Here is a 109,158-nt window from a genome sequence, read left to right on the forward strand (position 1 = left end):
AAAAATAGGAAATAAATATGATATTAATAAGATATCATTTTAATATTAATTCAATATTAATATGACATCGTAAAGATATCACTTTATAATTATCTAATCAACATCATATCGACATTAACAAAATAAAAAATCGATGCCATTTTGATATTGTTAAAATAATAATAAATTTTTTAATAAATGCAATATCAATATAATATTATTTTAACATTAATTCAGTATCAAAACAATATCGTAAAGATATCACTTTATAATTATCTAATCGATATCTTATTGATATCGACAAAATAGCGAATCAACATCATTTTGATATTGTTAAAATAATAAATTTTTAAAAATGTAGTATAAATTTTATATATTGATATAATATTGTTTCAATATTAATTTAGTATCAAAAAGATATTATAAAGATATTATTACTTTTAAAATATTAATATCGTTAAATTCAATTTTATAATATTTTAATAATATGTAACTTAATTTAAAAGTTAATTTAAATAGATCAAAGTTATTATTATTTATTACAATAACAATTTTAATTAGATACAAATAAAGTATGTATTAATTCAAACTGAATGTTATACAACAGATCAATAATTCTATAATAAATTAATTCAATAAATTAAAAGCATAAGTTAAATACAATAGGAATTTAAAAAATTAATGATTGTAAGTCAAAACATTATGCTTTAATACTCAAGAATCATAATTCATCAACCCAAAGTTGAGGATTAACTGAATACCTTGCTTTAGATTCAGCGACACTGCCCAAATTGGATAGAATGTCACAGGTACGCTTTAAGAAGACTCATTATGATTCTCTTGTAAAAAAGATAAGTATATTTGAAAATACCAATATGAATTCACCTTAGAAGTTTGGCGGAAAACCTCTATAAACAACTGCAGTTTCATCATTACCAAAATCATTGAACTTAGGGATATAATGAAAAAGTTCATGAGAATGACGGCTTTAAAAAAAAAATACAAATATATTCTCAATTTTGATAATACACCCTTATTCTTTGGCCTGGAATTCTCATATGACTAAATTATTGTTGTTTATAATTTGATCCATTGAATCCACCATAAATTGCCAGGCAAAGCGAACTTTTATTAGACAACCATAGCTTCATCAACAAACGTTGCAATGTGTTTAGACGAATGACAACCTGTTTAATAAATTTTAAATGGGCAAATGTGGTCCTAAAACCCATTATAAGGTAAGGACCCCAAATATCTCCAAAACAGGTCATAAGTCACAATTTTGGTTTAACAAAGCTGCGCTTGAATTCTATTAATTTTTGCCACAAGTTACTTTAGAGAATACCAGGTATTCAAAAAAGAACTGCAACAAAGTGCAGAACTAATTAATACAAGAACAATAATCTTCTGAGAAAAATACATAAAGAAAAATGCAAGATTATAAACCCAACATCCTCTCTATATAAATAACTATGGCTACCCCCAAATTATATCTCAAACCCGGTAGAATCGACTATACTATACGTATCCAGCGAGACCCCCGTTACATTTAAAGATTGAAGAATCCTAATGCCAAATACTATTAGCGCTATTAAAAATACACAAAATTCAATTTTCCCTATTTGACTACATACTATGAATAACAAACCAAACTGCAGGGAACTTTTTAGTGTCGTGTAGGCAGCTGCTAGGGGAATTTTTTAGTGTCATGCCATTTCAAACGATCCCTAACGGAGGACACCCACCTCATTGCGAATGATCCTTTGGCCTAAGATCTACCTAGATAAGTCAATCCAATGATAGTTCAACATGTGACCACCTTAATCGGCATACTACAAAAACTGCGGTACTCAACCTGTTACCTTTCTTATCACCCGAGTGATCATTGATTTTGAAATTGTAATACCAAGCTACCATGACGATCAAATTTTCCAGTATCCCCCCACCCAAAGAAAATAAGGTTACACCAAAAAAAGTGACCAAGAAAAACAAAAAGCAAAAATAAAAACATAAACCTCAGGAAAACTCGAAGTGCAATGAGAAAAACCTGAGTAAAAAACACCAAACATACATCTCAACTCCGTCTCCTTATTTTAGAAGACTAAAACTCCCATTAACAACATCAACTAGCAAGAAATACATTGGTCAAAAGCTCCTTTCAAGAAATAACGGTCCAGCCTGCGAACCACTTGGCCAGTTAGACTTTAAAGGCGTAGGAACTAAGACGCACTACTTTTTAACCTTTCAGAAAGCCCAGGGGAACGTTCGTATGGAACTGCCATCTTACATTATTATTGGTAACTCCAAAACTCATGATAACGGTCCTAACTCAATATAAGCTGTAAGGAGTTTGAGCAAAACTAAAAATCTCGGTAATAACTTCATATAACGTCGAAAAGTCTTTTTACTATCACTCAAGGCAAAAAATCCTCATATTTTTCATCCATATCTTTTTGGAAAAAAATGGGCAGAGCCTAACGGGAGAGAAAGTATGATGATCCCTAAGTCACACTTTCGGGCAAACATGGTATAGCAGCCTTTATCTTTATTAATTATTTATCAAACTTTACAAAATTACATATAAGAAAAAGAAAATAAAATAAAAACTAACTAAAAATAAAGCTATATAGTCTCCTAGAAAGAAATTAAAATTAAAAGAAAATTCAAAAGAAAAATCGCTAATACTAACACTTTCCAGATCTCCTCCCTTAATATATTCCAACTAAAGTAGAAGCAACTATGCTAACATAATAACGAATAACGCGCCCACTATTAAAATTGACACTCCATCCTACAAAAGCGGTTATTAAGTAGCACCGTTAGATGATCCATAAAACCCGAAATATGATCAAACCAAGATAATCTATATCGCATCGAGTTTTTTAACCAATCGGTTCCAGAGTCACGTGAATTAACATGGGTCGGAGGTGGTAAAGACGAGTATGGTAAATAAGAAGATTTGGACAAACCTTTAGGCCTTGGAGATTGTTTAAGTTTTGAAGTAATGTTTATCACATGTTTCCATAATCCTTTATCATACGAACGCGAATTCAAAATTCGTTTACGAAATTTGTTGATAAAATTGTTATGTATGGCGGCAACCACATTTATGGCAGTGAGGCGAGATATACCTAAATTTTCAAAAGTTTCCAGAAAGGCAGTAGGCAAACAACCACAGACCAGACTATATGAGGACCAGTTACTAGACGAAAAAGTCCAACAAGGGAGGGAGGTAATTCTATCAAATTGAAAAGAATAATCACAACTGGCATTATCTCCCGCTTCTTTAAGTTTTTGGGTAAGGTGGTGAAGGTACGAGGTTAGAAGTTAATGTAATTTAGTATGACGCTTTTTGCACAAAAATAAGTGTATAAAATCTTCTAAGTGATCTTCACAAGAGCGATAGGTTAAAATCTCTACGTATAAATCAGGTCGTGTCCTTTTCAATGATTCCAAAGTGGGTAAATCTTCCAGGAAAAGTTGAAATTTTAGAGTGTGATGTCTAGAGACATTCTCCTTGGTGAAAGAATTATCAAATTTAGGTTGGAACATTAATGTATGCCAGGTAAGAGCCCAATCAACCATATATTGAGATGAATCCGTAAGGAGAGAAATAAAACAGAAGCAAGAAAGCTCTAAAAGGTCTTTCATATACAACATTTGGTGATATTGTTTAAACAGATGTCTTAGGTTGGATTTACAGATCACGTCATCATAATTCAAAATATAATCATGAACTGCAGCGAGATCAAGACGGGAGATAAGAACAGCGTCTTCAGATGTATGGGCAGTATTGGCAAGAGAATCAGCAAAGTCATTCCAATAAAAATTTGAGTGAGCTTTAACTTTGAAAGGCAGAACTGAAAGATTTTTATCAACAATCAGCTTTTGAATAATAGCCCAAAGTTCAAAATTGGTGGTCTTATAATAAAGACGGGAATCTGAGTAATCAAATAAGAAACAATGTTTCAAACTCTCAATAGAAGATTGTGAATCTGTGTAGATATAAACAACAGAATTTGCAGGAGAGGCTGATAAAGCAGCATAAATAGCAGCAACTTCAGCACGTAAAGAAGAAGGCCAATCGTGAATGATACCGCATTTGTAAGTGGCAATAGAATTAAGAAAGCCAGAATCTTTGACAATTTGAACCCAGCTCCAACCCATAGAGACATCTTTAGATCCTAAATTAATAAAAGAACCATCAGTGTAAAAAATATAATGTGAGTCTGAAGAAGGCACAACCGATGATGATGTAGCAACATTGCCAGCCGTGAGCAAAGGAGGAACAGATGGAGCCATGTAAATGGTATCAATGGAAATATTGGGAGTATCAGCAGCAAGTACTGAGCGAACTGAGAGGATACAGTTTGAAGTAACAAAATCCATGATTTCACCCATGACACTATGGCAGATAAACAGAATGTGTGACTCGTAATAGATGATTTCTTCATAGGTAAAATCCATGAGTGACGAAGATAGGCCGAATAGGAGCAAGACACAGAGCTAGTAGCAACAGATTTCTTTGAGTAGGAAGATTTATTTATATTCAAGTTGCAGCCAGGACAAGGTTGTAGAGTAATCAAGTCGCTTGGACAAGATAAGCAGTCTGAAGTCCAATGTACAATAGTACAAGTGGAATGCTTGGGTTGGATCTGAATCTGTTTACCGAATATAGGAAGGCCATCATCATTCATCGTGATAATCCAATTCTTCTTATAACCAAGAGGAAAAGTACAAGGAGCAAGTTCTTTTGCAAGCTGGCTCACAGGGCGTTGTTCAGTCATAAATCGCTCTTGCAATAAACCAGGTTGATTCAGGATGGTAACATTAAAAGAGAGATTCTTGTACCAATTAGGTATACATGCTGCCCAAATTATTTTTGGATGCTATAATTATAATTTGGGATGCCATAATTCATTCGGTTTATATATAATTTACTATGTAAAGTGCCAAAATAATTTGGGATGCTATAATTGAATTTGGGATTTTACTTATAATTACGGCAGTCCAAAATAATTTGGGTGGCATGTATACAATTAGGTACACAGGCATTACCACGTTTTTGAGTAGAGTTAGTATAAATAACAGACCAAGAGAGCAGATGAGTTCCCTGGGGTGATAAAAGTTGCGACAAATAAAATAAACCACGTCGTCGAAGTCGAGTCAAATTGGTCTTGAACATATCCAGAGATAGGCATTGATATATCGGAATATGACCATTAGGATAAGTTAAATCAGGCACAAGTGACAAATTAGCGCGTGACAAATGGAAGGGAGTGGTGATCAGGGAGGCTAAAGTATTAGCGATATAATCTTGTTTAAAAATATTGAGAGAAGACCAATAAGACCAGTCTTCAATTATCAAAGGAGAAATAGTAATTAAACAATAAAATTGAATAAACCGCAACCTATAATTAAAAAGAGATTTCATAAAAAGGGAAAAAGAATTTGCTAATAAAAATAAATTAGTAAAATGACTCTGTTGTTGAAATGAAAATAAATTGATCAAACCCAGAGCTAGAGATAAATTTAACACCACATTAGGAACAGTACGTGATAATTTAGCCTTGTGTTTAATCAAGGCACGAACTGAAGAAGTAATAGTGGAGCATTCAGCCTCAGATAAATGCGTGACTTGCATTCGATAATCCAATTTCGGAATCAGAATAGTATTATAAAGATATACCACTTGTTGAACAGTCAATTTTGCAGGGTGAAGAGTTGCAGAAAAAGAAGTACATTCTCGTTTAAGTTGTTGTCAGATAAAATTCCTAGAGCTGTTAATATTAAACCAAACTCCCAAAAAACGGAAAGATGAAGACATAGGGATAGGAGTAACAGTAATGTTGGGAGTAATGTTAAGTGACGAAGTCATTAAATTAAAGGCTATAGGAGATAAATCTCGAGAAGCGGCAACTGCATTGGTGGCTAAGACATATTTATTATGGTTGGTTGAAGTATTGTTTAAACAATAAAATTCTTCAGTAATAAACAACATATGTTCCATTCCTTCTTTAGAAGAAGAGATCAAAGTAGAATCATCCATAAACACCAAATTATTAATTTCTAGAACATCAAGAGAGCAAGAATTTGATAAAACAGCATAAGAAGCCATTGGAGAAACCAAACGATAAGAGTCTTTCTTCTCATTTTTGAGAGTTGTAAGCAAAGGGTCTAAATAAATAACCCATAAAAGCGGAGAGATAACTTCACCTTGGTCTATTCCAATTCTAACTCTATATGGCGGAGTAGGGCCATGTGCAGTAATAACACGATTAGAACGTGACATAAATAAAGAGAGTAAGAATTGAATAGCATTTTGTGGTAGGCGTAAGCGTTGAAGAGCAAAACGCAGCATGAATAAATCTACAGAATCAAATGCTTTCGAGATGTCTTGAGAGAGGATCCATAAGGGTTGTTTAGTAATGACTGAGTCATGGATGATGGATTCCAGAGTAATAATAAGATTACGGCAGGAACCTTCAGGTAAACCTGCAAAATTACCACCTTGAAGAACATGGTGGGAGGCAAGCAGAACTGCGAGACGATTGTAAAAAAGCTTAACCAAGGCCTTGCGAATTACCTCCAATAAAGTAATAGGACGTGTATTTTTAAGTTGGCATTTCCATTCGTGCGGTTTGGGAATAGGAAAGACAGTAGCTTGTCTCCATAAATCTGGAATATTTGCGTCTGATAAACAGGCGCAAATTAAGTTGAAAAGCAGAGCAGAAGCAGAAGGACCTAGGTGTTTTAACATCTCATATGAGATCATAGAGGGTCCTGGGGCTTTATCATTATTAGGCATGAAGGAAATTGTTGAAGACCATTCGTCAAGGGTAGGAGGATCCATAAGCGAATCAAAAATATCTGGAGAGACATCAGCAAGTGGCGCATAAGCATTAGACCATCGTTCAGGTAAATCCTGTATGGAAAAAGGAGGAGTGGAAGTAATTGGAACAAAATTTTGAAAATGTCCAATAACCTCTTGATCAATGGCATCTGGAGAAGTCAACAAAGTAGAGTGTGTTGAATGATCAATAAAAACACGATCAAGGACGATTCTCTGTCTAGTCCGTGACAAAGCAGAATCAATAAAGGTGGAAATATCATTGGTGAAATTGTCATTCCGAGCATCAATTTTAGCTTGAATAGAGGAAGCTTGAAATTCTTTCTCTTTGAGCAAAAGTAAGCTTTGCAAAAGCAAAGTCATATTTTCTAACATTTGAAGCAATTTAGCAAAATCATCAAATCTTTCATCTCGAAGAATAGAAGGAAGAATAATAGGCGTAACAAAAGTTTGTTTATAAAGAGATAATATATTGTTAAGACGTATATAATATGAAGACCACTTGGTTTCATAATGCATAGAGTATAAGGTAAGGGTCCTATGAAGGAAACGGATAGTCTTAGCCACTTTAGACAAAAATCTATAAGACTGGCATAAACTTTCCAAGTCTTTAGGCTTCTTTGGAATATAAATATTGCCCACAGTAACTGAAGGCAATGTGGAATTAGCGGCTTTGATAATCCTAAAATGAAGATATTCACACTTCTGATTGAGAGGCCAAGCGTCAAAAACAAGTGGATCAATTGGACATAATTTATCCAAATCATCAGCAAAAGCAGTCCACTGTTCAGTAGAAGTAGAATCATATTTAAAAACACGTCGAGTATTATGACCAAGTTGACGAGCTTGTGCAGATTTAATAGCATCTGATAATAATAAAGCATCAAAATATGTAATAATAGGGTTGTGGTCAGAAATGTGTAAATCATGAGCATCAAAAATAGATGCTGTTAACATATATTGACGAAGGAGTGGACAAGACCAAACAAAATCAATGCGGGTAATAGTATCCAAATGGTGATAAGTACCTAAGGTACCGGATAAATTAAAAGGGGTGCAATCCTCATAATTATGAGAAAGCAAATAATGAAATAATCTGTGAATACGTTTAGCAGCAACCTGAGGTTGGTGCAAAAATACAGGGTAATATTTCTCCAGATTCATATTAAAATCACTGCAAATAGCATGATAAAAATTTTGTGACACAGGTAGAAAGCTGACCAATCGGGTACCATCCCGATTGGTCACTTTTTTTTAAATAGTCATTTAATTTGTTCAATAGTTAGAAATTGGTGTAAACTTTCGATCAGGTACCAATCAGGTTATTACCCGATTGATAACTATTGTTTAGTTTAAATTTAAAATTACCAATTTTATAATTTATAAATTTATAAACAATGTTTTAATTATATTGAAACTAAATTTATTAATCAGTATTACTAGAAATATGAATTTACCGATTTAAAACTAATCATAACATTATTACAAATGAAATTGTCTATTGATAGGTATGACTGCCATATAAGTAATCAGTTTTTGGTTGCCTATTGTAAATTTACAAGGTAAAAATCGGCTATATATATTATGAATCGGTATAATACAATCTCTTGATAATTCGTGAAAATAATCTTTCCACAATTCAATATTACAGCTTTTATCATCCCGATTGTCGATTCTGCAATGAAATCTTGTTTTTTCCCTGCTCTACATATACCATTTTATAAAAGCAAGTTGATATGTCTTTGCACCGGTTGGAAGCGGAACTGTGTGCTAAAAATAAATTGCACTTGTCCGGGAAAAATATCGACAGATTCATCATCTTGTATAAACTTGCTTGTGACATATGAACTTCTTTGATATCGAGGTGCAAGTGCAGATCCAAAGATTTCAGTAGCAATCCTAATACGACCGAATTGAGGCACATTGGGCGATATAACAATTGGTTGATTTTCAGAATTGCTTAATGTCAAATTATTTGAAACAAATTCGGCAATTGATACAAAATCCCTATTGTATGTTTCATTGTAATATTTTATCAGAAGTTCATATATAGTATCTGGTAACGATACTTGCTTTTTTGGGTAATTATTTCTCTGGAAAATTCTTCACAACCGGTAATTGTAACGTCAATATTTTGATGAAAGGTTCGCATAAATCGGTAAAGTTCAGCAAAATCGAACCCATCGTAAACCGCTAAACTTCCAGTAGTTGGCTTATTTTGTACCAGAGATAATGCTTCCATCAATTTTGGATTATCCGATTGGGCGGATATTAGGCAATTTAGCCGTGAATTTTGCGTGATGATTCACATCAATTCTAGTTCAATAGCTCGCTTACTATTTGGAAAAGAACCTACAGCAAGATGATAAATAAATTAATTCATTTATACCATTTATTAAATTTAACTTATACCGATAACTTATACCGATTTATATATATATTTACCTAATAATCCGTTCATTCTTTCAAACGAGTAACACCAGAAAGAATATAATGGGCCATAATCATGGCAACAATCGACAATATGGAGTGATAAATGGATGTTTGGAGTTATCATCTCTTTTCCGTAATATGTTTCAATTAAACGAGCTACTTGAAGCAATGAGCTTCACGCAATGCATTGGTGGTGATAATTCGATAGACAAGCAAAGAGCAAGCTCTTACAAAATTTGCTAATATTTCACGATCGGAAGTATCTAGGAGATATCACATCAATAGAGTCGCGTAAATTAAAATAAACGATTTCCATTGATCGGCTGTAAATCCAGAAAACCTTTCCCCAGTTGCTATTTTATACGGAATCCTTCTGATATCTGCTGGTACTTTAAGAGCTTTTGCTCTTCTTTCCATTAATTCAAGGTCCTTTTTAGTGATTTTTCCGCTATCTATCCATAATTTCTTTACGATCCAATAAGCAATCTCCAGGAATAAACAGTGCATTGGATCGACAATAAGATGTCTTATCAGGTTGAAATAAGGCAATCTTAGCATTTCTGACCACCACACGTGAGTGTCGGAAACATGTTTTTTTCTTTCTTCCTGAGTTCTGCACTGTCTCCAAAGTTCGGCATTTTGTCGATGCTCATTTGGATCTCTGGAAATGTACCAATCATCTATATCGTCAAACCCACCAAAATTAAACCTTCTTCTGCTGCTATTGGCTGTTTTGTAGCATCGATGACAACCGACCAGTGCCGAAATATGTCCACATAATTTTCTAGCAGCTGGTATGTCATTGCTGCAGCAAATTACGGCCATCCAAATTCTTTTACCAGATGGTAGATTGACGCCATCCCAGAATTCTAACAATTCATCGACAATTGGACTAAGAAAATGATTAATCTTGTGTAATTTTACTTCTTCCGGTCCTGGGAGAAGTCCAAGATATAGCATGTTTTCTCATTTAAATCTAATATCACAGGAAAGATTACATATGACCCCATAGATAACACCAGAACTGTAAGCTAACGAATTAAATGGCTGGAACCAGTCTAAATTAATCATGATCCCAAGATTAGAATCGGCCATCTCATTTATAAAAAATCGAAAGATCCGGTTAGTTTGCCGAAGATGGAAAGCTTTTCCATACATCTCCATCGTAAATATCAGTGTATAAACCTGGTTCATTTCTCCGATTTGTCCATTTCTGAAGTGATTCTTCAAAGCCTGGGCGTTGATACATCACAGTCAATTGCTTTTTCAATGATGGTATCGGATATAACATTCTGGGTCTTCAGACAAATCCATTAACTACCGAGACTTTATTAGTTAATTCTGTTCCACATATCCGCCTTTTATTACGCATAGGATGGTTAGGAAATTCCACATGAGTGCATTGGAATCCGGTATTTGTCTCATTTTGTGGATTTCCTGGCAAAATTTCTGATATTTTATACAGAGTGTTGCATTCAGGACATACCGCACATGTTCTATTTCGTTTATTAATTCCTAAAAGTTTTTTTGCTATATAAAAACTTGTAGGCAAATTTTCAAAACGTGTTCGATCAGTATCCAATAATACCATCCTGAAAAACTTAATAAATGACTCAATAGCAACATCCGGAATACGAAATCTCGCTTGGTATTTGAATATCCACAGAAGTATCCACGAATCATTAAAATTAATGTTCGTGTTAAAATATTTATGGTCTGACTCAAGATCATTAAAATCGGGAGCGGTAAATTCTTCAATCGGAATATCGTCCTCATCTGTAGTAGAAGCTCCATCATCATCGCTCGGTACTTTATCTTCAAGTTGAACTGGTTCCAGTTTAGTAGGTTGTTCAAGATTTATATCACGAAACTTATTGTGGCGTTTTCGTCTTTTCAGTCCATCAATCGGCTTATTATCAATTTCATTATCATTTTCATCATCATCATTTCGTTCTGATTCTTCACCATCGTTTTGTTCTGATTCACCATCATCGTTTCGTTCTGATTCTTCATCATCATTTCGTTCTGATTCTTCATCATCATCGGTATCTGATAAATTCTCAACGACTCTAGTTCTTCTTTTTTTTCTTTCTTTAGAACTGTTGCTAGAATTGCTTTTTTTTCTTTCTTTAGAAATGTTATGTTTTTTGCCGGTTCCTCTTGATCGAGAAGCTTGAGATCCAGTAGTGATGGCTTGGAGTTGTTCTATTTCTTTGCGATGTCTCTCAAATGTTCTGAGATCCAGGATCCACCAATTTACTACCTCCGCAAAACAATAAACATTTACATTCAACCAAATTTCTAGTTTTAGGACCACTTTTAGTAACTTTCGAACGATCTCTATTAACACGATATTTTCTTGGTCTTGGCATATTTGGTTTGATATAAATATTTACCAACCCAATTTTATTTTAAATTTAAATAACCTGATTTAATAACTTTGAAGTTTGTTTATAAAATTCATCGTAATTAGTTCTCAATCAGTTAACTTATTTCATTTAGTTGATTAAATAAATTCTTAAAATTTCCATATCAATCAATTAATTTATTTCATTTAGTTGATTAAATAAATACTTAAAATTTCCATATCAATCAGTTAGCTTATTTCATTTAGTTGATTAAATAAATTCTTAAAAATAATATATCAATCAGTTATCTTATTGCAATTAATTAAAAAATAATAATATCAATCATGATTGAACAAATGAATTTTATGTATCAATTAATCGTATGAACGTATAAATTGGAGAAATTGTGAGAAAATCACTATCGCTACTATTTTTAATATTAATTGCAACGGTTAATTAAATCAGTTTATTTTTTTTTTTAAATATAATAATAGTAACAGTTAATTAAATCAGTCTATTTAAGCTAAAATAAACTATCGGGAATATATATATGAGCTAATTTAGACTCAACTTTTTCTTCTCGCTTGTTACCGATTTTTGTAACATAACCCTATATTTTTTTATCCGTAAATTTACTGAAACATATTCTTACTGAAATATTATAATTAAATATGACTAAAAACATAAAAAACATAAAAAACATTAAAAGAAGAAAAATCTGGAAAATGGTACCACTCAGATATAGAATCCTCCGATAGCGAAAAACCTGAAGCTAAAGTGTGAAAGACCAATAAAACGGTTTTAAAGAAATAAATGGACAAACAATGGTAATTTAATTTATTTGATTTTCATCAGATTCTTTAATTTCTCAATTTATTAGCGATCAATACCTAATATTAAACCAACGAAAAAACAAAAGCCCACTTTAATCGACTTTGTTGAAGACGAAGAAAGAAATATTGGTATATTTCAATATACTTATGTAATCATGCCCGAATTTATTATATCACCTAATGATTATGAATTTAAAGTACTCGATAAAGAAAAACGAACAAAAAGACGTCAATCAGAACTAATGAAAGGCCAAAAAGGCCAAAAGTCCAGTGTAATTGATTTAGTTGACGATAACGACGATGATCTGATTCAACAGGATGAGAGCGATAATGATCAAACCGGTATGTTATTAATGTATATATTATAAGTATATTATAATAAGATTATCAAATTTTATCAATTTTATCACAATTTTTCTTTTTTAGCGTTCCAGGAGCAGGTTGAAGAATTGAGTCAGTTGATCAAGAAAATAACGAAAGGTAAACAAAAAGCAGCAAATCCGAAAGATATAATTATTGACTGGTCGGGAGTAGAAACCTCAGATTCTCCAGAAAAGTGCCAATACGTATCCCGATCACCAAAAAAGAACTGATATATCCAAGCTTATGGAATTGTCGGATCATCAAAAGAATATGGAGTTGTTGGATCATCAAAAGAATATGGAGTTGCCAGATCATCAAAAAGTGCCCCGCCTCCATCCTCATCGTCATCATCATCGTTATCCTCATCCTCATCCCCATCTCCATCTCCATTCCCATCCCCATCCTCCTCATTTTCATCCTCAAATTCGTCGTTTCTTTATTACGAGGAAATGGATCGGGATCTAAGAACTGCTTTAAGGGTAACTATTTTTTTTTTTAGTTCAGTTTAATTTTCCTGATTGTTTGCTAATCAGTTGATATTCTTACGATTAGAATGAAATTGCCGGAATTATGGACTGACTTCTGGAAGACAAAGCATTAAATACTAGGAAAACTTTTGATAGTCAGCGGAAGTTAGTCCAAAATAACATAATTCTGGTAGTACAAAAAATGATCAATAAGAATATATTCTCTGTATCCGACGGTGTGATTAAGTATATCGTGCATGAGAGACATCATCACCAGAAAGAGCTACTACTCAATAGCGAGAAGGATGCCAATTGGAAAGATCTCGAAAAAAGAAGAAAGCATGCAAATTCAAGACGAAGTGATGTAAATATTAAATCGTTGTTTTTATATTACCTTATCTTATAATTTTCTATTAATTATTTAGAAGCAGGAAAGACAAAATAAAACTATCGACAAGTTAAAAAAATTAAAGATCAATTGATAAATAAGTTCCACACCAACGAGCTCCAGCCTCTTCAGACTGATAATTGATACCACAGTCTGGAGGTATCGGAGACCGATAGCGATAACCCTAATAAGCGAAAGATCATCATACGGGATCTCAAATGGAGATCAGCTACCGTAAATATTCGAATAATTTTTACCAATCGGTGCATAATAATTCGTATTTTTATTCTTTTTTTTTTTTTATAGCTACACTCTTTTTTACGAAATTACGTCAATAATGCGGCATCAAATGCTCGACGTGTAAGAAAACAGATGTATGATACCGAATACGCTCCTAATGAGAACAGTGCACCCGTTAATGCCCCCAAATGGGCAAAAATCAGTTACAAAGGATCGTTGAAACATTTAGTGGAAAAATATAGTGCTAATCGCGAAGAGGTAGAGAACGATAAAAGCCAGGAAGACGACGATAAAATCCAAGAAGACGATGATAAAATCCAAGAAGACGATGATAATATAAAAGCCAGGAAGACGATGATAAAAGCCAGGAAGATGACAATAAAAGCCAGGAAAATGACAATAAAAGCCAGGAAAATGACAATAAAAGCCAGGAAAATGACAATAAAAGCCAGGAAAATGACAATAAAAGCCAGGAAAATGATGATGCAACCGGCGGAGAAAGAAACGAAGATCAGGAAAAAGAGCAGGATGAAGAAGTGGACAATAGGAAAAAAAGGAAAAAGAGAAGTGTAAGTCTTGTTTCAGAAGAATACGATAGTAGTAATAGTAGTAAATCGGTGGGATGATTCAATTATATAATAATAATTTAGCAATAAATTTATTTCTGTAAAACCGATTTTTATAATTTTAATAATTAATATATAATCGTATTTAGTAAACTAACCAAAATATAATTAATAAAACCGTAAATTTAAAATAAAAATGTATGGCAATCGGAAGATTTTTTATTGGTTGAAAAGTTAACAATCGGTATACTGATATGTCAAATAGTAAATGGCCTATTGTAACCCGATTGTACTCTATTTAAATATCTGATTGTACTCTATTTGAATATCCCGATTGGAACTCTAATGTACTCTTATTGCGCCATTTTTTGGTAGCAATCAGGATTCTCCCGATTGATAATAAACAAAAAAAATAGGGGACCAATAAGATGGAAATCAGGTAACCTGATTTCCATCTTATTGGTCCCCTATTTGTCATCATTTGACCGGTGTTTATTTTAAAAAGACCCGTAAAATGTTGATCTGGATCATCTGATTTTTTCAGTCATTTACCAACTGATTTGCTGAATTATTGCCAATTAGTTATTGATTTTTACCGTTTGGCAAATTTGGCAAAATTGTGTTGATTTATATGACCAATCAGTATAATTTTACTGAATGATCTTAAAAGAGCAATTTTTCGTATAATAATCGGTATAGGTTGATTTTTCACCAAAAGACTGAATGAGTTTTCGTTTAACAATCAGTATTAGTTGATTTGTGATTGATTTTACCGATTTTTGCCATTGGTCAAAAAATGTGACGAATCACATGACCAATCGGCAAAAATTATGCCGAAAGCTTTTAACGGTCAAAAGTTTTGATTTCGACCAGTGTATGGATTATTTAAATATAAATATGATTAAATCAAAAAATAAAAAAAATCTTAGTTTGATTTCAATTAAAAATAATTGAAAATCATGTATATGTTTAATTGTTTTAAATATAAATATCAATATATCATATTTAAAAATAAAACAATTTATTATTAGCACATTCTATTGAATTTTAAAAAAATCAATTTTTTTTTTAAAAAACAAAATCATCAATATATCATATTTAAAAATAAAACAATTATATTCTGATTAAATATTTTGCGTACATTTCTTAAAAAAATCATAAAAAAAATCTTGTACATCATACATGCAATTAAGAATGGGTTCGCAAATGATTTTCAAATTCCGCAATATTGCAGATTTTGGAGTTGAATTGCGGTTAGTAGCCCACAATTCTGCAATTCTAATTGCTAGTACCCATAACTATCAATTTTGTATATTTATAAAAATGCCGGAACTATGGGTTCCGGCATTTTCTTTTAATTTTTTTTTACATAAAAATGCCAGAACTATGGATTCCGGCATTTTCTTTTGATTTTTTTTACATAAAAATGCCAGAACTATGAGTTCTAGCGTTTTCTTTGATTTTTTTTACATAAAAATGCCAGTATTATGGTTCTGGCATTTTCTTTTGATTTTTTTACATAAAAAATGCCAGAACTATAAGTTCTGGCATTTTCTTTTGATTTTTTTTACATAAAAACGCTGGTACTATGGTTCCGGCATTTTCTTTTGATTTTTTTCACATAAAAATGCCAGTACTATAGTTCTGGCATTTTCTTTTGATTTTTTTCACATAAAAGCTGGTACTATGGTTCTGGCATTTTCTTTTGATTTTTTTTACATAAAAATGCTGGACTATGGTTCTGGCGTTTTCTTTTGATTTTTTTACATAAAAATGCCAAAACTATGGTTCTGGCGTTTTCTTTTAATTTTTTTTACATAAAAATACCGGAACTAAGGTTGCTTGCCAAAACCTCTCCAAAATCCTGAGATAAATTTCGGCAAGATTTTACTATATGTTTACTATAGTTTCAGCAGGATTTCGGCAGTTTCGGCAAATGGGGGTTTCGGCATTTTGGCAAAGTTTTGGCAGGATTTTTAATATGATTTAATATAGTTTCGGCATTTTCTGTATAGGTTTCGGCAGTTATTAAGAAGGTTTCGGCAAGCAACCTTAACCGGAACTATGGTTCTGGCATTTTCTTTTAATTTTTTTCACATAAAAACACCAGAACTATGGTTCTGGCGTTTTCTTTTGATTTTTTTTACATAAAAATGCCAGTACTATAGTTCTGGCGTTTTCTTTTAATTTTTTTTACATAAAAACACCAGAACCATTTCCGGCATTTTCTTTAATTTTTTTATATAAAAATGCCGGAACTATAGTTCCAGCGTTTTCTTTTGATTTTTTTTTACATAAAAACGCCGGAACTATAGTTCCAACATTTTTTTAATTTTTTTTATGTAAAAACGCCAGAACTACGGTTCTGCATTTTTAAATTATTTTTTATATAAAAATGCCGACAATAGATTCGCATTTTTTTAAAATTTTTTTTTATATAAAAATGCCAGAACTATGAGTCTTGACATTTTTATAAATTTTTTATTTTATATAAAGATACTGGAACTATTGATTTTGGCATTTTTTTTTCTAATTTTTATAAAAACGCTGGAACTATTATTTCTGGCATTTATTTTATTTTTTTTATTAAAATTGCCAGAACTATTAGTTCCAGCATTTTTTTTGCAGTTATAATAAAAGAAAATGCTGTTTCTGGCAGTTTTTCCAAATTACCGATCCATTTTTTTCTAAAAAAATAAAATCATTTTTTTTAAATTTTGTTAATGAAAAATGATTTTTTTTATGATTAATAATAAGAGAAAATATATTTTTTAGTAGTTAAATTAAAAAATTATATTTCATTAAAAAAAAATTAGTTTTTTTTGCAAACATTCCGCAAATCTGCAACTATTCCGCAATTCCACAAATATTCTGCAATTGAATTGCGGTACTTTGGATATTTGCGGATTTGCAGAATATTTGCGGGATTGTGAATAATTGCGGATTTGTGGATCTGTGGATTTTAGATTTAAAAATCTGCAATGTTCTGTAATACCGTAAATCGCAATTATTCCACAATTACATATTTGCAGCACCATCCTTACATGCAATTACTAAATATCATCCCCTTGTGATAAATAAAAAATTACGCAACACAAATTCAACACAAATTCAACACAAATTTATCAAATTTAACGAAATTTGGCCAAAATTAATAATTTTTTACCAGAATTATCAATACAAATTGAACACAAATTGAACACAAATTTCAGTCACGATTTATTTATGTCATACTCGCGTTATTAATAATTAAATAAATAAATCTGCATTTTATTTATGATATGGAAAACATGACCATAAATTCTTTTAAGGATATAATTTTATTAAAATAAATCAAAACTCCTATATCAAGTGACTAAAAAAAATATTTATTTACAAAATATTCATTTTGTTTATCAAATCGGGGTACTATGTGAACAACACCATGTATAGACAGGACCCCGGAAACTATATATAAAGGTTGGTCTAAAAAATTGAATTTTTTATATGAACTTTACCCAAACTCCTATTGGATAGATGGTCAAAAAAGGAAAAAAATCATAACAAAATTGGTATCACCTTCCTTTTAAGTATATAATTTAGCCATTTTTAGTAATGATTTGCAAAATATTTTCTTATGACTTTACCCATTTTAACTGCAACCTATCTATAGAGTTTCCAGGGTCCTGTATAGACTCTATAGCTACAAAGTTATATAATTCTATCAATTTTAAGTGAGGACATCCATATAAATATGGGTTCCTTTTAGATTTAAAATCGTACCATTGAATTAATGCGAGATTTAGCGGTGGATCTGTTAATACTTCTGCTAACAATAAGGCCTATAAATAATAAATATTTATTAATACTTTTATAATAAATTATTACATAAATTGGAAAATACCTGTCCATAACAAAGTCCTTTGTTTAATATATAATCATTTGATTCTTCAGAATCCATTGAAATAGCTATATCGCTAAACCATACTTTATTATGATACCTGTTTGTGGCACGTATTATGGTACCATTTTCCAGTGTTACTGATCCATATATGTTTATTTGGGTTTCACCAATAATTGTAAAACCATCAAGTAAATCTAGATATGAATCCAGACAACCTATAAATCTAGCAAAACCGGTCTGCATTTTATTGTTTACGGAATCTTTTTTTCATTAAAAAATGTATTTGCATCTTGTAAAGAGAATTCAAAGAGTCTTGCAGAAAATTTACAAGTGCGAGGTGTTTTTGCGGTTTGCCAGATTCACTGAATATTGAGACATTCTAATAGATATTGCTTGACGTTTTATCTATTAATTTAATTTCCATCTTAAGTTATATAATAAATATATACAATAAATAAATTTCCAAATACTTACAGTTCGTAAAAGCTGAGGTTCAACATTTTTTTTATTGCTAATTCGGTAGGGTATTTTAACAAAATATTTATGAAGACTTTCGTAAGTTTCTGTGGTATAGCCATTTATTGCGCCATAAGATCGTATTGAGTTAATAATGTGATAAACTCATGAATGCAATTTAGGCAACTTCAAATTGGAAGGAGAAACAAATTTAAAAGCCTTGACAAACATCCGGACCCATCTATGTATTGCATCCTAAAATTTAAATGTTAATTTAATTTATTTAATTTAGTAAATTTTTAATTTTACTAAAATTTTAATACATACATTAAATTTCTCTAAGTCACTTTCACTAAATTCTTCATATCTACTTAAAATATACATTTCATTCCAATATTCATACAATTTTGCAAGATCATCATTATTTACAAAATTATCTACTTCGTTATTATTTTCATTATATAAATTATCAATAACAAATATCATGACTTTCATTAAACTTCGATATTCATTAGCAGTTAATCTTGCAATTGACTGCAGTTCATTGGAAAAAATTTTAATGGCGGAAAAACGTGGAATTGCTGCTAAACAGCGATCTACTTCTTCAACTAATTTATTACCATTAACATGTTGCAATTTTAAGATATTGTACGTGAAGATAATTTGATAACAAAATAAACCCAAATCTAAATAATGCATTCTGTCAGGAACAGTAGTCAAGTAAATATTTATATTTCTTGATAATATAAATATTTATAATTAATATATATATATGTTATTATAATTATTTCTACTTTTGCATACTTATGGCAAATCCCAAAAAAAATTATATACAGATTCTATGCAAACAGATTTTTGTGTATCATTTTCAAAATATTTACGCATTTCATCATGAGTTCTTAGTATTACATCATTAACCGATAAGTCTATATTTGCAAGATTGTCCTTTTTAATTAAACAGGAGTGACATGGAAGGCTTGAATTGGAGGATTTATAAACTAAACAAAAACTTGTGGCTTCTGGCCAATCTGCAATAATAGTTGAAACTTTAGGATAAAACCAGGTATTTTCATTATTTATAAAAAAGTCTATACCATCTTTTAATAAAATAATCAGTTCTAGTAAATGACATAAAGATTTATGAAAGGTATCACGAACCAGATTTTTATTTGCAGCTTCTAAAATTGGTAAATATCCCAAAAGTTGCTTTGCATCCTGTTTATTACAACGTCATATTGGGATATTGCCTAATGTAATATATATTGGATGCAATTGACTTTTTCCTAATGTATCTGTGGTTGTTGCATTTGAATATAAAATAATTGATAATAATTTGGAACTAGTAGGTAAGGATTCTTGCGTAGTCTTCCACCATTTTCCAGTATTTTTGCTCACCGTAAATACTTTCTCCATTATACTATAAAATAATATAAATAAATTAAAATAAATATTATTTAAATTATTGAATTAAATAATATTTGGCATTTACCTCAAAGTTTTCGTAAGATAGCGCAAAATTTTGCATTATGTCAGGAATAGCTAAAATATTTTTGATGCACTGTATTAAATTTTGATAATAATAAAAAAAATAATCTTTATCCTTATGTTTTGTTATGAGAACTTTACTAAATTCTAAATTAGAAAACTTCATGTTATTCATAAATGCTCGTCCCTGTTCAATATTTTTTGGTAATGGTGATTCTGTAAGATTTGAATGTTTATTAAAAAATCATATTATTTCATTACCACCTTTATTGTTTATTTTGTATTTCGTTACTAATAACATTAGATCTTTATAAGCATCATTAGGAAATTTTGTGCAAGTTTTGGAATTAGGATTTTCAGATTCTTCAAAAATTTCAGTCTCTTCAGAAGAATCTAATATATTTTCAAAGTTATCTTCAAGACTCATCACTGATATTGCACTTCCAATACTATCAAAAGACATGTTTTGTGCATCATTATCATCATCCATCTAAAATTATAAGCTAAATGAGTTAGTATATCTGAGCTTTTTCTTAAAAGCTCCAAAAAGAATAATCTGGAATACATAATTACCTCAACTTTATCATTTTCATATTCACTACTTTGATTACTTCTTGTATCTATTTCACTGTTATATTTTTCACTATCGTCGTCATCATTATCTTCTACTTCTACATTTTTTAAGCATTTCTGGGCGTGTTGAGTATATGCAAAGCGTTAACTGAATATTCGCATACAAAGGAGGCATTTGAAACAGGACCGGGAAAACTACTAATAAAGGTCACCGGTTTTCTTGGTTCGAACCCATATTTAATTTTCAAAAAGGTCACCGTAAAAATAATTAATAAAAGTCACGTGTTGGTTCGCAAGAATAAGAAAATTTGAGTGAAGATCTTTCCTTTTTCTGTTTTTAGAGCGAAAACATGTGAATAAATAGCCAATTGACCAATCATAAGATGGTTCGCATTTATATGATTTTCTGATTTTTTTCCAGTGACCTTTATATATAGTTTTCCCGGTCCTTTTGAAACTCATGTTACTAATTAATGCGTCAAATTTGATGAAAGCATCAATTCACTATTCAATTTATATGAGATTTCGTATGCTAACAAAATTTTGAGTAGGCATTAACAAATGGCTGTAAGAATCCAGGTGGCTAATACGGCTTATTCAATTGGCTAATCATCCACAAATTTACGCATTAACGGGCTGTAAGAATCCAGGTGTCTAATACGGCTTATTCAATCGGCTAATCATCCACAAATTTACGCATTACACTATTTCGAGAATGTTATAATTTTATCTTATTTTGAGCTATACTGAATATTTCTGAGTTCTTTAAAATTTGCTAAGTGCCTCGTATATTATGAAATCAGCTGTAATGGGCTGTAAGAATCCAGGTGGCTAATACGGCTTATTCAATTGGCTAATCATCTGAATTTCATCACTAATTTGGACTGATAACCAGCACAAATTTATGCGATAATCAGTTATAAGCGCTATCAATCTGATCAGCCAATTGGCTTTAACAGTTTACTGGCTGCAACTTTTTTTTTGCCATGCATAAAAGCTCCAATATGTGTAACATGTTATTTTTTTATAAATGGGTATTGATTAATACTTCGATTGTACTATATGCTTTTACGAAAGTTTTTTTAAAAATTCTCTTATGAAAGTGTTACAATTTTTTTTTCGTAATATCATGATGCAAAATTTTTGCATTAGTTCATTCATTTTTCGTAATATTTCGCATTAGTTCATCCATTTTTTGCAATATTTCACAAGTTTTTTTTCTTTTTTAGTATAGAATAGCAAAAATGACGTTATGACAGTTTTCCTCCTTTTTCTGAACCTCTGGTTTATGTATTCCCCCTTTTTCGTATTTTTAGTTCCTCATTTTCAAATTTCTGGTCCATGTCTTTCCCCTTTTTCTCATATATTCTCCTTTCGTATTTCTAGTTCCTCTTCAAATTTCTAGTAATATCTCTTTCTTCTTTTCGAGTTTAGTTTATATCTCTTCCTTCACATATTATCCCGATGGCTACAAAACGTGGCGAAAAATGAAATATTGATGATAATGAAAGAATCTCAAGACGTAATACTGAGAAGAGTAGTGAAACTGAAAAACGAATAAGATTATCAGACGATAACATTGAAGGTATGTATGACATGATATGTATCATATTCTTTATAAGAAATTATATAAAATATAGTTAAATTATATTTTATTATTAAAGTTAATAAAAAACAATAGAAAAACTATTAAGAACCAATTCGCAGATAATTTCTAAGCTTGAAGTTCTTATACCAGACAAAAAAATCTTGAAACCCGTCTCTCGGACATAGAAAAAAAGCTCAATGATAATAACAAAAATAATAATAATACAATAGATCTGGAGTATGTAAAGGTAATAAAGATAAATATTATTTAATGTAAACCTGAAATGCTAACCTCGTTTGATTAGGAGCTCATTAAAAAGGTGTCGAAAATTTTATTTGAAAATTTTGTTTATCCTTCACAAGACGAGTACAAACTTGCTATCGAAAAATATTTAAAAGATGAAAATCCGGAATTTATACGCCAGTTCAAAAAAAATCAATGGATTATTTTGTTCGAAAAAAATTGTCCCGACTGTAAGTTAAAGCAATTATGAATTTTATTAAATTTCATATTAACATTTTTTTTTAATAGTTAGTACAACAACATAGAAGCATACGAGGGGCGTTCACGTCTAGAGTCAAAGACGTTATGTATTCTGTTTTCGAAGTGACTGGGCATAAATTACCGTCTATTAACACTCAGGCTAGTCCGTCAAAGATTCAGAAATGGAAGAGTAAGGCAGAGGTGAAAAGATGTTACAACAACCTATTTAAAAAGGTTAAAGATGGACAACTTATGACATATATGTCGCTGATAATTGATAAGTTGCGAAAAGAAAATAAAAATCCCTCAAAAACACAAATAGCGTATGCGATTAGTATATGTGAAACGTATTTAAATCCTAATAATCAAAACATTTAAATGAGCGAAAGTATAATGAAGTTGAAGATAATCAACAACTTAGTAAGTTTTTAATTTACAATTTGCAAAATGTGAATCATTTGAATTACAGTTTATTTATTTATTTATTGATTTTTAGCAAAGGTTGAAAAATAGGGATAAATTTACACATTCAGACAACGATTCTCATGATGGTAATGATGTAAATGATGGTGGTGATAGAGCAGCTGACGATAGAGCAGGTGCGGCTGACGATAATGCGACTAATGATGATAGGCTTAATGATGGTGCGGTTAACGATGGTGTGGCCAACAATGGTACGGCCAACAATGGCATAGCTGACGATGATATACTTTCTATTGACTTTTATAACACAGAGGAGGAAGGTCAGTATGTAAATAGTTTATTAGAGAATTATGGGTTGCATAGGAAATAAATATTATTTTTTATATATATCACACGTAATAGCATTTTTTTTACCATAATAATATTGTTTTAATAAATAAAATGGTTATTAATTCTTAACAACACAGGTGTGACATAATAAATCGTGGCTGAAATTTGCGTTTAATTTGTGTTTAATTTGTGTTAATAATTAGAGGTTGGAACCAGATATTGATATCAGATTTATAATCGGATTTAATCGTTTCAGATTTATAACCGGGTTGGAAATTTATTAAAAATGATAAACCAGTTTTAATATAACCGATTTATCCGGTTTATTATAATAGATTTGTACTATGTAGTACAGATCTCATTTAAATAACTAAATATCGATAATCTTCTCATCAGTTCTTCTCTAATCATTTCTCTTAAAAAAAAAACTAAATAACCAATGTGACAATGTCAGCTTCCATGTTTTATCCTTCAGATGCAGACTCTGACGAAGATTCTCACACCACACACTCCACACAATCATCTAAAACACGAAAAAAGTGAAAAGCTAACATTGTATCTGATCGTAGTAACAAAAGTCACACCTCTTTTTTTTTTCATATAGATGAAAATGATTCTGACCTTGTGTATTGTAAAATATGTGAATACGACCTTTCTGGATCTTATAGGAAGCCCTATGCATATACTCGTAAAGGTGGAAACACATCAAGTATGATAGCCCACTTACGAGACAAACATGGCATAACCAAGGATAATTTTACCAATTATTTAGATGAATATAGAGAGGTATGATGACTATGATCGAAATTTTTATTTTATTTTGTATTTTATAACGTAACTATTAACTAATTCACTTAATTGATTTACTTATTAGCCAAAATGGGATCAAAGTCATCAAACACAAGTTACCGATTATTATAGCTCATCAAAACCATGTCCAGCCAAAAGACAAGAGTTATCAGCAAGAAAATTAATTCAATTTATTATTCATTTTGTTTTGCCTCTTTACATTTTACAAAACTGATTTTTTCGTGAATTTATTTACGCATGCGAGCCAGGATTTCGTATCCCATGTGATAAAACCGCCAAGGGACTAATCCACGAAGCATATGAATGGAGCTACAATCAGCTTAGCGCCTTACTTCGTAGTAGTGTAATGAATATCCATCTTACTACTGATCTATGGACAGCAAAATCTCGTTATGGCTACTTAGGCGTTACGGCAACTTGGCTGACCTCCGATTTTGAGTTTCGAGAAGCCCTTCTTTCTTGTGATCATCTTCCATACCCACATACAGGAGAGGTGATTAGCGAAGAGTTATTTAGAATAATTGGTGTTTGGCGACTTAAGACAATGGTTTTTACTATTGCCACGGACAATGGAGCTAATATGGTCAAGTGAATACGATTGTTAAATACAAATCATATTAGCAGTGTAGAACGTCAACCTTGTGCCGTGCACACGTTACAATTATCAGTTCAAGAAGGATTGAAGCAATGTAAAGCCATACATCGTCGTGTTAAAAGTTTGCAGGCTTTTTTCCGACTTCCTAAGCAAGCTCAACGTTTACACAAAGCGCAAAAAGCGCAAAATGAATCCAATCAAGCTGAAGGAGATGTCCAAAGTCCTCTTGACCTTTTAACGGATGTAAAAACGAGGTGGAACTCCACCTATCTAGCTTGGAAACGTCTCTTGGAATTACATAATTTAATAAGATTCGTTTCAACTTCATTACTTTCCAAATCGGATCGTGCCTCCCAAAAAGAAGGCGAAAAATTAGAACGTCTGTGCTTATCGGTTGGAGAAAAGGAGTAATGTTTTTTTTTATTATTTAATTAGTTCTATTGGTTTAAAGTTTAAACAAGAAAAAACATATATATATTTTCATTTATTAATCAATTATCATTTTTATTTATTTACATTGTAGATTTTTGCAAGAAGTTGTAAAGTTGTTAGAACCAATCGAAATCGTAACTAGGCATTTGTGTGGTGCCAACTATCCAATACTTAATCTCGTTCACCCATACATGGAATCACTTAAAAAAAAATTTGCTCCAAGATCAGACAAAAATGAAACAGTTGACACCTATCTGAATCTCGTCTATGGTGAAGGATATGAAGAAAATGATGATGACGAAATAACCGATGATGATATACCTGATGCTGGCACCCGTCAACAATGGCAATATGCGCACCGCTAATTTCATCAAAGGATGAGTGCTCGTGGTCGAGGAAGGGGACGAACTCAACAGAGATCTAGCAGGAAACGAACACGGACTGAAAGTGTTGCGGAAGATACAAATAAGGTGGAAGATTTACCACCGGTTAATACAACAAATTTGCTTGAAAAAGTCTGAGTTGCAATATACTTGTCATTAGATGAATTATGGGCTATTCCAACAGATACTGCTTTGATTGCTACATTTCTTGATCCCTGATTTAAACATTTCAAGTGGTCAACTAATAGTGAACGAGATAGGGCGAATCAATTGGTAAAAAAGTTATACGATGAGCTGAAAATAAACCTTCGTGTTCCAGATGACATTGAACATAGGAGTCTTGAGGAGAACAATGATGATAATGATAATCTGTTTAGCGATTTAGAAGGAAATTTCACACAAACAAACACAGAAGAGAAAGATGAAGTGTCACGTTATGTAAAGTTACAGGATATTAGGGTCAAGGATGACCCTTTAATGTGGAGGTTAAATCATAGGGATAGTTTTTTTACCTTAGCGCAACTTGCAAGGAAATATCTTTCAATTCCAGCGACTTCAGTGCCTAGCAAACGATTGTTTTCGGATGCCGGTAACCATATTTCGGCAAAAAGAACACGCTTAGCACCTGATTTAGTGAACAAAGTTTTATTTTTAAAACGTAATAACACCCATTTTGAGATGTTTCCACCACAAGAAGGTTAAAAAAGGAAATCTTTTTATGAAATTTTTAATAATTTTGCTTACATTTAATATTCAAAATTCGAATAATTCAATAATTTCAATTAATAATAATATTAACAATTTAACATTTTTAGTAGATAGTAGTAAATACTAAATAGTAATAATAAATAATAGTAAATAATAGCGTTAATAATAAGTATTAAGTAATGTAATAAGTATTAATACTAGGAATAACAATTAAATAATAGCTTTAAAAAAGAGAGTTTTATTTGTTTAATTAACAATGCAAGTGAATAAAAAAAAAATTATTATTCGTTAATCGTCTTCGCTTATTAATTATTATTATTAAAACCGGTTAAATCGATTTAACCGGTTTAATTAAACCGGTTTATCGGTTTTAACTGGTTTTAATATATAATCGGTTTATAACCGATTTCAATTTTCACGATATCAATAAAACCGGTTTGTAAAAATAAAGCCGGTTCCAACCTCTATTAATAATTCTGGTAAAATTTTGTTAATTTTGGCCAAATTTCGTTAAATTTATTAAATTTGTGTTGAATTTGTATTGATAATTTTTAATTTATCACGAGGGGATGATATTTAGTAATTGTGCATATACAATTTCTGTACGATGTACATGATTTTTTAAAATGCGGATTTCCGTAATTTTACGATATCGTATTTTCTGGCCAATCAAAATTAGGCTGATCCTTGCATGTGATTTAATCATTTAATCATGCACGCGTTTTTTGTCTTATTTATTTTTGTCTCTTATTTCTTTATTCTTTTGTTCAATATTTTTAATTTTTTTGTCTCTTCTTTCTATTATTTCTTTAATTATATACAATATATTTACATATATTTCATAATTTATTGCTTTGCAGGTGTAGAAATATTTGCTTATTAATACTAATTATTTTCATTTTTTTTACCTCTTTGTTACTTTGTATCGTAATACTAACAATAATATCTATATTTCCTTTATTCCTTTTTACTTGTACTTTAATACTAACGATACTAACAATACTAACAACATGTTTATTTTTTCTTTTCTTTTTATTTCTTTATTCTTTTGTTCAATTACTTTGCAGGTATAGAAATATTTATTTATTAATACTAATTATTTTAATATTAATGTGTTTTTTTTTACCTCTTTGTTACTTTATGTCGTAATACTAACAATACTATCTACGTTTCCTTTCCTTTTTACTTGTACTTTAATACTAATGATATCCATGTTTCTTTTACTCCTTTTACTGTTTCTTTAACTCTTTTTACCTTAATACTAACAATAATAACAATATTTCTTTTATCTTTATATCTAATACTAACGTTACTATAGCTGGTTCTCTTCTTTTTATGTCTAATAATATTGTTACTCTTTACTCTTTCTTTTTTTTACTTTTATGTATTCTGTATATATTAATAAATACTTGTAATTTTTTATGGTTTAATAAAATTATATCTAATAAAACATATATTATATAAACTTATAGTACAGAAAATGAAGTATTATTTATCGAAATATTTTGAAATATTACGAAATATTAAGTTGTGTAAAATCACAGAATATTACGAATCGTCAAGTTATGGAGCATTACACATTATAGAATTTTGAAATATTTTAAAAAGTTGCGAAGTATTACGCAGTAAAATTATGGAATATTACGAATCGTAAAATTACGAAGCTTTGCATATAGTAATATTTCGAAATATTTTAAAAAGTTACAAAATATTACACTTACGCAAACTTGCGGCGGGTCTGAAAACTTATGAAATATTATGTAAAATTACGAAATATTGCAAACCACAAAATTACAGAATATTACAAATCGTAAAATTACGAAGCTTTGCATATCGTAATATTTTGAAATATTTTAAAAAGTTACAAAATATTACGCTTACGCAAACTTGCGGCGGGTCTGGAAGCTTACGAAATATTATGATGTGTAAACTTGCACTAGTGTTTGGAATCGAATATATTCGAATATACTCGAGTATTCATTTAAATTTATAAAGTGTATTCGAATAATATTCGAATAAGTTAAATTTCCTTTTATAGTAATGATTTACATAATTTTTAGCCTGAATTATGATTTTAACTCAGTTAAATTTAAGGATTTAATGCCCAATTGGAATTTTAACTATACTATATCTGGCTAAATGAATACTCGAATAACCACTATGCTTATTCGAATACTTGAATATACTCGAGTTATTCGAATAACTGTTACATGATTCCAAACACTAACTTGCACAACTTTTCGCACTATATAATTTCCTGATGACTATTTTAAAAATTTTACAAAATAATTGTACAATTGTTTTGAAAGCCATTGTATCTAGATCTATAAAAATATTTCAAAAAATTGGCCATTTTTAGTAAAGTACTATAATTCCTGTTTCAGACCCAATATGGTCTTTATCTTTTGAATTTGTGAAATAAGATATGTAGTCATTTGTGATGTTTTTATATACGAATTTAGCTTCTGAATTTTTTAATGACGTTTCAGAAATGCCTAATATGTTAATTTGCTTTTCCTCTAAAAAATCCAATATAAACTGACGCTTTTTTATTGTTAAGCCCTGTACGTTAAAGGTGGCTATATTAAGATAAGGTTGTAATTGGGAGCTTTTTGTTTTGTTATTTTCGAACAAATCATTTTTTTGTTTGTTAGTATAAATGTTAATTTCTGGGAAGGCAGGATTAAGGTTACTTGTCTAAACCTCTTCAAAATCCTACGATTAGTTTCGTCAAAATTTTACTATAGATTTATTATAGTTTCGGCAGAGTTTCGGCAGTTTCGGCATTTATAATAAGTTTCGGCAGTTTCGCCTTTCTCCAAAGTTTCGCCAGTTTTTTAATATAACATTAATATAGTTTTGGCAGAATTTCGCTTTTCGGCGAAACGCCATCTTGCCTAAACCCCTAGGTTTTGGCAAGCAACCTTAGGCAGGATAAAATTTTTTTTTTTTCTTTTTTTGAGGTATTTTTTGTTGTACTATCATTAAAAATATGTAAAAATAAGAAAAAGATTAATCTTCCATTGTTACGTTATCTCCATCTTCTAATCCTGCCGTATTAGAAGACAATGTCATTTTTGTTAAAAGAAAGTCAAGCTTTTTCGCGATTTGAGTCAATAAAGTCATATTTTATTCAATTTTTTCATCAGATCTGGATAATTTAGCTTTGAATTCGTTCATTCCTGAGTCAGATGAGGATCCAGAATCTTTGATATGAACTCTTTTATTGTTATTGTTGAGTGAAGTACTAGCCTTTTCTTTCAATTTTTGGTTATTATTTTTTAAGATTGATTTATGTTGTTGTTGTTTTGTCGGACTGGGTCGATTGAATTTAATTGACAATGACCATTATTACCCATATATGGGTTATCGTGAATAATATTTTTTCATTCCATTCTCTACGATTGTTATTAGGATAAGGTTGTCGTCTCCTTCTATTCACTGGTAAAAAAATGATTTATCCTACACATATCTTACACATATTGGGTACTTAAAATGTAGAAAATCATACACAAATAATACACATATCATATACATATCGGGTACTAATATATATATCATACATATATCAGGTACCTGATAGGTATACTATATATATAAGTACCCGATATGTGTATGATATGTGTATTATTTGTGTATGATTTTCTACATTTTGAGTACCCGATATATGTAAGATATGTGTAGGATATGTAATAGATAGACCATTTTTTTACCAGTGATTATTACTTCCTCCTTTAGTAACTTCTGCATATGAAAAGGATGTCTTTTTCTTAAATTGACTAAGCGCTTGTGTTCTGTTCAAATATTTGGGTTTAATTTGTTGTTCCTTGTCACAATCTTTGGCGATATGTGCAGGAGAACTACATGATATGAGCTGATTTGTTTACTCTGCATTAAAGAGAATTATTCACAATTTTGTTACTTGTTACTCAAAATTGTTTTGTAATACCAAAAAATCATCTGATTGATAATCACTTAACTAAATAATAAGTTGAACAAAAATTTACATTTGCGAAACTTAAATTATTAAATGTAAAAGAACTGTGAAAAAACTCATTTCACTAATAAAAAACCTATTTTTCATATATATAGAATTTTTAACATATATTTTTAAAAAGTAAGTATATTTTAATAAAATATAAAGTAAAATAAAAATTTATATAGTCTTAGTAGCTATAAATGTTTATAAAAATATAATAAAAATATTATATAAAGGATGATATCATAATAGATATTTTCAAACAATAAAAATAATTATTTTATGTCAGGGTTTGTATTATCATCTTTAAACGAAAATATATTGAGATCCACTGATTCGTTTTTTATAATTTTAGGCTCGTTGGAAAGCCCTTATTCTGGACTTTATAGGCGAAAAAAGAGCTCGCCAATTGAATCATTAGATTCGGAGATATTTATATTTAAAGTTAAAGTACGAACTTTTTAACATGCTTAAATGCAAATATCTTGGGATCCACTGATTCATTTTTTATAAATTTAGGCTCTTTGGAAAGCCCTTGATCTGGTCTATATGAACGAAAAAAGAGCTTTCTGATTGGATCATTGGATCTGGAGATATTTACGTTTAAAGTTAAAATACAAATTTTCAATATATATAGTAAGTGCTAAGAATTATATTAATTTAAAAGAAATATTTACCAAATTATAGTATAATAACATTAAATAAATATTTTTTAATACTCATTTCCAATTTACTGTATATTATATAATATTTTGTATAATAAAAATGTAATAAAATCAATATTTTAATTAAAGATATACAAATCAATCCATATGGTTTTTTCTTCAGCAACTTCTGCTGGAAAAATGGCTAAGTGATCAGCAGATGAGAAATGTAGTCGATCCCCTTTTATTAACTATTAATCTTAAAATGCAATTTTACTACTATTAGATTTATCTTATTGAAACGATTCCAATGAGCTATATTTTATTCTTTTTAATTACTGGGTCAAAAATTAGCAAACTGCCTGATTGGTGATGATATTTAGCAAAAATGCCAATCAGTCACTAATTAGTCATCAATCAAGTATTTGATTAATGACTGATTGAAGATCAATTAATACCTGATTTTTCACTTTTTATTTTGTGTTATAAGATAGGTTACCTTCAAATTTAAAATAAAAATCTTTTATAAAATTCTTTACAAATTCTATTATAAAAGAAAATTTTATATTACATTGTTATGATTTTTCCTTTTTAGCTAATTAACTAATAGAATTTAAGAAAAAAGTAAGATAAAATCATTAGTAAAAGGCCAATTTTCTACAGTGATCTTTATTATAAGTAAATAAGGTCTTTATATACATTGCTACAAATTCTGTACATATTTTGTATAAAAATATATAAACCTATATAAATAATAAATAATTACTTTTTATAGGGCAGTAGAAGAAAAGTTTCACAAAAGTAAAATTATCTTTGATAGGAACTGCTTCAAATTAAGTAATTTTACTAAACTAAGAGTTAAAGTTCTGTTTAAATTTTAAAAGAATTTATAGGAAGTCTATAAACAAATGAAAACTAAGAAAAGCTTAAGCTTTTCTTTCAGCAACTTTTACTGAAAAAATGGTCAAAAAATCAATAGGTAAAAAATGTAATCAATCCTTTTTCTTTTATTTTTAATTAGATTTTTTTATTTTAATTATATTTAATTTTAATTTTTTTTTTTTTTTTTGCAAGGTGGTGCAATTCATGAGTTTATTAGTTATATGGAATTACAGAGTTTTCTGCTATAAGCATAGGTTTCCCATTCTATAGATTGCTCCTGTGCCCTACCATCACCAATATGAAATTCACCTATATCCTCCTATATATAGTAGCTAGAGGTTGGAACCGGCTTTATTTTTACAAACCGGTTTTATTGATATCGTGAAAATTGAAATCGGTTATAAACCGATTATATATTAAAACCGGTTAAAACCGATAAACCGGTTTAATTAAACCGGTTAAATCGATTTAACCGGTTTTAATAATAATAATTAATAAGCGAAGACGATTAACGAATAATAATTTTTTTTTTATTCACTTGCATTGTTAATTAAACAAATAAAACTCTCTTTTTTAAAGCTATTATTTAATTGTTATTCCTAGTATTAATACTTATTATATTACTTAATACTTATTATTAACGCTATTATTTACTATTATTTATTATTACTATTTAGTATTTACTACTATCTACTAAAAATGTTAAATTGTTAATATTATTATTAATTGAAATTATTGAATTATTCGAATTTTAAATATTAAATGTAAGCAAAATTATTAAAAATTTCATAAAAAGATTTCCTTTTTTAACCTTCTTGTGGTGGAAACATCTCAAAATGGGTGTTATTACGTTTTAAAAATAAAACTTTGTTCACTAAATCAGGTGCTAAGCGTGTTCTTTTTGCCGAAATATGGTTACCGGCATCCGAAAACAATCATTCGCTAGGCACTGAAGTCGCTGGAATTGAAAGATATTTCCTTGCAAGTTGCGCTAAGGTAGGAAAACTATCCCTATGATTTAACCACCACATTAAAGGGTCATCCTTGACCCTAATATCCTGTAACTTTACAAATAACGTATAACTTATGCTTCTCTTGTGTTTGTTTGTGTGAAATTTCCTTAGATCGCTAAACAGATTATCATTATCATTATTGTTCTCCTCAAATCAATTCTATGTTCAATGTCATCTGGAACACGAAGGTTTATTTTCAGCTCATCGTATAACTTTTTTACCAATTGATTCGCCCTATCTCGTTCACTATTAGTTGACCACTTGAAATGTTTAAATCGGGGATCAAGAAATGTAGCAATCAAAGCAGTATCTGTTGGAATAGCCCATAATTCATCTAATGACAAGTATATTGCAACTCGGACTTTTTCAAGCAAATTTGTTGTATTAACCGGTGGTAAATCTTCCACCTTATTTGTATCTTCCGCAACACTTTCAGTCCGTGTTCGTTTCCTGCTAGATCTCTGTTGAGTTCGTCCCCTTCCTCGACCACGAGCACTCATCCTTTGATGAAATTGGCGGTGCGCATATTGCCATTGTTGACGGGTGCCAGCATCAGGTATATCATCATCGGTTATTTCGTCATCATCATTTTCTTCATATCCTTCACCATAGACGAAATTCAGATAGGTGTCAACTGTTTCATTTTTGTCTGATCTTGGAGCAAATTTTTTTTTAAGTGATTCCATGTATGGGTGAACGAGATTAAGTGTTGGATAGTTGGCACCACACAAATGCCTAGTTACAATTTCGATTGGTTCTAACAACTTTACAACTTCTTGCAAAAATCTACAATGTAAATAAATAAAAATGATAATTGATTAATAAATGAAAATATATATATGTTTTTTCTTGTTTAAACTTTAAACCAATAGAACTAATTAAATAATAAAAAAAAACATTACTCCTTTTCTCCAACCAATAAGCACAGACGTTCTAATTTTTCGCCATCTTTTTGGGAGGCACGATCCGATTTGGAAAGTAATGAAGTTGAAACGAATCTTATTGAATTATGTAATTCCAAGAGACGTTTCCAAGCTAGATAGGTGGAGTTCCACCTCGTTTTTACGTCCGTTAAAAGGTCAAGAGGACTTTGGACATCTCCTTCAGCTTGATTGGATTCATTTTGCGCTTTTTGCGCTTTATGTAAACGTTGAGCTTGCTTAGAAAGTCGGAAAAAAGCCTGCAAACTTTTAACATGACGATGTATGGCTTTACATTGCTTCAATCCTTCTTGAACTGATAATTGTAACGTGTGCGCGGCACAAGGTTGACGTTCTACACTGCTAATATGATTTGTATTTAACAATCGTATTCACTTCGACCATATTAGCTCCATTGTCCGCGGCAATAGTAAAAACCATTGTCTCAAGTCGCCAAACACCAATTATTCTAAATAACTCTTCGCTAATCCACCTCTCCTGTATGTGGGTATGGAAGATGATCACAAGAAAGAAGGGCTTCTCAAAACTCAAAATCGGAGGTCAGCCAAGTTGCCGTAACGCCTAAGTAGCCATAACGAGATTTTGCTGTCCATAGATCAGTAGTAAGATGGATATTCGTTACACTACTACGAAGTAAGGCGCTAAGCTGATTGTAGGCTCCATTCATATGCTTCGTGGATTAGTCCGTTGGCGGTTTTATCACATGGGATACGAAATCCTGGCTCGCATGCGTAAATAAATTCACGAAAAAATCGGTTTTGTAAAATGTAAAGAGGCAAAACAAAATGAATAATAAATTGAATTAATTTTCTTGCTAATAACTCTTGTCTTTTGGCTGGACATGGTTTTGATGAGCTATAATAATCGGTAACTTGTGTTTGATGACTTTGATCCCATTTTGGCTAATAAGTAAATCAATTAAGTGAATTAGTTAATAGTTACGTTATAAAATACAAAATAAAATAAAAATTTCGATCATAGTCATCATACCTCTCTATATTCATCTAAATAATTGGTAAAATTATCCTTGGTTATGCCATGTTTGTCTCGTAAGTGGGCTATCATACTTGATGCTTTCCACCTTTACGAGTATATGCATAGGGCTTCCTATAAGATCCAGAAAGGTCGTATTCACATATTTTACAATACACAAGGTCAGAATCATTTTTATCTATATGAAAAAAAAAGAGGTGTGACTTTTGTTATTACGATCGATACAATGTTAGCTTTTCGCTTTTTTCGTGTTTTAGATGATTGTGTGGAGTGTGTGGTGTGAGAATCTTCGTCGAGTCTGCACGTCGAAGGATAAAACATGGAAGCTGACATTGTCACATTGGTTATTTAGTTTTTTTTTTAAGAGAAATGATTAGAGAAGAACTGATGAGAAGATTATCGATATTTAGTTATTTAAATGAGATCTGTACTACATAGTACAAATCTATTATAATAAACCGGATAAATCGGTTATATTAAAACCGGTTTATCATTTTTAATAAATTTCCAACCCAGTTATAAATCTGAAACGATTAAATCTGATTATAAATCCGATATCGATATCCGGTTCCAACCTCTAATAGTAGCTATCAGGTTATATAGGATCATTATTATTCTATGGTTTCAGTATGTGCTTTCACTACCCTCTAAACAAAAAGGAGAATTATTTATATATTTATACATTTTAATATTATTATATACCTTCCAAATTACCCTATTTCCTTTTCTAATAGAAATTGAACATCGTCTACATGTTTGAGAATTTTCCTTCCTTTTAAATCATATGTATTACCTTCTATTTGCTGAGTTGGAGTTCATTCATATGCAATACGTTAATGTGCTAGTATTTTCTTTTTTAGGTCTTGTTTCTTGATCCCTTTTGTGCAATATGGTTGCCAAATAATTTTAATTTTATTTTGATTTTAATTAATTAATTATTTTTTTATTTATTTATTTATATATTTCTATACACTGGTAAAAAAATGATTTATCCTACACATATCTTACACATATTGGGTACTTAAAATGTAGAAAATCATACACAAATAATACACATATCATACACATATCGGATACAATATATATATCATACATATATCGTATCCTGATAGGTATACTATATATATAAGTATCCCGATATGTGTATGATATGTGTATTATTTGTGTATGATTTTCTACATTTTAAGTACCCAATATGTGTAAGATATGTGTAGGATATGTGTAGGATAGACCATTTTTTTACCAGTGATAATTTTATTTTTAATTTATTTTATAATATTATTTTATTATTTTATTATAAAAGAATAATATAATTTAATTAATGGAAAGTTTTAATATTTTATAAGAATATAAAAAAAAAGGATGGCTAACATATTTTTTTGATTATAAATATTATATTACTTTTTTAAAGAAAAATTTTATAGAATTTCAGAATAATGCTTATATTTAAAACTTTTTTTGTATTTTAATATGGTTATATATTTATATTTTAATTGCTTTATTTTATTTATCCAAATAAAAAAAAAAATATTAACTTTTCTATTATATAAATTTTTTTACATCATATAATAATACTGAAATTTAAATATTTAAATTCTAAAAATAAAATTTTAGAATAAAAATTACTTTTATATAATTCAAATTTTTTTTCTAAAAATTGGAAATAATATTTATAATCAATATAATATTTAGTAAAAAATAATATTGCACAGATAATTTAATATATTAAAAAAATAAACTAAAAAAAAATACTAAAAATACTAATAAATTTATATATTTTTCTGCTTTTAAATTATGCAAACTAATAGACTAAAAATCTATTATACTAAATTAGTTTCCTATTTGTATTACTCTTTCTTATTTTTTATTACTTAAAATCTAAACAATATTAAAATAACTGTATCTGGATATGATAAAAATTTAAAATAAAATATTTTGGTTAATATTGCATTTATAAAAATGATATGGTGAATAATGAATTATAGCTAACTTTAGTATTAATATATTTATATTTTATATTTTATTATTTCTTAATATATTGGATTATATATTAAAATTCAATAATAATTATACTTATTTGGTATATCTGCAGACCAGATGGAATGATTTTTTTCTAAATAATAATAATTCAATAAACAAAGTTTTTTTTATTTATTTACACATTAAGAATTCTTTTAAGATTTATTTATTAGTAATTGAAGCATTAAAATCAACTATATACTTTTTTAGTAATTTATATTGGCAGCAAGGTTTTAAACAATATAAGTAATAAATCATAATATGATGTAACCTGTATTTTTTTCATTATTGTACATTTAGTACATTTTAGTACAATTAGTAAAGTACACACCAGTTTTATCAAGTAAATCGTAAATAATTAAAACAAAACCAAATTTGAAAATATCTAACCCAAATTTACTCATTTGATAATAGAAAAATCACTTCTAACCTTTGACTTGTCCCTCACAAAAAACACACAATAATAAAAATAGAAACGATATTAATGTAATGTTTAATTGTGAATGTGCATTGTGAAGGTATGTGTCGAAATTAAATGATGTATTAGTGGAAAAAAATTTCCAGTTAATAAAAAAAAAAAATAGAATACTATAAAATTTTATATTATCGACCTAGAGGTGGTATGGTGCGGTTACGTTCAACAAACTCAATCCTTCTACAAATAAAAATAATAATTATTATTATAAGTAAAAAATAGATTTTATTTTATTTTCTAAGAGATATTATACTTACGCATACCACGCGCCTGTATTTCGAATAGGAAGTTAAGTATTAGAAGTAAGTTTATAGTCCTATCTCAGTTATATAATTTAAAAGCATTTTGATAAATATAAACTAACCTCCAAGCAATGTCAAAAAGATTCCGAGACCGTTAGTTGGCGTTATAGTTAAATTAAATATCACAACCGCCAAAATAATAGATAAAACTTGTTTAACGTTACCAGCCACGGTCATTGTCAAAGCTGATGTCTTTTTATTAGCTGTGAAACTCACAACATTTAGAAAAAATGCAATGACTCCATTTGTAACAAGGGCGATAACTAAAGAAGTTGTCATTTCAGTCCGACTAAATGCACGTACCCTGTGCAATTCACCGGTTACATAAGCATAGATTACAGTCTGAACAAAAGCTAAAGGCGACATACGCAATAATAAATCTAGGGGATGAAGCTTAAGACGACCAACTTGAACTCGATTTGTAACGACGGTTTTCAAAGCGGCTAATATCGTGCCAAGGACTGTTAAAAAGAAACCTACAAGAACAGACAATCTTCAACAATATAGAACAGAGGATTTAATATAGAAGAATATTGTAAATTTATTTCATTTACCCATTTTTGTAAAATAATAATCGCCTACTGTTGCAAATACAACCCCCAAAACAACCTATGAACAAGAACGACATTATATTTTAAAATTTAAACTAAAATATTAGAGCATTTAAAATTTAACTTACCGGAAGCAAAGAGATATATGTCATAGTTGAAAAGTTCTTTTTTAAGAAGAGAATAGAGAGAATGATGGTAAAAATTGGTGTCATCGCACGTACCACTTGATGAAACTAAAAAATGGGTAGGTCAATTAATAAGATCTAAAATGTCATAAATACATGAAAACATTTTTTGAATATAAAATAACTTACTGGTACAGTAACCAAATGTCTTATTAATTGTTAGGAACGATATAATAGAAGAACATATTGATAAGTCATTTATAAATTGATCAATCAGTTTGGAATAACCCTTTCATATATAATATCATTAAACTATCTCATCTCTAATATAACTTTGAAACCCGCTAATATTTGTAAAGGCCATTATAAATTAAAAGTAGAGTAACTTACAGTGATACATTACTAATAGCAATGTTGATAGTATATAAAACTGAAAACAGAAGCATCACCATACTTTCACGTTCATTCAAACGTGATGGTGTGAATATTCCCAGCCAATAGAACGAATAGGACCCAATCGCACCACACAAAGCGTGCACTCCCGTTAATGTCCATGGAAATGGGAAATCAAATAACTGCATAACAGCTTTATTATATAATGTCAGAGCAAGATTGAGGAAAAAATAAAGGGAAAGCCACACGTAGGATGCGTCAAATACATTTAGGTCCGCCATTTGGATCGGCAATATTGAACGACTATATTGACTGCTCATCGGATTTGAGTCAAACGGAAATTGCAAAGTCAGACCAGATGTGCCTGAGAAAATTGGGTCGGATTAGAATTGCTTGGAATAGTGTGCGCTTCTGTAAAAAGAGTAAATTAACTTTGTTTATTAGCGGCGATGACTCTTCCAGAGAGACTTTTGTTCGATATAAACGAAACCAATTGGATCAGACATTCAAATAACAAATAGTAATAGCTATTATTAGAACCACCAAAAATAAAATTTGTTGTAATTATTACACTAGGCACGGATATGCCCTACTCAAAATTAGTTAGATATAAACAAATCAATGTACCCTGACGGAGATCATTACTGCTTTTACGTGATTATCATATGTACTCATTTTTGACCGGAATCAGCCTGGCATTAGGAAATTATACATATAACAATTAAATTGCCAAATTAAATGTATAAGTTTTATTAAAATTAAACTAAATAAAATAAATATAATGTTGTAACTTACCATCTGTAATATAATTAATTATTTAAATAAAGAATTTAGTTATTTGAATATTTAAAAATTTTATTATATATATATAATTAAAATCTTAAAGGATACTATAATAACTTAAAAATTTAAATTAAATTTTAATAACTTTATATTAAAATTTTTTTTTTTTTGGATTCAGCACATTCGGATACTTTATTAAATTAAAAATTTAAATTCATAATGTATACATATTAGAGTAAAAAAAGGAACTAATCTAATATTATTAAACACCAAACTATTTGCTAACTCATAATAAAGCAACTATATACAGTGCTTGGAAATAACCTGGTCATTTGACCATTTTTCGAATTAGGAGTTATTTGGTCAAATGACATCCAATCATTTAGCATTTGGCATTTAAGTTATTTGCAAAATGACAAATGCCAAATAATTGGATATCATTTGACTGTTATTTGCCTATTATATTAGGTAAATCTGGCTTGAAGTGCCGAATAAGTGATTTATCCTGATGACATATATTAGGTAATATTTTAGGAGGGTGGGGTATCCATAAATCTTAGGTAATATAGGGAGTCACATCTTTTCGCTTCAGAAGTACTTACCATCAAAACCATATGGATAGCTGATCGTCATTGTTGTCATTCGTTTGTTTTTTTGATTTTTTGGGTAAGAATGCAAATACCAATAAATTAATAAATCCCTTTCTTGTCATTTGATCATTTGTTATTAAAATACTTAAAGGTTATTGAACAATTTATAATCACAAATGTTACATTAATTTCATTTCCTGATATAAAACAATAAGGCATTATTGTTTAATCAGTACTTAAATATATTTCGAATTATCGATTTATTAATTAGCATTTTTAATACCTTTTTTCCATTAGATGGCAAATATACAGTATTGGTTTTGAAATATGATTTTATTTGGCAAAGTTTTCTGATTGATCGCCCTAAATGATGGCTACAAAAACGATTATCCACGAAAATAGGTGTTCGCCTCTGATAAACTAACATGACACAACTGATATGTGCCTCACTTTTCAGTTGGTTGAGGTTTAATTTGATTGGCTAGATTTGCTTGCATTTGATTACGCAATACTGATCAGAAACTATTGTAGCCCTAGCCAAATTAGCTAAATATGAAAATAAGCACATTTTATATTTACAAATACAAATTTGCGTCCCGTGTTTTTATTTTTAGTGCGTAATTTAGTAAACAAGGTTTTTCTTCAGTTTTATAAATTTTGGGAGCGAGAATATTTTTGCGAACTTTTGAACATATTATCACTGAAAGATAAAGACTCGTATTTCATTTAAAATGATTAACATGATGGTTCTTCAAATTGGAAGCAATCTGGAAACTTGATTTTTGACGAATTCTCGTTAGAAGAATGAAGAAGCATAGTTTGAACTGGTCACCGAGTGAATATTCTCTACACTTGGACAAAAAATAAATATAAAAATTCAAAAGCAGTTTTACTAGCTGATGATGGTAGGATCTTTACGGTTTGTCAGGTTAAACAGAAAACATCAGGAAACTGAAATCGCTCAATAGGAGTATGTTAGTAGAATCCACATTAAAATGAAATTCTACTTGCTTAAAGACTACATTTTTACTGGTAATGAAGGCGACAAATGGTTCTTTGAAATATCCTTTATGTGCCGATTTTTCACTCCTAATGATGAATTTTTATTTAATTCTACGATCAAACTATTGTAAGATATTCAACATAAATAAATTTTTATTCAATCAGTTTCTGTTTCAGCGATCAGAAATAAAAATGTACCTACCGATTTAGTTAAACTTTTGGAACTATTTAAGCTTTTAATGCAAATCTCATTTTTTTTTCAAATCGACTTCTGCTTTCAGCAATCAGAAACGAAAATGTACCTACCGATTTTGATGAACTTTTAGGCACTATTTAAACTTTTAATGATGTAGGTTTGTTCTGATTTTCATTTTCTAACTTTTTTTAAAGATGTGAATATGATGCAAATCTCATTTTTTTTTCAAATTGACTTCTGCTTTTAGCAATCAGAAACGAAAATAGATCTACCGATTTCGATGAACTTTTGAATACTATTCAGGCTTTAATGATGTGTCAATTTCATTTTTTTTTTCAAATCAACTTCTACTTTCAGCAATCGGAAACGAAAATGTACCTACCGATTTCGATGAACTTTTAAGACTATTTAAGCTTTTAATGATGTAGGTTTGTTCTGATTTTTATTTTTAGTACATCTTTTTTTAACAATGTTAATATGATGCAAATCTCATTTTTTTTTCTACTTTCAACGATCAGAAACGAAAATGTACCTACTAATTTTGATAAACTTTTGAATACTATTCAGACTTTAATGATGTGTCAATTTCATTTTTTTTTTAAATCAACTTCTGCTTTCAGCAATCGGAAACGAAAATATACCTATTAGGACCCCAGATATCTCCAAAACAGGTCATAAGTCACACTTTCGGCAGATTGGCCCATTTTTCAGGGCTCAAAAAATCGTTTTTTGTAAATATCTCGGCATCCAGTGGTCCAATTTTGATGAACTTTTTTTTAAATTGTAGAGCTAAACGAGGGCTACAAAATAAAAAAAAGTTCATTAAAATTGAATTACTGGATGCTGAGATATTTACAAAAAACGATTTTTTGAGTTTCAGCAAAAAGGGGTGTTTTTGGCCAAAAGTCCATTATGACCTTTATATTAGATATCCGGGGTCCTTACCTATTGATTTTGATGAACTTTTAGGCACTATTTAAGCTTTTAATGATGTAGGTTTGTTCTGATTTTTGTTTTCTAACTTTTTTTAAAGATGTGAATATGATGCAAATCTCATTTTTTTTTCAAATCGACTTCTGCTTTCAGCAATCAGAAATGAAAATGGACCTACCAATTTCGATGAACTTTTAAGACTATTTAAGATTTTAATGATATAGGTTCGTTCTGATTTTTATTTTTAGTACATCTTCTTTTAATGATGTTAATATGATGCAAATCTCATTTTTTTTCTACTTTTAGCGATCAAAAATGAAAATGTACCTACCGATTTTGATGAACTTTTAGGCACTATTTAAGCTTTTAATGATGTATGTTCATTCTGATTTTTGTTTCTAACTTTTTTTAAAGATGTGAATATGATGTAAATCTCATTTTTTTTCAAATCAACTTCTGCTTTCAGCAATTGGAAACGAAAATGTACCTACCGATTTTGATGAACTTTTGAACACTATTCAGGCTTTAATGATGTGTTAATTTCATTTTTTTTTTCAAATCAACTTCTGCTTTCAGAAATCAGAAATGAAAATGTACCTACCGATTTCGATAAACTTTTAGGTACCATTTAAGCTTTTAATGATGTAGGTTTGTACCGATTTTCATTTCTAACTTTTTTTAAAGATTTTAATATGACGCAAATCTCATTTTTTTTCAAATCGACTTCTGCTTTCAGCAATCAGAAACAAAAATATACCTACTGATTTCGATGAACTTTTAGGCACTATTTAAGCTTTTAATAATGTAGGTTCATTTTAATTTTTGTTTCTAACTTTTTTTAAAGATGTGAATATGATGCAAATCTCTTTTTTTTTCAAATCAACTTCTGCTTTCAGCAATCAGAAACGAAAATGTACCTACTGATTTCGATGAACTTTTAGATACTATTTAAGCTTTTAATGATGTAGGTTCATTCCGATTTTTATTTCTAACTTTTTTTAAAGATATGAATATGATGCAAATCTCTTTTTTTTCAAATCAACTTCTGCTTTCAGCAATCAGAAACGAAAATGTACCTACTGATTTCGATGAACTTTTAGGTACTATTTAAGCTTTTAATGATGTAAGTTCATTCTGATTTTTATTTCTAACTTTTTTTAATGATGTGAATATGATGCAAATCTCTTTTTTTTCAAATCAACTTCTGCTTTCAGCAATCGGAAATGAAAATGTACCTACCGATTTTGATAAACATAAACTTTTGAACATTATTCAGGCTTTAATAATGTGTCAATTTCATTTTTTCAAATGTACCTGAATTACAACCATATGATTATGTTTGGGATAAGACGGCATGTGGTCTAAAACTTATTATCAAGAATAACAGAAGAGTTATATATGCATCAAATGATCTTTTTATACATCAAAGCATTACCAATTGGACACTATTTTAGCTTTAACAATATACAGTAGGTTTATTCTGATCTTTGTTTCTGACTTTAAATTTTAAAGATATTAATATGATACAAATTTCATTGCTTTCGGCAACCGGAAACGAATATATACTAATTTTTTGCTTATAAAATTAGTAGTATTATTGTATACAATGCAATATACCCATATATTTTTATATTACATTTATATAATCAAACGTGATCATTTTAAATTGTATAAATTGTGTGGGCTATAATTAAGTATTGAATAGTAAATTTTATAAATTCAAATAATTACAAAAAATGTATAATGCAGGCCATAATCAAATATTCAGTGCAGGCTAAATTGGAAAGCAACTGGTCAGCAATCCATCACCAATCTGTCAGCAATCCGTCAGCAATCTGTCATCAATCCGTCAAATACCTAGTTGGCGTTGAATTAAACAAAATAAATCGGTTACTGATCAGACATAAACCAGTCAATAATCGGTTAACAATTAGGTGTATATCTGATACCAATTGGTCATCAGTCGTGTGCCAACAGAACTGCCTGGTTGGTGTCGGATCTTAGCTTAAATTGACAACCAATCAGAAGCCCAACTGGCACCCAGTTGGCATCCGGTTGAGAAAATCAGTTGGCAACTATACACAAATTAGGTACCCGATTTGTGACTGATTGTTGACTGATTTGACACTATTCGACCAGGACCCCGAGCAATATATAAATAGGTAACAAGAGATCAGCACAAATTTACTAATAGCTCTACGCATCTCTTCAGGGCCGGCACTATGTAATGCTGGTCAGAATTATCCAAAAAAGGAAATGATCTACATACTTTTGGGCTCATTCTACGCAAACTCTCTATTGTTACCTTTTCATGTATTGTTCGGGGTCCTATTCGACCTGTGTTGTTTCAGGTCTCTTTTTGTAATTCCTGTAAGCTCGCTGGATAACAGTTGCATAAAAATTTTTAAAGCTATATTGATAGTAGTATTTAGAAATCAAGAATTCCCAAGATTGCTTCATTGAACTTTCTGAGCTTTCTGAAAAAAACTTCATTATAGATTAGAAAGTTTAACCCAGAATAGGCAGATCATGCATAGTACCTTCAGCCAATATTTTACCCGCATAAATATGACAGACAAACAGTTTCACTAAGTGATCAGTGTATGCAAAATAACTCCTAAATTTTATGAAAAAATATATTCATCATGATATTGGACTAACTGAAACCTTATGTTTACTAAATAGCAATATTTATTAATAAGCATTAAAATTTTATATTTATTAAGCAATAAATACTTAATATATTAAATAAGTACTAAATTTTAATATTTATTAACCATTTAATTTATTAAACATTTTATTAGTATTTTAAGTAAATACTCAAATGCATTTTACCAACATACCTTATATTTTATAAGTACCAATAATAAATATTAATAAATTACTTTAACCAACATTGTGATATTAACTGCTTTCTATATTATAGTACATGGTTTAATAAATAATCTATGTTTAGAACTTAGAATATTTCTTCTGACCAGTCATTCAAATGTTAGACAATCATGATTACTGTCCTATTCTTTAATCTTAATCTAGTGCCTTTTTGCTAATTAAAATGATTTATAAATGGTAGTAAGTTATTTTGTTTTGCATACTGAGTCAAGATAAATAATTTGTCTGTATTATTTTTCAAATTGAGAGTTGAAGATTCGTAATTCCACTAAATACATTTTCCAACAATTTCTCATAATGATGAGTTATCAATAAACATGACTTATCTTCAGTCTTATCTTTAAAACATGAGTGATTCCAATGATGCTTTAAATCTTCAGGTTTAAGCTGATATCTATATTTACGCCACCTGCTGAAGTATGTCTTTTCTGGCTCTACATCAGTAATCTTTATCAATTTCTAACAATTAAAGCAAATAGCCATTCTACACTAAGTCTACGATAGTTATATAGAATATCTTTTGACTGGTAATCTTGTCTGAATGATGCGAAAAGGCAGAATACATAGTAAAAGCTTTCTTTTTTCTTCTCAGTAATCAATACTTATAAAGCAACTCTTACACGAATAGCCTATTGCTGAGAAGTTTTATGAGATCTAATGACAGATAAATTATCATATCATTTTTCCACCTCAAAAACCTTTTCAAACGATGTCAGACAAAATCCTAACATCTATTTTTCCAACAGGACTTTTGCCTGACACCGTTGGCCTACATTAGTTTTAATGCTGGTCAAAGTTGTCAGAAAAATGTCCTGTCAGGAAATCGTTTGTTGGAAAATTGTGGTGTAACCTTTTCAAATTGATTAGCATAATAACTATTGTAATTTATAATATATGCTCTAAGATAATGTATATCAAATCTAGAATGATTATTAACTGGCTTAAGCATAATTTTATTATAATCCTTGTCTAAAACAGTGTCAATACACTTATTAAGCCTTGCTCTGTTAATATGAGTCCCTGACATATTTAACAATTTATATTAATTTTACGATTATACAGTAGGCGATCAAAAGTATATGGATACCTTATTTTACGAAATTATGTAGATTACCATATGGTCATATGATATAAATAACACATGATTTTAAATTTAAGATCATAATAAACAAATGCACTTAGTTTTTCAGACTTTCTTTTATTAGTTAATTTTTTATCAAATATGGAATCATTTGCACTAAAATTATCAAAAACATTAAGATTAGGAATCTGGTTTTAAACTTACTGAAAATCTCTGAGCAGACAAACCTAATTTTTATTATAAATTAGAATAAATATAAAATATAATACGTAAAATTAAAAAAAAAAGTTAAATAGTGTAGTTATAAAAACAACTATTTACCTACTTTCTAGCATACTTTACTATCATTTTAACTTGAAAAAAATAATAAAGAATGCACAAAAAAAATATTTCTTCAAGAATATTATAAGAAAATTAATCAATATGATGCAAGTAATTACTGCCATAAATTAAATTATTAGCGTCTATATTTACAGTTTAACCTCGATATACTGATAGTTTATATACTGATAATTGACATATACTGATAAACATTCTTTGTCCCATTTCATAATTAATAAAAAAACTTCATTATACCGATATTATATATTGTTTCACAATATAACATATACTGATGCAATTTCTTTGTCCTTTAATAAGTAATATATAGTAGTATATATCGATAATCCAAGTTACATCAGCATATAATACTAACTTTTTTTGCTCAACGCGTCATGTTTTAACTCATAGCAATATCTCAACAACAAAGAAAAAGGAAGTCTGTTCAAAATACTTCCAAATCAAATAAAAGAATAGTTTTAACACATGCATAAAAACATCAACTCTGTTTAGACTTTTAAAAAATACCACGATCTACTCAAGAGAAACTTGCAGCTTTATATAAAATTAAACAAAATACTGTTTCAGATATTTTTTTAAAAAAAGACAAGTGGTTACTCATAAATCCAGACTCAGAAGATGCAAATAAACAAAAGGAGAGGCCTATTTATTTTCCTCAAGTAGAAGAAGCTCTTTTATTATGGATAACAAATGTTCTTGCTGCAGAACTCACCATTAACACTGATATTTTACATGAAAAAGCAAAATATTTTGCACAATAATTTGAAATCTATAATTTTTCAGTTTCTAATGGTTGGATCAATAAGTTTAAAAAGCGCCATAATTTAAAAGAATATATTAAGTAGGTGAAGCAAAAAGTGCACCATTGGAAACTTTAGATAAAGAAAGAAGTATTTTGTGTGAAATAATCAAAGATTATGACTTAAATGATGTTTTTAATTGTGATGAGACTGGTAAATTATATATTTTTTTTCAAAAGACTTTTATTTTCTATATTTATAATTTTGTTTATTTTAGGATTGTATTGGAATCTTGAACTATCAAAAACATTGGCATAAGGACCTCTTTTTGGAACAAAGAAATCTAAAAAGCGGATTACTCTGCTTTTTACATGCAATGCTACTGGTACTGAAAAATTAAAGCCATTGTTTATTCATAAATACCAGAATCTGCGAGTATTAAATGGGAAAAAAAGAAGAATTACCAATAAGCTATTACTAGAATTCAACTGCATGGATGCAAGTTTCCATATGAAATGATTATCTTAAAAAATTGGATATGCAAATGCGATTACAAAATCACAATATCTTTTTGCTTGTTGATAATGCTTCCATACATATTATAAATGAAGAAATAAATTTAACCAATATGGTTATTTACTTTTTGCTACCAAATATTACATCTCATCTACAGCCTTGTAATGCAGAAATTATTAATTCTTTTAAGGCTAGTATTTTTATTAATTCGCAAAGGTCTTTTTTTACAAAATTAAATTTAATTTATGGTAAATTTCAATAATTTAGGCACAGTACCGGAAATTACTTGTTAGAAATAGAATTGAAGCATATGAAATTTCACAAGAACTTAACAAAGAGCCTATTCCTATAAATATTCATGATTCTATTAATTTCAGCATAAATGCTTGGAATTCTGTAAGTCAACAAACTATTGTTAATTGTTGGAAACATGCAGGGATTTTACTAATAAGTGAAACAGACGAAATTGATGAAATTGAGGATCAAGCATTTCAGGATGAAATGGAATTACAAGATTTAATTAACAAACTACCATTTGATGATCCTATGGATGCAGATGAGTTTCTTTGTATTGATGATTGTTTAAAAAGTAATGAAGGGTTAACTGATGATGAAATTGTATCTATGGTAAAGTCAAATAATAATAATGAACCAGAAGCAGATCCAAATGAAGTGCCTCCGGTAGTAATTTCTGTAACAAAAGCTTTAGGTTATTTGGATGATCTTGTATTATTTTTTAAACATTCATCGGATGTTTGTATTAATTCAAATGAATCAAATGTATTGCAGAAGTTAAGACATCAAGTATTGAAATCACATATTAATAACTCAAAACAGACTACGTTAGATAGTTTTTTTTAAACTCTTTAGTATAGTTTTTGAACACTATACAGTATATACCAATACTAATATACTAATACACTAATATACTAATACATTAATATACTGTAATAAATAAAACAATTTTTCTAAAATATTTTCTAAAATGTTTCATATGATAAATTAGGTATGAAATTTTTTATACCGATACTAATCTATGTACTATAATAAATATCATTATATAAAATTTTCATAATGTACCGATAATTTGATATACCGATATTTTTTTCCAAAAACAGTTGTATCGGTATGTAATTCAATAAATAAAGATGAAATAAATATGTTTACTTTATGTTTTAGTTTTATTTTATATTAAATGTATGAGAATTTTTTTAATTTGAGAGGTGTCCGTATACTTTTGATCGCCTACTGTAAGTATATTATAATAAAATATCAGATTCATTTTTTTGTGCTATATCGAAGAAAAAAACTCAATACATGAATAGATCTAATTATTTCTCAAACACCGCCTAATTAATGCTGAGGGGGGGATTCATATTCATTATAATACCATTCCTGTATTATTTTATATAAATCCTCATGGAGATTGGTGGGTATATCCGTTCCATTGCTAGACATGATTACCATATCCAGTTTGATATGTTGTTTGATCGATCATACTTATCCAATTTCTATCAGTTTCATTGCAAAGATGACATGTGGCAACATATTTGTCTGAAACTCGTATATAACTTGCTTGTGGGATCTTATCTATAAAATTTCCGAGTGCCAATTCTGTATATTGGTAATAAAAGCCTAATCTATCCGGAGCTAAATATACAGCAAAATCTGCCTCTGGGATACCACGTAATATTATTTTTCGTACCATTTCGTTTATTAGGTACGAGCTATAATTCAATTTTTACATGGAAGGCGTGGTTTATATAGATTTCGGGTGAATGCGTGACAGGCTATTTGCATATGCCCAGTAAAAAGTCCTGTACTGAATTCATATTAGGTTTGTATTGAATTTATACATGAGCCCGTTTGGTACGAAAAATTGGACCATAAATGGGATAAAATTAAAATAAATATGGCCAAATTTTATACCGAATGGGCTCATTTCATAATTGGCCTATATTTGGTACAAGAACTTTTTACTGGACATGAAACATTTTACTCATACTACATACTGTATTACATGCGTGGAGAATATGTGATCGCCCTTTATTTGATTTTCCCTGACGTCATGATTTGGTTAGTCAATATAACGGCACTTCCTTGACAGAAAATTTCTGATTTAGCGGAGATCAAAGAAAAAATACTCTTCATTTTATTTTATACTGTTAGCGATCGCACAACATCTATTTAATGATTTTCATTAATTGATCCAATTTGACAGTACGAGATGTACCATATACTAGTAAGTAGGGAGGACTAGCAACCAGAAAATCTCATTTTAATTCTGTTAGATTCTGATAAACAAGATCATTGTGTGGCATAAAATTTCTATATAAAATCATGAAAAAATATTCTTCTAACGTAATAATCATAATCTTAATACATAATGAATCTCCAACTCATCTTGATCTTCATCTTTTCTATCCTCTTCGTTACCATTTACTCTGACGAACTGGTTCCTCTCAAACAAAGCACACCTAATCCGGTTGTCATCAAGAAAGGTGGAGACAATAAATTACATATAGATGTTTCATGGGAAGGACTTGCAATAGGAGAGAAAGGTAAGAATGATATAATAAGTAAAACAGTCACCTATTTCTTATTTACCGAGTATTCTTCACACAAAAAAAAGACAAAGTCGTTACCAAACTTACGTGTTTCAGTACTGCTGTAACCGTCAAAGACTCTCCTCAGGTAAATTGCCATATTTCCTTTTTTTATCACAAAAATTGCTTTTTTTTTTATTAAAAAATTTGTTTTCTAGAATCATTTATATGGTGATGGTAAGGCCACCTACGAAGTAACCGTCAATGAGAAAGGAAAACTCGTACATTGTAGATCAGGATTACTTATTATTATTGGTTGGAAAGTCTGGTTTTCTTTCCAGACTTGATTAGACATTACCAATATTCTTTCACGTTATTATTACTCGTCGCTAGTTTGACGGTTATTTTATCGCATTAAATTAATTATAGCATTGCAAATAACTTTCCCGATACATACATACTGTACCTGTGTTAAAACAATAAATTTTTAGCATTTTTACTGCAACGTAAATATACAAGTTTGAAAAATATATGGTTCTGGAAAATTGTATTTTGTATATTTTGAGACTAATACATACTTCTTGGCAGAAAATTGCAAAATTCCCGTCATCAATAGTATAAATTTCGTGCGGTTCAGCTCTCTGGGAAGGTTCAGAGAAAAGATGAGGAGCCACTCTATGACCCAAACTCATCGATTCCTGGGACGCCATTAAGGTGAAAAAAAAGTCCATGTTAACCTATTTATAATTACGGTGCCATGGTAAGGGTTGAATTGATAAGCCGGGCAAGAAAATAAGTTATCATACCATATCATATGATAATCGTGAAGATTCTTCTCACTATCAACCAATAGAAGCAGGATCTATCGATTAATATTCGTTATATGTAATACACTTTGCTTATCATTTTATATGGTATAATAAATAAGCGATTAGTAAAAAAATAATTTTCTCTGGTTATTATTACATCATGGGGAATATGTGTAAAAAAATAAATGTGAAAATAAATCGGGAGTTTTACTATAGCTTGTGATACATGCTATGTCATATGATAACCGTGAAGACTCCAACCAATAGTAGGATATATACTATGATGCGGGTTCGGAAAAAGAAACAGCCTAATGAAAGGCTCGGCAAGAAATTTACCGAATATCTTCTGCGCATTTTAGGTGATCGACCACATGATTAGAGCTCCGAACAGGTCAGCCAAATTCAGGTAACCTGACCTGACCTGACCTGAAATTCAGGTCAGGTATGAGATTTTTAAAAAAAATTCAGGTCAGGTATGAAGATTGACCTGACCTGATTGACCTGTTGACCTGAAACTATTGATTCTACTATATAATAAAAGTGAGTTGCGATATTGCGATTCACTTTTTTATATTGATTTTATATAATAAAAGTGAGTTGCGATATTGCGATTCACTTTTTTATATAGATTCTATATAATAAAAGTGAGTTGCGATATTGCGATTCACTTTTTTATATTGATTCTATATAAAAAAAGTGAATCGCAATACCGCAACTCACTTTTTTTATATAGAATCTATATAAAAAAGTGAATCGCAATACCGCAACTCACTTTTATTATATAAAATCAATATAAAAAAGTGAATAGCAATACCGCAACTCACTTTTTTTTATACAAAATCAATATAAAAAAGTGAATCGCAATACCGCAACTCACTTTTTTTATATTAATTCTATATAAAAAAAAGTGAATTGCAGTATTGGGATTCACTTTTTTATATGATTTTAATATAAAAATGTTGAATCGCAATATTTCGAGAAAAAATGTTGCGAAAACGGTTTTCATAATATTATATTAAAAAAATGTTTCGTAAAGTTTTTTTTTTAATATTTCAATAATAACGTTGCGAAAACATTTTTTTCATAATGTTATATTAAAAAAAACGTTTTGCAATATTTTTTTTCAATATTTTAATAAAAAACGTTGCAAAAACGTTTTTTTTTCATAATATTATATTAAAAAAAAAGTTTTGTACCGTTTTTTTTCAATACTTTAATAAAAATAGTCCTGAAATTTTTCAGGTTTCAGGTCAGGTCAGGTCAAACAGACAACCTGATATAACCTGACCTGACCTGACCTGAAAAAAATTTCAGGTCAGGTTTATCAATTAACCTGACCTGACCTGACCCATTCGGAGCTCTACACATGATGAAGAATCATCAAAAAATAAGCGGAATAGCATTTGTTTTTTGTGTGCCATGTCCATGGCGCATGCGCCACAGCCACCGTTAATTTGTCACGTGGTCACAATACATTATGTTGATTACAATATACAATACAATACATTACAAGAGTATATATAATTAAGATAATTTCTTAATAGGTTTTTATTTTCTACGCACCTGCATAAATTGTAGGGTGCATATATTATATATAAAATTTTCGATTTTTGAATATTTTACGCACTGGTAAAAAAATTTAAATAAATTTTCTAAAAATAAAATAATGATATGTATTTCTGTACGCATTCCTTCTATTACATAAAAAAATTATTTTTTCTATTAATTAAATTATATGCCGAAAAAGTATCAAAGATAAGCTCATACTATTAAAATACTATTAAAATGCAAACAGGCGACCGAAGGGGAATATGCAGCAGCTTGAATTACAGTAGTGATTTGAGCCATTAAATTACAATAATGTTTTCCTTTTCTTTCCATTTGGATTTGAAGGACAAGTTGTACGATTATGTCCAACATTATTACACAAACTACATTTATTTTGTTGATTTTTCTTCTACAGGTACCTTCGTTAGGTTTAGATGATTCCTCTAAAGGATTTTTGTACCTTGCAACTCCCAAAGGTCTTCCCTTAGGCCGCTGAATTATAGGATTTCCAAGTTGTTCGGCATTTTCCTGATCAGGCTCTAAATTAATCAAATCTTAAGATCGATTGTTTAATGATCCAAGTTGCGCCAACTCCAATGCTTCATGATTTTTCTTGGTAATATAATCCTCAAGTAATGTAACAAAAGATCCATCACAAGTTTTGCAAGTAATACAACTTGCTTGTTTAGACAAACCTTTAATATTCATATAATATAACTTTTGCTTACTAAGAGTGACATACGGATTATTTCTATTCAAAATATTTTCATTTATTGAATGAAAAAAATTAGGAGGATTATTAGATTCTAAATATGAAACAACTGAATCCATTTTAAACTTCGAGGCAGGACAGAATGGACGACTCCTAAGATCTGGAGAAGTTTCAACAAACCACCGCGGATTAAGGAATCCAATATGAAATTGAGCTTGAGATGTTTGTAACATTACACAGAAATAATGCCTACAAACAGTACCACGATTAATCAGAGACATACATGAACATTTATACATCCCATTATCTAATAAAATGACTAAATGGTGTGTATCAGAAGAGATTAAATAGCTAATGCCCCAAAGACTTTTAATTTCTTTCTGGTCATATGATAGTAAAAGTTGCTGAAAGGAAAGTTGCTGTACTTCTTGTTTTTCAATAAAATCATTAGCAAATGATAAATCCTAAAAAAGAGTTAAAATTTGTTACATATCAATTTGAAAATAAATGAACTTAATAATTAACATCATACATGAGAATCTTTATTATTAATATAAGATTTATCCAAAGGTCTAGCATCATAACTAAATGCCAATTCCATTTCATTATTATGAATTTTTTGAATTGAAGGAGTTGTAAAATCCTTGAGTTTGTTAATTACATCAGTAAAAGTATTAGAAGCTATTGTACTGGATTGAATTGTTGTAAGAGAGTTCTGCCAATTTAAATATTAATCAGTATTATCTTGCTCTTCTTCTAACCGCTCTTCAATAGTAAAAAATATATCTACAAGTGTATTATTTGAATTTTGTAAGAGATTTTTAAATGTGGCATTAACAGATTCACAACGTGATGTTGTTTAAATATCTATTGTAAAAATCGTGACACTAAATGCTCGAGCCTAAGAACATTTAGAAGGATAAAGAAACTTTTCAAGATAATTAGCAGCATTTGGATAGTTAATAAGTAAATTTGCCCAACGATGTTCAAATATTTCTTGTTTCAAACTATTCCTACATTTATAAAAATCTTTTTTAAATTGGTCAAATAAACCACCAAGCTTTGACTTAAGACGTAAAGGTAAATTCTGTCCAATATGCCAGATACAATGAATAGGAAATATGGATGAATATTTTAACTAATAGCTAGATCTATACCAGAATCAGCATCTATTATGAATACTTTTGGAATAATTCCTGTTACATCAATTGTACATTGCAAAACTCAAGTGTACGCATCCTTTGTTTCACGATCTATCAATGCTTATGCTACAATTCGAGATTTCATACTATTGTCTATTGCTACAAAAAAAGAAAGAGACATTTCATAACGATTTGTTTTTGAAGTATTATCATTAAGAATTACATCATTATAGCGATACCAAGTTTCTAATTGATCAGGATTCATCCAAAAAAGCTTCGTCAGTATGTTGGTTTTACGGTCCCAATCTTTATAAATTATCCAATGTGGATTAAGCCTCTACATGAGCCAGCTTGAGCCGAGCCAAGGGCTAGCTCAGTTTGGCTCAGCTTGGCTTGTTCCAAAAGCTCACAAGCTAGCTCATTTTCAAAATCATATAAAATTTATTATAACTAAAATTTCAAAACGTGATAACTTCGCCAATATTGCTCCAAATTTAATGATTTTACTACCATTAGATTCGTCACATCAAGAGGAATCAAATGGTAGTAAATTCATTAAATTTGGAGCAATATTGGCGAAGTTATCGCGTTTTGAAACTTTAGTTTTAATTTACAATAAATTGAGCTTAGCCAGCACCAAGCCAAGATATAACTGCAGCTTGGTTTGGCTTGGCTTGGCTCAGCTTAAAAGCTCACGAGCTGGCTTGGCTTATGTAGAGCACTAATGTGGATCATCTTCCTTACATTTTTCAAGATACTCAAAAAGTTGTGAAACATCATTGCCTAATTGATCAATATTGCGATGGTATTTGTAAATTATTTTATAAAGATCCTTGTTATAAACTTTACGTTTATATTTAGCCTTTAACATTCATTTAATTGCTAATAGCTTTAAATGACCATGCACATATATCCATTCAATATCATCTAACATTAGTTTTGTAAAAGCTTTATCTGCTTCAAATCGATGTGCACAAAGATCCAAACTGTGTCTAGAATGTTTATCAACAATTGTAGTAATGAAAATCATAGAGTTTTAGTTATTTTTTGTTGGCCGAGAAAGATTAACATGCTATTTGCAGTTTGTGCGATGTGTTTTTGATGGTTTGTTAGTTTTTTTTGATTGATTATTATAAACTCCTTCACAAAAACATACAATTGTTTATTTTCTTAATTTAGATTCTATTTTTTCTGATCTTCCTTTGCGTATGCTAAAGCCCTGTTGATGAGCCCATTGCTTGATGTGGTTAAATGCAATCTTCCAGGTGAGAAAAACCATACTTCCAATTTCAGAGTTTCATTGGAGGAACCACCATTATCTTCACCATCAGAGTCACTGTCGTTAAGAATATTTTCAATAAAATCATTATCAAAAGCCTCATCGAAAATTTCATCATCGCTTGACATAAATTCGGAGTCACTCATTTTAGTTGTAATAAAATTTATAAGTGAAAGAAAGAGGTTGGGAGGAGAGATTAGAGAAGAAGAGGGAAGATAGGAAGAGAGGAAGAGAGGGAAGAGGAAAGATGATAATCGTTGGGAAAAAAAAGTATAATATAATTTAAACACGTGATCATGTAAAATAAAAAAGTCTAAATTTAGATGCATATCAAAAAAAGCTGCGCATGAGACAATTATGATGTATTTATTAAATAATTTAAATACCCATGTATATCAGAATTACTATGCATGGGATGCAATTTATGCATCCCGCATAAAAGTCAAATTCCTTTTCTTAATATACACTAGTATGCGAAACATGTATCACGTGACTATAATTTGTCACTTATGTCACACCCGTATAGCTTTCAATTTTTACTATTTATTCTAGGTACTTGAATTTTTTCGGTAGAAAAACCTTATTTGTCACATATTATATGTCACACACCATAATTTCGGCCAAATTTTATAATTCCAATAATTCCAGCCAAAAATTACTGTAATTTCCAATTTTGAAAATTAGAGTAATATTACACAATCCAAAAAGGCAATTTTGTTTCTCAGTAAAAATGAAAATACGTTATACAATATTCCAAAATAGGAAGTTTTTATGCAGATCACCAGAAAATGATAATAATCACGTGACCTGTGTTTACACATGTAGTGTACAAATAGAAATAGTCTTATTTACAGTTCACTCTCACTATAGTAAATCCTATGGGCTGGAGATTAAAATTCGGTATAATGAGAAATTCACTATACTGAGGGTCATTTTATTATATATATAAAAAATCTGTACCTAAACTTTTCTTCATTATAGCAAGTTATTCACTATATAAAAATTCACTATAGAGAGGGTGAACTGTATATTTAACATATGGGCTGATTTGTTTACCTTTAATTAAAATATTAATTTTATTACATTTTTATTATACAAAATACTATATAATATACAGTAAATTGGAAATGAATATTAAAAAATTTTTATTTAATGTTATTATACTATAATTTGGTAAATATTTCTTTTAAATTAATACTAGGAAACAGAAACCGTTGTAAGTCTGGAGCGAAAGATTTGTACAAAAATCCAAATATCTTTAAAAATTTAATTTGTACAAAAAATCTGGCATCCCTAAAAAAATAAAAATGAAAAATGAAACGTTAGAAATGTTTCTTTAAGGTTAAACAAGTAAGAAAAGCCTTTACAATTTACCTTTAAAAGTCTGGCATGTACAAAAAACCTGTGTTCCTAGATAAAAGAAAATAAAAACAAAATGCTAAAAACGTTTCTTTAAAGCAAAATAAATAAAAAACAACTCACCAGTCCGGTATGTACAAGAAATCCAGAAACCCTAGGAAAAAAATAAGAAAGTCGTTTAAAAGAAAAATATACTTACTAGCCGAAATCTAAAAAAAAAGGTAATCATAAACTTTTTTACTTGTTTATTTTTGATGTAGCATGAAATTTCAATACACATTCTGTGCGGACCAATTAGAAATAACGCGTGCGGACAACCGGAAATTGCCACGTGACACTAATTGTCATCGACCTTCGTAAAATTATATAGTCCTTCACTACGCTCCGAACAATAAGAATAAATCTAATTGTAACAGCCTATTACGCGTCTTATTTATAACAATCTCCAATTTTATCCAATTAAAATTTAAGATCAGGCGAAATGTAAACAAAAACAAAAAGATCAGTCATGTAATCAAGACAAAAGAATTTTTTAAAAAATTTCAAGAAACTGCTTATAACTTGAAATTTTGTCTATGAAACTGTCTTAAGTACATTAAGTAAAAGTTTTTCAAATTAAATTTTGCATATAAAAATTTTATTTGTAAATTACATACTAAATTTATTATTAAAAAAAATTAAAAAAAGGATGTTACAAATAAGATATGTAACAGGCTATTACAAATACATTTATTCTTAATATAATTCTTAGCACTTACTATATATGTTAAAAATTTATATCTCAACTTAAAACGTAAATATCTCCAGATCCAGTGATCCAATTGGCAAGCTCTTTTTTCGTTCATATAGACCAGATCAAAGGCTTTCCCAAAAGCCTAAATTTATAAAAAATGGATCAGTGGATTCCAAGATATTTGCATTTAAGCATGTTAAAAAGTTCATACCTCAACTTTAAACGTAAATATCTCTGGATCTAATGATTCAATCGGCGAGCTCTTTTTTCGCCTATAAAGTCCAGAACAAGGGCTTTCCAACGAGCCTAAAATTATAGAAAACGGATCAGTGAATCTTGATATATTTGCGTTTAAAGATGGTAATACAAATTCTGACATAAAATAATTATTTTTATTGTTTGAAAATATCTATTATGATACCATCTTTTATATGATATTTTTATTATACTTTTATAAACATTTATAGCTACTAAGACTATATAAATTTTTATTTTACTTTATATTTTATTAAAATATACTTACTTTTTAATAATATATGTTAAAAATTCCATATATATAAGAAATAGGTTTTTTATTAATGAAATGGATTTTTTCACACCTTTTTTACATTTAATAATTTAAGTTTCGCAAATGTAAATTTTTGTTCAACTTATTATTTAGTCAAGTGATCATCAATCAGATGATTTTTTGGTATTATAAAACAATTTTGAGTAACAAAAATTGTGAAAATCAATTCAATAACTCTTTTTAATGCAGAGTAGACAAATCAGCCCATATGTAGGGTTAATCACCCTATCTCAGTAGTTGGTTACTGAGACCCTCATTAAGCCTGAGTATGGTGAGGTTGCAGGTTCGATTCCCATGATCATGGAAATAAAAAAAATTTTACTGTGGACGCTACCACCAATAGCATAAAGATACAGAGATTAGGTAGTTGGACTGCACTATGATAAATTAGTGTGTACAGTTAGGCCATACATTTCAACAAAGGATCATGGTGTCCTTCTAACGTTCCCTATGAGGTCATTGGGATGTTCAGAGTCCTGTTCATGAGGTCACTGCTTGTATACCTTGGGGGTAATTTCCTGTCCAGGTGGTCCAACTGAAATGATACAGGCAAAGTTAAATCAGCTAATTTAGATGGTTCTTATAGATGGTAAAATTCTAAGTGCAATAACTTTGTGGTAGTTTACCTTCTAATAGGTTTAGGTCAACTAGGATATTCCTGAACAGACAGGTGTACTAGGTGAGGTATGGGGTTCAACTCTCCACTAGGCGGGTACCGGGTGGCAACTTGGGTGGTAGGGCATCACTAGGATTAATCTCAAACAAATGAGTCTGTACTATCTCATGTTCTCTCTGTCTCAATAGTTACTACTATACCATTGGGAGATTTATAACTGTACCTTGGGGCTAAGGAATTGTGGGGCTATAGTGGCCTTAAGTGAGCCTTAGTTTAGTTCTGAAGTGTGAATGTTAGTACAGAAGGGTTTCTAGATGATTACCATTACATCTGACACCAAAAGTCCTCCATTACTAAGACATGCCAAGGTGGCATATAAATTTGAGTTTGTCTTGCCTCTAGAATGGATAAAGGATGAGTAGGGAGTTATAGCTAGCCAGTTAGTATTTCGTTGATGGATAGGGACTATCCTGAGGTCAAACTAAAATGGCAGTTGTAGTAATATTTGGTCAGGTTGCACATACCAGTTGGTTGGTATACGTTAGTACTAGTTAATGCTCTTATAAGAGCATTAACTAGTTGCGCTATAATGTTATCTAGTTATGAGTATAATGTTTTCTAGTTATGAGTATAATGTTACCTAGTTACTGTTTTTAGTGTTCTGTGGTCTTATTATTGCTTTATTGCTATCCACTTGATTTTATTGCTCTGTCCTCTTTTTATTTCCTTCTAACTATCCGCTTGTTTTCATTGCTCTGTGGCCTTTTTATTGCCAAGGTGCTAGGCCAGTATTGATTGCAAAAAATCATGTTGCAGTCGGGTGGCGTAGTAAATTTGCGGATCAGATTTTGGCTGGCATTATAGCATAATTTCTGGTCGATCTTTTGGGCATGTGATTTTAGGTTCCAGCTTGGTGACATGATAGTGCTATGGTAGTATCATGGAATCATCATGGAACTGGCAGGGAACTGGCAGGGAATCAGAGTGTTTCTATTAGTTTGCCAGTTTAAGATCACTTCTTGGATGCCGAGTTATTGTCCAAAGTTTTGGCCAAAATTATTGTTAATTTACTGCACAAAAAAAAACATGTGCGAGGTGCGTTCTCAGAACCTTCCCACCACTTCTCCGTCATATTCCCACTACTTTCAAGGTTCTGTCTGAAGGATCAGATGGTTGAAGAATCAGAAGTACCAAGATCAGCCTATGTAGTAATTACCAGGAATTAGTGCTGAATTTACTTGAAATCCCACTTTTATGTTTCCATTTGATTGCCAGGTTGAGGCACGAAATGCCGAACTTGCAATCCATATATTTTCCCTCTCAAATTGCCATTTCTTGAATGCCGGGGATGAGGCATATGCGAAGTGTTAGTGTTGTGCTCATTCTTGCAATTCTGCCTTGTATGACCTTTTTGATTGCCGAGTGAGGCACATGCGAAGTGTCGAATTAGTTCAGACTATATTGCTTTCATACCTTTTTTCGTATATTCTCCTGAGACTTTCTGCCTTCCCGACCCCCTTTCCTGCCTATCGGCGGTAGTACCCCAAGTTGTAATTTCTTATTTCTCTTTCCTATATATTATTCTAACTTGGGGTACTACCAATTTTATATTTTATTTTTCGCTTCTGCCTTTCTAGAACCCTTTCTCGTATAGTTACTACTCTGGGATACTTTAGGATACTACCACATCGACCACTTTGGAGTACTACCACATCGATCATTTTGGGGTACTACCACATCATTTACTTTCTCTTGGCTTGGCGCTGGGTATTACCACTAACCCAGTATTTTACTAGCAAAGCATATTCGCTCAAAATTATATAAAATTTTTATTTTAAACTTTCCAAGTTTCTCTGTTATTTTATACTGCTTTCTTGCATATACACCATGCTTCTTGCACAAAAAAAGCCCAGCCCTAGCCCACTTGTTTGTTCCGAACTGCTTGAATTAATTTTTAGTAATCTCAAGATTAAAGATATACTATATTCCTGTCTTACTATAAATCATCAATAGAATTTTGAAGCATTTCGAGTTATTTTAAAGCAAAAAGAAAGGGAAATTCGTGAAGATCTTGATTTTATAAAATATCGGTTAGACTGGAATAAACAAGAAATAACCCGTATTCATACAGTTCTTTATACTCCATATTATGATTGGATTACAGCAGGAGAAGAAATTGCAAATGTTCATGCAGTAATCAAATCCCATATAAATAATTTTACAAGAATTCTTCCCTGTCTTATTAAGTCTTCTGTTTTACGAAATAAATTTCATGTACAATGGCAAAATCTTTATAAACAGACGAAAAAATTGTTAAAAGATATCGATTTACTTGATGATATCAATAATACATAAAAAGAGCGAATATATAGACAAAATTGTTGAGCTGTATTATCAAGTACTTTTAGCTGAAATTGCCACTTCCCGCTAAGAATACTGATAATACTTATTTTTTACTTATGCAATAGTAGTGACCAAGTTTAATTTTACTTTTCTGGATTTGCATATATTCAGATCGATTCTTCTAACCAAACTAGTTCGAAGCTGGTGATCACTACCACAAATTTCTGTATGTGATATTCTATTACATCTATAAAATGCAAGACGAAATTGACATTAAAGCTCTGGCATATGCCCAGAGGCATGAAGAAAGATGCTTAGCTTAAGTTAGTCCTAATACATACTTTACTAAAAATGACCAATTTTTTGAAATATTTTTATAGACCTAGATACAATGGCTTTCAAAACAATTGTGCAATTATTTTGTAAAATTTTTAAAATATATCAAGATATATTTAAGGTATTTTTGAGATTAAAATATTAAAATAATATTAAAGTTAATTATATTATAATAATAAAATAATAACAAAAACATTAAAAAATTATTGTGATATTATTTTGAGTTATTTTTATAGACCTAGATACAATACAATTACAAAATAATAGCAAAAATATAATAAAAACATTTTGATGTATTAAATGTATTTTTATAGTATTTTAAAATTATTACAAAATCATTTCAAAAAATTGGCCATTTTTAGTAAAGCATTTATGGGTGTGTAAGAAAAATCATCAATGGGAGGCGCCATATAAAAATATGAAGCAAAGTTATAGGTGGTGTAATATTTGCCCTAATGTACCGAAAAGAACATGCCATTATATTTTCGAAGATTTATTAAATAAAAAATTTCCACTCTGAAAACCTAAATTCTTGGAGGGATTACATTTAGATGGATATAATGAAGAATTAGGCTTGGCCTTTGAATATAGTGGTAGCCAATATTACCAAATTGTCCCTTTTTTTCACCCGTAAAGGCAGATGAATCTAGACGCACAAATCTGGCGTGATGAAAAGAGGGCGCTATGCTATAGGGAAGGAGTAATTCTTATAACTATACCCTACTGCGTAGTAGACTTAGAAACTTTTATAAGGAGCACCTTATACGCATTTGGTTATCTCCTAATACCCACCTAAAAGGCAACATATGCTCTTCTTTAATATGCATTAATTGTTCTCTTACAAAGGGACGCTGAGGTCCTAAATCATCTAAATAATATAAAACAAGCATTGGAGGGTTTCTCCCAACAACAATTCTCTGGATCTTATGCATACTGGGAGACCATATCGGATTTGTTATTCTGCGTTGTTCAAAAGGATCATTTTTCCATTCTTCAGGAGCGAGCAAAAATCGGATAGTAGTACCCTTTGGTAGTTGTGGTTCATCAACACCTATTGGACGATTATATTTTACTGATAGTTTGGAATATATCTGCTCAAGTTTTGTGATGTCATTAGGACTCATCTCAATCAATCGAGTTGGACTATCATTCATATTATCAACAATTTTTCTTGCAAACCGCTCACATTCTCTACAGTGCTTGCCAGTAGGTAGGAGAAACTCTATTAAATACTGATTTTTAAAAACTCTATATTCAAATAATCCAGCATAATGATCGATCATTGCGAAACTTATATGCCTGAAACATGCTATAATTCTTTGGATCTCAACGCCATGTTCATCCATTAATAAAGTCACGTATCCCATAAACTCAGTACCCTTATCACATTGTATTTTTCGAGGCCAGTTAAAAGGTTTATCAGGATTATCATATATACTCTTAAATGCTTCCGCAACTTCCTCACTGCTCTTTAATGTTAAAAAACGAAATCTTTATATCTAGTCGCGTAGTCTATAACCAATAGTACATAGTAATATATTGGGCCATCATCTAGTAAATTTGTATCCACATCTTCATCATATGGTATTTCGATTAAATCACATTGGTGCACAGTATTTGGCTTCGTAATTTTAGAGTAACTGGCATAAGGTATATGCTTTGGTGAAGGACGAAAAATTTGATACATTGTTTGATTCTCAAGCCATTTTTTTACATCAATAAATGGAAAGCTGTAGCCAGCTTTTTTACAAGTATCCCACAATCCCTTAACATTTTGATACAGACCTTCAGGACGATAATATAGTTTTTGCAAAGCAAAATGCCGGTCTAAATTATGAGCTTTTTGGGGATCGATATTAATTGTAGGTGTTTGTTTTGCTATGATTTGGTCTAACTCTCGCGCTTTTTGAGGATTGATATAAATAACCGGTCTTTCAGCTTGACGCTCTTCCATTCCAATTTTTATAATTACGAAAAAAAGCTAGCATCTATAAAGTCAGATTCTATTTATTAGCTAAGGAGCTTTTTTCCTTACGCTTTTGCCTAGCTTCTATCTCCTTCTGCAGATTTAGTGGAGTGTCAAACCTTAGGCGGATTGCAAGGGGATCATCTTCCGGCCTAGTGAGATCAAATACAATAAATTCACCTCTTCGAAGGTAGCTATTAATAACTATGGATGCATTTTTTACATCATCAGTATAACGACCAACTATCTTGGACACATCTTGTTGGCTACCACCACCGTTATACATTACTAGGTGGGAGATATTCTCACGAATGAATGTAGGGACTTTATGGTATTTTTGGGTTACATATATACTTGAAACATTTTAATGACGTCCATTCCCAAAAAATTGGCTAATTCGATTTTGTATATGTTTGGAAATTTGCATCAGATCCTCAAAAATAATTAGTGTGCTTCTTTCAGGTGAGAATGCTCTTGTACTAGGAATTCTTTCAGGTGAAATGTACCTGAAACTAATATCCTCATAGAAAGGCGCTTTTGGATCCTTTGCAATCATATTATATATATACCTCACATATCCCCATTTTGGCTCATCAGGATAATACCCACAAACAATTAGATCATTACATTTAATGTAGCGAGACCCACCTTCCTCCCCTTCTTGCACATATTCATCCTTATCACCTAGAACAAGGTTTCTAAGTAAATTAGTCTTACCTGAACCACTTTTTCCAGTGACCAACTTGCTGAAAGGCTATGTCATCGCCGGATGGCCAATATTTTGGGATGATTCATGCTTTGTGACTTCATCCATATCTAAAAGACGAAGTTTTATAGGAGGTAGTCCTATCTTTTGGTTCTTCTGCATATCAGATTGGAAATGCATAATCTTGATTTCTATTTAAGGGTATTTTATAGTTCAGAATATTTTTTTCTTCATTGTAAGATGAATATAGATGAGAGAATACGCACCTTAAGATGTATATAATTAGTAATACTATTATGAAGATGATTGCATGCTGAAAAAATAAGGAATAAGGCGATTCTGAGGTTATTTCAGGACTAGTGATTTCGTTACCTTTCTCCAGTCCTTTATCACCTCCAATCGCTTCATTTTGCTTAGATTCGCTGGATGTTTTTGAAATATGCTCTAATAAAAGAGAATTAGTTTCTTGAAGAAGGGAATCTTTCTCTATCACTGCCTTTTGTGCTGAAAGTAAATCATCTCTCACTCGCATTAATTTATCCTTTTTTTTGGCCAGTGTATCTTCTAACTCTGTATTTGCCAATTCTAAACTAATATTTTCGTCAGATAGTTTTATGTATTCCAGTTCAGATTTACGCTTAAGAAAATCCATCTCTGATAATCTCTTTTGTACCAAAGAAACATCCTGCTCTAATTCCTCTATTCTTGATTGGAGAGCTTGTATCTCTTTTAATTTTGTAGCGATCTCGCTCTTAGTACTTGCAAGAGAAATCTCTTTTTGATTAATCTCATTTTTGAATTCTCTTGCTTCATCTTTAAGCTGGCATACACGCTCTGAAAAACTCTCATTATTTTTTATCAAGAGACTATTTCTAGTGCCAAGCTGAATACTTGAGCTTAAAGCGATATCTAGATCATGTTTTAAACGTTAGTTCTCAAGCTCAGTTCGGCTAGATGGATAACGATTAAATGGCGAATCTCCAAGTTTATTGCCAGATACCAAGGGTGTCTTATTATTTATTTCATTTAGCGTATATTTATTTGCCATATGAATTTATTTGAAGGCAAAGTTTTTTATGATTTTTTTTTTCCTGATGGCCATCAGCGAAATTATCATTCATATGTATATTTTTTTTTCGAATATGGAAAAAAGGAGTTCAGAATCAAACCAATATCAAACTAATAAAAGACCAATAATAAACTAGTTTAAAACAAATATGATATTTGAAGTATATATATCCTAAACCTATTTTTTATTTGAATCATAATTATAGCACGTTACACTGTAAAGAAAGCGAACTACATATATGTAACACTGGTCAAAATCAATTCTATCGGGTACATATCGGGTACCTATATATCGGTGGCTAATCGGATAAATATCAGGTATTTTTACATATCGGGTACCCGATAGCTAAGCTATTAGTCACTGATATTGTATATCGGGCATTGATCTATCTTACATATATCAGGTACCCGATATGTAAATTTTAATACGTAAGATTTTTATTTTGTATAATGTACTGTATTATATATAATCCGTTTCAACTAAAATTTTTTATTTAAATTCATTTTTTAGATAATTTTTATAAATAATTTTCTAAGAAATTTTAAAAGTCCATTTGAATAATATTTAATAGGGATTTTATTTAAGAAACTTTTAAATAGATTTTTTTGAGAAATTTTTTAAGAGTTTGTTTGGAAAAATTATTTTTTTAACTAAGAGGATCATTTAGAGCATTTTTGATAGAGAATTTTCTAAAGATTTGTTTGGAGAGATTATTTTTGAGAATTTTTTAACTAAAGGGACCGTTTGGAACATTTTTTGATAGAGAATTTTCTAAGAATTTGTTTGGGAAATGGTTTTTTGAGAATTTTTTTAACTAAAAGGATCATTTGGGCATTTTTTGATTGAGAATTTTCTAAGAGTTCGTTTAGGGAAATTATTTTTTGAATTTTTTAATTAAGGGGATCGTTTAGGGCATTTTTTGATTGAGAATTTTCTAAGAGTTCGTTTAGAGAGATTATTTTTGAGAATTTTTTAACCAAAGGGACCGTTGGAACATTTTTTGATAGAAAATTTTTTTGATAGAGAATTTTCTAAGAGTTTGTTTGGAAAAATTATTTTTTGAGAATTTTTTAACTGAAGGTATCATTTGATAGAGAAATTTCTAAGAGTTCGTTTAGGAAAATTATTTTTTGTATTTTTTAATTAAGGAGATCGCTTAAGACATTTTTGATAAAGAATTTTCTAAGAATTTGTTTGGGAAATAGGTTTTCAAGAATTTTTTAACTAAAAGGATCATTTAGGGCATTTTTTGATTGAGAATTTTCTAAGAGTTTGTTCAGGGAAATTATTTTTTGAATTTTTTAATTAAGGGGATTGTTTAGAACATTTTTTGATTGAGAATTTTCTAAGAGTTCGTTTAGGGAAATTATTTTTTGAATTTTTTAATTAAGGGGATCGTTTAGGGCATTTTTTGATTGAGAATTTTCTGAGTTCGTTTAGGGAAATTATTTTTTGAATTTTTTAATTAAGGGGATCGTTTAGGGCATTTTTTGATTGAGAATTTTCTAAGAGTTCATTTAAGGAGATTATTTTTGAGAATTTTTTAACCAAAGGGACCATTGGAACATTTTTTAATAGAGAATTTTTTTGATAGAGGATTTTCTAAGAGTTTGTTTGGAAAAATTATTTTTTGAGAATTTTTTAACTGAAGGTATCATTTGATAGAGAAATTTCTAAAAGTTCATTTAGGAAAATTATTTTTTGTATTTTTTAATTAAAGGGATCGCTTAGGGCATTTTTGATAAAGAATTTTCTAATGATTTGTTTGGAGAGATTGTTTTTGAGAATTTTTTAACTAAAATGAATGTTTGGAACATTTTTGATAGAGAATTTTCTAAGAATTCGTTTAGAAAATGGTTTTTCGAGAATTTTTTAACTAAAAGGATTATTTAGGGCATTTTTTGATTGAGAATTTTCTAAGAGTTCGTTTAGGGAAATTATTTTTTGAATTTTTTAATTAAGGAGATCGTTTAGGGCATTTTTTGATTGAGAATTTTCTAAGAGTTCGTTTAGGGAAATTATTTTTTGTATTTTTTAATTAAGGGGATTGTTTAGTGCATTTTTTGATAGAGAATTTTCTAAGGATTCATTTGGAGAGATTATTTTTGAGAATTTTTTAACCAAGAGATCGTTTGGAACATTTTTTGATAGAGAATTTTTTAAGAGTTTGTTTGGGAAATGGTTTTTTGAGAATTTTTTAACTTAAAGGATCATTTAGAGCATTTTTGATTGAGAATTTTCTAAGAATTCGTTTAGGGAAGTTATTTTTTGTATTTTTTAATTAAGGGGATCGCTTAGAGTATTTTTGATAGAGAATTTTCTAATGATTCGTTTGGAGAGATTGTTTTTGAGAATTTTTTAACTAAAGGGAACACTTGGAACATTTTTGATAGAGAATTTTCTAAGAATTTGTTTGGGAAATAGTAGGACCCCAGATATCTCCAAAACAGGTCATAAGTCACACTTTCGGCAGATTGGCCCATTTTTCAGGGGCGCAAAAAATCATTTTTTGTAAATATCTCGGCATCCAGTGGTCCAATTTTGATGAACTTTTTTTTAAATTGTAGAGCTAAATGAGGGCTACAAAATAAAAAAAAAGTTCATTAAAATTGAATTACTGGATGCTGAGATATTTACAAAAAACGATTTTTTGAGTTTCAGCAAAAAGGGGTGTTTTTGGCCAAAAGTCCATTATGACCTTTATATTAGATATCCGGGGTCCTGAAATAGTTTTTCGAGAATTTTTTAACTAAAAGGATCATTTAGGGCATTTTTGATAGAGAATTTTCTAAGAGTTCGTTTGGGGAAATTATTTTTTGTATTTTTTAATTAAGGGGATCACTTAGGGCATTTTTGATAGAGAATTTTCTAATGATTCGTTTGAAGAGATTGTTTTTGAGAATTTTTTAACTAAAAGGAACGTTTGGAACATTTTTGATAGAGAATTTTCTAAGAATTTGTTTGGGAAATGGTTTTTTGAGAATTTTTTAACCAAAAGGATCATTTAAGGCATTTTTGATTGAGAATTTTCTAAGAGTTCGTTTAGGGAAATTATTTTTTGTATTTTTTAATTAAGGGGATCGCTTAGGGCATTTTTGATAGAGAATTTTCTAATGATTCGTTTGGAGAGATTGTTTTTGAGAATTTTTTAATTAAAGGGAACACTTGGAACATTTTTGATAGAGAATTTTTAAGAATTTGTTTGGAAATGGTTTTCGAGAATTTTTTAGCGAAAGAATCATTTAGGGCATTTTTGATAGAGAATTTTCTAAGAGTTTGTTTGGGGAAATTATTTTTTGTATTTTTTAATTAAGGGGATCACTTAGGGCATTTTTGATAGAGAATTTTCTAATGATTCGTTTAAAGAGATTGTTTTTGAGAATTTTTTAATTAAAGGGAACGTTTGGAACATTTTTGATAGAGAATTTTCTAAGAATTTATTTGGGAAATGGTTTTTCAAGAATTTTTTAACTAAAAGGATCATTTAGGGCATTTTTGATTGAGAATTTTCTAAGAGTTCGTTTAGGGAAATTATTTTTTGTATTTTTTAATTAAGGGGATCGCTTAGGCATTTTGATGAGAGAATTTTCTAATGATTCGTTTGGAGAGATTATTTTTGAGAATTTTTTAACTAAAGGGAACGTTTGGAACATTTTTGATAGAGAATTTCTAAGAATTTGTTTGGGAAATGGTTTTTCGAGAATTTTTTAACTAAAAGAATCATTTAGAGCATTTTTGATAGAGAATTTTCTAAGAGTTCGTTTGGGGAAATTATTTTTTGTATTTTTTAATTAAGGGGATCACTTAGAGCATTTTTGATAGAGAATTTTCTAATGATTTGTTTGAAGAGATTGTTTTTGAGAATTTTTTAACTAAAGGGAACGTTTGGAACATTTTTGATAGAGAATTTTCTAAGAATTTATTTGGGAACTGGTTTTTTGAGAATTTTTTAACTAAAAGGATCATTTAAGGCATTTTTGATTGAGAATTTTCTAAGGATTCGTTTGGAGAGATTATTTTTGAGAATTTTTTTAACTAAAGGGAACGTTTGGAACATTTTTGATAGAGAATTTTCTAAGAATTTGTTTGGGAAATGGTTTTTTGAGAATTTTTTAACTAAAAGAATCATTTAGGGCATTTTTGATTGAGAATTTTCTAAGAGTTCGTTTAGGGAAATTATTTTTTGTATTTTTTAATTAAGGGGATTGCTTAGGGCATTTTTGATAGAGAATTTTCTAATGATTCGTTTGGAGAGATTATTTTTGAGAATTTTTTAACTAAAGGGAACGTTTGGAACATTTTTGATAGAGAATTTTCTAAGAATTTGTTTGGAAAATGGTTTTTCGAGAATTTTTTAACTAAAAGAATCATTTAGAGCATTTTTGATAGAGAATTTTCTAAGAGTTCGTTTGGGGAAATTATTTTTTGTATTTTTTAATTAAGGGGATCACTTAGGGCATTTTTGATAGAGAATTTTCTAATGATTCGTTTGAAGAGATTGTTTTTGAGAATTTTTTAACTAAAGGGAACGTTTGGAACATTTTTGATAGAGAATTTTCTAAGAATTTATTTGGGAAATGGTTTTTTTGAGAATTTTTTAACTAAAAGGATCATTTAGGGCATTTTTGATTGAGAATTTTCTAAGGATTCGTTTGGAGAGATTATTTTTGAGAATTTTTTAACTAAAGGGAACGTTTGGAACATTTTTGATAGAGAATTTTCTAAGAATTTGTTTGGGAAATGGTTTTTTGAGAATTTTTTAACTAAAAGAATCATTTAGGGCATTTTTGATTGAGAATTTTCTAAGAGTTCGTTTAGGGAAATTATTTTTTGTATTTTTTAATTAAGGGGATTGCTTAGGGCATTTTTGATAGAGAATTTTCTAATGATTCGTTTGGAGAGATTATTTTTGAGAATTTTTTAACTAAAGGGAACGTTTGGAACATTTTTGATAGAGAATTTTCTAAGAATTTGTTTGGAAAATGGTTTTTCGAGAATTTTTTAACTAAAAGAATCATTTAGAGCATTTTTGATAGAGAATTTTCTAAGAGTTCGTTTGGGGAAATTATTTTTTGTATTTTTTAATTAAAGGGATCACTTAGGGCATTTTTGATAGAGAATTTTCTAATAATTCGTTTGAAGAGATTGTTTTTGAGAATTTTTTAACTAAAGGGAACGTTTGGAACATTTTTGATAGAGAATTTTCTAAGAATTTATTTGGGAAATGGTTTTTTGAGAATTTTTTAACTAAAAGGATCATTTAGGGCATTTTTGATTGAGAATTTTCTAAGGATTCGTTTGGAGAGATTATTTTTGAGAATTTTTTAACTAAAGGGAATGTTTGGAACATTTTTGATAGAGAATTTTCTAAGAATTTGTTTGGGAAATAGTTTTTTGAGAATTTTTTAACTAAAAGAATTATTTAGGGCATTTTTGATTGAGAATTTTCTAAGAGTTCGTTTAGGGAAATTATTTTTTGTATTTTTTAATTAAGGGGATCGCTTAGGGCATTTTTGATAGAGAATTTTCTAATGATTCGTTTGGAGAGATTGTTTTTGAGAATTTTTTAACTAAAGGGAACGTTTGGAACATTTTTGATAGAGAATTTACTAAGAATTTGTTTGGGAAATGGTTTTTCAAGAATTTTTTAACTAAAAGGATCATTTAGGGCATTTTTGATAGAGAATTTTCTAAGAGTTCGTTTAGGGAAATTATTTTTTGTATTTTTTAATTAAGGGGATCATTTAGGGCATTTTTGATAGAGAATTTTCTAATGATTCGTTTGGAGAGATTGTTTTTGAGAATTTTTTAATTAAAGGGAACATTTGGAACATTTTTGATAGAGAATTTTCTAAGAATTTATTTGGGAAATGGTTTTTCAAGAATTTTTTAACTAAAAGGATCATTTAGGGCATTTTTGATAGAGAATTTTCTAAGAGTTCGTTTGGAGAGATTATTTTTGAAAATTTTTTAACTAAAGGGAATGTTTGGAACATTTTTGATAGAGAATTTTCTAAGAATTTGTTTGGGAAATGGTTTTTCGAGAATTTTTTAACTAAAAGAATCATTTAGGGCATTTTTGATAAAGAATTTTCTAAGGATTCATTTGGGGAGATTATTTTGAGAATTTTTTAACCAAGGGATCGTTTGAAACATTTTTGATAGAGAATTTTCTAAGAGTTCGTTTGGGGAGATTATTTTTAAGAATTTTTTAACCAAAGGGATCGTTTGGGACATTTTTTGACAGAAAATTTCTAGGAGTTCATTTGGGGAAATTATTTTTTGGGATTTTTTTAACTAAAGGGATCATTTAGGACATTTTATTTTTAATAAAGAAATTCTAAGAATTCATTTGGAAGATTTTTTGAGATTTTTTTAATAAATCTTCTAAGGGTTCATTTGAAGAAATTTTTTAAAAAAGTTTTTTAACTAGAGGGGTTATTTCAAATATTTTTTTGATGAGAAATTTTCTAAGAGTTCATTTGGAAAGATTTTTTTTTGATAATTTTTAATCGAAGGGGTCATTTGGATTGAGAAATTTTTGTTTTTCAACGTAATTTTACCAAATTTAATTATAAATGTATTCAGGCTATAAAATAACATGTGGTAAGTTACGTTACGTAATATTGTTATCATGTGATCACATAATTTAAATATTTACATTTCGCATTTTTGTTTATCTTATTAAAACCTTTTCTTCGTTCTCAATTTTTTTTTACTTAAAAACACAATTTTTTATCTATTTAATATATCCAGAAATACATATTTTTATATTTTTTTTTGTTTGTTATATCTAGAAATGCATAAAAAGGTATATATTACTAATATTTCTTTTCTTTATTAATGTTTTTCTACCATTTTTTTTTCGTTTCTTTCTTTTCTTTTACTAATACTCCTACTAATATATTTTTTATTATTTTTTTCTACTATATTAACATTTTTACTATTTAATATTTTCTATTAATATTATATTACTACTGATATACGTTCTCTTTCTACTAACATTTTTTATTCTACTAACTTTTTCTTTCTGCTAATGTTTCTACTAATATTTTCTATATTTATATATCTATACTAATATTTTTTAATAACATTCTCTTTTCTCTTACTAATATATTTATCATTAATGCTTCTTTTAAATAATCAAACAGGTATAAGCAAACAAGTGATTTTATTTTTATGCTACTTTTAGTAGAAGTTATATATTATATATATTTATTCAAGTATTCAAGTATAATTAGTATAATTGTTTTTTTTTAATTAAAAAGTGTAAATAAATTTAAATTGTAATAAAGTTTTGAATTAAAATTAAAAAAATATATAAATTATGATTGCATTTTATAATTTTTTTGCCTGAAATAACAAACCAATGCCAGACTAATGCCAGACCAATGTCAGACCAATATAAAATAAATTTTCTACAAGTTTTTTATTAGTATTATACAGATTTATTACTAGCAAACTATGAGCAAAAAACAAACAACCCATACTCATAAATTTCTTAGATCAGATGCCCGACGCTTGTCATCTGAAGTTATTGAAGAAATTAGAAATGCTCAGAATAATATTCCAGATGCTCAGCGTATTATGTGTAAAAAGCATCATATAGGATCAACAACATATCAAAAAATAATTGATAATAAGAGGCTTCCTGAACCTACCGAGAAATGGCGCAGAATCATAGAATCTGTCAGCATCTCTGACCAGATTTCAGAAAATAATCAGGAATCTTTACATGATACTTCCTCCTCTGCTATCATACAAGAAGACGGGATCACTCATACGGAATATCCTATGGATAATGAGAATGATGCAAATTCTAATGGTCTGAATACAGTAACTAATGGGCGAAAAGATAAAGTTAGTCGAAAAAAAAAGCTAGTATAAAGCCAAAATATGAATCTTCTTCTGCAGATAAAGTAGCCAATTCTTTTAAAGATGATATATCTAGACGGGAATTTGATCTTAATAAATTAGTAAATATTACTAGAGAAGCTGTCATGCATTTGATCTATTCTCCATAAGTCGTAAGCATTTTTCTGCAAGAATATTACCTGCATTTAATGCCATGTCAAGCCATCTCTCAGTTTTTAATAGTTGCTCTTCAAGCTTTACGCACTTTTTTTTAAGTTCTCTTCACTATTTGGGCTAGAGGAGTTGGTAGATGTTTGGTCCTGATCTTCTTTTAGCGGATCCTTGACTACCGAAGCCTTGCTAAAAGTTAGGATAATATATACCTTTCCATGTAACTTTATGCGAAACTGGTTTTTATTTAGATCGGGAACGCCTTGAACTTTTCGAATGTTTGACATATCAAAAAATAGCATTGGTTCTGTTTCACCATTATCAATACGAACAAAATTTCCAATAACTGTGACCGTCTTATCTTCTTTATCCTTCAAAGTAACTGGCACGTCTGTATACCATCCTAATGAATCGGTGATATGCTTGGAATTGCCCTTTATAGCAAAATTAGATGGTTTATCAGCCTTCCATCCAAGCGCCTTGATTGCTGGGTCATTTATACCACTGACCGAACTCACTGGCAGTATCTAAAAAAGATTTGGAAATAATTAAATCATTTATATTAGCATTCAGATATTGTAAAGATGACAACCACTCATCTGATTCTTTCGATTCCTCCTCCTGAGCCTTTCGAGACAAGCACATTTTTCATATCGGTGGTGAGAGCTTGGACAATAGCTGATCGTACATTTCAGGTTGGCTAGATTCTAGGGGTGAGATTGCATTAGTATCACTGGTCAACTTATCATTTACCTGTTTTTTTTTTCTGATGCATAATACCACCCATTTTCTACTTTGTCATAACCATCTTCCTCATTATCTGAATCTGGAGGCGTATATTGGGGCTGTGTAGATAGAAGTTGAAGATAGTAATATTGAGTAAAATTGGATTTAGCTACAGGATTTAATCTTGGGCAATTGTTTTTCTTATGCCCTTCCTGTCCACAATTACTGCAATAAAAAGGCTTTCGAGATTGATCATTAAGTGATATCCTACCAAACTTAGATGTCATTTGACCAATTTCATCTATTTTTGATTCTAATCTATCGATTCTAGATGATTGCAACTTTTCTGGCTTTTGCGGTTTAGGAGGTAGTCCATAAGCTTTTACGACCACTCTCATTATTTCTTCCCTAGTAAGTGTATCAGGGAAAGAATTAGCGCTTTCATATGTATCAAGAAGCTGTTCCATATTTTTATGAGGAACTGGTGGAGGTATCTTTTTAGTTTACTAGACCATTTGTGATTGGAAATCGGCTTTTTGTTTTTCTAATAAAGACTGGTATTCAGTTTTTTGCTGTGCTAGTGCATTCTGGATTGCTTTTTGCATATCTTCGAAAGATATTCCATGCTGTTGTGAGGCTGAAACAGGTGAAAGTTCATATATTTGCCGAGATGTTTGATTAGATACTAACAGATCAGATGTTCTATCGCTTTTATGTCTAGCTATTCGGCGTAATTCTATCTCATAAAGCTTTTTAGCTAATTCATCTAATGGCAAATGTTCACCAATATCTTCAGCTTTTTTAAGCAATAAAAGTGGTAAAGCATCTAAGAACTTTCTACGTAATTCTTCAGGTCTATAGTTGGCTCGTCTATCTATTCATAATATTTTTCTATATAATTCATCTATAGTCATGTCTCCCTTTCTAATTGTTCTATACATGAAATCCCAAAGTTCCTCTTCTACTGTAAGGAAATGAGTTTTTAGCCACCATACGGCTTGACCAAATCAAATACCAGCTATAACTACTGTATTTCCAGCATTAGCATTTGGTGCATTTACAGGAGCATTAGTAGGACGGCCACCTGCTATATGCCAGTCTTCATTCTAAGCATCTTCTACAGCTCTTAATTTGAATATTGCATTTCCTGGTTGGCCAACAGCCTCATTTAATGCATTAGCTCCTATCTGTACTGCAGTTCATCCATTTACTGCAACTAAGTTAGCCTGCCCTGTATTATCGAGTAAGTTAGTTAGCTCCCAATTCTGCTTTGTAGTAATCTCATCATCAAACCATTCTAAAGTCCTTCCTCTCATAACGGCTTTTAAATGTCCTATTGCATTATTTCTTCCTGTTGGAGGACTTGCTGCATTATCATTTGGATCTATTCCCTGATTCTGCAAGTCTAGTCTAAGTTGTGCAAGAAAGTCTGGGATACTATCATCCCAGTCAAAATATGAATAAGGTATTCCTGCCATGTTTACTTGATTAGGTAGATTATTCTGAAGTGCCAAAATTTGTTCCTGCAAATTTAAATTATTCTGTCGCTCTGCTTGGGTCTTATTTTTCCATTTCTCGTATCGCTCATAGAGCCTATCACAATTAAATTCTAACAGACCTATATTCCCTCTACTTCGCTGTAAGTGATGGGCATTTTGCTGATATAGCAATTGTAAGGCAAATTTTTCCTGTAGCAATATACCAATACAGATTCGCTTTCCTGTTATATTGTCTAACATTCTATTTACTTGATTTCGAGCATTGGTCCGCAACTGATAAAGGTCAGCAATAACCATTTGTTCCACTCCTTTAGCATTTTGCCTTCATATAATTTCATTATCATGCTCAGCCTCTACATCATATCGCCTTTGTTGCTCACGGACTAAATCCTAATGCAAATTATTCTCTTTTCAGCAAATCTGCCTTGTCGCCCTTTTTATTTGATCAGCCAAGATTTCTCTACCTATTGTTGTATTATTCAGATAACCATCTATAGCATTTGCTAGCTCTGTGATGATAGCCATTTCTAAGTTAATATTAGGATTATACAAGTCTAAAGAATTCCCTTGTTCTGGCAAATTTTTTTGTGATGAAATGGTTCTGATCCGACATCGCAATTTCTCTACCTGTTCCTCAGAATTTACTAACTGATTTTCTATACTAGAAATATGTTTTTCATTATCACAAATATCCTTCTTAGCTTGATATAGTTGCTTTTAATTTCAGACTGGAGATTTCAGATTTTAACTCTACTATCTTTTCTTTCGAAGCATTTTCAAGGCGCTCTATCTCCCTATTGAGATCTTGAATTTTTTGCTCACATCAGGCATAATCTCGTTCCAGTTGATTAATTTGTCTCTCATTTTGGTGATTAGTATCAATTTCTATCTGCAATTCATTACGAAGATGATAATTCTCTTCTTCCAGCTCAGCTTTATGTTCTTCACATGTTTTTCTCTGCCTTGGGTGAGATCTGTGAAATGACATTCTTTTTTCGTGATTATAAAAGAGAATGGGAGAACCTTTGATTTATATTGATCCTCAGAAAGCGCATGATCTTAACTAGGATCTGGGTTAAGGACTAATCTGGAAAATTTGGCAGGTGATATATTTCATTTATAGCGCATTCGACCAATTTTACTAGGCGATCATGTATGCAGATTATTTAGCATAAAAAATAAAGAATAAGTTATACATTGCACCTTTGGCTAAATAATATTAATTTTCAGTTAAAAGCAATAGTCTATAATTAAGATATTTCTCAGAATCAGTCAAGTCAGTTAGACAATTGTGATTAGTGTTCCATTTCTCAATCTTAACGCAGTGCCTTTTGGCTGATTAAGATGGGTTAAGTTTTTTTGTTTTGCATATATAGATGAGATAAATATTTCGCTTCCACTTGTTCTATCAAACTGCAGGAGGGAATCAGGTGTAATTTTTTCAGGATATAATACCCCCCTCTGGTCAGAAGATTTTTCACACAATATTTCTGACTTTGATCTTGCAAGAAGATAGGCTTCTATATATTTATTAGTCTTGGAACATGAGTTATCCCAATGATTCTTCATCAAATCTTCAGGCTTAATCTTATACCCATATCTCCGCCATCCACTGAAATATGTCTTTTTTGGTTTTTCATCAGTGATCTTTACTAATTTCCAACAATCGAAACAAATAGCCATTTTGCTATTGTGAATATTAGGTCTGTGATAACCAATGGCAACTTCTCTCCCTTCGTAGTTACTATAGTATGTCTTGGTTACTCCTTGTCCAGATGATCTGAAAAGGCAGAATACATGATAATAACTTTTATGGCCTTCAGTAATCAATGCTTGCAAAGCGTCTTTTACACGAATAGCCCATTGCTGAGGAGTTTCATACGAACTAATAATAGATAAATTATCATATCTTTTTTCCACCTCAATCATCTTTTCGAATTGACCAGGATAATGAAAACCATATTTGTTTCTAATATATTCAATATCGTATCCAGGATGAAGATTGATGGGTTTAGGCACAATTTTATTATAATCATTGTCTAAAATAATGTCAATACACTTATTAGGCCTTGGTCTGTTAATATGAGTTCCTGACATATTTAACGATTTATAGTATTTTTAATGAATTCTGACAATTCTTTAGCAACTTATACTAGATAATATCACCATTCAAATTTATACGGATTTACTGATTAGCGATTAGTTGATTTGTAGCCGATTTGTGAGACTACATGCTAGTAAATCCAAAATTCATTTTTTATTGTTAACAAAGTCGGATTTATATCTCGGCTAAGCTAATTTTATATTTACATGATCTATCGTGATTAATAGGGATTAGCCGGAGGCGCTTTGCATGATGTATAACATAAAAATTTGTATCACCCTGGCTCCCAGTCAGTTCCCGGAACTTCCTCGCAACCTTCCCGCAACTCAAATCACAAGATGATCGGCCAATCAGATTTTGCGCAGTAGCTAAGCAGTTCATATACTGTGTAGCATTTATAAGATACACAAGTTTAAAAATAATTGATAAGGTAGAAATAATAAGCATACATGGCTAAAACTTCATCAAGTGTGATTAGGTAAGTAGAAATTTCAAAATCGGAAAATTTTCAGGATGGTCACACTTGAAAAAACAGTTGGCGCAGTAGTTCACGAGTTTTGCCAAGAAAAATTGCGTTATTATTATATGTTTATTGTTTTTAATATCTTACATTTACATTATATAGCATGATTTCACTTTGATATAACTGAAGTGGCTTTTGACAAGGTTTATAGAATAAAAAATTAGTCTTCATAGTCATAGTTCAAATCTTCATAGTCGAAATCTTCATATATAACTTCTGTAGCTTCCCACATTGAAAGATTTTTTGGGACCCAGATCCAATCCCGAATTGTGGGTACATTACTAATAGGATCAGCAAGCATTAATTTTTTTAGTTCTCTTGTTTGTTTTTTAAGTCCATCCTGAGAACAAAAACATAAAGTTAGACTAAAGTTCCTATAATATCCATGACATACATATAGAAAATACTTACTATTAAAGCATATAATAGTTCGAAAACCTCTATGAATTTTTCAACTTCATCGAAAGAAAACGGTAGCACAGCAGACTTAATCTGCGAAATCTTATAAAAATGCTTCAATTCGATCACCTAACGTGAACAACAAAAATAAGATTTGTATGGATTAAAAGAAATTATAATTATAAGACAGTAAGTATATTACCTATACATTGCACCATATATACGCATATGTTTCTTGCCTTTTCCGCGCCTTTACCTAAGTAGCCTCTAAGCAAAGAGATCAAACCAAACATAGCCTCCTTGATGAGTTTTTCAGTATCCTCTTTGACGTGTTTCATAACAGCATTCTCCGGTCCTCCAGAAACTTCATTTCTTTATTGCTTGAAACCTTAGAACCAATTCCATCAACTTTATTTAGTGTGAAATCGAATTCTGGAAACAATTCTTTTATATCTTTTATGCAACTTGCTTGTACTTCGATCCAATCAAATGAATACTCTCGATATACCGATTGAATCGCCTTGAATAAAGGCACTATCCTATCCACGGTATACTTCCTTTCTCCAATAAAACGATTTAATGGGCCTTTATCAGTCATGGAAAAGCTATTTCAGACAGGTGAATTAGCCAATTGTGCTAAAAGGGATGTAAAGACCATGATAATATACTCACAAGTCATATAAAATTGTTTTGCAGATTTGTTGAAATGGATGGGCTTGAGTTGAATTTAGTGGAGCCATAATATTGCTTTCGAACACATCTTTTTCTGACTGGTAGTTAATAAATTTTTTTTTAATAATATTTAACATAAGACCTAAAAAGATTTATGTATACTTACTGATAATACATTTACAATCCAAATACGAATTTCTTTCGGAATTAGATCAACATGATCTACTTTCATTATCACACATTGATTGTTAACGTAGACTGAAAAATGTTTAGCCAGGTGTTGCATAGTGTGTTTGTAAAGGGTTGGCTTTTCTGGGGTCGTAACAGTTACTTTACGAGGTCTCATAGGTGGTGTCTTGGGCTGATGATCTCCCTCAGACTTGCGCTTTCCTGGATGATTTAAAATATTTGACAATGACAACATAGATGTATTTGTCTAAATAGGTATAAGTAAATCAATTCGCCAAGTTTTGGAGATAAGGAAATACACAGTAGATTACCAAATCATTGTCGCCGGATTGGTATAGACCGAGGAGGTCTTGTTGCTGAATATTAAAAACATGCTGTTGACCAGCGGTCGTGCCTTCTAACATGCGTAAGACACCATCAGCCTTATAACATAGTCATATTAGTAATTAGGATCATCATGTTGAAACTAATACTCTAAAATCACTGTATTTTTCACTTACCCTTGCGATGCCAATTCGATCCCCGTAGCGTTTTTTTTCGATCGTTGTCCAGAAATTGTGGACATTCCCAGAAGATCTCTCATTCTTTTATAGAAAAGAAAACAAATATTAATGAGGCGTATGCAGTCTTGAATAATGAAGATAATGGGAGGGATAATTCCAACATTGACGAGGACGCAAAGTTAAATAACCTATTTTTGAAACTACCCGTATTATTGACGAATCAAAGTGGACCATAACACAACACGAAGTCTAACAACCAGTTGGGACGAACCCATCCAGTTGCGTTATGGCAATAACGCGAAGTCTATTCAAGGACGCCTGAGGGAAGACGAACTCCACTCTCACCCGCCAAAGCGAATTCAGCTGGCTACTCAGGGTTTGTCAATACATCACGTATTTGTCTCGGGACTGAAATGTATTCAAGTCTTTGAACCCAACCATGACTCGTCTACTTTAATCGCTAATAAATACAATACTTAACCTCAAAATTAAGAAGACACTTTCGAGCTTGATCGTGATCTTTGGATAACAAATTCAGAGCACTCTTGTATAACATATGCTCTTTCACTTTGTCATGTGAAATCGTCTACACCCTCTCTGTACTGGAGAAACGAAAATAGTGACCAAGTCGAGCTACTCTTGAAGAACTGTTCTATTGTTTCATGCACCTGAGGTGGTATTTGTGACATTTTGTTAGAGATTAGCTGAGGATTAGGTGAGGTTCGACTTATATATTAATCTTGAGTCTAAGCCACAAAAACTGACACATGCATCACACACGGATCACGTGCCGGTCGGTCACCTCAAAAATTGGATTACTGCTCGCACTAAATAATAAAGGGAGCACTGAAATTTGCTAGGGGAAGTAAATGAAATGTAGATACGCGGAATCCTAGGCAATTTAACGCGAGTCTCAGTATCAAGTTATTTCTTAACTCTCTTTTGACGCTTAATTTTTTCATTACAAACCAGATATGGGCAAATTATTTCTCATTGATAAGCGAATGCAAAATTTATATTTGAGAACGTATATACAAATAAAACACACCCGTTTAAAAAATTAGAAGCGAAATCTTTATTATATTTTTTTCGTAATGTAAGTAATACATGAGAAAAGGCCGGCCGGCTATGTAAAAAAAAATGAAACTAATAAAAGATATTGGAGTAGCAGGTTGTTTCAAGGGAGGAATTTGCCGAGCCCCAACTCATATAATGGCAGTTCCTTTCCCGCTACTCTGCATTATTATTAAAACTAGCTACCCATGCGTTTATCTGTTTAACTGTGCTAACTTTACTACCACTAACACCATTATAAAAATTTTTCACTGTTGAAATCTTAATATTTCCTCCAAGACTACGAATATCAACTACTACCGAGAAGCACATCTCATCAAAAGTATAATTCCTCGCCTTCATAAGTCGATCAAAGTGTTGTTTAAAGCGAATTTTAATGTCTGAAGTAATATCTAAAATTCCAAATAAATTGGAACTCCCAGAAGAAGAGCTTGGAGATGAATTACTTGAAGAGCCTCGCGAATTAGTTTCAGATTCATTGGTCGAATTAGCTTCAGATTCATTGGACACACTTTGTTGGTCAAAATTGGATCTTTGAACTATTGTGTAATGTTGATTTATTTCGTTTTGGAGATTTTCGATAACAACATTAATTCTGCCAAATTCATTACGGCAGGCTTCTTAACTTTCGTAGTTATGTTATTCAAAATTTTCTGCGCCTTCCTAGTGAAGTCATCATCACGTGCCTTGTTTTTTTTTTCGGCTTCCATGGTAAGTTTACTATTAAGTTCGGTATTAATTTTGCCAAACCCCGCATTAACTTCTTCGTTAAATTTATTATTAAGATCATTATTGATTCTGCCGAGCTTTGCAGTGAAAGTAGGATTAATATCGGAAATACATGTGACAAATTTATCATTAAGTTCAGTAAAGATCTGGTCATGAAGTGGCCTCTTTCCGATTTCCGGTATATTATTTAGTATACCAAGATCGTTGACAATTTTGATGACACGTGCGGAGAGTTCATTAGAGATCTTTTGTTTTAGATGGTGACGATCCCTACGAATATCGCTGGACTAACGAACAAAAAAACAGCGGTTAAAACCAAAAATGGTATGCTTCCAGAAGAGTTGAGCAATGACAAACTGGACATGATTAGGTAAATTGATGCGTAGTAAATATATAGAGAAGCTTATTGGTGGATCAGAATTTTTTAGATAATTTTTTTATATCAGTTATCTTGCGTAAATGTGCTGGGAAAAAGGTTTATTTTATACTGTATATCTACTACGCGCGAAAAGAGAATTTAACCCGATTTAAATAGATCAAATAAAAAATTACGTTGCTTCATTATGTGTATTTGTCATTATTATATTTTTTCATAATTATATTTTTTTCCACCTAAAGCAATAAAATGACGGCCTGGATCCCGTCTAATAATAACAAATGTCTCTCCCTGAATTTAACAATACGGCTTAAAATTAAATTCGACGAATTACGGTTTTATGACAACTTAATATTAATACTAATAGAGCAATGCCATATCTCAAAATTTTCCATTTATTTCCAAGATCTCTTACAAAATAGAAGATCGCATGTGGTGCATGTAAGCGCATCTTTGTTTGAGTTCACAACCCCTATTTCAATTGTAATCACAAAAAAGGAATATAAAATGAATGGATTGAGGTCTGTAGATGACGAATCGCACATGTACAACTAATTCCTATTCAAAAAACAGATTAATATGTGATTAACCTGTATACGTAATTTGAATGCGCTAATAAAACTAGGATAATAAAAATTTACCGTTTATCTGAGGATCTGTAAATCATTGATTCTAATCAGCTCTATTTCTATTTTTGAATTTCTTTTAACGACGCCCTGTCTTACGATCAGCATGTAAATCAGGATGTGTTATTTTTTATTAGTAATTCAGAACTGCGTAATGAGCGAGAAAGAACATACCAAAACTTCTTTTGGCTTGGCGCTGGGGAAAGTTCATCAGTATAGCAACACAAAAATAATTCTCTTGGCCGGAGTTATTAATAGATCCTCTAAAAATAATGACTGCGGATGCCGGTGACGTACTACTGTGCATAAAATATTCTGCAGATGACTTTTTACTGTGCACTATATTTAAGCCACCTATGTGATTTGAAAAAAAGAAATACAGTATAATTCAGTCTATGTGAATATGCAATTTATCCAATAATTCTCTTAGGCGGTTACCGGAGAGATAATAGGACTCATCATTGGGGAGGTTTTTCTTTCGTATCCTTCATCGCGATAGTAATAACCTCTATCACATTCACCATATTCATTATATCCACCGTATCCACCATATCCATCATCATCTGAATCGTCTGGAATCTCATCTTCAGAATTACTATCGGAATCAGAGTCATCATTAATTGAATTGGGGTCGCCATCGTGCTTATTAACTTTGTTCGCCTTACCAAAATACACATCATCGTCTGAAGTGACAGTGTTCACTTTAGTGGGATTCGCCTCATTGAAAAACATATCTTCATCAAACCACGCCTCTTCCTTGGAATTATCAGAAGAATTAGAGGGTCTCTTTGGGACTGAGTCATGGGCTAATGGGATATGTGCAGTTGATTCCTTTGGAAACAAGACCTCTAATACATTATTCTGATCGGGAGTATTTACAGGCAAATTTTTTCTGGGACATAATGTCTCAGAAATTTCAGTCACATGATCCGTTACCAGAGGTAATTTTTCCGAAGATATTCCATAATTTATAACATCTTGAATTTGCTCATTAGTAAGCTCTGAAATAGAAGTTGCACTATAAGATTTGATATACTTGATTTTATCTAAGCCCACTTGTTCGATAAATTTATAGACTTTCTTAGCTCTCTGGGTTTTCTTGCGCAAACTATTTTGTGATACACCTCGAAGCTGTAATCCCGTTTCTTGGGATCTCTGTTTACGAAGCAAATTAAGCTGTTTTGTAATGGAATCATACAGTAAGCCTCTTGCCTTCTTTTCATCAAATTTACCTCCATTACTTTCTATGATTCCATTGAGCTGAATTATGAAATCTTTCGCATAGAGGTACCAGTATAAAATTTCTTCCTGATTAGCTCGATTGGCTTTATCTTCAGCATCAAAAGCTTTATCGCATAACTGAGCTAGATATTGTGAGGCCTCATCAATGCTGGATTTATCAGAGGTAACTTTTCCTGGACATAATGTCTCGGAAATTTCGGTCACATGATTTTGTTCTATTGATGGCTCTTATGAAGACAACTCCGAAGCAAATAATTCTTGCTTAAGCTTGTCCATACTCTTCCCCTTCTTGCACTTTGAATCCAGTTCGCTACATATCTTTTCTTCTGATGACGTGCTATTGCATGGCTGAGTGACCGAGTTGAGAACTTGAGACATTTTCTCTTCGGGATGTGTTGGAAGGGACTCTTGGGTTTGGCCAAAGGTGCTAAAGCAAAGTTTCTTTTCTCGATTTTTCTGCCTAATCTCATTACTAACCTTTTTCTTATACTTCTCATCCAAGAAAGCGTCCGTTTCCTTGTCTTCAGGTAATGAAGTATCCACCAATGGTTTCTCGTGATGTGTTACCGTTGGCACCTGATTTGTGACCAAATTGAAGTTAGATGAACTGATGTTAGAAGAATTATCATTTGCCGTTAAGGTGCTTTGCAGAGTCTGCTTCTGTTCCACTTTCGTGAGTTTATCTCTAAACTCAGCATTCTCGGCCCTGAGTTTGGCATTATCAGCATCACGCCTCTTGTTATATTCTTTATTCGCTCTTAGAAATTCAGCATTCCTGCGCTTAAGTTCAACTATTTCAGCATCAGACACTGAGAGCTTGTTTCTAAGATAGGAGATTTCAGTATTCTCCTTCCTAAGCTCTGCATTCTCAGCCTCAAGCTTGACGTTCTTAAATTCAAGTTCAGTGATACGCTGTTTCAATACTTCAAGCTCAGATGACATGATCTATATGTATAACTAATACACTGTATATAAGCATTCAAAATAAAAAATATCATGTGATTTTTCCTCACAGCCCATTAGCGAAAAATGCCAAGAAAATTTTTTATTATTATATGTGAAAAATAAATACAAAGTTTCGGGTCGTAGCCCGGGATACATGACGTCTATGCTAGTATCCTATACAATTATTTTTTCTTGATTATCTCTTCTACACGGCGCTTCTTAGTTGCGAGTTCCTCACTACCTACTGCTCTATCCTTTAATAATCCTACAATCACTTCTAAAACCCTCTTCACATTCTTACGCAATTTTGTATCATCTTTGAGAGCGTCTTCTGTTAGTGAAATTCGGTATTCAGTCCTGCTCGTACTATAGATACCTTCAGTGCTGTGAAGAATGAAGTACCAGTCAGTTCCAGTACTGACTATACCATAGACGTAGTCGTAAGTCGGGATCGAATGCATCATCCACCTTTTTTTTTTCTTGTTCATATTTATATTCATCTGAGAGAAATAGAGAAGTAAGTTAGCAATAGCCCATGATCATCCTATAGCGAGCGAGCTAGTAGAATTTGTCATACTTACATCGCAAGCACTTCGGCATTGTAGTAAGTTTTGGTAGATACCTATAGTTGCTTGATTCTGTTTGCCTTCGGTTATGCAAATTATTTCCTTCAGCATCTCGCTGATAATTTTTTGATGGCATAGTCGACACAGCCTGTGTTTTCTTCACCAATTATATTTGCCTGAGATGTGATTACCATACTTACAGCTGTATGTAAGATCGTTGAAATATACTCGCACTGCATAGCTTCATTACTATCTACAACTGGACCATATTTTTTATTCTACGAAGGATGTCGTCAATATATAGCTTAAATTCGGGTGCGCTTTCGTTGATAGTATGGATGGCTATATTATGATATGTGAGCTCGAAATATATAAAAAAGAACTCCTTTAATCTGATATTACTTACGTGGTATGAACTGTAGAATGCGAGTTATATTACAGCTAACAATCCCATATTTCTCCAACACTTCACTCAACTTTTTCTTAGTCTTGTACGAGGAGAACGACCTCAACTTTTTATCTTTACACTCCTTAGCGAACTTCACGAGTCTCATAGCAGATCCACCCAGCATCTCCCATTTCTCAAGCTTTTCTTCGGTCAAGTCAAAGAAGTCCTGGCCTTTAATCTTTTCATTGTGAAGTATTTTCTCGTCATCCTCGTCAAGACCTAAGTCCTGCCCCTGCAAATATTCTATAAGCTTGGCCGTGTCATATTTTTTAATTTCGTCAGCCAGCGAGACCGTCTCATTTCTAGCAACAGTAGTGGCACAGGTCGAAGGGGCACCATTGTCCAAAATTCAAAAAATGCAAATTCCACATTTTTCTGGAAAATGGTGGGAAATTGTGGAAAATGCTGCATTACACTGAGCAATTTTTTGGAATAACATTGTTACAATATTGTCCGATTTAGCAAATTTTATGAAAATTTGGGAAAATGCTACATTATATCTCAAATGTAACATTTTGTAACATTTCGTAACATTGTTATAACATTGTCATTGAAATCAAATTTTGCTTTTTTTTTGTCAAATGTTCCAATTTTCTTGCAAATGGTGCATTTTTATGAAAATTCCACATTTTACCTCAAATGTAATAACATTTCATAAAATTGTTATAACATTTCAAATTTTGCTTTTTTTTGTCAAATGTTCCAATTTTCTTGCAAATGGTGCATTTTTATGAAAATGCCATATTTTATCTTCAATGTGATGTCATTGTAACAACATTTCATAAAATTGTTATAACATTGTCAATTAAAATCAAATTTTGTCAAATATTCCAATTTTCTGGCAAATGGTGCATTTTTTATGAAAATTCTATATTTTTTTGTCAAATGTTGCATATTTTCAGTAAATTTTACATTTTTTTGGTCAAATATTTCATTTTCGTCAGAATGTTAAAATATTACAATTTTTTTTTTGGAAAATGCTCAATAATATAGCATTACACTGAAAAATGTAGTATTTCACCAAATTACACTAAAAAGTATCACAATTATCACATTTTTTGGAAAATTCCACATTACATTAAATTATACTGAAAAATGTGGCACTATACTAAATTATGTGGAATTGCACTAAAAAATACTACAATTACACTAGACAATGTAGCATTACACTAAAAAAGTACCACAATTATCATATTTTTTAGAAAATTTCACGTTATACTGGAAAATGTAACATTATGCTAGAAAATGCGGAATTGCACTAAAAAATGCGGAATTGCGCTAAAAAACACAAAAAAAATACTACAATTACACTGGATAACGTAGCATTACACTTAATTACATTAAAAATTGTTATGATAATTTTTATTTATTTGTAAAATTACGGACATTATTAAATTTATAATATTTATATTCTAACGCATTATTTAACATTAAACACATTGTTAATATTAACAATGTATCAACACGATGCATGTGTTGTGTTGTTGTTTAATTTAATACTAAACCTTACTACTGAAGACTTCCTCTTTTTGTCACTATAAACAGGCGGAGGGAGCAGCAATGGCTCTCCCCCTATAGGTACTTTATGGCCTCTACCTATTTATAGAGGAGGGGCTTTTCGTAAAGTTATTAGATAGATATATATATATGTATATATATAAATATATATATACATCTATCATAATTAAATTAAAATTATAAAAAAAAAAAAATAATAATTTTGGGGAAAAAGTCCCTATTTATATAAAATTATGTATCACGCATATCACGTGATATTACTTAATAATTACCGCAGCTTTAGCTGCGGTATAGCGAAAAAAAATTAAGCTTTTTTTAGTAAAAAGCTTAATTTTTTCTCACGATCTTTCAATTTCAACTTCTTTTTCTCCCCTTTCCCATTTCGTTTCCCTCCTTTCCCTCTTTCGTTCTCCTTTTTCCCATTTCATTTTCCCCTTTTCCATTTCGTTTCCCCTCTTTCCTTCTTTCGTTCTCCCCTTTCCCTTTTCTCCCTTCTCTTTTCGTTCTCTCTCCGCACTTTTCCCTTCCCTCTTTTTCTCCCTTCCCCTTCCTTTTTCCCTTTTTCCCTTCCCGGAATCGTCTTTCAGTAAAAACGAAATGGTAAGTTTTGAAGCGAAATGCTTCGAAACTTTTTTAAAATTTTTTTTTTGATTTTTTGTTGTAAGGAAACGTTTCTAACATTTCCTTTCTTTTTTAGGACTTTCGACCTCGGAATTTGTAAACGGTTAGTTTCGAAGTTTTTCAAAACTTTTTTTTGTTTTTTAGGAAACTTTTCTAACGTTTCCTGTATTTTCTTTTTTTTGTAGGTCTTTCGGCTTGTTTCGTTCAATTCGGAATATTGAAATCGGTAAGTTTTGAGGTATTCGCCTCAAAACTTTTTTAAAAAAATTTTTTCTTTTTTTAGGAAACATTACTAATGTTTCCAATAATTTCTTTTTTTATAGGTCTTTTTGGCGTACTTGACTTAGGAAAATGAAATGGTAAGTTTTGAGGCGTTCGCCTTGAAACTTTTTTTTCTAAAATTCTTTTTAGGAAACATACTGACGTTCCCTTTCTTTTTTTTTGTAGAATTTCGGCGTTTTGACTTTGGGAAACGGGGAATGAAATGATGGTAAGTTTCAAAGCGTTTTGCTTCGAAACTTTTAAAATAAATTTTTTTTTTTGCTTGTTATAAGGAACGTTTTTAACGATCCTTTATTTTTTTTGTGTAGGTCTTTCAGTATACTTCTTTGGGACTCGAAATGGTAAGTTTCGAAGCGTATGCTTTGAAACTTTTAAACAATTTTTTTTAATATTTTAGGAAACATTAACTAACATTTCTTTATTTTACTTTTTGTAGGTTCTGGATGTTAGAATGGTGGAAACGACCGGTAAGTTTCGCAATGTTGCATTGCGAAACTTATTTTTTTAATTTTTTTTTTAAAGAAACAATACTAACGTACGTTTCTTTTACTTTTTATAGGTTAAACACTGAAGCTATGAGGGAAATTTATAAGGAATTATGTAAGAAATGTTTTACGTGTTTCTTCTGACTTATCAGGGCAAGGGAAAACTGAATGGATTAAAGAGAATAGTTTCAGTAAAGGGAAATTTATACACAGCTTTTTAATAAGTGATGGTACCGGACGTTTGAATAATGGAAATCAAAACGAACCAGTAAGTTTCGCAACATTGTGTTGCGAAACTTAATTTTTTATTTTTTTTTATTAAAAGAAATATTAACTAACGTTTCTTTTTTACTTTTTGTAGGTTCCAGACGTTAGAATGATGGAAACGAACTGGTAAGTTTCGCAATGTTACATTGCGAAACTTAATTTTATTAAATTTTTTTTTTTAAGAAACGTTAGCTAACGTTTCTTTTTTTTTTAGGAACGCCGGACAAAATTACGACCCGGACTTTAGGTGAAAGGTAAGTTTTTCATTTTTTTTTTGTATTTATTTATTAAATAACTTTTTTTTTACGAAACGTTAATTAACGTTTCAGTTTTTTTTATAGATCACGGCTTTGCTTCAAGGACAAGATTTCAAAGGTATTACCTTTGAAATCAATTTTATTTTTTTTTTGTTTAACGAAACGTTAGTAAACGTTTACTAGCGTTTCATTTATCTTCTTTTTTTAGTTCATTTTCCGGTCACCTTCTAGAAGAATTTTGAAGGTAAATATAAGAACCTTCAAAATTCTTTCATTTTTTATTTTTTTTTTATTACAATGAAACGTTTACTAACGTTTCGGTTTTCACTTTTTAGGTTCCAGGGCACCATTTCAACATTTCGAAGGTATTAGAACTTCAAAATTATTGGATTTTTGTTATGTAATGAAACGTTATTTAAAGTTTTGTTTATTTTTTGTTTTTTTTGTAGGTTAAAGGAATGGAAAAAATGAAAAGGAACGGGGGAAAACGAAAGGGGAAAAGGAAAACGAAAGGTAAAGGTAAAGACGAAAGGGGAAAGAGAAGATGAAAGAATTTGAAAAAGAAAATGAAAAGGGAAAGAGAAAGGGAAAAACGAAATGGAGCGGGAACAAAATGAACATTTCGAAGGTATACTTCAAAATGTTTTTTTTATTTTGATTTTTTTCAATGAAACGTTTCTAACATTTTTTTTTCTTTTTTTTTTGTAGGTTTTCACTGGCTTCTATTTCGGCACTGGACATTTGATACATAAATAAATTAGAGGTGTGGATTATCCATGAATGGAACATCAGATATCTAATGAATATAGACCAATATAGATTCTCATCGCTAAATAATAATTGTGTATTTTTTAATAAATAATATAATAAATTATAAATTATGTAAAATTATTAAATCAGTGTTTTAAATTGTCACAGCATTTACACTAAATTGTTTAAAATTATTACTAAATTTCACTCAATTGTCCAAAATTATTGCAAAATTATCTCCGTAAATGTTGCATTTATACCGTTTACACTCAATTGTCCAAAATCGGTAAAATATTTTCACTTAATTGTCTGAAATTATCCTAAATTCCACTAAATTATTCAAAAATTTAGCTAACATTTACCGAAAAAATGCAAAATTCACCACAATTTGCATTACATTTGCATAACATTGCCGAAAAAGTCACCTAAATTTTCAACAATTTACATAACATTACTAAAAATATATTACAATTTACCACAATTTGCATTACGTTTGCATAAAATTACTAAAAATTTACTTAAATTCACCACAATTTGCATTACGTTTACATAACATTACTAAAAATTTGACTAAATTCACCACAATTTGCACTTCGTTTACATAACATTACTAAAAATTTAACTAAATTTCACTACAATTTGCATTACGTTTGCATAAAATTACTAAAAATTTAACTAAATTCACCACAATTTGCATTACGTTTACATAACATTACTAAAAATTTAACTAAATTCACCACAATTTGCACTTCGTTTACATAACATTACTAAAAATTTAACTAAATTCACCACAATTTGCATTACGTTTGCATAAAATTACTAAAAATTTAACTAAATTCACCACAATTTTCATTACGTTTGCATAAAATTACTAAAAATTTACCTAAAATTCACCTCAATTTACATTACGTTTGCATAAAATTACTAAAAATTCAACTAAATTCATCACAATTTGCAAAGATTTGCCTAAAATTTCCCACAATTTAATGATAATTTACTGAAAAATTTCTCAACATTTGAATTAGGAATTCTGTAGGAATTCTGCCATTTTGACAAAATTTGCCAAATTGTAAGTCCTCCATTATCCCAAAATTGTAACACAATTTACTCCAATTTACCGGGATAATTCTCAATTTGCCAGAAAAATTCCAGGCAAATTTTGCGACAATGACATCTGTTCGACCTGTGTGGAGGTGGAAGCTGGAGTATAAGGTGTACTAGTTTTAGACATAGTGTTACGTTTTTATAGGGATATTTGGCTCAGATAAAAAAAATAGTGTTACTTTCTGGAGTGAGATAAAATTTATTTCTGGGATGGGAAAGAGAATACTGGCCATTAATATAGGTTTTTATGTAACACAGGCATTGCATCATTGCACGTGACCCTTTCTCATATACGTTCGATAAAATAATACTTTATTTATGAAATAAAATAGTTGCCGGTAGCCGGCCTACAATACATAAAAATTGTGACTATACTTCGTGGCTCAGGCCTATCGCTAATGAAATATAGATAAAAAAATCTAATTATCTTTGCTTAGTACCTCCGGCACCCTTTCAGCGGGAGGGTATACGATAACATTGATTCCCTTTTCACCACCAAAGATACGTTGGGGTTGTATAGGAAAATGAGTAAAAATGGTGTCTTGCAGTTCCATTCTTATTGCACCTTTTACTTCAAATTCACTGATGTTTCTTAAGCTATTGATTATAACACTATCAGCTATAAATGCAACCCTATATAAAGCCAAATTGGTCGAATCTATATCTTGAAATTGATCTAGACGACGAGTTCTGATTGCCTCTGCGAGAGAAGAGACTCTATTGTTGTTAGCATTAGATATCGTTACTTTAAAAATATCATTCACTCCCTTGTCAAAAATGAGACAGTTGAGAGTAATATCCCCACCAGCGAGAAACTTGTTAAGCTTGTCAGGAGTCTTAGTTTTATTAGATTCCTTGGTCTTATCGGACATCTTGCTTTCCTAAATACAAGGTCCATAGTGAGAAAACTCGCTCCTATACATACATAACTTCTAGCATATACATACCTTATTTTGCGTTATTTTACGGGAAAGTTTTTTGCGGAAAGTTGGCTGAACTTCCACATACCCCTACATGCTTTATATCTTGCTGGGAAAAAGAGCGCCAAGCCGAAGTTAAGGAAGTATGAGGCGTAATTAGTATTGTTGTCTGATGCCAAGAGTCCTTTGAAAGCACATGCAAATGGAATCTTCATACCTTTTCACATGGAGATCTACCAGAGATAAAGATATTAGCCTTAATTATTTTTTAAAAAATTTTGAATTACGGCTATAAGATTTTTATAGCCTTAATTAATTACAGCATATAAAAATTTTGTATTACGACACTTTTTTGAATTACGGCTAACATCTTTAACCGGAGAGACGCAAAGGTAGTTAGTTCTTGTAGATCTCGAAATTTCAAAGTCCTCAGCCTTTCATAACATATGCTTTTGTCGTCACTATTAACTTATAGGGTAGGTACTGTGTTGCATGTAGACCTCCTTTCAAGCGAAGCGCCTATGAAGCAGGCCATTTTTCTCATGTTTGTTCAGGGAAAAATAGAGGTACTAGTTAGCATACATAACTCAGTATGTAAAGAAATAATGTTTTACAAACTGACCGTGTGATTGGCCATTACATCATTGCACAGAAATCTATGGCTCAGCAAATTCTTCCGAGCTGAAGATCACCGCTCCTGACTAGTTAGATTGGTAGTGTACCACCCCGCCATAGAGAGTCTTGTTAATTCCAGATTAAGAAAAGCAGAAATAAAATTATTATTAGAGAACCCAGATTGGGTCGAAATCTGTACATTACTAACCTGTCTAAGACAATCACTAAATGCAGTAATAAAATCAGGCGCATTTTCCTTTTCAGCTTGAATAAGCATTTCTACCATTTTATCAGGATCAAGATCGTGACTATAATAACATCCAAATCTTTCGATATACCTTTGACTTTCTGATGACAATCCTTTATGGAATATTTCTCTAAGATGATTTTTACAGAACTTGATAACATCATTACATCTCTTTATCTTCGAGTAATAATCCACTATTGAGTCTTCACCTTGAAGCAATAACCCATACCAGAACTTATCTACTTCATCTGCATTATCATCTATCTTAATCTCATTTTTATCAATACCATCCGGCCATATTTCCTCTCAAAGTTCCTCAGCACTATATGGCAATTCTATTAGGTTCAAAATTTGCGGAAGATAAAAAGCATCAGATTGTGTAAATGTATGGAGTATTGATGTTGGATTTCTTACACCAGGCAGACTATATACAAATTATTTAAGTATTTTCTCCCCCAATGCCTGATTGCCTTTGTCTTCCAATAAATTTTGATTTCGCAAAATAGATCTTCCCAGTCTTGCCACTCTGATATAAATTCAGGATTTCCTTTATTATCCCATTCATACTTTGATCCATATTCTTTGATAAATTCATTGTAGCCTTCATCTGTCTCGTCATCTGACATTTTGCTAATAGAGCAATTATACTTAATAAAAAATAAAGTACTGGTAGTGTGCATAGCTTCTTTTCAGTATATGCAAAAATTATGTTGCACATGACCTGACTGATGATCCACTTATTTTTCTGTCACACAGGAGTGGCCCAGCAAATTCTTCCGAGCTGATGATCATCACTCCAGACGAAAAAATAGCAATGCACCTTCGGTGAAATTATGTGATCACTGCTCCAGACTACAGTGGATCAGAAAACCTCTGCATAGTAGAAGGCATTGTGTTAAACTAGCAAATTTAATAACTATACATATTGATAATTTCAGATATTTCATCATTTTCTGTAGACTCCGATTTTAGGTCTGAGTTATGCTCATCTTCAGGTCCGGAGTCTTCTAATTCTGTATCGCCTATAGTATAATTATCACCTGCATCAAGACGGTCAGATTCTTGCCTCATTGCGATTCTCAAAAGCAATTTAAGATGTTGGGGGGTTGGATTTTTGCCACCATGAACTCTGGAAGCATGTTTAAATCCATAATCTCTTAAATTTTTAGGTATGGTTCTATAAGGTTCTTGCTTCAAGAATTCATTAAATGGCCAAGCACTACGTGTCCCACTTTCAGTAAAGACAGGGTCAGATAACTTTTTAGCCTTAATTGTATCTTGAATCCAGGTAAGCAATTCTCTTGCGCGTTCTGGATTCTTTTCCATAGAAAGAAGTGGACAAGGGATTCTTCCATCTGCCTTCTTATATCCTGTACAATACCAAGAATATCCCTCTTTATACCATGCTGGAATATTCGAAAGATCAATCCCAAGTAGTTCATCTGGCTCATAGTGCTTAATTTGAAGAGATGTTACTTCTGAAGGTCTTATACTCAACATCACTATCACATCTGCAAGATCCTCTCTAGTAGGAATTTTACTAACATCCATATTTTGGATCCTCTTTTGCACATTTGCTAAGGAGAAATGTATGGGAATTCTATCTGGATTAGCCATTCGCTTCTTAGTTCGCTTTTTTTGAATTTTGTTAGAGTCTTGAATAAGTTCCTTATCTTTGGCAAATGCTTCAATAATTGCAGGATCTACACCGCCTTCTGCTAACTTCACACGGAATGTTGACTGACGTGAAACACCGGCAACGATTTCCTTTTCATTTTTATTTTTCGGACTCACTGCCCAATGATTAGCGATAATGTTAACAAAATCACCGGCCTTAGCACAATATTCTGCCCTTCCTTCTATAGTGAGGTTTTTCTTTCTCTTATCTGGTAGGAGAGCCTCTATTTTCTCTTTACTAAATGAATGTTTAGGTTTAGCAAGAGCTACCTTAACACATCTACGGGCCATCCAATCTGGAAGTAAAGCATCTAGTTCGGGAGCATGTTCGCTCAATTGTTCTGGAATGGAGCTAGCCGACAAATTACATTTTTCCAGGAACTGCTCTAAGATGCTGACATAGTTATTAGTTTTAGGTTTTCGAGTCTTTAGAGCGGTTGCTTTAGTAGCCATGTACATACTAACTGTTATCTAGGTATATTATGTGAGAAAAAATTCAATTCGAAAAATTATATCCCACCTGGCTGAAAGTGATTTGCATGAGCATTTCTCTGATTATAACTTGGGAGATATGACCTGCTGAGACATCGCATTTTTGAATATCTATAATAAAAGTGAAGACGAAGTTTTAAGAATATTAATATCAAAATTACCTTGTATGGGTCGTTTTATTTGCCAATACATCAAGAGAGATGGTTCGATTTGTGGGAAAGGGTGCATGAGTGAATTAGGGTGTGCCAGACATTTTAATGCCCTTTCTAAAACAATATGCCCTATCTGTGGGCAGGGAACCTATTTCAAGACCGGAATCTGTAGTACACATGGTGGAATTTATGACTATGCCTGGCGCGAAAGTAAAAAAACTGAAACAAAATCTAATATGGTCAAGACTTAACTGAATAACTATCTGTGCTGAAATATTATTTGTCCTGCCCTATAGAATCAAAGAGTTCCTGAATATCGTTATCTGGTTTTGGCCTATATGGTGGAAGTTCTGGTGCATCTTTATCTCCAAAACCAGTACTGTTATATGGCTGGCGATTAATTCGATATGAATATTACCTAACTTGTTGTCCTTTAGGCCCTATTCTTTTTTTATCACTTTTTTGCATTGATTGCCTTTATAGCTGAATTAAGATCTGGTGTTGTCTTAGCATGAGACTTAAAGCCAAAGAGTGATAAAAACTGATTTCGAATTTCTATAAATCTTTCACAGGATTGCACGAATGCTTCTGATACAATATTACCAGGAAGGATACGTTTATCATCAATGCTGGTAAAGCCTAATATTTGAAAGAGTTCTCTTATAGCCTTCCAATGATTTGCTGAATAAGATTTACGCAAGTCTTCTGCCACTGATTTTTCCAGATTCTCTTCAGCTTTATGGCAGGCCATTTCCCATTGTACATTTTCCTCAGTTTTCAATCCCTTCATTGCATTCTTCTCATCATGACCTTGCCTTCGGAAATAAGACAATTGTAAGAAATGCTTCTGAGCTTCAGGCGAACTAAAATTTTTAACGAATTTTCTATTGCAAATATTATCCCAATCCTCAATACTCATGTCTTTGCAATAAATATTTCGCATATAAAAACGTTAAGTACTATAGTATCTGCGATAGAGTGCTCTTGGTCGAATTTAAGGTCTTTAAGGCTAAGATTTTGAGAAGTAGCAACTGCATTAAAATCCGTTTCTTTAATAACTAATGCTAACCTCATTATGGATTCTTTTACGGTTCCCTATAACTCCTCGACTTTTATACATTTTTATTAGTTAGAGAGAAGCGCCAGTACTAGCTATAAGACTACAAAGCTTCTCAATAAAGTATCTCGCAGAAAGGCGTTTCTGATGCTTAACTTCAATAAATATTATTACAGCTGGAGATTCATCAATTTTATAAGAAATGGTATTGTTATCCTATTTACGATGACCTTTTATTGCTGTAGGTAAGTTATTAGGCCGAGCACTTTCAAGTTCTGCCCTAATATTTTCACGACCTGATGGGCAAAAAAGTTCGTTAGAATTTTTCTGATAGAATATAGAAACAATACGGCGAGAACAATCACGAATTCAATAAAGCATTTGTGCAAAAGCTTCGACATGAACTGGAGTGGCGATGTTTGTAATAGCTATAACTATATCGAAGTGACCTGTAACCTCGAATGATATTCCTGCCTCCATTATATTTGTATAAGCTATACAGTCAAGCTCACTCCAAGCGACATTAATATCAGAAAAGTCTTTTTGACGTTGTTTTCCATCCATATCTCCATAATAAGCACAGGCTCTAACAGGCGAATTATCAGGTTTAGACAACTTAGATGCTTTTTCCACTAACGCTCTAGCTATCACCACTCCGGTAAATACAAATGCCACACGCTTACCCTGCCTCAAAAGGTCATATCCTATTCGCATAACTTCTGCTCCACTATTTGAATCATAAATAAATTCAACCGTCTCACCTATACGAGGCTGATACTTATTATCGACTACGCGAATATTTTCACCACAATAAATCTGGAGGAAGGTTAGTGTTGAGATATTTGCGAAGGCATCTATGGCCAAAACATGCATTGCAGATCTTAAGACATCACGCATTGCGTTTTCAGATTCCCGTGCATTTGTACCGCTAAACATTTGGCGCATAATGGCATTAGATTCATCGAGAATAGCTACAAACGGACGGGCTGTGAATTCGACACGAAAGAGGCTTTCAACCTGTACTATGATAATATCCCACTCATTTATAGATAAGTCTCCTTGCATATTTTGGTAGTTGCAAATTTGGAAGCCAGATGCTTTTAACTCATTAAGTTTGGATTTTGATTCATTGCTAAGAGACTTTCGGTAAAAGATCCAGATATAACATGGTAAAAAAGAAATATCATGTACTTTATCTTTCAATGCCATAATAATCTCTCTTAATGTAGTGGTTTTCCATGTCCTCAGAGGAGAACGAATAAGTGTTGTCATTTTCTCAATACCCAAGAAATCAGAATATACTTCCAAAGCATCCTTTAATTTTTCTACATTAATTGCCATTTCTGATAATTCTATAAGAGGGCGTGGATTTGATATAGCATCACCTATTCTTTCGACTATTCCTCTCTTAGGTTTTGTAGAAATTTCAGTCACTTTTCCAAATGCTAATCCCTTATGATCTGGCTTATATTGATTTTGCTGATAGCATTTAAGTACAAAATGGCCGTTACTTCGAAGAAAGCTATATAATTGATCTCTTTCATGTTTGATTCCGCAAATAGGACATGCTTCATATAACTTTGCTTGGAAGTTGACAAATCCCTTTTTAATATGGCCAATTTCAAGCCACTCATATTTTGCTGTAACTAAACCAGCTCTCTTGCTTAAAGCGGTTTCATCTTCGATAGGTTGGAATTCATCCTTTTCTAGCTTTTCAGAAGAAAAGGTCTGTTGCCAGATTTCAGAATAATCAGATTTAGGTTGAACTAAATAATCTTCTAGCTTGTGATATCCTTGTTTAACTGAAGAAACCACGGGTCTTTTAACTCTATCTTCCTTTGCCGATCCAAGAAGCTGAAGACTAAAACGTGATTTATAAAGTCCAAGGTCAATAAATTCAGAATATGGTTTTCCAATCTTATCAGCAACTTTTTTCACAAATCCTCTAAAGTCTCTGTAGTCAACGAACCGTGCATATTTATACATGATATGCCAGCTACATTTATCAGAATTAGACGAACTGGCTAAGGCAAAAGCATCTAATATTGCAAAATGTTTTAAGTCAAAATATAAGATATCGGTGCAGGCAATTAAGATTCTGGATAATAAATCTTCACGAGAACTTTTACTTCCATCTAAGGAAGGGAGTTCAGGATTCATAGGATTGGGGTTCTGCCTCGCATCAATATCCAGAACCAGACAGAGAGGCAGATTCCCATCAATGCACTCGTGAGTATCAGGAATCCCATAAATTTCAGATGGATGATCAACTATCGTAAAACCCTTTTCTGACACTCGAACTATATATTTTGAATAAATCTCTTCAGGATGATAGGCTTCTAGAAGAGAAATATCATTTTTATTATTGGACAAATATTGAAAATACACATGATCATTGTAACCAGGCTCAAAATCAAGGTCGGCTAAACCAGAGAAGAGCCTGGTTGCATCATTTATTGTTTTAGGGCTAGAGCTGCGGTTTTTTTGCGCAAGCATGGTATATGTGCAAGAAAGCAGTATAAAATAACAGAGAAACTTGGAAAGTTTAAAATAAAAATTTTATATAATTTTGAGCGAATATGCTTGCTAGTAAAATACTGGGTTAGTGGTAGTACCCAGCGCCAAGCCAAGAGAAAGTAAACGATGTGGTAGTACCCCAAAGTGATCGATGTGGTAGTACTTCAAAGTGGTCGATGTGGTAGTATCCTAAAGTATCCCAGAGTAGTAACTATACGGGAAAGGGTTCTAGAAAGGCAGAAGCGAAAAATAAAATATAAAATTGGTAGTACCCCAAGTTAGAATAATATATAGGAAAGAGAAATAAGAAATTACAACTTGGGGTACTACCGCCGATAGGCAAAAAGGGGTCAGGAAGGTGGAAAGTCTCAGGAGAATATACAAAAAAAGGTATAAAAGCAATATAGCCTGAAATAATTCAACACTTCGCATGTGCCTCACTCAGCAATCAAAAAGGTCATACAAGGCGGAATTGCAAGAATGGGCATAACACTAACACTTCGCATATGCCTCATCCCCGGCATTCAAGAAATGGCAATTTGAGAGGGAAAATATATGGATTGCAAGTTCGGCACTTCGTGCCTCAACCTGGCAATCGAATGGGAACATAAAAGTATGATTGCAAGTAAGTTCGGCACTAATTCCTGGTAATTACATAGGCTGATCTTGGTACTTCCGATTCTTTAACCATCTGATCCTTCAGACAGAACCTCGAAAGTAGTGGGAATGTGACGGAGAAGTGGTGGGAAGGTTCTGGGAACGCACCTCGCACATGTTTTTTTTGCGCAGTAAATTAACAATAATTTTGGCCAAAACTTTGGACAATAACTCGGCATCCAAGAAGTGATCTTAAACTGGCAAACTAATAGAAACACTCTGATTTCCTACCAGTTCCCTGCCAGTTCCATGATGATTCCATGACACTACTACAGCACTATCATGTCACCAAGCTGGAACCTAAAATCACATGCTCAAAAGATCAACCAGAAATTATGCCATAATGCCAGCCAAAAACTGATCCGCAAATTTACTGCGCCACCTGACTGCAACATGATTTTTTGCAATCAATACTGGCCTAGCATCTTGGCAATAAAAAGGCCATAGAGCAATGAAAACAAGCGGATAGTTAGAAGGAAATAAAAAGAGGACAGAGCAATAAAATTAAGTGGATAGCAATAAAGCAATAATAAGACCACAGAACACTAAAAACAGTAACTAGGTAACATTATACTCATAACTAGAAAACATTATACTCATAACTAGATAACATTATAGCGCAACTAGTTAACGCTCTTATAAGAGCGTTAACTAGTTTAGTTAACTAATTGTACCTATGAATTACCAAGCTATAAATAGGTTCTTAAATGTGAACCTTTACCCTAAGTCAAATACAAAGACAAATCAGCCCATATGATTTATAATTTTTATTAATTATTATTTTATTTATAATCTATATATTTTTAATTATAAATTATAAAAATTGACAGTTTAATTTATATTAAATCGTGATCCATGAATGATCGACATCAGATCATATGATTTGTATATAGTAAATTTGGGGTTAAGATATATAATAACTAGCTATAATAAATTTAAATCTCTCATTGACAACCTTTAACAACCATCAAAATGGTTCAAAATTTACGCGTTACTTTAATAAAACCAGGTTCTATAGTCTCTGAGCTTCACTATGGGCCTTATTCATTTTATTGGTGGATATTTTCAGATGAAAATAAAACTTTATTTCTGATTAGGCTGGGACAACAGACTAAAGTTCACATTAATGAAGTAAACTTTATTTTAACAATACAAACCGGTTCTGATAATAGCAAATTAATGCCAATGTACTACTGTCAAAGTGGTTTGCATGTCGTTACAGAGTCAAGTTCTACAAAGGCTATTTCTACAGCTTACAAGAACCATTTTAATACTTCAACACGCTATCCAGGATATCAAGCAATGGGTTGGAATGACAAAAATATTCTTGAAATTCTAAAAAAAGATGTTGATTATATTCCTGTTACTGTTAATGTAGGAAACTGTAAAATTTTTATTTATAGTATGAGGTCGTCATCACATAAAAAATGGTGTTATGCGGGTTCAGGTTTTCAATCATCCCTTCTTCATAGATATGAAAAAAAACAATCAATTTTTGTATCATGAATTGAAGAAAAGAGATGCATTGTTGAAATTTACCGAGATTCCACCTTAATAAAACAATTTATAGGTAAAACACCAGATGAGGCGTAGGGAAAATCAGGACAGCTAGAAAAATTTGCTGGTATACAACTTTTTGGTCTTGATAATCCGATTACAACAAATCTAATTCAACAGCATCGAATACCTAAATGTACTCTTGATGACTGGAATAATGAATATATTCTAGAAAACTTATTTGATTATTATGTGAAAAGAAGAACTCTAGCAAATGCTAATTGGAAATATTTTTTTACAAATTAAGCTGAATCTGAAAATCCAATAATTGACTTTGAACCTTCTTTACATGCTATATACCCAAAAGGATATGAATTTAGTGAACGTGAATTGGGTGCATGGCAAACTATGCTAAAAGCAGCTGGTGCAACAAATATAACTCCTTAGTCATATGAAGAATCACAGGTCGGTAAATATGATATTTTTTATTATTTTTTTTTATTCAAATATTAAAATGAAACATTCTATATTAGCATCAATTATGGATGAAATCACCAAATGGAGAAGCAGATAAAGTAGCAATTGCTGCTTTATACCAAAGTGGTTTCCTTACCAGTACTCCAAAAATAATGTCAAATGCAACACAAAAATTTTGGATGTGTTTTGAACGTGCACTTGCCAACAATAAAAAAACTTCTGATAGAAAACGACGTATACTTTCTATAATTTCCAACGAATTTACTTATGAAGAATTAAAACAAAATTTGAATATAATATAATTTTGCTTTATTTACGTGAAATTTTAATGTACATATTTTTTTTGAAAATTTTTTTATTTTAAAATTATGTAAATAAAATATTATACGAAAAAAAAAGAAAATTTTATGAAAATTATACAAATACAATAATTTTTACATCTTATTTATAATGAATATATACAGGTTGGTTCACATACTATTGTGGAATCTCGCAAACATGTACGTATCAATGGTTATGGAGCTCCTTCACTTGTAAAATGCTTGAACAAATTGACAGATTTTTAAATGATAAAGAATTTGTTAATATGAGTTCATACAAAACTGATGCCAAATCAGGAAAACTAATCAAATACTTATAAGATACTAAAAAACGTTATGGGAAAGATTTGTGAAAGAATATTCTAATGGTATGCATCGTACATCAATTATGACTTGTCTTGAAGGTGGCCAATATGTATATCAAAAAAATTTAGGTGGTTTATGTTCCATATGTAATGTCTGCGGCTATATAGTATTTGGAGATATTGGAGTAATAATTTCTGCTTACGTTATATTATGGATGAATCTTTAAAGGTACAAATAAAATTTACTAAATTTGCAAGCATAATTATAAAATCTAACGTAATTTTAATTATATTAGAAACATTTACTAACAAAATCACAAGAATTGAGACGATACATATGTTGAGAATATTTAAAAGAACTGGTAATTACAGCATCTGGTATTGCAGTTCATAATTCTTGTATTAGTCACTGTATACTGCATGCTTTTGGAGACTGTAATCTTAATCATCCGGTTACCTATTCAAAATGTGAAAGTCTTTTCAGTTTTTTTGAAAAACTGAAAACAGCAATAAGCGAAGAATATTTTGAAATTCTTGATGAATATCAGCAAAAACTTATAGCATGGATGGCACATCATGCGCGTAAAATATACCTGAATATTCATATGTGAACAAATTTAGAAGAATTGGATGAAGAAGGTGCTGTAATGATTGTAGATTACAAAATGAGAATATTGCCTCAAAGTGCACAGGAGACTAAAACAGAATTTTTTGGAAAACGTGGTTGGAGTTTTCATTCTGTTCTCATATATACCAAAAATGCAGAACAAAATCAACTGGATATTCAAGTATTTGATCATTGGTCCAATGACACGCGTCAAGATGCGTAGTTTACTGCATCTTCACTTCATACTGTAATTGAAACAATGAATCCAAAGCCAAAATGGATAACAATAATGTCTGATAATGGAATGCACTACCATTGCACAGAATTAATGTTGATTATTGGACATTGGAAGGAGTGGTATGATATAACACCTTGCAAATAGATCTTTCTTGAAGCTGGAGAAGCTAAAACTGCGATTGATTCGCATCATGCGCAGGTGCATTCAACTATGTTATCACCTTGAAAGTCAAAGATAATACTGATTGGTCAAATTCATTGGTAATAAGGTTTCGCAAGCAATAAAAAGATACATAAAACTTGGATATGATGTTGATTGTGGAGATAATATCAAATCAGCAGTAAAAGATATAGCAGGTGTCCGAGTTGCTAATTTGAATCCTAATAGAAATAATGGTAACATAAAACTCTAATTATTATGTTGTCAACCTTGAAATAAATCTAATATTTTATCAATTTAGATAAAACAAAATTAAGTACCATTACGGAAATATCCAATCTGCAAGAATGGACATAGCCCATGAATGAAGAAAAACACAGGTCGAAGGGGCACCATTGTCCAAAATTCAAAAAATGCAAATTTCACATTTTTCTGGAAAATGGTGGGAAATTGTGGAAAATGCTGCATTACGCTGAGCAATTTTTTGGAATAGCATTATTACAACATTGTCCGATTTAGCAAATTTTATGAAAATTTGGGAAAATGCTACATTATATCTCAAATGTAACATTTTGTAACATTTCGTAACATTGTTATAACATTGTCATTAAAATCAAATTTGCTTTTTTTTTGTCAAATGTTCCAATTTTCTTACAAATGGTGCATTTTTATGAAAATTCCACATTTTATCTCAAATGTAATAACATTTCATAAAATTGTTATAACATTGTCAATTAAAATTAAATTTTGCTTTTTTTTTGTCAAATGTTCCAATTTTCTTGCAAATGGTGCATTTTTATGAAAATGCCACATTTTATCTTCAATGTGATATCATTGTAACAACATTTCATAAAATTGTTGTAACATTATCAATTAAAATCAAATTTTGTCAAATATTCCGATTTTCTGGCAAATGGTGTATTTTTTTATGAAAATTCTATATTTTCTGTCAAATGTTGCATATTTTCAGCAAATTTTACGTTTTTTTGGCCAAATGTTTCATTTTTGTCAGAATGTTAAAATGTTACATTTTTTTTGAAAATGCTCAATAATATTGCATTACACTGGAAAATGTAGCATTTCACCAAATTACACTAAAAAGCATCACAATTATCACATTTTTTGGAAAATTCCACATTACATTAAATTATACTAAAAAATGTAGCACTATACTAGATTATATAGCATTACACTAAAAAATACCGCAATTACACTAGACAATGTAGCATTACACTAAAAAGTACCACAATTATCATATTTTTTAGAAAATTTCGCGTTATACTGGAAAATGTAACATTATGCTAGAAAATGCGGAATTGCACTAAAAAACGCGGAATTGCACTAAAAAACACAAAAAAATACTACAATTATACTGGATAACGTAGCATTACACTTAATTACATTAGATAATTTTTATTTATTTGTAAAATTACGGACATTATTAAATTTATAATATTTATATTCTAACGCATTATTTAACATTAAATTCACATTGTTAATATTAACAATGTATCAACACGATGTGTTGTTTAATTTATACGAAACCTTACTACTGAAGACTTCCTCTTTTTTGTCACTATAAACAGGCGGAGGGAGCAGCAATGGCTCTCCCCTATAGGTACTTTATGGCCTCTACCTGTTTACAGAAGAGGGGCTTTTCGTAAAGTTATTAGATAGATAGATATATATGTATATATATAAGTATATATATACATCTATCAAAAAAATTATAATAAAAAAAAAAAATTTTTTCAGGAAAATGCCCCTATTTATACAAAAATATATATCACGTGTATCACATGATATTACTAATAATTACCGCAGCAGGCGCAGCTTCAGCTGTACCTGCTGCGGTATAGCGAAAAAAAATTAAGCTTTTTTAGCAAAAGCTTAATTTTTTTTTCTCACGTCCCCTTTCTTTCGACATTTCTTTCTCACCTTTCCTTTCCCCTTTCCCTTTCGTTCTCCCCTCCCTTTTCGTTTCATTTTCCCCTTTCCCCTTTTGTTCTTCCTCCCTTTTCGTCCTTTTCCCTTTCATTTTTCACTTTCCCTTTCCACTTTCTCTTTTCGTTCTTTTTTTTCCCTTCCCTTCCCCTTTTATCGTAAATTAGAAATATCAGAAATTTCCTTTCAGAAAAACAAAAGGGTAAGTTTCGAATCATTTCGAAACTTTAATATTTTTTTTTTATTTTTTAGGAAACGTTTCTAACGTTTCCTATATCTTCTTTTTTTTATAAGTCTTTTCGCCGTATTCAACTTGGAAAAACGAAATGGTAAGTTTCGAGGCGTTCGTCTCGAAACTTTTTTAAAAAAATAGTTTAATTTTCTATTTTTAGGAAACATTACTAACGTTTCCAATAATTCTTTTTTTTTTATAGGTTTTTTTGGCGTACTCGACTTAGGAAAATGAAAGGGTAAGTTTCGAGGCGTTTGCCTCGAAACTTTTTTTTCTAAATTGTTTTTAGGAAACATACTGATGTTTCCTTTCTTTTTTTTAATAGAATTTTCAGTGTTTTGGCTTTAGAAAACGAGAAACTGAAGGGTAAGTTTCGAAGCGTTTCGCTTCGAAACTTTTTAATTTTTTTTTTAATTTTTTGTAAGGAAACGTTTCTAAGTTTCCTTTTTCTTTTTGTAGGAATGCCAGACATTTGGATGATGGAATCGAAATGAACCGGTAAGTTTCGCAACGTTGCATTGCGAAACTTAATTTTATTAAATTTTTTTTTAAGAAACGTTAGCTAACGTTTCTTCTTTTTTTTGTAGATACACTCTGGGTTCCTTCCGATATTGGATTTCGGTTAGGTTTCGAAGTTTCGTTTCGAAACTTCGATTCTTTTTTTTATTTTTAAAAGGAACATTACTAAATACTAACGTCCTTTATTCTTTTTTGTAGGTTCCGGTGCTCCAGGATTCTGAAATGGAAAATGTAAGTTTCGTTTAACGAAACTTAATATATTTTTGTTTTTTTTAATTAAGAAACGTTCTAACGTTTCTTTTAACTTTTTTTTTGTAGGTTCCAGTACTCCAAGATTCTGAAACAAAAAATGTAAGTTTCGTTTAACGAAACTTAATATATTTTTGTTTTTTTTTTAATTAAGAAACGTTCTAACGTTTCTTTTAACTTTTTTTTTTGTAGGTTCTGGTACTCCAAGATTCCGAAACAGAAAATGTAAGTTTCGTTTTAACGAAACTTATTATATTTTATTTTTTTTTAATTAAGAAACGTTCTCTAACGTTTCTTATACTTTTTTTGTAGGTTCCGGTGCTCCAGGATTCCGAAATGGAAAATGTAAGTTTCGTTTTAATGAAACTTATTATATTTTATTTTTTTTTTAATTAAGAAACGTTCTTTAACGTTTCTTTTACTTTTTTTTGTAGGTTCCGGTGCTCCAGGAGCGTAAATTCATTAGACTATACCTGGAATAAACCAACACTAGATTATTAGGTCTTTTTAAAAATGTTAAAAGACCTGTGAGAACGCCAAGTTTCAGCATGAATATTCATTAATGACTCTCCTCGATTCCGAAACGGAATAATGTAAGTTTCATTTTAGCGAAACTTATTATATTTTTATTTTTTTTTAAATAAAGAAACGCTCTAACTTTTTTTTTACTTTTTTTTTGTAGGTTCAAGTGCTCCAGGATTCCGAAACGGAAAAATGTAAGTTTCGTTTAACGAAACTTATCTTTTTTGTTTTTTTAATTAAGAAACGTCCTAACGTTTCTTTTACTTTTCTTTTCTTGTAGGTCTCCAAGTCAGGTGTCATTGGAAAGTGAAAATGGTAAGTTTCGCAATGAAACTTACCGTGTTTTATTTTATTTTTTATTATTAGAAACATTTTTTAACATTTCTCTTTTGTTTTTTTTGTAGATTCGAGCGGGATACTTGACTTTGGTAAGTTTTGCAACATAAACGTTGCGAAACTTAATTTTTTTTTAATTTTTTTTTAAGAAACGTTCTAACGTTTCTCTCTTTTTTTGTAAATCGATTTTGGGAGTCTGATTGATCTGGAGTTCCCTCCCTCCAGTTTCAGTCTTGGGTTTGGATAATGTTTAGGTTTTAAAGTATAACTTCGAAACTTCAGTTTGAATGGTGAGTTTCGTGACAAATATCACGAAACAAGTTTTTTTTGATTTTTTTTATTAGGAACCGTTTACTAATGTTCTTTTTCTTTTTTGTAAGTTCGGGATATCTGGGAAGCTAACTTAGGAAACATGAATCGCGTAAAACCATTGTTGAATAGAAGCCATTACTTTCCGTTCAGGTATTGGATATAGCTTGGTAAGTTTCGTACATTTCGTTACGAAACTCCTGTTTTTTCTTTAAGAAACGTTCTAACTGAACGGTTTTCTTTTTTTGTAGATTATTGTAATGAAATAACAAAAGTAAACAGTTCTTTGGCTCCTTGCTTAGTGAGTTTCGAAGATTAACCTTTGAAACTTTTTGTTTTTTTTATGTTTGTTTTTCTTTAACATTATTGTACTTAATTACATATTATAATTGAAGAATTAGATAAATTGTTAATAAAATTAAAATCATAATAAATTGTTATAAAATTTGCATAAAATTACGCCAAATTGTTGCTTAATTATCACTCAATCGTTAGAAATTGTCTTAAAAATATTGCATTTGCACTCAATTGTCCAAAAATTTTCAAACCATTGTCACTCAATTGTTTAAAATTGTTAAAATTTTTCTAGCATTTGAAAGTTGAATTTTGGTAAAATGGTTCATTTTTCCAAAATTTGACAAAAAAAATGCACAATTTACCAGAATTTTCCTGGTAAATTGTGCAACAATGGAAAATTTTTATTTCAAATTTGCAATTTACGTATCATTACAAAAAATTCATCACAATTTACATAACATTGGCCTAATATTGCTAAAAATTCACCACAATTTGAACTTCGTTTACATAACATTAACTAAATTCACCACAATTTGCATTACGTTTGCATAAAATTACTAAAAATTTGACTAAATTCACCACAATTTGCATTTCGTTTACATAACATTACTAAAAATTTAACTAAATTCACCACAATTTGCATTACGTTTGCATAAAATTACTAAAAATTTAACTAAATTCACACAATTTTCATTATGTTTGCATAAAATTACTAAAAATTTGACTAAATTCACCACAATTTTCATTACATTTACATAAAATTACTAAAAATTTATTAAATTCGCATGAATTTTCATTACATTTACATAAAATTACTAAAAATTTGACTAAATTCACTACAATTTGCATTACGTTTACATAAAATTACTAAAAATTTGCCTAAAATTTACACAATTTACATTACATTTACATAACATTACTAAAAATTTACCTAAAATTTCCCACAATTTAATGATAATTTACTGAAAAATTTCTCAACATTTGAATTAGGAATTCTGTAAGAATTCCGCCATTTACATTGCAAAATTTGCCAAATTGTGTATCCCTCCATTATCCCAAAATTGTAACACAATTTACCCCAATTTACCGGGATAATTCTCAATTTGCCAGAAAAATTCCAGGCAAATTTTGCGACAATGACATCTG

The 109,158-nt window shown here is 30.7% G+C and overlaps 30 protein-coding genes across 30 annotated transcripts; 9 read left to right on the forward strand and 21 right to left on the reverse strand.

Moving 5' to 3' along the window:
- Nucleotides 1-10,562: 10,562 nt before the first annotated feature.
- OCT59_026206 (uncharacterized protein) lies at nucleotides 10,563-11,634 on the reverse strand (the record flags this gene model as incomplete). The annotated part of the gene is made up of 2 exons (XM_066143018.1): nucleotides 10,563-11,467; nucleotides 11,526-11,634. 2 exons carry the CDS (start codon nucleotides 11,632-11,634, stop codon nucleotides 10,563-10,565), a joined length of 1,014 nt encoding a protein of 337 aa, XP_065992578.1.
- A 701-nt stretch (nucleotides 11,635-12,335) lies between these two features.
- Nucleotides 12,336-14,527, forward strand: OCT59_026207 (uncharacterized protein; the record flags this gene model as incomplete). Its single annotated transcript, XM_066143019.1, has 9 exons — nucleotides 12,336-12,338; nucleotides 12,491-12,785; nucleotides 12,870-12,923; nucleotides 13,047-13,285; nucleotides 13,521-13,637; nucleotides 13,699-13,730; nucleotides 13,814-13,895; nucleotides 13,968-14,159; nucleotides 14,249-14,527. The coding sequence occupies 9 exons, from the start codon at nucleotides 12,336-12,338 to the stop codon at nucleotides 14,525-14,527; spliced, it is 1,293 nt and encodes a 430-aa protein (XP_065992579.1).
- Nucleotides 14,528-18,081: 3,554 nt separating this feature from the next.
- Nucleotides 18,082-18,593, reverse strand: OCT59_026208 (uncharacterized protein; the record flags this gene model as incomplete). Its single annotated transcript, XM_025329709.2, has 2 exons — nucleotides 18,082-18,288; nucleotides 18,351-18,593. The coding sequence occupies 2 exons, from the start codon at nucleotides 18,591-18,593 to the stop codon at nucleotides 18,082-18,084; spliced, it is 450 nt and encodes a 149-aa protein (XP_025182240.2).
- Nucleotides 18,594-18,971: 378 nt separating this feature from the next.
- On the reverse strand, nucleotides 18,972-19,505 carry OCT59_026209 (uncharacterized protein; the record flags this gene model as incomplete). Its single annotated transcript, XM_025310460.1, has 2 exons — nucleotides 18,972-19,061; nucleotides 19,134-19,505. The coding sequence occupies 2 exons, from the start codon at nucleotides 19,503-19,505 to the stop codon at nucleotides 18,972-18,974; spliced, it is 462 nt and encodes a 153-aa protein (XP_025182239.1).
- A 105-nt stretch (nucleotides 19,506-19,610) lies between these two features.
- On the reverse strand, nucleotides 19,611-21,099 carry OCT59_026210 (uncharacterized protein; the record flags this gene model as incomplete). Its single annotated transcript, XM_066143021.1, has 5 exons — nucleotides 19,611-20,021; nucleotides 20,296-20,345; nucleotides 20,553-20,781; nucleotides 20,865-20,962; nucleotides 21,096-21,099. 5 exons carry the CDS (start codon nucleotides 21,097-21,099, stop codon nucleotides 19,611-19,613), a joined length of 792 nt encoding a protein of 263 aa, XP_065992580.1.
- Nucleotides 21,100-23,040: 1,941 nt separating this feature from the next.
- On the forward strand, nucleotides 23,041-23,728 carry OCT59_026211 (uncharacterized protein; the record flags this gene model as incomplete). The annotated part of the gene is made up of 2 exons (XM_066143022.1): nucleotides 23,041-23,258; nucleotides 23,449-23,728. 2 exons carry the CDS (start codon nucleotides 23,041-23,043, stop codon nucleotides 23,726-23,728), a joined length of 498 nt encoding a protein of 165 aa, XP_065992581.1.
- Nucleotides 23,729-37,246: 13,518 nt separating this feature from the next.
- Nucleotides 37,247-39,731, reverse strand: OCT59_026212 (uncharacterized protein; the record flags this gene model as incomplete). Its single annotated transcript, XM_066143023.1, has 9 exons — nucleotides 37,247-37,742; nucleotides 37,820-37,832; nucleotides 37,927-38,340; nucleotides 38,419-38,473; nucleotides 38,544-38,648; nucleotides 38,730-38,748; nucleotides 38,931-39,297; nucleotides 39,366-39,522; nucleotides 39,729-39,731. The coding sequence occupies 9 exons, from the start codon at nucleotides 39,729-39,731 to the stop codon at nucleotides 37,691-37,693; spliced, it is 1,185 nt and encodes a 394-aa protein (XP_065992582.1). The 3' UTR covers nucleotides 37,247-37,690.
- Nucleotides 39,732-46,128: 6,397 nt separating this feature from the next.
- Nucleotides 46,129-46,356, reverse strand: OCT59_026213 (uncharacterized protein; the record flags this gene model as incomplete). Its single annotated transcript, XM_025325204.2, has 1 exon — nucleotides 46,129-46,356. One exon carries the CDS (start codon nucleotides 46,354-46,356, stop codon nucleotides 46,129-46,131), a length of 228 nt encoding a protein of 75 aa, XP_025182234.2.
- A 1,761-nt stretch (nucleotides 46,357-48,117) lies between these two features.
- On the forward strand, nucleotides 48,118-48,866 carry OCT59_026214 (uncharacterized protein; the record flags this gene model as incomplete). Its single annotated transcript, XM_066143024.1, has 2 exons — nucleotides 48,118-48,120; nucleotides 48,273-48,866. The coding sequence occupies 2 exons, from the start codon at nucleotides 48,118-48,120 to the stop codon at nucleotides 48,864-48,866; spliced, it is 597 nt and encodes a 198-aa protein (XP_065992583.1).
- A 589-nt stretch (nucleotides 48,867-49,455) lies between these two features.
- On the reverse strand, nucleotides 49,456-49,713 carry OCT59_026215 (uncharacterized protein; the record flags this gene model as incomplete). The annotated part of the gene is made up of 1 exon (XM_066143025.1): nucleotides 49,456-49,713. One exon carries the CDS (start codon nucleotides 49,711-49,713, stop codon nucleotides 49,456-49,458), a length of 258 nt encoding a protein of 85 aa, XP_065992584.1.
- A 678-nt stretch (nucleotides 49,714-50,391) lies between these two features.
- Nucleotides 50,392-50,898, forward strand: OCT59_026216 (uncharacterized protein; the record flags this gene model as incomplete). The annotated part of the gene is made up of 3 exons (XM_025310459.1): nucleotides 50,392-50,566; nucleotides 50,638-50,699; nucleotides 50,770-50,898. The coding sequence occupies 3 exons, from the start codon at nucleotides 50,392-50,394 to the stop codon at nucleotides 50,896-50,898; spliced, it is 366 nt and encodes a 121-aa protein (XP_025182233.1).
- Nucleotides 50,899-55,944: 5,046 nt separating this feature from the next.
- On the reverse strand, nucleotides 55,945-56,187 carry OCT59_026217 (uncharacterized protein; the record flags this gene model as incomplete). The annotated part of the gene is made up of 1 exon (XM_066143026.1): nucleotides 55,945-56,187. One exon carries the CDS (start codon nucleotides 56,185-56,187, stop codon nucleotides 55,945-55,947), a length of 243 nt encoding a protein of 80 aa, XP_065992585.1.
- A 5,017-nt stretch (nucleotides 56,188-61,204) lies between these two features.
- On the forward strand, nucleotides 61,205-61,672 carry OCT59_026218 (uncharacterized protein; the record flags this gene model as incomplete). Its single annotated transcript, XM_025325203.1, has 2 exons — nucleotides 61,205-61,243; nucleotides 61,331-61,672. 2 exons carry the CDS (start codon nucleotides 61,205-61,207, stop codon nucleotides 61,670-61,672), a joined length of 381 nt encoding a protein of 126 aa, XP_025182231.1.
- A 1,070-nt stretch (nucleotides 61,673-62,742) lies between these two features.
- OCT59_026219 (uncharacterized protein) lies at nucleotides 62,743-63,279 on the reverse strand (the record flags this gene model as incomplete). Its single annotated transcript, XM_066143028.1, has 1 exon — nucleotides 62,743-63,279. The coding sequence occupies one exon, from the start codon at nucleotides 63,277-63,279 to the stop codon at nucleotides 62,743-62,745; it is 537 nt and encodes a 178-aa protein (XP_065992586.1).
- A 720-nt stretch (nucleotides 63,280-63,999) lies between these two features.
- OCT59_026220 (uncharacterized protein) lies at nucleotides 64,000-64,248 on the reverse strand (the record flags this gene model as incomplete). Its single annotated transcript, XM_066143029.1, has 1 exon — nucleotides 64,000-64,248. The coding sequence occupies one exon, from the start codon at nucleotides 64,246-64,248 to the stop codon at nucleotides 64,000-64,002; it is 249 nt and encodes an 82-aa protein (XP_065992587.1).
- Nucleotides 64,249-64,716: 468 nt separating this feature from the next.
- Nucleotides 64,717-65,716, reverse strand: OCT59_026221 (uncharacterized protein; the record flags this gene model as incomplete). Its single annotated transcript, XM_066143030.1, has 3 exons — nucleotides 64,717-64,859; nucleotides 65,041-65,577; nucleotides 65,632-65,716. 3 exons carry the CDS (start codon nucleotides 65,714-65,716, stop codon nucleotides 64,717-64,719), a joined length of 765 nt encoding a protein of 254 aa, XP_065992588.1.
- A 7,485-nt stretch (nucleotides 65,717-73,201) lies between these two features.
- On the forward strand, nucleotides 73,202-73,624 carry OCT59_026222 (uncharacterized protein; the record flags this gene model as incomplete). Its single annotated transcript, XM_025310458.2, has 1 exon — nucleotides 73,202-73,624. The coding sequence occupies one exon, from the start codon at nucleotides 73,202-73,204 to the stop codon at nucleotides 73,622-73,624; it is 423 nt and encodes a 140-aa protein (XP_025182229.2).
- Nucleotides 73,625-73,848: 224 nt separating this feature from the next.
- On the reverse strand, nucleotides 73,849-74,955 carry OCT59_026223 (uncharacterized protein; the record flags this gene model as incomplete). The annotated part of the gene is made up of 2 exons (XM_066143031.1): nucleotides 73,849-74,289; nucleotides 74,557-74,955. The coding sequence occupies 2 exons, from the start codon at nucleotides 74,953-74,955 to the stop codon at nucleotides 73,849-73,851; spliced, it is 840 nt and encodes a 279-aa protein (XP_065992589.1).
- Nucleotides 74,956-74,994: 39 nt separating this feature from the next.
- On the reverse strand, nucleotides 74,995-75,966 carry OCT59_026224 (uncharacterized protein; the record flags this gene model as incomplete). The annotated part of the gene is made up of 3 exons (XM_066143032.1): nucleotides 74,995-75,362; nucleotides 75,504-75,594; nucleotides 75,700-75,966. The coding sequence occupies 3 exons, from the start codon at nucleotides 75,964-75,966 to the stop codon at nucleotides 74,995-74,997; spliced, it is 726 nt and encodes a 241-aa protein (XP_065992590.1).
- Nucleotides 75,967-77,268: 1,302 nt separating this feature from the next.
- OCT59_026225 (uncharacterized protein) lies at nucleotides 77,269-78,084 on the reverse strand (the record flags this gene model as incomplete). Its single annotated transcript, XM_025325202.1, has 1 exon — nucleotides 77,269-78,084. One exon carries the CDS (start codon nucleotides 78,082-78,084, stop codon nucleotides 77,269-77,271), a length of 816 nt encoding a protein of 271 aa, XP_025182228.1.
- Nucleotides 78,085-78,774: 690 nt separating this feature from the next.
- On the reverse strand, nucleotides 78,775-81,066 carry OCT59_026226 (uncharacterized protein; the record flags this gene model as incomplete). Its single annotated transcript, XM_066143033.1, has 9 exons — nucleotides 78,775-78,954; nucleotides 79,026-79,142; nucleotides 79,402-79,618; nucleotides 79,686-79,783; nucleotides 79,852-80,121; nucleotides 80,186-80,296; nucleotides 80,375-80,458; nucleotides 80,859-80,963; nucleotides 81,046-81,066. 9 exons carry the CDS (start codon nucleotides 81,064-81,066, stop codon nucleotides 78,775-78,777), a joined length of 1,203 nt encoding a protein of 400 aa, XP_065992591.1.
- A 761-nt stretch (nucleotides 81,067-81,827) lies between these two features.
- Nucleotides 81,828-82,554, forward strand: OCT59_026227 (uncharacterized protein; the record flags this gene model as incomplete). The annotated part of the gene is made up of 5 exons (XM_066143034.1): nucleotides 81,828-81,966; nucleotides 82,119-82,162; nucleotides 82,237-82,270; nucleotides 82,339-82,358; nucleotides 82,438-82,554. The coding sequence occupies 5 exons, from the start codon at nucleotides 81,828-81,830 to the stop codon at nucleotides 82,552-82,554; spliced, it is 354 nt and encodes a 117-aa protein (XP_065992592.1).
- Nucleotides 82,555-83,608: 1,054 nt separating this feature from the next.
- On the reverse strand, nucleotides 83,609-84,802 carry OCT59_026228 (uncharacterized protein; the record flags this gene model as incomplete). The annotated part of the gene is made up of 2 exons (XM_066143035.1): nucleotides 83,609-84,639; nucleotides 84,703-84,802. The coding sequence occupies 2 exons, from the start codon at nucleotides 84,800-84,802 to the stop codon at nucleotides 83,609-83,611; spliced, it is 1,131 nt and encodes a 376-aa protein (XP_065992593.1).
- Nucleotides 84,803-93,275: 8,473 nt separating this feature from the next.
- OCT59_026229 (uncharacterized protein) lies at nucleotides 93,276-94,075 on the reverse strand (the record flags this gene model as incomplete). Its single annotated transcript, XM_066143037.1, has 2 exons — nucleotides 93,276-93,713; nucleotides 93,866-94,075. The coding sequence occupies 2 exons, from the start codon at nucleotides 94,073-94,075 to the stop codon at nucleotides 93,276-93,278; spliced, it is 648 nt and encodes a 215-aa protein (XP_065992594.1).
- Nucleotides 94,076-94,358: 283 nt separating this feature from the next.
- OCT59_026230 (uncharacterized protein) lies at nucleotides 94,359-95,585 on the reverse strand (the record flags this gene model as incomplete). Its single annotated transcript, XM_025310457.2, has 1 exon — nucleotides 94,359-95,585. One exon carries the CDS (start codon nucleotides 95,583-95,585, stop codon nucleotides 94,359-94,361), a length of 1,227 nt encoding a protein of 408 aa, XP_025182222.2.
- A 461-nt stretch (nucleotides 95,586-96,046) lies between these two features.
- Nucleotides 96,047-96,689, reverse strand: OCT59_026231 (uncharacterized protein; the record flags this gene model as incomplete). Its single annotated transcript, XM_025325201.1, has 2 exons — nucleotides 96,047-96,149; nucleotides 96,229-96,689. The coding sequence occupies 2 exons, from the start codon at nucleotides 96,687-96,689 to the stop codon at nucleotides 96,047-96,049; spliced, it is 564 nt and encodes a 187-aa protein (XP_025182221.1).
- A 507-nt stretch (nucleotides 96,690-97,196) lies between these two features.
- Nucleotides 97,197-99,323, reverse strand: OCT59_026232 (uncharacterized protein; the record flags this gene model as incomplete). The annotated part of the gene is made up of 1 exon (XM_025325200.2): nucleotides 97,197-99,323. The coding sequence occupies one exon, from the start codon at nucleotides 99,321-99,323 to the stop codon at nucleotides 97,197-97,199; it is 2,127 nt and encodes a 708-aa protein (XP_025182220.2).
- A 1,650-nt stretch (nucleotides 99,324-100,973) lies between these two features.
- OCT59_026233 (uncharacterized protein) lies at nucleotides 100,974-101,945 on the forward strand (the record flags this gene model as incomplete). Its single annotated transcript, XM_025330216.1, has 2 exons — nucleotides 100,974-101,448; nucleotides 101,806-101,945. 2 exons carry the CDS (start codon nucleotides 100,974-100,976, stop codon nucleotides 101,943-101,945), a joined length of 615 nt encoding a protein of 204 aa, XP_025182219.1.
- A 98-nt stretch (nucleotides 101,946-102,043) lies between these two features.
- OCT59_026234 (uncharacterized protein) lies at nucleotides 102,044-102,277 on the forward strand (the record flags this gene model as incomplete). Its single annotated transcript, XM_066143038.1, has 1 exon — nucleotides 102,044-102,277. The coding sequence occupies one exon, from the start codon at nucleotides 102,044-102,046 to the stop codon at nucleotides 102,275-102,277; it is 234 nt and encodes a 77-aa protein (XP_065992595.1).
- A 1,396-nt stretch (nucleotides 102,278-103,673) lies between these two features.
- Nucleotides 103,674-104,072, reverse strand: OCT59_026235 (uncharacterized protein; the record flags this gene model as incomplete). Its single annotated transcript, XM_066143039.1, has 2 exons — nucleotides 103,674-103,825; nucleotides 103,925-104,072. The coding sequence occupies 2 exons, from the start codon at nucleotides 104,070-104,072 to the stop codon at nucleotides 103,674-103,676; spliced, it is 300 nt and encodes a 99-aa protein (XP_065992596.1).
- Nucleotides 104,073-109,158: the final 5,086 nt, after the last annotated feature.

Source organism: Rhizophagus irregularis, chromosome 6 (genome assembly GCF_026210795.1).
Source record: "Rhizophagus irregularis chromosome 6, complete sequence".
Taxonomy (NCBI): Eukaryota; Fungi; Glomeromycota; class Glomeromycetes; order Glomerales; family Glomeraceae; genus Rhizophagus; species Rhizophagus irregularis.